Source organism: Manacus vitellinus, unplaced genomic scaffold (genome assembly GCF_001715985.3).
Source record: "Manacus vitellinus isolate BGI_N305 unplaced genomic scaffold, ASM171598v3 scaffold_30_pilon, whole genome shotgun sequence".
NCBI lineage: Eukaryota > Metazoa > Chordata > Aves > Passeriformes > Pipridae > Manacus > Manacus vitellinus.
Genome location: NW_021940291.1, coordinates 3,143,383 through 3,265,119, shown reverse-complemented (window position 1 = coordinate 3,265,119; position 121,737 = coordinate 3,143,383). Strand labels below are relative to the sequence as shown.

The following is a 121,737-nucleotide window of genomic DNA, read 5'->3' as shown; positions in this document are numbered from 1 at the left end:
GTTGTACAAAATTATAGACTTCTGCAATCAGGACTGGAAGCAAGATGAGGACACCTGCTAACGTATGTCCCTTTGTCTCCCTGCAGAATCACCTTTACCCATATAACTTCAGAGAGAACAGGGTTTGTTTAAGCACAGGTGGTTTACCTGCTCCTCCTTCCAACAGAGTGGAATACATATAAAGGCATAATAAATAAAACCCCTACACTGTCAAATACAAATTCTGTTTTATTATTTCTGTGTGGTAATTTTTGTGAGCTATACCAGCTTGTTTAGAAATTGCTCTTACCCCTTTCAGAAGATGGCTTTGCTGTATTGGAACATTTCAAACTTGATGGACACTACTTCTTTCTCATATCAGGTGTCAGGAAAAAGGGAGGAATGCATTTTAAGCCTGAATACAAACAAATGCAATTGTTTTCAGAAAACAATTTTCTTTCAAAATTTCAACTACTAGTACATGAATCACATCTCCTACCTGAGTTCCAGTACCACATTATATCAAAAAGCTATTCTATCCAAGCATTAAACACACTGCTATAGGACTCCCCTGCATATGCAAAGCAAAATTGTCTTACATTTGAAAAGAGAAAGAAGGAGACACAAGAAATCTAAAAGATACATTAAAACCCCTGTACATGTCCTTTAAATTTACATATAGACTATAACGGTAGTGATATCTACCAATTGTTTCTAGAAGGCTTTACAAGAATAGATCTTTCACAAGCTTGAAGTCATGTACATTTGAAAGAAAGCAACTGGATTTTACAATACAGATGAACTTTCCAGGAGTCAGAAACTCCTCCATGTAGTAAATGATTGTGGAATAATCTTCACCTGGTGACGTGAAAGGTGCTCTGAATGCTCATGTAAAGGACACACCACAGAAAGGATGACACACATGATTGGCTGTTGGTCTGCTGTTACATGAATTCCCATAAATACAAAGTAAACAAATCCACAAAGCTATCCCATGCTCCAAAACCATAAGTTCCATAATCAGTAAATTTAAAACATGGTTCTGAACTCTTCATTACTTCAAATACATAATCTTAAAAGATGGTAAAATTGTGACTCTTTATTATTTTTAGATAATGAACTCTTACCTAAGAAGAAATCAAATTGCATCTAAATTGGCTTTAAACTAGTTTCAGTTTTTCTTTGCTAGTTGTGGCATTAAGGGAAAAGGAATAAAAGGAGCAGCCCATTTAGTAGGCAAAGAAATACATTAAAGTGTGTGTTGAGTAACCTGATTCCTGTGGCTTTTTATCTACTTTCTCTACTTCATTAATGTAACATGGACCAGAGAAAGTGCACCGAAGCCAAGTGCATGTAGCACTCAAGAGTAGATGGGTTCTGCTGCAGGCAGAGTCTAGCATATAATTCTAGAAATCTGTTTGCGGTTATTGGGAAGAGGCTGTGTTAAAGAATATCTTTTATTTCTCACTTCCTTTTCTTTCATATGCATTTTTCCTCCAACGCTTACAGGAGAGAACAGAATTCTCAGTGAAAATATTACTAGTTTTCCATCATTTCATTAGAAATGAAACACTTGTTGCAGCAAGAAACACAATCCACAGGGACAAATTACAAAGGCAGAAAAGAGATCTTTTTAATGACTTACTGTTAACAGACTTCTCAAAGCAGTCAGAAAAGGCCCTTTTTCATCTGAGACAGTTTCTCACCTGGTATGGGCAGCTTCTAAAGCTTCTGACATAAGATATGCAAACCTGAAGAATGACGGGGAGAGAGACAGCAGCAGATGGGAAAGGGAAAAGAAAAAAGGTAACAGCGATCGGAAGAGGGAAGAGAAAACGAAGAAACATAATGTAAGGAAGCAACTTTAATCACAAGGAAAAAAAAGAGTGAAAAAAGAAGAGGAATAAACATGGAAAAGGCTCCACATTGTGAATTCATACTAATAAAAAAAACTTTATCAGAAGCTATGGAAACCATCCATACAGGTTAGCTTCATGCTGCATTCAGCTCATGTTTTACTCATGCCTTTCATTACTCTAGTCCTGACACCTGGTTCAGTGGCTCGGGGCCAACGCTCCGTGCTGAGCACGGACAACCTTTGCCGTTTCCCACTGGGAGCACGCGGTTCCCCGCGGGCTGGCTGCGCTCGGTCCGTGCGCGTTCCCAGGAGCTCCGGGAGCAGCCCCGGCTCCTCTCGCCCTGGGGTGAGGCGCAGCCTTAAACCGCACCCCACCGCGGGGGTCCCGGCTCCTGCTCAAACGCCGGGACACTAATCATTTCCTGAATCACGGAATCATAGAATCAACCGGGTTGGAAAAGACCCTCGAGATCATCCAGTCCAACCCTTGATCCAACACCGCCGTAGTTACTAGACCATGGCCCTAAGTGCCACATTCAGTCTCATCTGGTAAATCCATCACCTCCCTGGGCAGCCCATTCCAATGTCGGATTACTCTCTCTGTAAAAAACTTTTCTCTAATATCCAACCTAAGCCTCCCCTGGCAGGGAAGCCCAGAAAGGCGGAAAAGTAGAAATAAACTCGAGGAGGCGGCGAGGTCAGCGGCGGCACGGGCGGGCAGGAGAAGGGAGAAGCGATAGCGGGGCCGCTCGGCAGCAGGGAGCAGCCAGCCCCGGGCTACACAGCGAGGGGCGGTGTCCGGGGTGGGCGCTGGGGAAGGGCAGGGCCGAGGGGCGGAGGACGGGCGGCTGATAAACCCCCAGTCCGCCCCGCCCAGAAGGGCGGGATGAGCTCAAAGCGCAGGTAGCGGCCGGAGCTCCGTTGGATGGTGTAGTTGCCCTCTAGTCGTCTCGCATGGAGACCCGGCTCCTGCTTGGGGCGCTGCTGTGCGCCTGGCTGCCGTCGGGTGAGATCCTGCCGGGCAGGGCGCGGGGATGAGGTGGGATGGGATAGGATGGGAGAGAGGACAGGGCAGTCCTGGTCATCACTAACTTACCACCTTTGCCTTCCAGCCTTGTCTCCATGGGGCGCCTGGGCGCAGTTCCCTGCCGACGGGGATGTGCCGCTCCGCAGGTAAGAGCTGGCCAGGGCACAGCGGGGCTCCTTCCCCGCCGCGGTGATGAACCGCGGGAGGGCAGGGCCGGGTGGGCTGCCCGGGCCGAGCCAACCCTGCCTTGTTCTCTGCCCGCAGCCCAGGCAGCACCGGGGGACCTCGGACAGGAGAGGGCCTCTCCGCGGCGATACAGGTATGGGGGGAGAGCAGGGCGCTGTGATGGGGCAGCTGGCGGGCACGGCAGGGCCGGGAGCTGCGGCACCTCCTCGGAGAGGCTGGGATGTGCAGCTTCCCTCCGAGGAGCCCCGGGAAGAAAGCATCGACCGCGATGCGACCAGGGCTGATGAGGTGATGCGGTGCCGTCGCTCGTGGCCCCAGGTGGTGGCAGGTTTGCCCGGCGAGACCCCTCTGAGGGGGCAGGTGGCGTCGGATCGAGGGATGGCTGTGCTGGCTGTCATCAGGATAATGTGCTTCTCAAATCTTGCTTGAATATGTCTGTACATTACTGTGATACCATCAGTATTTCTGGTGGCTGTTCTTTGTAATTCTTAAAGACTTGTCCTCGAATGTGTATTTTGTCCCACTCACGAGGAGTGTAATTTATGAATGAAAGAAAACTTGGGGTTTGAAGTGTTTAAGCAATGAGGAAAAACTATATGGTTGTATTTAGAGCTTCAGCTCCTTCAGAAAGCTGTTTGTTGTAGGAAGCATCCTTGCTCAAGGGAAAGCTGAGGTCTGGTCTGGCTCATCTAGCAACAATTGCTTTGTGGGAGCCTTTTTGCTTCTCAGTAAAAGTAAGTGAGCTGGCAGTATCAGATCACTACAGCTCAGCACTCAGGTTTTTGGATGTGATTTATCTTGGCAACTCGACTATATCACTCATGGCATGTTGCTGAAATGTAATTAGGGTGTGTGGTTCCTGCTCCCTTGTTTGAGGGTGGGAAAAGGAAAGTTTGCTTTGTTGTCCTTGTTTGTGGCTCCACAGAAGAGTTGCCTTTCTTTCTGCTTTCTTCCTGCTCTTTCTGGGAAAAGCTCAGCAAAGAAAAAAATGTCACATAACTGCAAACAGGTAATGAAATCAACCACCAATAACAGCAAATGCTCATAGATTGAGGTTCTCCCCCTAAGAATTCAAGAAATAGCAATAGACTGTTTGTTTCCTTCTGGGTTAACCTACTGAGCAGGAGTCTTCAGTAAGAAATATGTTTGGGTGACTGGAAAAAGAAAAAAGGACTATTGCGCTCTTCAGTAGAGCGACTGTACTTTTTATTTCACAATGGAGTTTTTTGATAACGTAGTGAGCAAATATGAAGCAATGAGCTTACTAAAACTGGTAAATTTACTGATAGACTCTGAAGAGATTTCTAAATTTCTTGGTTATAGCTGCTGATTTATTTGTTCTTTCTGAAAGGAGTCTGGAATGGCAATTTATAACACCTCATCTACTACAATGTCCTTATCTCGGACCAGGAGACTTCACAGTATGAAATGTGGACCATCCAGTAAGTTATTTATGTTTCCACATGAAATCTCTTGAACTTTATTTTCTGCATAATTTAATTATTTTTTAGAAAGAAAAAGCCCTAAAATAACTAATACAGGTCTTTGTGGTAAAGGAGGTCTGCTCTGATCAATCTCTAAGATCCATAGAAGTGGGATAACTTGTTATGGGGTTTAACGTAGCTTTAAGTTTATACCTGGTTCTGGTTTGATCATTTGAAAGACTGTCTCTAACTGCAGTTTTTCTAATAAAAAGCTTTTGCTAGGGAAATCTGCTCTTGTAGTGATATACCTAAAAAGGTGGATTGCTGCTGGGTGCCATTAAATTGTCTGCCCTGTACCTTTCCTTTGCTTGGAGGTTTTTTGTTTGCTATGTTTTTGCTGAGGTGATCTATGGATGCTCTTCATGTATATAATCTACGGGTTAGCAAGATAGGGTACCTTAGCCACCAGCTTGCAGTGGTGGGTATTTTCTTGAGGAATGTGTCTGTTGGTTTTTTGGTTCGTCTTATTTTCACAAATGAAGGGGACAGGCTTAAAATATCTTTGCTGAAGGGTAAAGATCCTCTGTGTTAACTTTACAGAAAGGTCCATGTTATGCTTGTTCTGTACAGAGGAGAAGTATGAGGCAAAATAATTCCTCGTAGTTTTAGTTAGTGATGTGAAACCTCTAGTTTCTCTTCTGTTAGCCTGATGGATTGCATTGGATGTGGGACCTACCTGATAGTGAATAGTGTGGGTTTGTACCCCATAGCTTTATAGCACAAGAGGCAAGATGTGTGGAATGGGCTCATCAATTGTAGTTAGGGTTGTATTATCTCCAAAAGCTTTTAGTGTCTTTAATACACACTGTTTTCAGAAGCTTCTGAGAAGTGTGCAGCTGGATGTGGAGGAACAGTGCCAGAGTTTAGAGAAACATAGTATTGCTCAAATAAGAACTATTACCTATGAACCTCTCTCCAATATATGAAAAAGTCATATATGTTGCATATGGTAAAGTTGCTTTACGAATATAGCACTCTATACTAGTAAAACTCCCTCTTTTGAGGGTTGCATTTGCTTACTGACCAAGAAGTACTTATGATTTCATTTTTTAAAAACTAAATAAAGCAGCTTACAAAGAGAAGATAAGCAAATCATGCTGAGAAATTTGCTGCCATAATAATAATTTGTTTCCCTGGGTTTATTTTTTTTCTAGTCAAAACTCCTTTAATGGGACTAGTAGATTTCATTTTTTACTTCAGAGCAACCAACTGGGAAAAAAAACTTTTAAGATACATTATGTTACCATTCAAGTGTGCAATAAAACACATGTACACAAACCCTTTGCAAGACTTCTATTAAAAAACTCTTGCAAAGGTTTATGTGCAAGTTTATTGCCTCTTAAATAGGCCTAATATTTAAGAAAGGGGAGAAAAAAATTAGAACGAGGGAGAATGAAATGGGTAGAAAATTTCTCATGCTAACTCGTCACATGTCTAAGCTTCTAAAGGAGGATGCAATTACAATGGCAAAAAAATAGATTTCATTGCTCTCTGCAGATGTAATAGTAGAGCCTTTTTGTTTTTTTTTCTAGCTCTTATTTCTATGAGGGAAAAATAATTACGTGTGGATTTTCCATTTCTGATGTACTTGCTTTGGAAAGACAATGTTGTTGAAGACCTGCTTTAAAAGTTATTAATGATTGCCCATACTTGAAGGCAAATAAAATTAGTCTTATTAAACTTTTTAAACAGTGTAATACCCAGACCTGGAAGTTTCCTTTTTAAATTCCAGTAAACTCTGTGTGGGAAATGGAATCCATTGTTGTCTGTGTGTGAAAGACATATTGAAAAACAAAACAAAAGAATAACCTGATCTGCTTCATACAAGAGCTTAGGTATCATGCTCCAAATACTTGGAAAAATAGTTTCATTTTGGCCTCTCCAATATGAAGAGATGCAAGCTGCTATAAATCTGCCCATGGACTGGGACTTGCACCCATTTGAGGATATATGAAATAGTAAAGCTTTTTTTTGTTAAAAAACCAACTCACCAAACACCAAAAAAACCAGAACAAGAAACAAATCAAAAAAAACCTCAAAACAGAACAGCAAGGTAGGCTGTCAGCTGCTCTCCCTAGTTTAGCAATGTCTCTAAGGAAATAATCTTTGAAATAAAACTATAGTAGAATGAAATATAAGTTCATTATAATCACAGGCAATTCTTGTTGCAAGAATATTTTTGTCTTGGTTTCAGTAGCTCTCTGGAGATAAACCAACATGTTTTATGTGGAATGAGTGCATGACTTGTGCAATAGACCTCTTTACCTTTGTGTAATATTAGTCAACTGAAAGCAGTTCAGAAAGCGAGGTCATGTCTTATCTGTCAATGAAACAAAAAAGTTGCTACAGCACAAACAAATGCCAAGAGATAAATTCTTGTGTTAGTTTCTTCTACCTAGGGAGCAGGGCATTTAAAATGTTTATCGTAATAATTGACAAAGCTAACACATAAGTTTACATAGCTGTTAAACTTTTAACTTTTGGCACAAATCTGTTTTTCATGCAAAATTAAAAAAAAACAATAAATGAAGTGAAAAAACCAAACCCCAAACAGAAAACTGCAGAGCTAATATATAAGCATATAAAGAACCTGGGACAGGCAAAACAAATTATTTGTGGAAGTATTCAGATTACTGCTGAGAATTTATAATATGTTAAACACTTCAAATTTCTTGTGTTGAAATGCTGTAGCAGGCAGGAGTCACTGTTACTATAGAAGATACTTGTCCCTTACAATGTGTGCTTGAAGACTGATTTGAGGAGATGCACAGGAGCAGAACATTTGCAGCTAACTGGAAGGGTCTTGGAATTGAAAGGTTAAAATTGCATCCTACTCATTCACCTCAGAATCCCGAAGAAAATTTTAGATCCTAGTGTGGCCCAGGACTGTATTGCATCCTGTGGAAGCATGTGCCATCTGCCTGCCATTGCAAGCAGATATTGCAGGCAGATGCTTTCACAGACTATGAAGTTGAAAGGCAAAAGATAATGCATAAAATACTTGCTGTGTTATTTCTCCACAGTCAAAGGCAGTGGAAAGCTCTCAATGAAAGATTACACCTAGAGAAAGTGTGTGATGGAAATTATGCAGAGTTACAAAACATAACATTTAAAGAATGTTGACAGCAAAAATTTAAATATTCCATTTTAAGCATAACTTTACCTTTTTTTTTAATGTGTGACTCTAGGTCTAACGTAAGCTTCTTGAAAATTCTTATCCTGATCTACTTTTCTTCTTCATTTTTCCATTTCAGAATAAAATTTAATTTTTAATTAACTGATCATTTTAGTGCTTTTACCTTCAGACAAACCTCCCTCCTACACTTGCATGGAATTTTAAAATATGTCATTTTTTAAAGAATCCTGAAAAATATTTCTTTTTCTATTTCTGTCTATTTCTGTAAATGACTCTCTGGGATTCTAAAACTGTTTGGGTCAAAGTTGGTGTATAGGCACAATCATATGAACTGAGGGCACAGGTTGGACCTTGTATTTACCTTGCTTAAGTAAAACTTTATCACTTTCAGATCTCTAAATTAGTCTTTCATACTTAAACTTTTCTGTCCAAGTGAATCTAGTAATCGATATCCTGAGGAGAAACCTGTCTCTATTGCTTTGCATTAAACTATTCTTTTCTCGTGCCATGTCTTAAAAAACAGTAACAAAATACAGAATTTCAACACTAGTAAGTACTTAATGTTTTAGAGAAAAATAACCTATAGGAAGGTCCACCTCCGCCACAACTCTTCAAAAATTAGGTGTGCTGGTGATAAAGGTGTATTACAGTGAGGTCAAAACTGAGTTGGAGCATTTGATGGTTAAAGGAAAATCAACTATCTCAAAGTTGATGTGCATGGTAATCTCAGTAGTCAGTTGTGTTCTTGAATGAAAGTGAAATAGATGTCTCTTTGATTTAGTATTTTTGTGTGGAATACATATACATGCTTGCTTTGCAGTTAGATCTTTGTGCTCTGAGGGATGAGAGTGGTTCTTTAGTGACTGTATCTCACTTCATGCTGAAGGGCTTCACATTATATAAATTACTCTGAACTGTGCTTATTTTATTCTTCATAGGCATTTGATCAGAAGAATAAATCATGGATAAGCAAACCAGGGCATAGAGTTCATTTGCAACTGAAATAAATTCAAGAGGTCTTAAGTACTCGTTAGAGAAGAAGTAAAGTAAACTGTGTGCAAAGTATCATAGATGCAATATATGTATCTATAATAATATTTCAAAATAAATGTGTATTTTGATGAAGATGCAAGATGGCTTTGGACAGTTTTCCTGATGCTCCTAAAGCATGTCTCTTCAGAGAACATAAGCAGTAGTCACTTGTGTGAAGGTGGACACTAATCTCCAGAAACCCTTGCAGTGAAGTGCAAACAGCCTAGATTACAGTCACACTTTTTCAAAGGCTCTGATAAATAATGGATTTAAGATCCAGCTACTGCTTGTAGAGTGGCAGCACTGGCCTCAAGGCTCTTACTGCCTGACACTGAAGAATTTAAAAGGAGGATGAACTGAAAAGGAGGTTCATGCACCCAAGGGACTAATATAACCCTATGTGCATATTGTGCAGCCTATTCAGTAATTACCAGATGATTAGAATATTTAAACTGTGAGGAGAGAGAAGAATTCAGACCTGTGTTACAAGATGATCCTGCTCAATAAAGAGGGAATTTGGGATGAGCAGCTTCACGACTGCAGTGGTCATATTCTGCAGGTTGTAGTGGCAACAGGTTAGAAATCCCTTAATTACCTGTGTGAGTCAAATCATATTACTTAGACCTACCATTTTCTGCTAGAAAAGTCTCACAAGTTTTCAGTTTCAGATTCCAACCCAATGCGCTCAACTGGCATAATGTCAAAGGGGAAAGAGGAGCTGAGAACTTTTTAGTAGGTGTCACTTTCAGGTAAATGAAAGCCACAATATTCTTCCATAACTTTTCCCAATTCTAGTTTTCATTTAGTCTTGATGTTTTTTCCTTTTCTGCAGATATTAAAATGTTTCTCACATCTCTGGGGCAGACATGACATAACCTTTCCATAAACTTTTCCATTTGACATGGTCATGTGGGTTAGCTTGTTTAGGGAACTTATATTCCTTTAATGACAAAGATCAGAATTTGTTCCTGATATCCTAGGAAGTATTTCTGTGTTAATCGAGTGGAGTTATATGATTCAAGGAGGCCACTTTGTTTACAGTAGTAGGAGCACTAAATGTGATCTGAAACAATGCTGCTTTTCTCAGTACATGTCTAGGGATAACTATTATTTGCACACACAGCTCTTCTATGCAGTGTAAGGAAACATACTTTACAGTGATGTAAACAGGGATATAAAGAAATACAAGAGCTATAATTATCATATTTTCTTAGAATCTTACATACTCAGAAGAAAACTTCATAAAGAAGAAAACACTCATCACTGAGTCATTTCACCTCCAATTCAGATTTAACTCCCTTTCTCTCTAAAAGAGAGCCAGGGAGATCCTTCCTGATGACAACAAGGGCCCCCAGACCAGCTGACTGTGTTCACAATCTGAATATACATGGCTTGAAGCAGGTTACCTGAGCCACACTTAGGGGGGAATCATTCAACCTGAAACATCAAAAGGGGACTAACTTCCTCTACAGCCAAGAGGAACATGACTTGCAGTCTAATTGCACATTATTGTAACTGGACAGGTAATAGGGCAGAATCTTAGAGCAGTAAAGAATGGAGGCCTGAGCTCTGGTTACTCAAGTCTCACAATGATTGAGATGAAAGAGCAGAATGTCTGCCTCTCTTGACAAGAGGAACAAGGCTTTTGCATTATTGACAAGATTGGTCACTGTGAGTATGTAAATGAGACTGCTCGGTCAGAGTAAGTAGGAACCTTTCTACATGCTGCTTGCATTAGTTTTTATTGAACTTGGGCTGACCAGGCAGGGAAAGGAGCATTGCCTTTTGCTTTGTCTACCTGCTTTGTTCTTTTCAGCATGGCTTCTAGTTTTTTGGTGGGTTTTTTTTTTTTTCCCCAGTGTATATGTGGGGTGCGTGTTGAAAACAAAGGTATCAAAATTAATTGTTTGGATATTTTTAAAGTCTTCAAGTAACTCATTAGTATTTTTAAGATGATTGCAAATGGAAATAGCACCAATGAAATGTACTGTCAAATTTTGTCGGAACTTAGTAAGGGTTCTGTAAACTTATAACTGAAGATAGTATTTTGTAAAAATCACATGACTTTAAGTAGATGAACACGTAAGCTTTTTTCTTTAATTATATTTTGCTGTAATATTCTTGATGTCTTCCTCATTCTAACATTATGGTATTTAGCATGGCGTAACGATAATGTCTTGAAATTGGAAGAGAGTAGGTTTAGATTAGATATTAAGATGAAATTCTTTACTGTGAGGATAGTGAGGTACTGGAACAGGTTGCCCAGGGAAGTTGTGGATGCCCCATCCCTGGAAGTGTTCAAGGCCAGGCTGGATGGGGCTTTGAGTGACCTGGTCTAGTGCAAGGTGTGCCTACCTATGGCAGGGGGATTGGAATAGATGATCTTAAAGGTCCCTTCTAATGCAAACCATTCTATGGTTCTATGATTATTTTTCAAGAATGATGTGTTTATAAAGATAAAGAAAAGAGGGCTGAGTCTTTAGTTTGTCTCTTCCTGAAACAGTTTCTTCTGAGCAACTTGTCTGCAGCAAATGCAATCTCAATTTGTGTTCTAAAGTGCAAAAATTACATAATTATATAATAGGCAATTATTAAAATTCAAATCCTTTCCTAAAAAAACTTTATAAGAACAAGTATCAGCAAAATAAGTGAATAGATCACAATTGTTAAAAAAAGATTCAAGCACAAAATTTGAATTTGGTAGCAAGAAACTTTATTTCTGCTTGTGCACATCTTTGCTTAAATTGTGAAAACTTGTTTGGTCATATTTTGATGGGGATCTTCCCAGGGAAAATAAAAAACCCAGCACCTCCCCACCCCAAGCCAAAACCTGTCAAGTTGCAAGTCAGGGATCTGTGTCTTTATGGAAAGTGTTTGTGGTTCGTATAGTTAGAAGCTGCAAGATACAAGGAGGACAGGCAGGTGAAAGATATACAGCTGACATCAGAACATTTGTATTTCTAATGTGTTGTATTTGCTCTCATCCTGGCAGAGCTTACCCATAGGGTGTTACTAGTATAAGTAAGGATATAGGCACTGTGCTTTTTTTGTGTGCAGTACTTGTTCACTTCATCTATTCGTCGCTTAGGGGACTGAAAACATGTCAGACTAACACATGGAACAGTCATTTTGATTTGGCTTCTCTACATCTGTAATGTATTTGCTAAACTGGCTGTCTGTTTTGAGGTAAAGCTTTCGCAGTACTTTTCCTTTTTGTGGAGGCCAGTTGGATTCTCCAGGACCCTTTAATGCTAAGTCAGCCTCTCCTGTCATTCATCTAGTGAATTTTAGCTTTGGTGAAAACACTGGGTCTTAAGAAAGAAAATTATCATAATTTATTTTTAATATACCTTGTTTTTTTTCCCACTCAGATTCATTTACATGTTTTAATGGAGGTGAGTGTGTCTACAGGGAGCTGTGCAACTGCAGTCGATTTAATGCAACTGGACCGAGATGCCAGACAGGTGTGTAAAAAGAGAAAACTAACTGCAATTCTGAGATTGTACTTGGGTTCCCACAGCTACAAGAATGACTACCCTCTGCCTAAAGGTTCCTTTGTGCTCTAGCGTTTTTCCCTCCGATTCTATTCTAAGTGATAATATTTCACAGCACGCCACATATACTGCACCATGTCAACTTGAGTGTGAATAAAAAAAAACAACCCAGTGCTATGTCTAAAGTGACTCTCCTTTTGTTAGTATATAACACAGGTGCTGAAAGAGATCATATATGCAGAACATGGGGCCAGTATAATTTTGAAACTTTTGATGGACTCTATTATTATTTTTCTGGGAAATCTTCATATGCCCTTGTGAGACATGCTGAAGTAGATGAACAGAGCTTCTCCATACAGGTAGGGAACCATGCTTCTACATTCCTTTTAAGTGTTATTGGACATACTAATGATGTATTAATTTTAAGAGATTAAAAATTACTTGAGATGATACTATGGGGTTGTAGAATGTAAGGTAGATGTAATTCTAACGTGTTGTGGGCTGCCAGTTACCACAGCACAGAATATAAACAACTGGAATAAAACTGATGTGTGTACTGCCAAAGCTTGCTTTGTTTGCACAAAGCTGTGAAAAGACCACGGCTATGAAAACATCACTCAGTTTTTTTGTGCTAGAGTGGGACCAAACTACTTGTTCACTGCTGAGTGTGGGATTGGGGGTATTAGTTGTGTGACATGCGGATTACAAAGAATTTGATTAAAAGCTTGACTTTGACACTAGTGTTTTTATTTGGCAGGTGAATAATGATCCTGAATGCCGTTCTTCTCCTTATTCCTGCAAAAGGTCCATTAGTTTATTCTTTTCTGGAGATGAACAGATAAAGATGAGCAGTGAAGTCACCTATAAAGGCTTTGGGTAATTCCAGTCATGTTTCTGATGCTCTAGTTACATTAGAATTAATGTCATGGTAACATTTTGGTAGCAAAGATGTAAACTTATTTGTTGGTAGCTTGAAAAAGTATCCAGATCACAAATGCAATAATTACTTCTCATCTACAGAGTGGTGTCTGAGGAAGGTGATACCTGAATTGGTGGTATACAGTATTAAGAAATATAACCATTGACGTTCATACTTTGATTTTTGCTGTTGTTTGCAACTTCATTTGGTTTAGTGGAGTTAGTCAGTATTTACATCAGGAATTTTCAGATGCATGAGGAAGTCATTACATCAGCAAATAATTTATTTTTAATGGTTATATTTTCTAATGTAATGTTGTTTTTGATTCTGTGTCATTTCAGAGTACGATTACCTTATATTATTGGAAACTTACACATCCAGAAACTAGCTGGGTACTTCCTAGTCAGGCACCAGTATGCCTTTACTCTGGCATGGGATGGTACATCTGCAGTGTATATCAAAATGGCACCAGAGTACTTGGGCAAAACACATGGACTGTGTGGAAACAATAATGCTATTCTGCAGGATGACCTTGAAACTAGTTATGGTGAGTATTTAAGATGCTTCCTGTTGTATAATATGTGGGGGGTTTTTTCAGGTGAAATAAATGTTACTTTGCTTAGTTTTTAATTATAATGCTAAGTGAATTTAGGATGAACAACTTTTGTAATGGAAAATACAATGTGGAAATGCTTCTGGTAGATGATACTGTTAGTGAAGAGGACCAGTTTCAATACAGTTGGGGCTCTGGGGAGGAACATCTGAAAAAAGCTGTCTTGCTCAATTACCTGCAATGACATTTGTACTTCAGCTTCCTGGGACCTGAGAGGTAAAATCTGGTTTTAAATATTCGCTGTCCTCTTAGCAATTTTTCAGCCTGTGGAAGCCTGAGATATTGCTATTGGAAATAAATCAATAATTACTAAATCAAATAAATGAAAACTGTCAAATCTTGTTTGATCTGGCATTTCATTTATGATAACACTCTCAGAATTAACTAGTGATCCTTCATTATTAACTTTGGACACTTCCAAGAGTCTTGGCTTTCAGTAAATACTGAGTGAAGATCTCAGTAAAATAAACAGGGAAAGAAAAACAGGTCTCTTGAAAGGTATTTCAAGTTAGGCTATAAAAACTTCTGGTAATTATTGCTTTGGGCTGTTTAGCTCTTTGCTCCCCTTTAACATTAGGGTATTTCTGTAGAGTACTACTCCAAAGCTCAGAGTAGATGTGCTGGGTTTCCTCTGTTGTTTGTGCATGCCACAGTTTCAGAAAGCACCAGCCCTGCACTGTTGATAGTCATTACCCACACTGAATCCTTTGCTCACTAAATCAGATTGCTTATATTAATACCAAGGCTCATTGCCCCAGAGACTTTCCTGCATACTCTCACCTTTCTCAGTGTCTCAGTCACATTAAACTGTGATTGTAGCACAAGTCTAAATACACTGCATATGAGCTTCATCCAGTTAGCTTGGGGAGCAGTTGCCATGAAGATATGGCAAGACATGCATTTGTGGGTAATCCAGACAGTAATCAGTGCCACCACTTGTCCATGATGGATGATAGTAATAATGATTAGCTAGTTTCATTCTAGTGTGAACACTTCTACTTATGTGAAAGTGTCACACCCTGCTTGGCTAATGCAGACAATCATTTTGAACTATTGCAGTGACCCATGAATGCCTCGTCTTTCTTGGGTTTTACACTCTGTTAGGAGTTTCATATGAAATAGAAGCATAGACCTATATATATACAGTTTATTAAAGCTGTTTTTTTTTTTTTTCAATTGATGGACTAAGGGAGACACAGCCCTCCTCACTTAGAGCCCTTCCTTGCCAAATTGCCGGAGTAAGCTGCCTTCTGCTATTCTAAAACCCCTTCTGTAGTTCCTTTTAAAAGTATTATTTGCTTCTTGGAAGTACCAGATCGATTTCAGCTGATTCACTTAGTAGTAGGAAGGGTTGGGTGTTCTCTTCTTAATGTGTTTTGATTACTGAGATGTTTCCCTGGGAAATCCTATAGAAAAGCTGTTGTTCTTCCAAGTCACTGTGTGACTGTATGTGTGTGTCTTGTTTAGGAAAACTGACGGATGATGTAACTGAATTTGTAGAGAGTTGGCAGGAAAATCCTCCACAAGGAACACCCAACTGGGATAAATCTCTTCTCAATGAACCACCGTGCCTGACACAAACCCATGAATCTCTACAGGTTTGGATCAACACAAAAACATTATTACAATAGTTGGTGATTCTAATTAGAGCAATAATTTGACTTAATGCTTTGAAGGAGACTGGAAATACTCAGTCTTTCTGGAAATATTCAAAGCTCTTTGGAGACATGAATTAAAATGATTACTGCAGCAGATCTTCTCATCGTCTCATCCTGCCTCCCCCCTTCTGTATTTCTTGATCTTTTCAAATATTATATTGTCTGCATAGCAGCCAATAGAAGTGTTTGAATATGGAGCTAAATGAGTGAAAAGTTGTAAAAGACAGTCGTGTTCTAGAACTAGTTCCCGTTTCTTCCCTTAGGAAGCATAGAAAGAAGCAGGGACTCAAAACTAGAATGAGAGAACAGTTAATAATGTCAGTGTTTAAAAATGAATTATTTTCCTTCTAAGTAGTATTTTCAGGATATAACCCTTAGATGAAGTGCTTTGAAACTAAAGCTGATGACAAGCATGGTTTATTTCTGTTGCCTGTTACTGTGTAATTTAATTAAAATGAAGACCTTTTTCAGGTTATTTTGGCTTAGTTGTAGTTTCCTTGGGGAAGGAATATGTTTTACTTCACTGGTATGATACTGGTTATGGATACTCTGGCATGTAGAGCAATATGTTGCTAGACACTGCTTCTAGCTGGTGAGAAGAAAGTGATTCCTAGTCACAGATGTCTGTTGTGATTTTCTGTAGTATTCTATAATATTCATCTTATGTTTATTTTTTACAAACTTCACAACAACTGTCTCTTTCATTTCAGAGGACATATGCTCTGTGTAATATCCTGTTACATCCCCCATTTAAACAATGTCATGAATATGTGAGTCCTCTTTCTTTTATGGCAAGCTGCACAAATGATCTTTGCATGTAAGTGAATGTTTTGGTAACAAAGCTGTTATAAAAAAAAAGTCCTTCTATCATGAGAATGAATTGTAAATGTTAGTGAAACTGATTTGTGTCTTTTTCTGCATATTTGTTTCTATCTAACATTATTATTTTGTCTTTGCTCATTTGTTCTAGTTTTACTGCAGTAGAACACTGTGGAGTTGTTCCTATTTTCTTTGATATAAGGGTGACCAAAGTCAGGCTGTGATATCTTCATAATTTGTTAATGTATCTCCCATGAATATGGCATCTGTTTTGATTCTGGGTGTGGAATATCCTTAGTATTAGTATAGTATTACTATAATGAAAAGTAATAGTGAAAAGGTCATTTTTGGCATCTGCAAGCCATATGGTAATCCATTGTAAAGAGAAATTTGATTACTATTTGAACTTATGCTAACATATCATAATCTGCTATGCTCCTTGCCCAAGCAGTTTTTACCAGTTAAATCAACAGGCAGGACAGAAGGTAATTTCCATTTGCAGTACCACTGTGACTTGCTGTTGGAAATCTTACACTTTCTTGTGAATTTTCTGCAGGGTGTTAACCCTTTAATAAAACTCACGACCTTTATTCAAGTCTGTTAATACTGCTGTAGGTCTGTCTTTCATGGATTTATTCAGGAAATTAGTGTGAGGTCTCAAATATATTGATATTCATATTGATGATGTGTCTTCAAGTGTGGCAGAATGTCTAATCCATTAAAGACTTTTAACTTAGACCGGCAGCACAGTACAGTTTTAAAGTAGGTTCAAACAAGATGGTTGTACGCAATGCAGGAGCATTCATGAGGTTATGATTGCATGTTTGAATGTAGGTAGAAAATAATATGCCAATTTTTATTTGTGTAAGGTCAGCAGTTGATAATGCAACTTGGTGTCGAGCACTAACTGAATATGCCAGAGCATGTGCCCAGGCAGGAAAGCCACTTCATGGATGGCGTGAGCACTTTGAGCAGTGTGGTACGTAGATGCTTTCGTACTTAGAGGCGCTGCTTATCAGCTGTATTTTAAAAAGGATGCTCTTCATAGTTTTACTTTATTGTCCTTCCTCTTATTTTGGATTCATATAGCCCTTAATGAAACTGTCGAGTGAATGCAACTCCTTCAAGGCTACATAAATGAGATGGGATTTCTCTTTCATGTGTATAATTTGTACTGAATGTATTTAAAGTACTAAGCTTATTACAATGTGATTTAAGAACCTTCTTACTAAATGAGATATTTTTAAAGATGATTAACCATTTTTATTTTCATAGAGCTGCTCTTTCAAATGTCCAAATCTTCGTGGCTTTCTGATATGTGTATCATGAGTCTTAAAAAGAAATTTAAATTACACTTGCATAAGTCTTCATTATATAAGTCACTTAAAGTAAGTTTGAAAGAGATTATGTAATTTGTTCACCTACCTGTAACGCAGGATCCAAACTGCTTTGTCGTCCTGGACAGATTTCCCCTATGATTCCAAAAATCTCTGTTAATGGATGTTCTGACTGTGATGGTCTGAGTATCTGAATAGCTCTGCTGTGAGAAAATTTCTGAGTCTCCCTTGGTGTAATTAAGATTGTTCCTTCTTAAAGCACCTTTAATGGACAAAATGTGAATATATATAAGTATGTATCAATTCCATGAGTGTGTGTGTTATGAAAGCCATTTTTCTAGACAACAGATACTCAGTTGACTTGCCAAAAAGTAAATACCTGAAAGAAACATAAGCAATCTATTTAAACCCTGAGGCGTTACCACAATACCTTTTCTCTACCTGTTTCTATTTTTTAGTCATTACCTGTGCTGAACCCTTGACCTACAATGAATGCATCAACTGCTGTCCTGTTTCATGTCATCAGCAATCACAGTGCATTGACAGTGAGCTTTCCTGTGTTGATGGATGCTACTGTCCAGATGGTAAGTTTTGCTTCTCAAATACGTATTGTTTAATTCCATGTTACTTTGAGGTTGTTCTTCCCCAAGTTTATGTCTCTATATGGCCTGACTAGATTAAAGCATTCCCAGGAGCTCTTTATAAATGAAGTGCCAATGGTGTGTGGATGAATGACCTTATTTTCCTTACTGACAACAGCCCTTTCCTCCTTCTAACAAGTAGCAATGGGTTTCAGCACAGATGCACATTCTAGCTGTACAGACCTACAATTTGAATGAAAAATGGTGTTTACTCTCTTGTTACAGGGCAGCCATCCTCTTGATTGTGGTGGTTGCTGCTTGATTTTTGAGGAGAGGGAGGATTATTTTGGTGGGTTGGGTTTTGGGGTTGTTTTGTTTGCTTGTTGTTTTTTGGTTTTTTTTCTGCATTTTTTTTTCCTGAAGACTGCCTGCAAGGTTACAGAGCTTAGGAGAGCTCAAAAACATGCCATAAGTAAAACTCATCCATGTAGCCATAAACAGGTTTTCATACTGAGGTTCTCACACTGTTGTATGGTTCTGGCAAGTGACGTATTTACAGTGTGGCCTCTAGCAAAACTTTACCCTCTTCACCAAAATAGACATTGATGTCCAGTTTTCCTCTAGTTACTGGCTTCTCTTGGGTACATAAGTCTATATAAAAGAGGATAGAGGAAGTTATACCATGGATCTTCAAGTCATGCCTCTTATATGTACCCTGATTATTTATAAGTTTAATCATCTTTATTATTTATTAATCATTTTACTTTTTATGGGTTGTAAAGCCTTTTAGCTTCTGTCTCTCTAATAACAAAATAATAAACCAACCAGAAAACACCAAAGCAAAAACCTGTTTCAGTAAAATAAGGACCTTAAAACAGGCAAAGATTTGTAAATGTGTTTAAAAAATAAGCCAGAGGTACTCAAAGAAGTGTGGCTTGTGTATTTAGTTTTGGGGTTTTTTTGTGTGTGTGGTTTCCTCCCCCTCTCACCCAGTATTAAATATTTATTATTCATACTATATTTAGTGTATCTCAGCCAATTTAGTGATTTGATCCATGTAATATAATTTATTAAATATAATTCAAATGCACCTTTTTTTTGGTGACAGTCACTAACTACTAGTCTAGAGTATATTAACATACAAGACTACTTGTGTTGTTCTTGAATATACTTAGTAGTGCTCTGTCAGTCATTTGTAGGGGTATTTCCTCTTTTTTTCTTGTTATTTTATTTATTCTAGGCTTAATTTATGAAAATGAATTGTGTGTCAAACCTATGGACTGTCCTTGTGACTACCATGGAAGTTTCTTTGAAATGGGTTCGGTGGTTTATGAGGAATGTAATAACTGGTGAGTAGTTTTGCTTTTTATGCTGTGGACTTCATCTTTTCGTGGTCATAAGAGGCAACTTCTTCAAGGCCTATTTCAGTTGGACACAACAAGCCTAATGTAAATGTGACACTAAGCTGATGTTTTTGAGAATTTCTAAGGTAATTTTATACATTTGAAAGAAAAATCCATAGGAAGAGAAAGTGACTTTTATTGGATCACCTTTATTGAAGAAAATGGATGAGCTTGCAGATGCACATCGTTTTTTTCCGCAAGAGTTCTATTTTTAAGTCATAGGATTCAAATTGCTTGTGTTTTTTCTTCTCAGTTTTATTACTCCTTAACTTTTTTAATGGTTATTAAGGAGCTAAAATGAAATGAAAGTGTTGCTGGATGCATGGATGAAATTTCAGCTTATTGTATCTTCGTGATAAGTTCTTGCCACAGCTTTCAGGCATTCTAATGACTGTGATATCTCTGTACCCTTTTGTAAGATGCAAGACACTTGGTGCTCATTTCACAGAGAAGAAATCCAGGAAGAACAACTGAGGGACAACTGTATGTAATTCACAAAATAAAAGTATGAAACCTTTTTGTTTTGATTTCAGCACCTGCATTGGAGGAAAGTGGATCTGTACAAATCTTACGTGTCCGGGTATGTGAAAGTCTTGAATACTTAACTCTTTGATAACTGAATTCTTCAGGTAAAATATTATGATATTTCACAACATAATTTGCATTTTATTTCCATCTACATATAAATGCATCTACAGACTAAGTAGATTAAATATTAAACTGATCTAAATAGCAGGCATCTGCCTTCCAGCTTAGTGCAGCCCATACATCACCATAATGTCTCTGGTAGATGACACTACCTGGTCATTTATTTTCTTCAACCAAATTTTCCACTGCAACCCTCACTTGACATCATTACGGCAAGTTTAATTTATTTTACTCAGTGTTGCTGGCTTATCAGTTAACAGTGGGAGTGCTTAATGTTTCTGAAAATCAGTTTTAAGAGCCACAAATCAAATACCCACAATGTAAGGATTACACATATTTTTGCTGCTTCTTGGGGGAAGAGTTGTTGAGGTATCCCAGCCAGGCATCAGGTACAAACCCCGTTACAAAAGCAAGGATAAGGTTCAGCTCTTTAACTATGTTCCTAGTGCCTGGTTGTAATATGAATATAATTTCATAAATTATAGAATATTATCACAGTGTATAAACCCCACAGCAGTAGTACTTGTTGTGAGTGCACTGTCCTTGCTGCGTACTTAAATGCATTACTTATTGTGTTTGTCAGCTGAATGCTCGGTTTCAGGAGACACTCATTTCATGACCTTTGATGGGCGCAAATACACTTTCCAAGCTCCCTGCCAGTACATTCTAGCCAAGAGCCGTACGTCTGGAGCATTTACCGTATCCTTGCAAAATGCTCCTTGTGGACAGGTAAGTCTTAGAATTTTCTTATAGTGTTTATATCTTCAAGCGTCTATTATTTTGTGGAAAAAGCATAAAAAAAAAAAAAGGCAAACGAGCTACCTGCAACTGCCTGTAATAAATAGTAGTAACAACTTTCTGTAATGATGTAGTTGGACAGCAACAGAGCAGAGAAAGTCTGTACATAAATTCTCATGTTCACTTGGGACAATAGGAAAGATTATGCCAGTGTTCTGATTCACTGTTCACTGAGGTCATTCAATAACATGTGGGGGTTCATGCAGCACACCCTGGATGATGACTTCTTTTCTTGAGCTTTCTGGGTACATCTTTTTGAACTTGCAGCCAGCACAAAGACTACTGCTTATTATTGCTTGAAGGAAGAATGGCTTTATGTCTTCAATATAGATTTCTCTTTTGTCTTTGTTCTTGCAACTTGAAATTTGTTTTTACTTATGTTGATGTGAAAACATTTGGTTAGGTTTTTGGTCAGCTCTCTCAGATTTGTTTATATAAATGCATTTGTCTAAATGTTGCTAAGCTGGTAGCCTTTACAGTTGTTTTTAACCAAACATCCATGTGTGTGTAGGTAGCTGATACTAACAGTGCTACTAAAGGTGATATTAAGGGTGCTCCTACTTTATATTTGAAGGTTTCTGGTACTGTACACAGAAATTGCCAAATGTTTCATCTGCCTTATATCCAAGACCTGTTCTCTTTACTTTGTTGTGTGTGTGGATTTCTGAGCATGTATTAAAAAGCTATGTGTGAGGTATGGAACACTGGTAAGATTTTTTGACTACATTTTCATTACAGTCTTGATAGGATGAGAAGCATAGTTGACTGAGTTGAGCCGTTTTCTGGAATCAGGCTTTTCTCACTGGCTGAGTTCTACATGTGTTTGTAAGGGCAGAATTTGGCCCACATTTGTGTTAGGGTCATGATACCAATGTGGATGCCTACTTACTAAGTTGCTGGACTTGCAGTAGGGAAAAGATTTTGTATCTTGGCCAGAGTTCTCTTCTGTCTCTAATGGTCTTCTGTAATGATTTTTATTTAAAAGCAACTGTACAGGTATTTGAAGTGTATATCGCCTTAAACATAACATTGCTGTAATTCTAGACCACCTACTTACTATATGTTAGACCTATATTGTTACATAATTCACATAAAATCAGATTTAGTGCTATTACTTTGTACTTCTGTGGAGGTAGCTACTTATGTTTCATTGTATTAATTTTCTTTTGTGTTCTAAATAAATATATGATCCTGCAAGTCCTTTTACATTAATGATTGCAGTCACTCTTCTCTGCAGCTTATATTGTTCATGCACTTGAGATTTCCTTGGGAAGAAAAATAAGTTGTCATGCTACGCTTTCTAAAGGCACATTGCACTAAATCCTACTTCTCTGTATGACAGAAAATACATTTAAGCAGAAAGAATTCTTATTGAAAGTGGCAGTGGCAAGTTTTTTATAATAGAAATTATGTATTTGCGATCCAGGTAAGAGATGGGAGACTGAGTGCAGGGAATCCCCTCATCTCAGTGATAAAAGTTGAGAGGCAAGAAAGATAGCTTAACTGGATAGCAATGAAATATATTTTAAAGCTAGATGATACTCAAGTAAATCTCTTCTATGGTTCCTAGGAGAAGTGTCTAAAGACACCAGGTGAGGTATGTGACAGGGCTTAGAAGTTACCACTGTTGAAAAAGTGGATTCTTGTGTTGCAAATACAGCTGCTTTATAATACTCTAATAGCCTCTAGCTCTTTGAGGTAGAAGCTTTACAGTGGGGGCTGTGAAATGAGATCTTGGCAAGGACATGCACATTAAAAGAACTTCTAGGCTTTAACCTCCGCGTGCCTTGTTCTTTGGATTGGGAAGAATCTAGTGATCCTGCTAATATTTCCTGCTTATGGGAAGATTTAGAGTGTTTCAAGATACAATATATTTGGTTAGTGTTACAATTCCCCACTTCAAGTGCATATTTGGCTTAGCTTGTTTTTATTTTAATAAGTTTAAGTAGCTTCATTCTGGGCTAAGTTTGGAATCCTGAGGAGCTGATTAAGTTACTATCATCTAGAAGAAAAAAAATAAAAATAAGAGCTTTGAAACAAAACGTAAACATAGCCATAAATCTGTTCAGTCAGTGTCATATTCTCAGAATTTTGTGGAGTCCAAGAAGCTTGAGGAAGGTGGTTGTATATAGTATAACTGTACTATGTCATTGAAGAAAAGCAAAGAAAATCTCCAGAGAAACACTCTGGGCAGCGCTTTTATCAAATCAGACTTGAGGCCTGAATGACTTCTTGCAGAAGCCCACAGTGAGGAACCTTCCAACCTGACCTGTTGAAAATCCCATCAGTGAACAACAGAGGTCTGGAGCAAACACCTATTGTGGTAATGTGCGGGGTATGAATATGTGTCTAATTCCTTGTGCTACAGAACAGTTATTCTGTGTGCAAAACAGACAGAATTGTGCCTTTTGGTTTAGTTGTTGTGGTTACTTTTTGCTGGGGAAAGTGAAAACTGAGTTAGTTGGCTTTCTGCAGCACTGGTGAGACTGCAAAGTGCTTTGTAGTAACTCCTGCTTTCTTCTTCACCCTGACTTAGGAGCTCTGCTTAATGGTGTCTCTGTGTCAAAATGGTTTGTAGGTGAAAAAACAGATTCTCTTGGCTTTTACTACGTGTGGGGCTTCACATAACCTTTAACAAAGGTAACCTGATCAGTCCCTAATAGGTATAGGCCTTTACAGAGGTTTGAGTGAAGCATTCTGGATGTTAACAGTCAGGTGTGTGGTCAGAGGATTACGTGATATATTCCAGGGCTAACTTAGTTATCAGTGTACAAGTGGTAAGAGGGTAGTGAGAACAGTTTGTGTAGTATAAGGCAAGAATGTGGGTTTTTTTCAGTGCAGCTATTTGAGTGTCTAATTATCAACTAGCTGGTACCACTTGGCAGAAGAGTGCTTTTCAGTTCCCCAGGCACTGTCCATTATCTTTTTTCCCATTTATAAAAATTAATGAATTGAAATGGGAAGCTAAAAGATTTGTAATGTGGAATCTCATATTTCTTGATGGTTTGAGATTTTATGTGCTTCTTTAAAAAAGCCTTATCACTCCCATCTTATTCAAGCAGATTAAAAAATGTGGAAAGAAAATACCTGGGGAGATTTTAGCTTTCTGAATCACAAAGAATCCAGTCATCTGAAGCCTTAGAGCTGGTGACATAAACAGTCATCAGGCAACAAGTTATTTGAAAACGATGTGAAATTTTGTTTAAGCACTTTTTGGAAGGAGAACCAGTCAAATGATCAGCACAGCTTAACCTTATCTGAGTTTCAGGTGACAACCTAGCTGGCTTTGTAGTTTGTATGATGAGAAGGTCTTCTGAATATAGATTTTTTTATTTTTTTTTTAAAGTGTCTAGTGAGAGAAATGACCATTCCTGTGAAAACACCTGCTGAAAGCTGGCAGGGGCGGTGCTGTGAAAGAAACAGTTCATTGGAACAGAGAACAATTGTCAGGCTGAATTTCTCCTTCAGTTTCAGCACGAAGGAATAATAAAGCTTTTGTTGATATCCTGTACTAATGTATATGCTATGGAGGGTTGTTTTCTTGGCTCTGGTCTCCTATGCATGCCACCTGCCATTCTTTTATCTTCAACTTCTTAAAAAGCCAACAGTGTCATCAGTTTATAGCCATTGTTTCTGAATGAAATGCACAGAAACCTAATTTCTTAAGTAAAGAGGCAAGACAGCAAGATATGCTACAAGGCTTGACTTCACAAGGCAGATGTCTGTCTTCACTGTCAGTCCAGAAGAGCTGATTGAGCTGATGAAATATCTCTAGTTATTTTTATAATTTGCTATTTTCATTTGCTAGTTTCATTTTATCATTTCAGCTGTTGGTAAAAGATCACTATTGAATTAGTCTCTAGAGACAGGGAAATTCTGCATGTGGTTTTTAATCTTTGCATACTACTGTGTGTATTTATGTGTCCATGGTACTTGAAGAGCTGACAAATGATCTCTCTTTGCTAGTTCAGCATCTGTGAAATCCACGTGGTAGTGTTCAGAGATCTTTGCAGCTCTAGTAATGGTTTTCATCAAGCAGGGCAACATTTGCCCTGTATTAAACAAGTCCCAGTGAAAGTCAGAGTTGAATAAAAGTGTAAATCCGTGAATTGAGCATTGTAATCTCTTTGCTCTGTGAATGGTGCTATTCACTGTATAATTTTGCTGTTTGTGCAACTGTCCAAAGGTCATTTTAACTGTATCTGTTTCAGTCCCTCTTTCAGCACTGAAGATTGTTAAAATTTCACAGTTTCATCATTAGTTACGCCTTCACTGAAGGCAGTGGAGATGAACAGTGCAGCCTCCCATACCTATGCTGAATATTTCTGGACTGCAGCACCGTTCCAGACCCAATCAATGGGAAATTTTCTGCAGTGAGACCTAGAATGCTCTTTGACCAAGTCATTTCAGACATGTCTGTATATGTTCTGTATATAAGACTGTTTGGGGGTTGTACTGAAAAAGGTGTTAATAATAGAGATATTTTTGTTATGACATTATGAGATGTTGAGGATGCATAATTGAGATGAGAGTAAAATGGTCATTTTGGTCACAGTACTTGTTCAGACCCAATTTTTGTCATTGTTCTTGAATACCTGTTGAATGTTTACAAGGTCTTGCAGGGAAGGAGGCTGAACAGAAGAAACAGCAGTTGAGTGCTTCCCTGTTTCGTCTGTAGATGGCAGGGAATGGACAGTCTCTCAGCTTTATCCAGCTACACCAAGCCAGTGTAAATATGCTCATGTCTCAGAAGCTATAGTAGAGAGATTTGAGGGTAGCAGGAGTGGCAGAAAATTAATTTTTTGCTAGAGTAAGGGGAAAGTAGAATGTGGACTGGGATTATGGTGTCTTTCAACATGTAGCAAGGTCAATTACAGAATGCTGGCATGGTATAGTTCAAGTCATCTCTCAATCCACCTCTCTGCCTGATTCTCTGTGATAGAACATTTTTCTTTTAATTTGATCACTACTTAATTTTTTAAATTCTTTTAAGAAAAATCTGTTAATCTGCTTTAACAAGCATCTTCCCACATTGGCATTGAAAGCCAAAGTACCTGTATTTACTCTAGAAGGTGGAAGTCCTGTCCTGGAAACTTTAATTGGATTGATTAGTGTTAGTCATCTGTCCATCTTGTTTCCAAGTTATTTGGTAAAAGTGTATTTGCTGCTGTGGCGTGTTGCAAGTGTTCAATATTCAGTAGTCCTCAGACTTGTGCTGCTTTCCACATGTGGTGTGATGTCTAGTTGAAGATGACTACAGTAACAGTTAAGTAGTTTGGGACTTCACTGAGGTGCCCATCAGTTTCAGTACTTGACTGAGTGAAAAAAACCCCAACCTAAAAAACTTAGAGTAAGTACACAATAGGTGACTTGTTTTGAAGAAAGCAGTTAACTTGAATTCAATTCTTGGTCTGTAAGCTGTTCTGAAATTTCTTTCTGTAGGGCATGTAGCTTTTTTATATTATGAAACTTTGCACATAACTCTAAATACTTCTGTTTTTTAGAATTTCAGTCAGTTAGCTGCTGTTGGTTCCACTGAAGAGGGTGGATGTAGAAATACCTAGCAAGGATGATTTAGTTTGGGGTTTTTTTTTAGTATGTTTTATCTGGACTGCAATGCAGTATTCCTTTTCACATCTATGTGTCATTTTGACTTAGAGAAGTGAAATGAAAATAAGAATAAGCATGGTAGTAAATGGTAGTAACAATAAACAAGTCAGGCCTGTTGGATGTTGTGAAATTGTATGCTCCACGGTGCTGCCTTTCTTTTACCAATATTCATCCATGGAGCTTATGAACATACTCCACAACTCCTCTCAGAAATAATCAACTTATATGCTGTTTTAAATAATGATTCACAAGATACTTCTGTCTTTCATTATTGTTTACCTTCAAAAGAATTTCGTATCTTAAATATGCTTTAAAAGAACCTGGGTATATCAGAACACTTTAAAGTACAGACTTGGATTTCGGTGCACTGCTCTACAGATGATGCAGCCTTGTTTGTGAGCAGTAATTCAGCCTCAGTGGGTCTTTAATCAGGGGGTTCCATGAACTGCAGATGTCTTGGTACTAAGCTATGTGAGAATTGTTTCCGTTTCTCTTTACAAATCCCGCTTTTGAGCTGTATTTGCATAGCAGATTAGAGTTATTGTTAAACATGTATGGGAAATCATTCAAAATACTAAGTTTTCTTACTTAGCTGTAAACCTGTATGTTTTACAAGTGCACTCTGCTAAGAAGCAAGGTATAACTTAAAATTTTCAGTCCCCACTAAGTACACCTTTACTTGTTTGTTTTCCTCTTACTTGTAGAACCAGGATGGATCATGTATCCAATCAGTCAGCCTTATTCTTAAGCAGGATCCCAAGAGGCAAGTGACTCTGACTCATTCAGGAGATGTTTTGATATATGACCAATACAAAATTAACCTACCTTATGCAGATGGTAAGGAATGATATATAAGCATATAATTCTTATCAAACAGTAAAGAAATATTTTATTGACATTTGTTTACTGTCAATATTGCTAACATACTGAAGTTAAATGGCATAGTTTAGTATTAATGTTGTTAATTTTTCATGAATGTTTTGCCAATTGACTGCTGACATACTTTTTATGTAATAGGAGTTGTACATTAGCTGTGTTGGGCTGGTGACTCTTAGGTTAAGATTGTGTTTGTTCTAACAAGTCCACATGCCACCCCTTACACTTGCAAGGTTGGTTAGTTCTTTTCTGAGGGGGAATTATTTTCTCTGATTCTTGAACTGAATAATCTCTTTTTCCCTTTTTGGTAAGCAACTCAAGTAAATGTAGGTGAAAGGAGCCCTCTTGCCCCTTACAGATAAACTACAGATTTTCAGATAAAAAATTTATTTTGGTCCTTTTTTTTTTCTTTTAAATCTCTCCCTCTCAAGATATGTTATTCTACTTACAAATATGTGACTGTGTTCTGTGAGATTTAACCTTAGCTTTAATGAGAGCTTTTTAATGAAATCATTAGTACATTTGATGTCTGCAAGACCTTGGGTCTTTGTGAATTTCACCAAGATGTATAGGCTTTAATATAAGAAGCATGTGCCTGGTGCCAGGATTACTTTGTCTACAAGAAGTGGTCTGCAGTGTTTGTATCTTTAAATTGATTTCATTTAGTTTACTTTCATGAACATTTCAGTGAACTCTGGATGCATTTAAAAAAAGTGGTGACTCTCACAAGTTTCTTGTTTTCTTCTTAAAAGTTTGAATCAGTGTAACCTTGCATGAGAAATCAATGATTAGGGGAAAACAGGGTCTTAATAAGAAAAAATGAAACTCTAGATAAAAATTATATGAACCAAAACCAGTGAAATGACAAGAAACAAAATGTAAATTACAAGCAGGTTTCTTTTGCCTTTCAACAATCTGTTTTTACTCACCAGAATTATTTGAAATACGGAAACTGTCCTCTGTATTTCTGCAAGTAAAGACACACATTGGATTACAGATCCTGTACGACAGAGAAGGACTGAGGCTTTACCTTCAAGTGGATGAACGGTGGAAGGAAGATACCATGGGCCTTTGTGGGACCTTCAATGGGAATACAGAGGATGATTTTTTGTATGAATAGCTGCAAGATTTCTATTTTCCAGTATATGAATGTCTACAGCTAGTGGTAGATCAAGTGTGCACTGAAGCTGAATGGATAGATAGCAAGAATAATTTATTTTGCAGTTTTCCATTAGTGAGATAGATAGTAGGCTTTAGTTTGCTAACAGAAAATCTGCATGATATCAAGCCAGGTTTTGCTTAAAATAATTTAATATGAAAATACAGTGAAATATGTAAGGTACTCAAAGGCTAATATATCGGAAAGGTTTTGTCCAAAATATGAAGTGACCTACATAAGGAACTTTCTACTTCCCTGCAAGCCTCTCTTTTTCCAGCTCCTGTTTTCTGTTGCAGTTTCTAACCTGCTGCCTCTGACAGAGCCTCCATTGTTCAGTGCCTGCAGGTCAGCAACAGGAGTTGGCTGTTGCCTGAGCTTCTCTTCCTTGTGATGCAGTGAAGGGTGGTCAGAGCTGCCTGAGCACTATAGTCAAGATTACTGTTTGTCCAGCTTCTTTGCAACATATTTCTCAGAGATAATAGAGAGCAAATTTGCTTCTGAGGGATTAGAGCAGCCAGGTAGAGCTAGGAGAAGAACAGGAATGTAGAGCATGACAGAATATTTCTTTTACCAGTATAAGAAAAGAAAGAGTAGGAGAACTTTTTTCTCTCAAAACAGTTGGTTTTTTTCTAAATCAAGAGTAACTGAAAAATGAAAAATCTTTCTGTTATAGTTCCCATTTGGAAACACACATACACACACAAATATACCAGTGGAATTTTGAACAAATCTATCTTACTGATTAAAAAAGTATTATCAGAATATTATTTATAATGAGACTAGGAAATACATAAACAAGATCTCAATAAAAAGAGATTATTTATGTAAAATACTTAAAATATTTCTCTTTGGCAAGTAGTTTGGTAGTGTATTTTTGGTGACAGTCTTTGGATTGTTCTCATATAAGTGTGAAGTTGTTCAATAGTTTGGTATTTGCAGAAAAAAGTCCTTAAACTTGAGAAGTTACGAATTGTGCTGAGATATGACACAGACTATGGTGTACAAGCATTTTGATTTGTGTACAAGAAACCCTGATCCACACCAGATTTGGGAGACTTACCATAGGCAGTAGTGTCTTTTGCAACACCTCCACACTGAGCTATTTTACCAGCAGAAATACTACTGATAGTGTGCCTAATGCACTCTTTTCCTTAGACTGAAACACCCCCTATTTAAATGCACAGTTTTGATCGTTCTCCCTGTACAATCTGCCTTGGTTACTTTGATCACAGTCTTTATTATTCAGCTTCTATTGCCCCTCTAATTACCTGGGCCTCATGGATATCTATTAAATTGCTTTTGCAGTTATATTTCTGAATGCTTATATTTCTTTCCCTTCCTTTTCCTTGCAGAGAATACAGAGCATGGAAATACAGCTACCCAGAAACAGACAGGAAAATATAGGTAGAGGATAGAGAAAAATGGATCAGATATCACTGGGGAAGCAAAAGTAGGAATAAGAGAGTACAGACAGTGGTGCATCCTCCTTCTCTCTTATAAAAACGAAACTTGGTCTATTTTGATCTTTCCTTCCTTAAAAGGTATTTGACAGGTCTAGTTCACATCTTGTCTTTCCTTCCTGGGCCTTTGCCTGGAAAGAAAGAAGAGTCCTGAAGCTTAAGCTGACAGTGCTTTAGAGGAGAGAGCATGAGAATATGGAGCAGTGCAAGGGGAGCTTGAATCGATATGGTAGAACTGAGACTATTTTGTACATTCATTGTATCTTTTCTGACTGAACTCTGTTTTGTAAAAGATCTCCAGTTGGAGTAACTGAAAGCACTCCAGAGCTGTTTGGAAACACGTGGAAGACTTCGTCGGCGTGCATTGTTGTGCATGATAGTTCACAAATGGATCCCTGTGATATTCATCTGCAGGCAGGTGGGCAGTGAAGGCCAATTGTTATTGGCAAATTACTTTCTGCTTAGTACATCTGTGCCCATTTTCCTAGTTGGATCAGGTAAAGGAATAACCAGTCCTACCCACTGAAATAATTATTACTTACAGGTAGCATGTGCCGAGTTCAATCCTGTAAGAAATCATACTGTGTATTGTTTAAGGATTTTAGGATACTTGGAGAGGCACTTGAAATACCCCCTTTTTATTTCTGGTTTTCAGTTATGCTTTATTGAGTTAGACATGCATTAAAGGTTGATAGTATGTCTAGTATTGGTGATGCTGCTAGTTAAGATGGAAACTAAAAACTATTGCAGCATTCACTTTTGAAAATACTGAAAAAATTAAATGCTTGATTTAGTTGTCTACCATTGAAGAGGATGAGTAGGAGAAAAATGCTGATGCACTGACAATCTTTAGATTCAGCTACAAGGGTCCAGTTGGGGAAATATGCTAGTGGCTGATGCCATGAGGACCACAGATGGTCACTAAGTCATCCTTTAATAATGATGAACTTTGTAGATTGTCAGTTATATCCATTTCACAGTTCCTACCACATGTTGTCTTTGTCTCTACACACCTGTTGAGACATAAAGGTAAAATGTTAAGGGTTTACCTGTGCTTTCAGCAGTGCTAGGGAATCATCATGCTTCTTGCTACAACAGCATCTGTCTTTTGAGTATTTATACAATAGGCAGTATTAAAAAGCTGTATTCTTTGTAACGGGTTTGGACGTGAATGTAGAAAGAATTAGCCTGTATAGGAAGTCAGAAATTCTGGAAAAGGGATTTTGAAGTCCTAGTTTATACATTATGCTCTTTTTGGTGGTAAATTTATCTCTTCATTGGTATGCTAAAATAGCGTATTATTTATTTTTACCACTATTGCACAACTATTTAATTCATTCAGAATTGAGATATTCAGGTGAGTGCTGTGTTTGGAGCTTCTTACACAGCTATTTGATACTGCTCTTGCTCTCCTGTGTGACAAACCAGCAGCTCTGGTGCTGGGTGCAGCCTTATGCAACTGAAGCAATGGGTAATAGATTATTCTTTACAATACTGACCTATTGAAGTATTTATTGGGAATGACTTAAGCTAAAGTGATGTGTAATGAAATATGTGTTTGCCAAAGGCACTGGTTAGTTTTTAGCACCTGTTGCCTAACTGAACTCCATGAATGAGTTTAAAGGTAGAAGACTTGACTGTAGGCACTGTCTGCATATTGTAAAGTTTTCTGAATACCTTAAAATCATACCAAGGACAAGCTCAACACTATGAGCAGCTAACTTTTTTTTTTCTACTGTACAGTTGTATAGATATCAAAGATAAAAAGATTACATGGCAGAAGTACATAACCATGACCAGTTGCGTTGTATAGAAAACACTTTTTGTTCCAAGTCTTTTTAAACTCCTTCACTGAAACAGTGTTTAATCTGTTATTTGTGTAGCCTCTTATGCAGCGGAAGCTTGTAGCATCCTTACGAAAGATCTTTTTGCTCCATGCTACCCCTATTTGAGTCCTGTTCCCTATTTTGAGCAGTGCAGAAGAGACACTTGCAAATGTGGACAGACTTGTTTTTGCTCTGCTCTGGCCCATTACGCTCATCATTGCCGAAGGTTCGGAGTTGTAATAAATTTCAGAGGAGCTGTCCCAGAATGTGGTGAGTTTCCTTTCACTTCTGGTCTTAAATAGTTACTGTTGGAGGACTTTAGAATGACATTTGGAAAATAAAATTAAATTAATATAATCTTTTAAATGAGAAGAGGATTAATCCCAGCATGATCTTTTGCACACAGGACAAGGTTCTTTTTTGTCCGGACAGAATTTAATACCAGTGTTCTTAGAGGATTGCTCCTTTACAGTTTACTTTCTTTAGTTCTTGGTTTGTTAAACATTGCAAAGATTTTATTTTTAAGTAGTTGGAGGGCTTGAAATGTACACAGAATTAAGAATATGTCTGAATCTCTTATATGCCATTGCGTATTTCATATCATGTAGATATTATTCATGAGCTGCATATATAGATTTGTTCATTTCCTCAGAGGTGCTAGGTTTATCTAATTCTTTAAATGAATGAGGTGAAAAATGATGGTGATGTGTTTAGCAGTTTTAGTTGGATTACTGCCAACTGACTGCTGTCTGACAGTCTGTCTTAGCTTATACTCTTACTGTCAGTGACGCTGAAATACACAGAGTGCTTAAGTAAGCGTTGAAAATTGGTATTGTTGACGTGTAGTTTGAAATGAATAGAAGAATATAAATATTATAAAGGTAGCCAAAGGTGACATATTGTATCTACTCTATAAAGCCTCACAAGTAGAGGAGTGGGATAATATTATTAAGCTTTTTCCTTTATATTAACTTCTAGTGATGAAAAGATATTGATAGGACATGTAGTGCCCTCACGTACATTTTTTAAAAATTATAGAATTGGAAACCCTATAAAACAACCTGAAATTTGTACCCCTGATGTTTCAGTAGGTTTAACAATGCTTTTCTAAGGAACGTTCAAGAATTTAAGATCTAGCAGTTGTCACATCATTACACACGTCACAACATTATCCATGTTGTAATGCATGATAAAGATGATATAGGAAAGTTGGTCCAGTTTAAATTTCTGTATGTATATCTGAAAAACTGGCTTGCTTGCATTCATTTTGGTATGAATGACCATGCCCACTATGACTGAATGAGTCATTTGAACCATTTGATTTTATTTTACTTTTCTAGAAGCAAGTATAGTTTTCCTGTAATATATTCTAAAATTCATGCTTCTAGGGTTTAAAATATGTGAATCTTTTTAGTATTTCAAGAACTTCAGATTTTTTTTTTCTAGTAGCGTAGGAGACATATATATATATAGATAGATAGATAAAGATATATAAAAGAAATTTTAAGATGGTATTGTGCAACATCTGCAAAGTATATACATTTTATGTATTGCTTTCAACAGTTTATTTAAGATGCTCTGGGTTTCCAAAAGCCCATGCACGAGGGCTAAGCATTTTCAGAGTTAAGAGGTAAAAAGGCTTCAGTTGTTCAGTTTCCCCAGTTTCAACAGTTTATTTAAGATGCTCTGGGTTTCCAAAAGCCCATGCACAAGGGCTAAGCATTTTCAGAGTTAAGAGGTAAAAAGGCTTCAGTTGTTCAGTTTCCCCAGTGAAAATCTGGATTAACTGCACAGGCTCATCGCACTTGTTATTACTGTGGATTTACATCTGTGTAGTTTACACCACATAGTGCCAAGGTAGCAATTTTAGTGGAATTTAATGTGATTGGGAGTGAAAGAATGGAGATGTTTATCAGAAAAGTGTTGGGAGGTCCTTGAGTCTCTTGCACCGTAATTTGAGAGACTCATTTCATTTGGACAGCTCTTTCATGTGAAGATACAAAGGAGTACAGTACTTGTGTATCTACCTGTGGCAGAACCTGCCAAGCACTGTCTGTGCCAGAGACATGCAGCAGTGATTGTGTTGAAGGCTGTGCTTGTCCCTCTGGAATGTATTTGAACTCCAAGACTGAACGATGTGTACAGAGGTAGGTAAAGTTGCGGTTCTGATAGTCACACTCGCTCTTTTAGACCACTGCATTTGCAAGTCAGAGTGAAAAGCTAATAAACATGTAATGTTGTAGATGGCATGCATCTGTAAACTTGTCAGGGTCTTAGAATGATACAGAACTTATGTCTGTATTGATTAAAAAATAGCTTTTCTATAATATGGACACTCGTCCAACATCATCAACACCAGTTGTTACATTTTGTCTGATTTTTTGATATATGAAAGATAGGAAACATAAGGTTCTGCTTTCTTACTGATTTGGTTTGGATGTGCTTGAGTTATATGGCAGTATTGAGACCGATTTCGTGTTTTTTAAAAAAACCCAACCAACTGCAAAACCCCCAGCCAACAAAAAATACTTCACCAAAACCAACAAAGCAACCAATTGAAATTTGAACAACAATTATGTCAGTGGGAATTTTTTTTTTCTTTCTTCAATTTGGGTAATCAGTTTCATGTTTTTTCTCTACTCCAGAAATGAATGTCCATGTTATTTTCAAGGAATTGACTATCCCCCTGGAGAAAATGTTATGACATCTTTAGGCAAATGGTAAGATACAAAACTGTGTTTTCATGTGACTAAATGGTATCACTTTAAGAGTTCTGTCAAATCATTCTGGCTAGAATGCTGGGTTTTGTTCTTTTGGTATTTTTTTTAATGAAACACACAGAGTAAAGGTACACCTGTTTTCTATGCATATTTGACAGAGGTTCTTTAGAACTTAACTAAAAGCAGAACAGAACAAATAATGTCTGTGATGGATATCACAAGTATTATCAGCATAATACTTTGGTTTGTTGTAAAGGCCATATAAGAGATTGGTTTTTTCGGACACCTATTGCAATAGGGGCACTTAGACTCATTTTCACTTTTATCAGCAGTTCATAAATACTGATCATTAATAAATCTATATCTTAATCATCAAGTTGGCTGATTTTTACCTTAGGGCAGATTTCCTGGAGAGTGTCAGGCAGCCCATTCTGCATGTGGGGCTGTGCAAAGGCTGGGTGCAGTGTTGCCTTTGGTGCTGCTTTGCCTGTCGCCTGGGTTGTACTGTGGAGTCCTCGAGAACTTCCCTGCAGGGCTTTGGGGTCCAAACAAAACTCCAAAAGTATTTACAGAATGGCTGTGGCACATGCAGAATTTGATTCTGAATCTACCGACTAGCTGTAAGGACACTGGGGATGTCTCAGCCATTGCAAAGAATGGAAGAACAGTGCTGGAGTTCATGGGCTCAGGCTCTCTAGTGAAGCACAGGACATGAAATGAAGCCAGTACTGCTTCAGTTTTCCCTGACAACAAGTTGCAACCAGAGCTGCTACCATTTTGTAAAAGTACTGGACCATTTTGGCTTGCATTGGACAGGAGCAGTCAGTGTTAGGTTTCTCGGTGCTTCCCTGCATAGAGTATCTTGTTAGGGTTGAGTTTTCTGCAGTGTTGAACTGTTTCACGTAGGGGGAAAAATGTTTTGTCTGTTCCTGTCTGTGTGGTATTTTGCATATGTGAGTGGGTAAACATGCTAGAACTTTATGATAGAGTAGCTGAAAATTTTTATTTTGAGTATTTGATTAGCTTGGAATTGTTTGAAATTTTTTAGGTTCTGATTATGAACTGTAGTTCCAGGTGGTTCTGATAATAGCCACAGTAGGCTGTGATTTCAGATTCTTATTTTGCTGAAGCAAAATTACTTTGAGACAGCATGAGGATGAAATTTAGCAATTGCTTCACTGTTTCCTTCTGTGAGCCAGTAACATTAAAGTAATTGAAACATTCATTTTGTTATAAATTAGATGGAAATCCATGATCTTGTCAGATATTTGCCGGTAGATACCTGTTTGTGATTCATGCTAGTGGTTGAGAGAAGTTACCAGTCTGCTGTTACTGTGTTGTGCTTGGGTAAAAGTCGCTCTAGTACAAAATATTGTTGCAGATACAATAACTTGTGATTTTTTTATATTCAACATTGTGGTTTTGCCTTCAGCTGTGGGAACTTAAGAACTGTTGGTGTCATCAAGATTTTCACCTAAACTAGTAGCTTGCTTTTTAGCAGAGTTCTGTGATTATGGTGAGAAAAATGGAGTGTTAAGAATATTCATATATGAGTACATACCCAGAACTTGCTGTATCCTGTGCATATATGTGTTTAGGGTTTAGTTTGCTATTGCTCCTTGCATTTTTGTTTAAGATAATAACAATTTTTTTAAGTTTGTGGCTTGGTTTATTATTACTGCATTGATATTTAGGGAGCAGTATAGTGGTATGTTCCTGTATGTATTCTTTTGTCAGGCCAGGTATCTTAACTCATAATAACATTGTGTATAAAGCAAAAGTTCGAAGTGTAACTGATATTCTTCGTGTGTTAAGGCAATGCACACTTTATCCACATTTCTAATGTTCAGTGCAAACATTTATACAGTTACTTTGTAGTGACTTATACTGCATAGTTCATTATTAAATAGAAAACATTAATATTTCAGATCTTCCCGGCTCTCATTATGTCTCTGTATATTTTTATTGCAGCCATTGCAGTGATGGAGTAATGAATTGTGATAACAACATAATAGGTGAGTGAAGAGAGGTAAAAGATACTTCAAGTCCAATAAATACATATTCTCCAGTCCCTGTGGAACCTCTTGCCTGTAGTAGAAGATTGTGCAATGTGTACAAATTAATAACTTCCAGGAGAGGATCCATAATTTAGAAATTATATGGCTGTGTATTTGAAAACAAGGCTGGTGCAAAGCAGCAGTATAACTGTTCAAAATACTGTTAAATCTGAGCAACTTTTTTCCCCAGTGCTTTAAAATATATTTTTTTTTTTTAGATTGCTAATGCAGATAAGCTTAGCTGCGTGATAAACAGTAGACTTTCGGTAGGGCAAACAAAAATTTACTTTGCCCCATAAAACATGAGTGTAGGAATTGAATACTGGCATTAATTTTTTACCAATATGTTTTCTTTCTCTCCACAAACTCTGAGTAACAGAAATATGAAAAAAAAATATTTATTTTGTCATACTTTGCAATACAATGTAACAAGTGCTTTTTCTATTACAGTATATTTCATATATCATTAAGTATTATGGTCCATACTTGTGTTATGACGTGTGTTTTACTTCACTGGGAATAACATTTATTTATTTGAGGTTTCCATTCTGGAACTGCCAACTCTTTGATCAGAAATTCCCCATGCACTTGAAGGTGGTGGTTTTACCAATTTTACAATTTTCCAGGACCTCTCTCCTTAACAAATAATTAAGTAAGCAAAACCCCAACAACCAATCAAAATCAATTTAAAATGCTGAGACTACTTCTGGCATTTCTGTTTTGTGTACACGGTATGCTCAGTGCAGCCCTAAAGCAATTTTGCAAGAGAGTTGTTTTATTCATGGTCAGTGCTCCAGCATGGAAAGTCATATCTAGTTCTCAGATTCTTTGTATCTTTTTCTTTCTGTTGAAATATGTTTCTCTGTTCGTAGTACTTTGCATGTCTGGACTGATTCCTGACTAACCATTTAGAAAGTCATGTCCCTTACTAAAGGAATATATTAATTTCAGTATTATATATGAGACTTATAGATGTTCTATGAAGTTAACTATGTTTAGGAATGAGAGGCAATTGGATGTTTATTAATATTACTGGATACAAAATTTCGACTATGAAGATCAATGTGTTTGTCAATTTTTCCCCCAGCACACAACTGCCCAGTTGGACAGATTTATATTAACTGCACAAGTAATCCACAAGTTGATCCTGAACTCAGCAGAGAGAGAACTTGTGAAAATCAGCTGCTAAATCTCACTTTCTCAGCACACCTTCCTTGTGTGTCGGGTTGTGTCTGCCCACCAGGGTGAGTACAGACAGATGTGCATCTTTTGGTGCGCAAAAATAAATGACAACCTTCAGTAATGATTGAGTAATTAAATCTGCTGAGGCTTTCTGCTCAGCAGAATTCTACTTGGAGAATGTTAATTGTCAAAGGGTGAGTATCCAACTTGTGACGGCTTACAGCTCGATTTTGTCAGCTGAAGTCATAATAAATGCTAAACCAAGAGGCAAGTGGAGCCAAAGGTCTAATACCTCACAATAATAAAGCCAAAATAGCAAAGTGTGATTCAATCCCTGTAGTGCAGCAGAACTGGGTTTATCTACATATTTTTTCAGTTATCTAAGCTCTTATTTGATTATTTGGCTGAGGGAAATGTGTTTCTTCATTTATAGGCAGAATTTTCAATATTCTCTCCCTCAAAAGGATCTTTAAAGCTTTGGGAATTTATGTTGATAATGTGCAGATGAACTTCTGTTGTGTTTTGAAATCAAACACTGTATTGTTGAGAGATTTTTGAATATAAAAATAACAGTGTGTTTAAGATATGCTGTTTTTGATGGGATTTAGTTTCTTGAGCACATAGCTTGAAGGTTTTGAGTATTATCACTTTAAAATTATTGTTTATACCTTGTGAGCCACCTCAAAACAAAGAGTAGAATCCAGAGCCTCACTTTATCTGGGTTGAAATAGCTCAGTTGAAGTCTGTGGACTCGTACTGATTGATGTGTAGATATTTCTATGTCATGATAAAATGTTGCTACTCAGAATTCTGGAGTTTTACCTAATCATTCAGAAACATGAAATGTCAAATGGTTCACATGAAATGGAACCTGTAATTAATCCAAGTCACAATATGGTACTGTGGTGAAAAAGTGCAGTGCTGAGGTAGATTTTGAAATTACCTGGAGGTGAGTATTTTCAGAATCACAAAAACTCACCCTCCTAGACCTGGCAGATACCCTTCAAAACCAGTGGCTACCTTCAGCAGCACTATATGGCTGGCAACTCAGATCATATAAACTTCTTATTCTCTGCTATTCTGCTGTGTGTAACTTCTGAGGTTGTGAACTTTTCTGCTGCTTCCTGGTGTAAGTTAGTTCTGGAATTTAAACAATTAAAATTATTTTTAGTGTTGGAAGGCTCACTGTCAAGTGTTAGTGATCCCAAAGCTCTGGTAATATGGCTGTTTATTTAAAGGAGGCAGAGTTTTATGATTTCCTAGGAACAAAAATAGAAAATTAAAAAGTTTCTTTACTGTGGCAAACTGAATTCTGTTCTCCTAAGGTTGTACACTGCCTGTAAAGATACTCACGTAAACGTTTTTTGGGGGGAAGTGGGGGAAACTCAAGGAGAGGTTTGTTTGGTTTACAGGATTTTATCCTCAGTTCTTAAGGTAGAACTAGGAAACAGTGTTAGGAGCCTAGGATTTGAATTAGAGTTTTAACTAGAATCTGTACTGAAGAAGTAGAAATGACAAAGTTATTTGCAAGCTTGTCAAAACTGATATCTTAAATATTCAGCTCTAGTGGTCTGATATTGCTGGTATATTTAAGTTTTTATTTGAGGTTGCTTCAGGAAAAATGGAGATGGTCCTGAAAGTGTGTATTTTTAGGTGTGCTTTTGGAAACATGAGAGACTTCTGCTATGCCTTAACCATGCAGGTTTTTTATTTACACAATGAATCCTAATGGTTTAGGAATTTTAATAGTAGTTGCTTTTGGATAGAATCTGTTAGAACTGAATAGCCCTAACATTTTAATGAATGAATTCACACTCCAATGATTTGTACTGCAGATTGACCACGTTAGAGTCAGAGCAATACAGTAAGGTAAATCTAAATTGTTGGAAGAGAAAGATAGATGAAATACCATTGCCTTCACACAGTACCTTATCCAGTGTTGATAACAGTTCAAGTAGTGCAGAGTTCAAATGCACTGTGAATTTGTGCAACTTTAAAATCACCTTTCTAGGCAATCAGTTCTTGCTGGTGAAACATAAAACTGAGGTGACACTGTCTACTTCAAAGGGTGAAACAGCCACAGAATTTCTTTGATCTTAATGTTAGTTTTTTACCTGAAATAATTAATCTTAGTCCTTTATTCATGCTTTTGCTCCTTTTTGAGATCTTGTATCTGTTTATCTTGATTCATTACCTGTAAGCTAAACAGACTTAAGTAGTAATGAAATCAGTTTAATATATTTGATTAGTTGATTTAGGTAAACTAATGAAATCAGTGAAATAAAGTGAATATGTCACAGTTAAGAAACCTGTATTGGAAACTACATTTTTTCATGAGGAAGGACCTTTCTGATCTGTTTAGTGGGCTGCTTATTCTTCAATGATACCATGAAAGGTACTTAACACAAAGAGAAGGAAAGAACCTCTTTTTACAGAAAAGGTGTTAGGATTTCAAGAAGACAATATTTTTATTTTGCAGACTTATTTTTCTAGTGTCTGGAGTCTGAAATACTCCTTCAAATACTTCACTATTTCTAGCATTCCTTCTTTCTTGTGCTCAGAATACATTCTAATGGTCCTTGCATAAAGTGGAGAATAAATATAAAATAAGTAGATCACAGGGAAAAGTAGCAATTGTCTCCAAATGTGCTTCATTTGTCCTTCTTTTTAATCTGTCGTGAGTAAATCAGATGCAACTAACCATGCTTAAGTAAATATTTAAATTCACAGGAGATCATTCTATGGGTTACAGTTCTTATGGTATAAAAATTATGATTATACACTTTCCCTCTGTTTTAGAAGTTGTTGAGATTACTTTCTAATGTTGGTCTACCCTGCATTGTTTGACATATTTAATGATTTTTAAGATTTTATTTGTTTTTTTTCTTACTGTTATTCATCTGTCACTGTTTAGATGGAAATTTCCTATATTTCTGTGCTGCATTTCAGAAAAAGAATTAATACTCTGTTTACAGCACAGTTCATAATCTTTCAAGTTCAGTCTTTGAATTACATTTTCTGCTTCTGGGTTGCTATGACTCAAGTGATTTTGCCCTCCTTAACTATACACAATATGCATGATTTGACATGAAGACAGGATCTATAATAAGACTGAAGAAGAAACAAAGAGCAAAGACAGAGTGAAAAAAAAGAGAGGAAAAACTGTAGTATCTTCCTATATTTCTGCATACTATGTGATGTTTACCACAAATGGACGTATGCTGGTTGGTGCCTTTCCTTTTCCATGGTCTCCAGTCAGATCAATAATGACCTCTGAGACAACCAGCTTCTGTGCATTGTTCCTTATAGCCTGCTCTTAGTGTTGCTACCATGAAAAACAGTCATTTTCCTGAAGGAATTACTTGTGTTTTCTCACTTCCCCCATTGACATCATTTTACCCTCTGACTGAAGCATGAATTGGATTTAACTGATCTATACTTCATAAAGTGTACAGTGTAAAATCTGCACTGTAGATAGAAGGTGTATAGTTTTGTGTGGGTATTATAACAACTGGAGTCAATGACCTTAGAGATCTTTTCTAACCTAAATGATTCTATGACTCTAAGAGCAGCCCTGTAGGCTTTTTGAGGACAGATGCTTTTATTTGGACTGAGTCACGTGAATTGTTTTGTAATGTACATTAGCATATATTTTAGATCATGTTATCCATACACATTTCCATTAACTGAAATATTTAGTAATTTCCATTTATATTTTACATTAATGCCACCTTGTTGGAAAAAACAAGAGGCCCTCCAGCCCCTATTCTGAGAGTTATGTCAATAACTTGCACTACAAATTGTCTCAGATGCAGAGTAATGTTTTCTATTACTTCTGTTGCATCTACCTAATACATCTTCCTTATTTTTTCCCTTTTGTGGTTCTATCCCTTCTATAAGCTATGTTAATTAAACCATCTGCTATACAATTAACCTAAAAAGAGGAGTCTCTGCTAACTTCTCAGTATTTTGAAACAAAGGAAATTGTTGTCGTGATTAACTTCATTTGAACTTTAACTCATAACCAACTTCTCTTCCTAATCAGAGTTATAAAGCTGCCTGTAATTTTCTCCTTGTTTCAGTGACTTTTTTCCCCCCTCAATGTTAGTAGTGCAAGACAATAAAAAATGGATTCTCAGCTGGCTACTAGTAGTGATTATCTGTCACTTAATTTCTCACAGCTCAGCAACATCCAATACCCAACTGGATATTTTATGGAGTGTCAACAGACTGTCCTTACAAAGAAAGCAACATCATTACCAGTTATTCATTACAATTACCAAGAACAGATATTTTGCGATCACAATTCAAAGTATGAAAGGAACACTTATATACTATTTTGAAATAGTATATGTAGTATAGTATGTATATTTATTTATATGGTCTGTGAACCTTCTTGAACCTCAAGAATACTAGACAGAATTGCTGTATCAAAGTTTCCTTTTTTTCCTCTCTACTATATCCTTTAATTGCCTGTAACTGTGTGAGCCACCTTTTTAAGCAGCATCTCTAAAAATTTTTTTTCTTATGCATATTTTGGAAAAACAAAACCAATCCCTCTATCCCTGCCTCCTCCCAGAAAAACATTTCATTTTACCAATTTACACCCATGGATTTCTGCAGTTGTGGCTTGTGATTGACAGTTCACAAAAGGGGAAAAGTTAACAGGGATTTTTATTTTCTTGATGCCAAACTGTATGCAATTTATGCAATGTTTTCTTTCCAAACAGTTCAGTGTTGGCACACTGAGTTATAGTCATTAAGACTGAAATCTGTGGGACCAGGTTTTGATTCTAGTGTTCCAGTATCTGCCTCAGTTTCTCTTCTGAATTAGTAATGTGGCATTACAAGGCAACAGTCTCTGGCGTGGTGGGGCAATACCCCACCTCTGCAGACAACTGTTATCATTTATGACAGAGAATATTATCTTTTGTGCTGAAACTAGACTCTACTAAATTTGAAGCAATTTAACATAATAAGAATTTTTGTCTGTTCCTTTTTTCATCACTTGTTGCACTCATAAAACGAAACTATGGAGAGATAGTAAATTCAAGGCTGTAGTATCCTGTAATTGCAATGAAGTTTTGTAACTAAGGCATATCATGCCAGGTTTTCTTTCCAAACATCTCTAAATTATCACAGTATTTCTGTGGTGGTGTACTGTATCAAATAACATATAAGGAGCTTAAATACATTCTTGGAAGGTTTTCTCAAAAAAACCCCAACAACTCATCACTTTCTAATTTTCACAAAGGAAACAATGAATTTTGTCATCTTATAAACATGCCAATGGACAAACAAACCTAGTAATGGGGGAAGAATGCAGTTGAGTTTCAAATATTTTAGAAAACTATCTTTATTGAAGTAATTATGTTGACTGTGTTATGTCTTAAAATATGTCTGTGTAGATGAAATCAAAGTCCTGTGCTTTTATATCCTTTTTCAAAAGGCCTACTCCTCCTCAGTTTAAACTCAGAATTTACTGTTTTTAGTATAAAATAAAAAATGTGTTCTGTTCTTACCTCTCTTCTGGATGGCCCTGTTGTTGCTATTGGGCTAAGTATTTTTCATATTTTGCTTCATCTGGTTTAGGCAGTGTTTTGGAGAGGTCTGTCAGGAAGATTTAATGGTTTCCAGGCAAATCCCTCCATGGATACCATCATAGCTATGCACTCCACTATTTCCTCAGGAAAATTCAATTCTGTTACAAAGTCTACATCAACATTCCTGTGTTTGGGTGCTTCAGTATTCACACTGAATCTTATGCTGTTTTGCATTTCTGATGGCTGTACAGTCACAGGATGCTAAAGGTGCTGGATTGGAGCTCATTTCCAAAGAATACACCTATTGCAATGTCATCACAAGACAACCCAGTTCTTTTCCATCCTCTCCTTCTCGCTGGACTTGCAGCTTTCTTTGATACATTTCAGTGTTCCTTATTTCCTCTTTCAATACTTCCAAAACCCTCTTGGTTGCTTACTTTCTGGTTTACACTGTCTGCAAACAAATCTCTAGGGTTTTTTTCTATACTTGTATTCAATTAATGGTGAAACTTCACCAGCATAATTTAGATTCTTCAGCACCTTTTCATATTACCTTCTGTCTTCTGACTTGTTTTTAAGAGAAGCATTGAAATATGTCACTTGGTTTGAAAGAAATACTTCTGTTACCTTTGTAGTTACTTTATGAAATTATTTTTATTGCAAAAATGTGTTATCTAAACTTGTTAATTAAATCAGAAAAATGTTATACAAAAATACCATTAGTGTATTTCACTTCTCGTGAGTTTCTTTGAGAGGAGCTGAGGATTTTGAATCAGTCAAGCCATCTTCTTGGGGTTTGTTTTGTTTAATTTTTAATTTCCACTAAAATTTAAGCAGATACTTGGTCTAATTGTAAAAAAAAAAAAAAAAAAAAAAAAAAAAAGAGGTTATTTACTGTCAGTGGTGATTAAGTCCATTGTCCCACCTCGTCTGGTTAAATCATCTTTGTTGAAAACTGCTTCAGCTATATAACTGAATTCTGTCATCTGACACATAAGTTACCATCTTCTTTTACTGTGGATTCAGAATTTGGAGTCAAGGAATATACTTTGATCTGTATCTGCAAATATACATTGATTTCCCCCGGAAGCATAATTGATAAAAATATGTTCATGTCCCCCCCAGAGTATGCAATTCTTTTCAGAAGAACTGGTGCTGACAGAGTAGGAAGAGCTTGTAGTATCCTCTTGGCCATTCACAAACAGCAATTTTTGGTATCTCCGTTTCCCCTGGAGTCCTGCATTACATGATTTTTAGCACTGAGTTGTACCCACAGCATTCTTGAAGGCAATTAGGATGAAACACAGGATGTTGCATTGAAACCCATACCCACGTTTTATGCAACTCTAAGTATAACATAATTTTGGTATGTGATGGCAGAAACTTCTTTCTGTTTGAGGATACTTTAGAGGAAGCACAGGCAATGAATGAGCCAAATTTCAGGTACCTGTGTGGGAAGGGTTGCAGAATATGGGAAGCTGGATGAATCCCTGTCATCTACTTCTTGCTCTTGTTTTTCTTACTCTCACATACCTTTGGTCTTTAAGCTGCTACTACCATTTCTGTTTAGGGCCTGCTCTGCTTAGCACCAGTATGGTGTTGATGCAGGAGAGTTTCCCAATCCAAGACGAAGCTGCACAAGTGCAGCGTCAGTTAAAGCATCAAAATCAGTCATTAACATTGAAGGATATAGCAAGGATACTAAAAGCCTTCCAAACATTCTACAAAATTACTTAATATTTCGGTATAATAAGCTAGGAGAAAGGGGAAGAAGAGGTTGACTATAAAGAGCTCCCCAACAAGAAAGAAAACACTCAGCTGGATTATAGTAACTCTCCCTGTCTAGACAGTGACTGAACAACAATTAAGCCATTGGGTGCTACAATAACGTTCTTAACATCTGCTTTTCCTTCAAAATTTGTTCATCTTTTTTTCTGGTTAGGCAAATCAGGGGTGGTGGTGGAATTCTGGTATTAGAAATGCTACCTGTTGCTTATTTCGTTCTTTTTTACTTCCCTTAAACTCTTATTATAGTTGTTTGTAGGAAGATTTGTGAAACCATCAGAGAACAAATTTGTTGTTGGGGCAAAAGTATTCGTGGCTGCAAGAATCAGTTGACAGTAGGTTGTTGCCTGAGAGAGGGGAGGGAACTTGTGCAATACATAACCTGTTGAAAACTGCTCTGCTTGAAGCTGGGAGAGAGTTATTTTTTCGTCTTTTGGTCCAGAACTCTGTGCTTTGCAGAAACAAAGAAGGGTTTGGTGAGTCACAGGTGACATGTTGCTTCTAATGATGCCAATAATTATTTCCAAGACTATTTACATATCTTTGTGTGAGTGAAGAAAGCTACAGGTAACAATGAGATAATAATGGAAGTGAACATTCAGCGTGGTGAAGTGTGGTAGCTGTGTGTCTCTGCAGTAAGTATAACCATCAAGAAAAATTTCGAACACTTCAAAGAGGAGCTGTGCAAGGCATCTCTGTAGGGTATTTGTGGTGAATTCTTAGATCACTGAAATCTATCCATTTGCTTGGCTTTACAAAAGAGAAAGCTGTTATCACATTTTTTTTTTTAATCCAGTGTAATAACATGAGGGAAAAACTGCATTTAGTGTTACCTTGTCAGTGTGATCTCTTTGTGTCTGAATGTGGCCTGTTCAGTTCTGGGGAGCTTTCCAGTCTCACAGTTGATTGTCTCCAAGTGACAAAATACTTGAAATAAATATGGGTTACAAAGAACAATTTACATACCCTGGAGGAAAAGAAAAATTTTTAAGTTTAATCGGGGAGGGGGTTTATGATGATCTGTGTGTTCCCATTAAGAAGCACTACAGAGTTGTAAATTTCTGTCTGATAAATAAGCCACTGAAGAGGAGTTGAAGGCATAGTATCCAAAATACCAGTTCATTAATATGAGTAAGTAAAATGTTCCGTGATAAGTGCCATGATGAAGTCTTTCCTTTTAGATACCAGGGAAACAAACCAGTATCGTCATCCTGTTTGTCACGCATGTGCCTCACACTTATGATTTCTTGCCCAAATTACAGTGCTACACGTCAGAAACACCAAATCTGTGTTCTTAAGAAAACTGTTAGGAACACAGGCAAACCTGTATAAAACTTACATTACTATAGAAATGTACTGGAATTCTAAACACACCTTGAGAAAAAAAAAATCTTATGAGCCCAACAGTACTGTTTTCAGAGACTGTTTATTTCTCAATACACATACATTTGAGATGTTAGAAACAAGGATAATCATAGATTGCACGGTGCCTGTAAGGAATCCTTTTACTATGTCACTGGCATGTTAGTTGTTCCAGCTGATTATGTTATATCAAGCGGGATCCTGTATAGGATCAAAGCAAGCTGGAGCCACAGCAGTTGGAGTGAAAGATGCTGCTGCAGCTTATCAAGGATTTGTTTCACAACTGTCATTTGGCAGATTGATTTGAGATAACAGGTGTTCTTCTATTGGTTATTGAACCTTTAGGTCCTATATTAGTATCTTTTTGCCTATCCAGTAGCATTACAATATATATTTTTTTTTAATAGAAGAAACACAACTTTCTTGGCTTCAGTGGAAATATAGTTTTTTAATAAAATAATTCAGTATTTCTGGTGTATTTCCTGATATTTATTTGTAGAATCCACTTGAGGTCTCTCTTTAACTTTCATGCTCTCATATTTCAGATTTTCTGGGTATTATTAAAAGCTACAAACATTTTACTTTAAAATTTAGACCAGTTGCTTTATTTAGTCTTGCTGGGCAAGAATTCCTCTGTTCTTTCTCTAGTAAAGCAATCTTTTTAACAGTTGTGGGTTGTTGGTTTCTTTTTTTAATCTGTTACTCTAGGAGTTGTGATTATAAGCAAAAATTTATAGCATTAGTCTTGAACTGTAAATAGTTGTGCATATGGTTATCTATGTTTAATGAAAATCTCCCTTAAAGACTAGGAGGATATTTATGCCAATAAAATGAAGTATATTTGTAATTGCTTCCATGAAGGTGCCTGTCATACAGAAATAGGTACTCAATTTCATGCAACCAGGATAGCTCTTTTGATATTGATTGAATTATTCACAGAGCAAGAGGTGTAACTACAGCTACAGGAAAACTGTGCAGCAAATTAAAACCCTTCAAATTCGATAGAGAAAAGCAAAGAACCGGAAGAAATCCTCATTTAAAAATTGTTAGACTAAATAAGCCACTAATTTTTGATAGTAAGAGCATATACCACTAGAACAAAGGGCCGTGATGGCTCCCATATCTCATGAGTGATCTCTTGGCTTAAGTTAAATACAAGTTAATTGGCTTATTTACAAGTAATTTGGAGAAATTTAGAGGATTTCTAGAAATTCTTAGTTTCTCTGAACTTAAAATTTTGGTTAATGAATCAGTCTTCACAGGGTTAGTGATTGTAGTGCTAGTGCCCAGAGTGCTGGTACTTAGTAAAGATAACATGTTCAGGTACCTGCGAAAGGCATGTATCAAATTGCTCATACATAATTAGTAATAAAATTGTGCCTTTTCAAATTCAGAAGTTTCAAAATATTATTTGCTTTTCACTAATAATAATGCTAGTGATTTTAAAGTTTAGGAAAATACTGTTGTATCTAGATAGCATCTATACTGCTGCTGAATTTGCATTTTTGTTCTTTTTTTGACAGTCTTTTTAAACATGGGGAAGTGTGCTTGGATGCAGATGAGTGTCCATGTTCATGGAAAGGAAAGGAATATTTTCCGGGGGACAAAGTCATTTCTTCCTGTCATACCTGGTAAGCAGAGGTCTCTTTAAGTGATTATTTCATTTTAGTTATTTATTTGTAGATTGATTTTTCCTTCATGGGTTTTAATCATAACTTTCACAGCAGATTATGGTAAATAATTTACTTTGATTTTGTATTTACATTTCTTCAAAGAGGTATTAAAATGACATTGGCTTAGGGTTTGTTGTTTCAAAGAGCTTTTACATAACAAAATAATAGCTATTTGGGATTTTCTTCTCTTTTAAAAAAACCTTGCTTTAGAAAAAAGTTTGGGGTTTTTTGTTGTCAGGGTCATCTAAACTAATATTCAATGGCTAGTGTTCCTAAAGTAGAGGAAAAGTACTTATATAACACCTTAGTGACGTTGTTAGAGCTTCTTATTTATTCATTTTCACATTTAGCATTGGATCTGAGCAGTCTAACAACCAAAATATAACCCTGTAGCCATAAGTATACACCCACTACAATGATAATTTAAGGAGAGTACTGAGCAACATCATGTACTGAGCATGGTAGCAGATAAATTGATTGCTAATTTTGCATATGTGGATAAGTGATGAATCAATTGGCTTTAAAAGGAGGTGTTCCAATAGGCAAGGTTTGATAGGATCACTATTCCTTTTACTATCCAGTGTTGTAAATGCAGCATATAGGTACAGCTATGTTACCCTGTGAAGTTTTCTTGAGCACTCAGTAGAATGTGTTACATTACCATTTTAATAAGCTTTACAAGAGTGTGACAATATTCCACATCTACATGATCCTGAAACAAACTTTTTTCTTGATGGTCCCCATCTGTTTTCTTCTCTGACCACAGCTGAACCTTGCAAGCTGGCACTGAGCAGTGCTATTTGTCTTACTAGAGCCCCAGAAAAATCAGTTGTCAAGCATGGAGATACTGAGGTAGTGGTGTAGCCTCCAGATTCTCTGCAGAGCAGTTCCTTCCTTTTGTCCCCTTCTTGTAGCTCACCAGGAACATGTAACTGGGGTCACCTGGTGAACTGCTGCTCCTGGCCTGCACAGCTTAGTGTAACCTGGCACAGTGAAGGCTTCTCCAGTCAGCACTAGTCACTGCCTTGTCTGGATGTCGTTGCCCCCTCCAGCCTTGTGCTGACTGCCTACCTCTGCCTCTCGTCAGGTCCTCAGTATCTGCTCTAGAAGAGATTTGTAGCCCTTTGGTCGACTGGTGAAGCGACTTACAAGCCATCTCCACTGGGCAGGCAGGTAAAGCGACCGGGTTATTCACCCCCTTATTTCCAAAGGCTTCTCCATTTGGACCTGGTGTGGGATTGCTTGCATCAGAAAGAGTTTATTAGATCCCATTTAATCTGTATGAGACTTCACCAAAGGCAGCTGCAGTGCAGGCAGAAAGACACTGGATATTTTGCTTTCTCTCTTTTTTTTTCTCAGACCAGGCTCATTAATTCATATACAGGTCTTTAAGGCTTTCATGGTTTTTCTACTCTTCCATGTCCAGAAGCAAAGACAGATTAAGTGATAATAGCTTTTTGGCAATCAGTTGTCTGCAACAAGCTCTGCTTCATACAAAACACATGAAGTCTTTGAGTCTGCTGTTAAAGGAAATGTTCAAAGCATGAGAATACTTCCGTGCAAACAAACCCACTTAGGCACTCATAGCAGTTATAGTTTAGTGTTTTTTAGTGCAGAGAATCAGTGTACATTGATGTTAAATATAATCTTACATAAGATGTAGTATTAAAAACAACTATTAACCTGATTTATCTATTGAACAGTAAAATGGCAAATAAAATAATTTCCTAAGTTGGCAAAACTACCAGTGAAGTGCCAGGAACTTTCAACTCAAGCTCTGGGATCTTACTGAACTGTGGTTCTAGGTTTTCCGATTTTTGGTTTTTGTGCAAGTGCCTGAAATTTTTAGCATGTACTGTCAAGGTTCTAACACAAAGGGTTCTGATGCTGAGGCTATGACAGCATTTTGGTGCTGTGCTGTGCAAGGTAAGATGGGTGGTGCAGTGCTGGTTTGCTGTCATATGTTGAGACCATTGAGCAACTGCTGGTTAGTGTCCATGGGCTGCTGAATTGGGCCTTCTGTTCTTAAACAAATACTTCTTGGAAATATGTTTTTTTAAAAAGCTTGTTGAAGTTTGGAAGATGCTGATAGTTCTGCTTTTCCGAGTAGGGCTCTCTAGATTCTGATAACTAAATGTTAGTTCACTTAGTATGAAACAAGCCTGGTGCAGAGGACTTTGAAGACATTGTGTACCTCTTAATCCCTCCCTTCTGACTGTAAACATGTTAAGACTCCTGAAAAAAGGAAAGTATGAAAAGGAGCTCCCTACTCTTTACATGTTAAGAAATGTTTCCGCATGAGTCCTTAACAGATCGGCATGTGGAGGAGGATTCGAATAAGCCAAGAGTAAAATTAAAATCTAATGTCTCACAGAGAACATGAGAAGCAGCACTTAGTCTTTCAGTCCAAATATAATTCCTTCCATCTGCCCCTCTCTTGATCAGCTTGATTAGGTTCCTGCCTTAGGTGCTGCCTTAAGGTGACTAGGGTTAGCTGGACGAGCCCTGCTGCTGTCTCCTTGTGCTTTGGTACAGCAAACACTTCATGTATCATACTTTTAACTTCTTTTAGCCGTGTGCTTAGTGTATTTATATATGTACCTATACAAAACACAAGTGCTGGTGCCAAATCAATGACGGGATAAGCAGAGTCTTCAAAAATCTGGACAAAGATTCCATGTTGGTGCAAGTTACCTGATAAGGGAACAGGAGGAAGACGATATTAGTATTTGGAGCAGCCTAGATTTTCTAGATATTTGCTGCTCTTTTGAAAACAGTGGTGTTCTGACCCTGTGATAGCAATATAAACAGAAAAGGAAAAATTATAATGACGAAAAGTTATACTGAGAAAAAACTTCATACTGCTTGGTGCTTCAGTGTATGAGATGCCAAATGTTAGCAATTTATCCATTATTTCTGTAAGTCAGATTAATACATTAGGTGTAAAATATGAAATATTCATTTAATGAGGAAATTAAAAATCAATTTTTTTTTGAAAAGTAAGCTTAGGTACCATAATTACATCACATACTGTATTTAGTTTAACCTGTATTTGTAAATATACCTGTAGTAAAGCTGTATCGAGGCACCAGCTCTGCTGTCTTTATCAAGAGAAGTTTTTTAAGTATCCAGTTCATTTAAAAACATAAAAATAACATTTTAAAGATTACTTGTGGATACAAGAAATAAAATTATATCCACTATTTATAAAACTTAAGTAGTTTCTGAAAATGTAATTTAGATTGCAAGAGAGTGATGCAGAAAGAGGTATAATATCCAATGCTGCAAAGCCTCTTACAAAGCAAAGAGAATTCAGGAAAGTCTGAACAATCACTTATATGTGTGATGAAAGCCCTTTGATGCTTAAGGTGGCCATAGACAGAACTTGAACTATTCTGGAAACCCCTAAGATGTTAGTCTAGGGTTTGGGGGTGACAATATGTAGACATCAGGAAAAAAATAAATCCAACAGCCCAAAACATGGTTCTTTCAAGGAATTTAAACAACAAAATAATGCTCCTGAAATGTTTCCTCTGTGAAATTCTCATTCAAGCAGAGAATGCATAAAGACTGGAGTAAGAGGACATGTTATTTTTTGATTCTAAGATTCAATTTGTATAGAAAAAAATGTTCAGTGAAAAGCTGAAAAAGAAAGCTTTGTCCTTGTGGCATGTTATTGATGTGCCAGTAGAGAATAAATTGTAGTACTTTGGATGATATTTTTTTTCTTGTTTTGATGTCTGTATTTTCTGGAACCTATAAATTCTAGCAGAATAAGAAGCATAGACAGTATGAGTTCAATATGTACATTTTTTTTTCCAGCGAATCAATTTATGTATGCTGCTTTTGGACAACATTTCAAAGTGCTTCTGTCCACACTCATCACACTTGCATGGCTTTTATTTTTTTGCTTCTCAGTGTAATAGCTGTAATAATTTTTTCTGGGCTTGCAGCTGATATTACCATTATTGGTCATACATTTTTCAGCATTTGCCGGCACGGATCATTTCAGTGCACCTTCCATCCTTGCCCATCGATGTGTACTGCGTATGGGGACCGGCATTACAGAACGTTTGATGGACTAACTTTTGACTTTGTTGGAACTTGTAAGGTTTACCTAGTTAAGGTGAGATTTTTTTTTTTGTAAGGCCTCTCTAAAACTGGATTTAAAACTATCTCTTAAAATCTACCATTCTACTTATTTCCTATCTGTACAGTCTGTTGAGTCCTACATACTGTTTTTTCATTTTTGATGTTTTCTAGAATTTGAATCATACATAGCATAATAAATATACACTGAGGTTTCTGCTAATCGAACTTTGTATATATATATATTTATATTAGTGTATTTAAAAGTCGTCATTCCTTTTTTTTTTCAGGGTACTTCTTCAACCAGTCTTTCTGTTATTATAGAGAATATTGACTGCTTTAGTACTGGAATCATTTGCAGAAAAAACATTTTCATTAATGTTGGAAAATCTTTTTTAGTATTTGATGATGAGACAGGAAATCCAGTAAGTTTGGGTTTTTACCACTGATCAAAAAGTAGTGTATGTACTTCTATGGGTGTTTCTTCCTTTCATTACCAAAAACTTACTGTGCCACTTTAGTAGCAAAGGTGTAGATATCTTTACTGTGAATGCTGATCATATCTGTATTGTTCAATGGAAATATTAAAATCTTGTCTGTATTTGACAAAAGTGTTAGTTGAGATATTGTAGCTCTTTTGTTTAGACTTGATTCCTGTTTAATATCTTAGGAAAAATCCACATGTTTTGAAGTCAGTGGGAATTTTGTTTTTAAGTCCACTAGAACTAAGAGTTTAGTCTGCTCTGGAACGTATAAGAGGAATATTTCTATACAGTTAAAAAAACCCCCAAATTACAGCCCTTGGTATACTCTATAGCCTGAATGTAATTTTTATTTTGGCCAAACTGCAAATTCTATTGCTGTAAGCATTTAGCATTTCTAGTAATTTTAGTATAAATGGTACTATTTACAATTTATAGACTGACTATTTAAAGGAAGTTGAATCCCTCTGTTTGAGATACTGTGTAGTTAAACCAGACATCTTAGTCCATGCTACAAATAAATTGGAATCTGATTGTTATTGGATGGAAAGAAGAAAGCTTTATGTAAATAAGATTGCAATCTATGGACATATTTGGACAGTTCCTTATTTCAGGACGTTGTTCCATGCGTCTTTATTACCTATCCATAGTAGAAAAAAAGGCAGGTGGCTGAGATGGAATTAGGTATAGTTGAGGGGAAAATCATAATCAGGAACCTTAAAACTACTCTTATACCTCCCAGATGAACCATTAACATTTTAACCTTCACTCTGATTGCCGTTACCCATCCTGTAAATTTGATAATCAACTTTTAAAATAGGAAAGTCATAAAAATACAGTGCAGTTCACAAAGTCCAGAACCCTTTTGCTTGAGCATTTGTCCCTCTGTCTGCTTTTGGACTTACATCTGAGAACCAGGTAGTTCATTTTATTTAGGCATTTCATTTCCTGTGAAGTGAATGAAGACATTACTTCCATTATAAGCTCCCTTGTTTTATTTTGAACAGAGCTTATCTAGTTACATAGACCACGTACAAAACATGCAGTTATGGAAAGCTGGATTTTTCACTGTTGTTCATTTTCCTGATGAACATATCACCATTCTTTGGGATCAGAGAACAACAGTTCATGTCCAGATGGGTCATCAGTGGCAGGTAGGTGAAAGTCAATGCTCTTATTGCCATTTCTTTGAGGTGTTTATGTAAATCTCATTAAATAAGACTTATCATTATACAGAGAATAGACAATGTATCAGAAATCAAGGAGAGAAACATTCAAGCTACCTTGTCAATTACAATATTTATTCTCATTTATCTTTTTTTTTTTTTTTTAGTTACTCTTTAACATATAGCTGCTGTAACAACAGAAACAAATACCTTTGGGGAAAAATTTTCCTTCAGTACTCGTTCCTTACATGACTGGAGTAGGTGTTATTTTGCTGAAGCAAAAGAAAAGCACGTAACTGGCTAACAGCTCACTTCTCTGAACAAAAAATCAGCTCCTTTCTCAAAGGCTTGGGGATACATAGTTGAAAGGGAATAATACTGGCATTGTCAAAATATAATATTCTCCATAGCTTTATTATCACGAATTGTTTTGGGTGAAATTTAGCTAAAGAAGGATCAAAACCTGACAAATTTGTAATTAAGTAACTGAAAACAGAAGTTTTGAAAGTTGTTATGGGTGGTAGCATTTTGTCACGTGAAAATGTTTTTATATATGTATATATATGTGTGTGTATTTTTTTTTTCCCCAGGGTGAATTGACTGGATTATGTGGAAATTTTGATTTGAAGACAGTAAATGAATTGAGGACTCCAGATAATTTTGAATTAACAAACTCTCAGGAGTTTGGAAACAGCTGGACAGCTGTAGAGGTACATAGTAAATAGAATGTGTTTGCTTGTAGATTTTTTGCTGTTATGTCATATAATTTATCTAGAATGAAATCAGAACTTCATTCCTGGAAGTATCAGTCAGGCAGCAATGCAAATGACAATATCAGGGGTTCTTACAGATGCCATAATTTGTTAAGGAAAAGAAAATAATCACCTTTTTTTGCCTTCACAGTGCAATAGTGTAGAGAAAGAAGCTGTACAATATTGTGAACATTTTTGAATACATTTGAATAGTAAAGTAGTAGTTTTTTTGCTTAATAGAAGAGTTGTGGGTTCACTTTAGACTGTGTTGTCAGTTTAGCTGATCTTTCATAGCTGGGAAATATTTAACTGTGCAGACCTAACAATGGAAAGAAAAAAATTCTTTCCATACGCTGTAAAGTTAAAAACGGAACTTTTTTTTTATGTTGTGTGTCTAGTGGTGTTCACAGAAAGGTCCCTTCCTAGTAGTTAGAGTAAAAATATCTGATTTCTGACGTTTCTAACACACATTGTCCAAGTGACCCTTGTTATTTATGTAAGTGAGACTGTTCAGGTGTAAGGACTGCAGGTTGGGACTGCCTGGCAGCTCTGGTTAGACCTACATGTACATGTGTGTTTTTCTGCTGCTTTCAGATAAATAAAATGTTTTTTTCAGCTTGTGTAATTTTCCTTTTCTTCAGATTAGCATCACTCTTTAATTCTATATCTTTGTCCTGCTTTAGTTTCATAAGCAATACATTTGTTTCATGGTTTAAATCTCCTAAAAAAAAAAACCCGCAGAACTATGCTTTGCAAGTTCAAACACAAAGTGGTTATGAAAAATGTTTCTCACCTTAATTTTGCTTTCTGGTTAAGTGTGTTGACAGCTCTGACGTTCGAAATCCATGCAGTTTGAATCCCCTTAGAGAGCCATTTGCCAAGAAGGAATGTGGAATACTATTAAGTGAAGCATTTGAAGCTTGCCATCCAGTGGTGAGTTGTGGTCATGTATAGAAACAAGTGAAGGTGAACATATCAGTAGAGAAAAATGTTACTTTTAAACTTCAAGCACTTCAAATCTTCATCTTGTCTCCCATTTCATAGTAATTTTGACTAGCAAAAGAGAACACAAAGAAGGTCTAACCCATACCTGTTCTGATTCTAAAATGTGAATGCTAAACTGGACTGTCTGCACTTAGCTGATGTAAGCAAGAAGTGACTTTGGCACCAGTTTAGTTTTCTACAATATGGGTAGTCCTAGTAGTGTCCTTTGTAATTAATGCAGACAAAAATACACCCATTTTGAGGTGGTTTTTTTAATTACAGGCATTATTTGCCTTATTTTCCTCAAATGTATTATATAGCACACACATTTTTCACGCATATGTAAATGACATTTAGGTAGGCAGTATCAGATGTGAAGAACTCATTCCTAGAAAAAAAATGGGCATATATCTTCTCACTCAGGCAACCACCTAAGGCAGTAAATGAGCCACTCAACATGTTGTGGCAGTCAATCATCTCAGGTTCAGTTGGAGCATGGAGGAAAAGCTCTTTTCCAGTGGTAGGTCTTACATGGAAAATTACACATCCCAAGATGTTCAGGTATTGAGACTGTATGCATGGCTTAAAAGCTTGAAAATACTGTAAGGGCAAAATGACAAATTCTCATGTGGAATTGTCTGATAATATGAATAGAATGAACCACTCTCACATGAGTTGTCCATCTACTGTATTATTTCTTACATTTTATGTGTATCTAACTTTCTCAGCGCTTCTGAGGTTTATTGATTTGTGATCAGCTTAGAAAATCTGTTATTTTTTATGTTTCTCTGTAGTTCGTTAAAACCATTTAAAACCATACAAAATACAAGCTCACATCAGCATCTTAGCATGCCTGTTCTTAATGGGTTATTGATTTAATTCTGTTATTAAGTATTGGACAGGATGATGTGTTCTAATAAACCTTTTTTCTTGCCTTTAAGGAAGCACTTAAAGTAAAATGTTTATTGCTTCAAAGTTTGATATATTAACTTCTGAAAGAGTCATAGCTGTGTATCAAGGTGTTGGTTGGCAGTGTCTATATGAGTATTTTTGATAACTGATGTTTTCGTTTCCAGATTGACGTCACCTGGTTTTATTCCAACTGCTTGACAGATACGTGTGGTTGTAACCAAGGAGGTGACTGTGAGTGTTTCTGTACAAGTGTATCAGCATATGCCCATCAGTGCTGCCAGCATGGAGTTGCAGTGGACTGGAGGTCCCCTAGAGTGTGTCGTAAGTTTACTTAAACCAGCACTGCCCATGGCTGCTACTGCCTGCATGCATGAGAGACAGACATGAAAAATCAATCACATCAGGGTACCTGGGCCATGAATTCAATGACTAAGCCACACTGGTAGGAAGATGAGTTGGTGCCTCTCACTCTGATTTCCTTTTGGTGGATTATGTTCTTCTCGCTGTATTTGTGAGTGGTACTTTTCTATTTTTAATTCTTTACCCTATGATGTGAAAGGAAAAGTAATGGAAAGTCTATATTAGGGTACAGCATGCATCCCCCAAATCAAAGGGACAAAGTTAACAGCTCAAGCGATTTCTGTTTTCAGCAGGACTTTACTTCTCATTAAGGTCTAGGAAACACAGATGCCTTACTAGAGCCCCCAGATCAAGTGTGAAATATAAAGATCTTCTGAAGAAAAACAGTAGGTTTTAAGCATTACCTTAGTATCCTTATCCATCAATGCTTATAAGTTGTAAAACAATCTAAGACCTTTATCTATATAGTGGAAATGCCTAATATGAGACAGTCATTTCTCCAAAGATGTGATGAAAAAGGGCAGGATAGAATGGGAGGAAACAAGCAGTTTTCTAACTTTGCAGTTGCACAGAGAGAGTATGCAGCTTGCTCAGAGTCGCACAGCAAATTGGCCACAGAGTGAACGGATTACTCTTAATTTTTGATAGAAAAGGTTTGTGTGTTTCAGTGAGAGCATGGAAAAACAACGCAGCTCAGTCTTAGCCACTAGAGGTCACAAAAAGACAACTGTATGTATGTGAGCTTAGTATTTCCTGCTAGGAAGCAATGCTTTCTTTAAATCGGTGTAGTTTAAATTGTATTTTACCTAAAGCAATGAAGTAAATATTTGGTAATAATTTTTTAATAAATGATCTAATTTGGTCAAGCTTTTGGCTTACATCTTAATTGTGAAGGGCAATAGAAAACCAGTTTATCTGCGGAATGCCTGTTAACTGCATTTATTTTCTTTTTTTTTTTAGCATATGATTGTGAATATTTCAACAAAGGTAAGTCCTGAGGGAGTTGATAAAATGTCACTAGAATCTTTGATTTCTTTATATAAATCTTAGAACTTTGTATAAAAATAATTGTGAATTATTTTTGTGTAATAATAACTTGTGAATGTTTTATTTTTTATATAGCTGAGATTCTGTTTTACTGGTTTATTTTTCTGTTTCAAAGGCTTTTAATGTCATAATATTTTTTTTATTCTTGGACCTTTCCCAAGAGCATATGTTTAGCTAATTTTCTTTGCAGTGATGGACCATGATTAAACAACTAAATCATTAAGTAATTAATAGACTATTCAACTAAATAGTACTAGGGACACTACTTGCTTAAGACATAATGCAGTTCAAAGCTAATCCCCAGTGGGTATGTTAAATCACTGATGGTCTCCTGTGCAGCCTCCAGAGGGAAGTAGCTGTTAAGGTATGACAACTTTTTGTCTCCAAATGGGGAATAACTCTCCATTTAGGTATGTCTGGCCTAGCCTTAAGTTCCTAAACAGCAAGCATTGCTGCTGCATAGAGTGGCTCTCAGTGAGGGGTGCAAAACTTGTACGAGGTGCTGGAGTAAACCTTGAATCCGCGCTGGCTGCTGTACTGCCCTGTTAGCACTGGAATCCATCTTCAGACTATTTTAAAGTTACATTGCCAGTGTCTGCATAGTTAGACGTGGCACGCAAGCCAGCCTGATGTGAGGAATGGTCAGGACTTCTGCTATTTATTCTATAACTCTTTTTATCAAGCTCATGTGGAAGCCTATCTATCCACATGGTTTGTGGTATTTTGGTCTTCTTTTTTAGACTCAGTATTGCAGCAGCTCACCCCCAGAAACATCTCAGAGAGGGACAAAGTTTACATTAGAAGAGACCTGTGCAGTTTTCCAGGCCCAAACAATATGGCCAAGAAATCTGCATTTTCTAGTACACTGACTGCTGAAAAGATTTTACGTGGGGTCAGATCGCTAATGCATGGGAATTTCATCTAGATCACTATCTAAGCCTCTAAATTAATTTAAATAAAGGAGAGTTGAACATAAGAGGTGATTGAAGTTTTACATTTCCTGTTTGGTTTGGGGTTTTTTGTTTAGTTTTGTTTTATAAATGAAATACATGTAGTCTGATACTAGATGATCTTAGTGCAGTTTTAACATTGAAAGTACAGTGCCTCTAACATCTGTGGTAATCGTCAAGCTAGATGATAACACATACTAAGGTGTGTTATTAGTTTTATTTGTTACTGAACTCTCACTGATAGAAATTAGTTGAATGAGTGGAGAGTTTGTGCATGTGGCCAACCTTGTAATAAGCATGTTTATCATATACTTCTTACTTTGTATCTTGTTTGCTAATCCAACTCATCAGTATTCAACATACGATGTTTCAGAGCTGCCAGTGGGGAAAGAAAATCATCTCCATGCTGAAGATTTACTTGTCTACCTCACTTATAGCATTACCTAGAATTACTTAGTTTTGGAGAGAGGAAGGTTAAGGCATCATCTTAGACCAGAGAGATGTTTTCTCTGTGTAACTTTGTCATGAATCCAGAGTCAAATAGTTCCAGTCCTACTAGGAAGCAGAACCTATTGTCTTTGGAAAGGGAAAATTCTCAGCTGGTGGCTGTGCTCTCTCAGGTTTTGGATGGGCCTGAGATATGAGATTAAAGATATAATAATATATCTAGAACACTGGATGTTTTAAGTAATAATTTTAAAAATGTTTTTCAACTCCCTGTGCTGAAGGTGACGAGGTATCATTGTACATGTTTAGGTGAGCATGGACTTCTGTCCTAACTGCTTACTTTTTTAAAGCTTTAGAATCTAAAACTCTGGTTGTAGTGCAGCCTCCTTAGGATTTTAAAATTCTTAATGAATTTTAAGATTAGTGAGAACCAGAATATGAAGGCAGGCTGTGAATTGCAGTCCCAGCTTGTAACCTCTTTGAACAGATTTTAAAGGTCAATGGTATTAGCTGCGACTGTCGGCTGAGAAGTTCTGGGAGACTTCTATCTCAGATGTATGCTTACCTGGCTTGTGAGTAAAATTGTAATGAGGTGAATTGCTAAAGGGTGGTCTAAAATGCCTGATTTTAACAGAGAACTTTACAAAAACAGTTTCAAACATTTAAAAATAAACTTTTTTTTTCTACAGTGAAATTGGAACTAAGTGAGAAGGTGTGACATTTTAAGATTTGTGAAATCATGACTTTCCATGCTTTTGACCATTCCTTTGCTTATGATGCCAGTTTCTTCCTGTCTTATTTCCCAGTGATTATGTTTATATCTCCACTGTTTGATACTTGATAACAACAAACTTGTATTCCCTGCAAAATGCCTCACACATTAGACATTAATAAAATAGATTTTAAAGAATAGTAAGAAGTGTATAATCAGTTTGACTATGCAAATAAACAATTTAGAGAGATCCTAGGGTGGTCTATAGACATACTGCTTACTTCTAAGTCAAATAATGGAGGGATCACCTAACTTTAATAAAGTAACTATGAAAGCAAAGCAGATGAGAGGGACAAAAAAGAAAAGCTAATCATGAGTCTTGAAAATTGAAGGTAGGTATTCTTGACAGTTTTCAGAACAGGTATTTTCTAAGAAAGTTTGACTTTATTTTGATTGTCATTATAGTTTAGTCCATGGCACCTGGAGCTATTTTCAGAGTGGTGAGATGTGCTTTTCATTATGTGCTTTGTCCTAACGTTTAGAGCTCAAGCATTTGTGACACTTGACATGAAAGATAATTGTGATTTTTCTCTCAATAGCTCTGGGAAAGGGCCCATACAAGCTGGTCAGCTATTTGGATGGAAAATTTCTGATGGCAGTGAAATCGATGGATGGTGTTGTTTTCCCAGTGAGAGAAGAAGATACTCTTCCTGGACATGCAGTGAGCTTTATGATGACTTCAGGACTTTATAAACCCAAAGCACATGGTAAAGTCACAGTAACCTAGCATCTTAATAAGACAGAGCAAATTCTGCCCTTGAATATGAACTTATGTTTAAGAATAGACCTGGGTCAAAAAATTCTTTTCTTTGTCTGCCAGCTGAATGTGCACTCAATGTCTGCCAAAATTTTCATTGGGTTGGTTTTAGTTGGATGATCACAGCTTTGTAAACAGATACCTTTAGTTGAAAAGCAACAACCTCCCCAACCTTCAGAAGCTCCAAACTGGTATTGCAGCCCAGTGCTCCAGATATGTGGAGCACTTGGTAAAGTGCTCCCTTTACCTTTCTTCTGCCAAAACTGGGACATGGGAAAGAATGGGAGAGAAATGTTGCAAGAAAAGTGCTCTCTACTTAACTCGCTTTGCCACCATTGCTCATTGTCTGCCTGCTTGTACAGAGATGCCCACTGGCACTAACCTGTGATTTGTAAGGCTGAGTACTACAAATTTGTCTCCTTCAGGTCCTGACTTAGGTTTCCCCTAAGGGAGCATGGTGCTTATTCAGCAAGCAAAAGTTGTCTTGCACACCTTCAGACAGGTGGAGAAAACTTAGAAGAGTATATTCAGCATTTGTGACATTAATTAAATGCTAGAGTTGTCTGCATACACAACTTTAATGCCCACAGAGCACTTGAGTTTCAGTAGAGTTTTACTGCCCAGAGTCCCCTGATCAACTCTTTGGACAGCCTGAAGGTGGCTCTCTTTGTGTAAGCAAAGGAAGGATATGGGTCAGTTGAAAAAATGACAAGCATTTGATTACTAATACTGCTGTCTGTAGAACTGACACAGAATATCTAGGGCCAGATATCTTTTATTAGTCATAGTTTTTGAGGCACTTGTACATTGCATTCAATTTATGTTTGGAAAGGGAAGGTCAGTCCTACTGCTCTATTCCCATATAAAAATCTGCTCAAAATTTAACCAGGCGAATAGAATTTGTTCTTTATAGTCCAATTTGAACAAATGGAATTTCATCATTTGGTCATGGAGGAGTTTCTATGATCAATATGATATATCATTCATAGAAAATTCAAGTAAATATTATGCATATATCAGCAAAATGCAGGTCTTTTATCAGTTTCAGGCCATTTGTGGACAATGGAGAGTTTTGGGCATTGATGCACTGACTGGCTACATAGCAGATGTTAAAAATCACGCTGACTGCCCATTGTTACTTATTTAATAGCTTCTTGCTACAGGCAAATAATAAAAAGACATTCACTAGTACTGCTAGGATTTTCAGATTAATTGAAGTTCAGATGCTTGGAAAGCAAGGTGGTCTTCCAGAAGTGTTATGCCAGAATGTGATAATGTATCCTTTTAATAGAAATATTTGTTTTCTATGCTTTCTTTTTTCTTTTTTTTTTTTGAGTAATGCTGCCCAGTCCTAGAGTGTTAATTGATTTTACAGTAGTTTAATGACTGTTTTCAAGAGAATAACAGAGTTTACAGCAAAATAGAATGAAGTAATTCTGTGAGCAACAGATGCCTGTAACAGGCTCAGAGTCTGCTGCTCTGCAATTGGTTGTACAGAGGCTGCTTGAAATCAACAGTGCTGATTGCAGGGTAAGGTATCATGAGGGGACATTTGCCAGAAAACCGACTTTGCTGTAACATTTTTAGAGGAAGGGGCAGGGAGATGAATGCAAAATATGTTTTCATAATTTGTTTTTAATGAAACACTGAGCTCTTAAGCTGTAAATTCCTGATGGCAAATGTTACTTGTAAAGCTAGTCAAATGAAGTTTAAATTTTTATTAAATAAATGGTTTAGCAAAGACTGTAAATTAAGTTCTGCTTGACTGCAGGGCTATATTCCTTTATCCTGGTGTGAGCAAATGTCTTAATCTCCTTGTATTCCTCTTGAAATCTGTAGAGTATTTAGAAAAGTAAATATCCTTCACAATCTAGCACTCTGAAATCCATATGTAGTGTATTTGCTTACAAGATTCAGGCTATTTTCACTGGAAAGGCCTAAGTCAGTTTTCATTCCTCACACTACTAATATCAGTAGTGGTACATCAGAATGAGCTTACTTTATTATACCATATCAGCAAGTAAATGAGTTCTGTGTATTTTATTTTGTTTTTCAGATTCCAACTTGATTTCATTTGAAACAGCTGAGAGACCAAACTATTTTCTTCAGTTGGTCTCCAATAATACTCTTGTTCTTTCCAAATGGAAAAAAACTGAGGAGTTTCACAACAGGTCTACATTTGTCATTCACAAGAATACATGGCTTTCAGGATACAGTTCCTTTGAGTCATTTGCAAAACCAGGATATTTCATCCACATTTCAGCCTCTTCAGTTGAGCTTTTGAAGTACCATCATTCAGAGGAATTCAGACTGTCAACCCTTTTTAAACTTGTAGGTAGGTGATGAAAATTTAATATTATGAGCAGCAGTTTGCTCCTTGTGAAAATCCAGCCTAAATGGTGTTGATATTTTTGGAGGTTATGAGATTGCTTTCTTTTCTTCTACCTCACAGGGACCTGTGGGTACTCCATGATGTGCAGGGTCAAAATCTAAAAAGGTTCTAAAATCCCTGAGCGTTGTAATGAAGATGAGATTCTGTTTTCTTGTGAAAAGCCAGTAAATAGCTTGACATACAGTGGTTTTTTTTGTTTGCCAACTGGTTTTGGAAATACATGTCCTGGTGTACAGTTTGTGGGCAATACTGGCCTTGTAGATGGTAACAAAATTCTTAAGGAGTAGAAAATTTGTGATCATGAATAATGGATTAATGAAGGGAAGAGAAAAGAATGGAATGGATCTCTAAAAGTTAAGGTCTGTCAATGATGTTTTCTCCTCCTTTCCCTTTGCCTGCTGCCAAGAGAGATATTTCTGTACAGTGCATTCTCATTCAAAGCTTTATGGCCTCCTCAGAAGTCATGTTTCCTGTAAAAAGCACCTTGACTTTTATCCACTACCCACTCAGAGATGCTCTGCCTTTTGGGATGTTAACCCCTAGTATTTGAGTCATCATCTAGTTGGAGGTATTCACCTTTTCTTGAGGGTCTTGATATCCATTTCCCTGATGTTTCTTGTGCAGCTACAGCTCTTGAATACAAACCTCAGACTGCTGTGAGAGAGTTTCTACCTATTTGAGGGATTCCCATTCCCATAATAGTTCCATTCCACTGAGACTTTAGGATGAGAAATGAAGGAGAGATACTCACTCCTAGGACCATTCATAGGAGCTGGCTGCAGAAGTTGCTCCTACACGAACTGATAAAGAAAACACATTAAAAAAATCATTAATCAATCAAGATCTTTCTTTTTTATATTATTAAGGAAAAGAAATAATTGGAATAACTGTCTTTACATATTCCTAAACACTTGGGAACCATGTGCTGACATGAAGATGGCCTTAGAGGTCAAGAAAAAGATGCAAGAAGTTATCTTGACCTATAAAAGAAGGCAAAGCAGATTATTCAAGAAACCACTGTTTACTTTAGCTTCTGCTTGCCTTAACTTATCAGATACAACAGATGTATTCATATCACTTTATGAAATTCAGCGACAACCACTACTTGCTGAATCCACTGGCTATTGTGTGATATATAAACTTCAAAGATCACGGCCAGTGTTTATTTTTATGTTCTAAAGCTTTTTATTGTGCTGTATTTTTAAATAGATTAGCAATTTGTTTATTTGGTTAACAGGAGTATTTTAATAAGTATTCCTGGCAATACCGTTTTTAAAACTCATCTCTTCATTCTCTGACACTGAAATTGTTTTATGAACAAAGGAAGAAAATGAAATATTGTATCAAATGAAGCATGGCCTGGCTGTGTTTTACAGCGACCATGTTGAATCGTGGCACAGACAAACCTGAAGCAGCCTCTGACTTCTATGATAGAAGAGGCCAACTGTATGCCTCGTGGAGCTTCTTGTTATCAAAACATTGAATTAAAGTGTTAATGGTGTCATTGTGAATCTGCCGGTGTTTTGCAGTACATTATGCTGACAGCCTAATGCAGCTGTTGACTGGCACACTCCAACTTCAGAAAAATGACAGATTTTGTCATTGCCAAATGCCTGTTGCCTCTTGACAAATGCTTGTAATCGCAGAGCTGTTGAGGTTTTTGGACAGCAGAATTATAGAGCTAATGCTATTACCAGGATGTTCATACAACATTTCAAGCAAGGAGCTTTTTTTGGACCTAACAAAAATACCTCCTCGCTCTTTTATCTTTGAGGGAGGAATGAAGAAGGTTAAAACATGTTCCAATTCTCAGTGGTCGTCCATTAACACAGAATGGTATGTCTTTTCAAGTGTGAAGTCTTTACCCTCCAGTCATTATACCAAAAAATCCTATCTATGCCAATGGAAAACTAAAACAATTTACCTCAGCAAGCAGGATCAGATCAAATGATCAAGAGGTATTTCATTAATCGCCACATCCGAGGGCTTGGGTTTCAGAGTTTTATAAGCAGAGAAACACAGGGCTCGAATCTTTCTCCAGTGTACTTTCACAAGGGCCAGGCTGCTGATGTAGGGTAATTACATGGTCTAAAAATACAGCAGCATTTGTTTAAGTTAATGGAAAAGTTACACCAGCTCCAGAGTGCGCAGGCAAAAGCATATTGAGTTTCCTGCTGACTATTATAAATGCTTTACATATTAGATCAGAAACTCTGGAACAGCTATTCCTGCGGAATCAGAGGATAAATATCGGGAGCAGAATAATAGGGCCAGTAAATCCCCTTGGCCAGAAAGTTCCTCATGAGGCTTCTTCATGCCGTGACGCACATTCAAAAGGAAGAATTTTAAATGACCTGATCACCACAGCAATAGATACATATCTGTTTAAAGTCAGCTGACGAGTCACTTTTTCCAGTTTCATCGTGATAAATATTGTCGCATTGGAATACTTTGGCTATAAATTGCACTATATAATAGCACATGGGCTAAGGCTGCGAAGTGTTTTCCATGAGAAGTCACTTCAACTTTTAAATTGTGTTATGTTCATTATACTTAGATTTGTCTGCTGTCCTGTTCCCACAAACATTTGAGGAAATTGAGTTGATAACTGAATTTTAATATCTAGCATATACTTACTCACAAGAAAATACATTTTTGCATTCTATTCAGGAATTTTTACTGGCAAATGGGTTGGTATGCATTCAGTCAAAAGAAAGAAGGCACTTGGCCTACCAGATGGACAAGCACAGAGGTGTCATGTAAGAGTGATCAATTCACATTTGAAATTGTTGAGGAATCAGTGTATGTAGGGAATTGATGATGTTTTTATGGATATAGCTGCAGTTTTCTTCCCTTTTTTTAAAATCATGTGCTCAAGCTAGTTACCTTTTATCTTTCATATAATTATCACCCCTTTAAGATCACTATGTGTTATTTTTATGTATGTTATAAAAATGTGACTTGCCCTATACAAATTTTGCAACAAAGTTCTTAATAATGTTAGTTATGTGCTTTAATAGCTAACTTGCTGTAAACATATGGCCTGTTTTAGAGAGTTTTCGGCTAAAATTAAAAGTTCAAGATACCGGCACACTGCACAGAGGTATTTTTCAATGTTTAAGTTTGGTACATTGACTGTTTTAACTTCAACTTACTCTTATCCTGTTCCATGAATGGAATTAATTTTCTAGAACGTCCTGTTTTACTCATAACGAGTTGCTGTTGAGTTTAACTTGAGCTCATGTGCTTTGTTGACCCAAAAGATCATGACAAGGGCCCTGGGACTGGATAATGCTGAGCAACTGCTGTTGAAGCTGCAAATCCAGGGTATGTCACTGAGCACATCTGCTTGGTAGCTCACAGAATCAGACTGAGGTTACTGTAAAATAACGTTTTGCCTCCCATTTTCAACTGAATAGGAGGAGATGAAACAGTTAACATTGTGATAGTAAGCTGAACCGTAAGTATTACGGTTTCTTTCAGCGATGTTTTGGCTGGGCACGAAGTTTAGTTTTTCCAGTGATGTTTGCTTACATTTCTTGTTGAAGAAACTTAGAAGTCATGAGCAGAGTTTGCTGGTAGTTTGTGTACGTTAAGTGGGTAGATAGGATTTCATGTTTCTAAACCTGTAACTGAGGAGATTGGCAATCTAAGTTACTAAGCAGAGTTTTGCTACCGTTGTAAATAGAACTAATTCTAAAGCAATTTTTGTACCTATTAAATTTTTTTGGAGTTTGGGGGAAAGGTAGCAAAACAGAAAAAAGTATCAGGTAAGAGTGAAAATCCAAGTACTTAATTTTTTTCATTATTTTTTTAAACCCTGGTTTTAAATACAGCCTCTTATTAACATTAGAACGTTTCAATTTTTAGGGTTTACTCTTAAGTAAATTGCCATTTTTGGGGGCATAACATGCAATTAATCATAATATACAGATTCTAACAATGGCAAATTTTGTCTGAGGTAAAAGCACAGAAAAGCAAGGCAGTCTGGACTTGTGAACTTTAGGAATTGTCAACACCAAAAAAGTGACCAAGCTACTAAGAAAGGTGGTTGTGACTCAACAGAATACTACAGTCTGTTAGTGATAAAAAATTAAAATTCTTCATTAAATGGTAGCAACTGTTCTTGTTATCACAGTACCAGTTTTGAAAGCCACAGAGAAAAAAAATCCTTAGTTACAAGGAAGAAAATGCTCCTTTTATGTCCAAGAAAGTGAGAAAGCAATGGAGTTGGGGAATATCTTTTAAGATATAGTCTTTGGCAGTGTGTATACCTGCATTCATACAAAAGCTTTGTGCAGTACTGTAGTGTGTTGATATGCTCAGCTCCTGTTAGGTAGGAGAACTGTGGGCTCAGTTGGTGTGTCAACTGCAGCAACTGCCATCCAGACCATAATTCACTATTTTGTAAAGGATTTGCTGTGTCACCAAACAGAAGACAAATGCTGGTAGACTTCACTAGGAGACACATGGATATTTTCAAATGCCATGACGAATCCTTTTGAGGAACACATGCCTGATACCAGAAGCTTGATTCATTGTCTGTAAACTGTGTATCATTCTTTTGTTGTGAGTGAACTTTACTGTCACATAGGGTACAGTAATCTCTTATTAATGGTTGCTGGAGGGGGAATTTAAGTATTAAAAAAATGGGAAGCATGTGGTGGAGGTGGCTGATTAGCATCCTGGCTAGCATAGAGAATTCATGCCATGACACTGGCAAAATCCAGAGTTTCTGTGCTGTGGTGGTTTCAGTCATGGGAATTGCAGTATTGTAGTAACAACAAAGCTGAGGCTGGTCTGATGTGGAAGGTAATGTCTAAAATCAATACAGAGACAGAAAGGAATATTTCCCTCAGTTTAGGGAGACAGATGCTTGAATGGCTTTAAAGCACATTGTTACTGCTTTTCCTTATACGTTAAAGATTAGATGATTGTGGGTATTGGGATCATAGTTAATATATAGATTACTGAGAAAAACAGTACTAGGTACTTTATTGTTCTGTTGGCTTGTTCTTGACTTCATGTTAGTTCAGACCATGGCTCTGTGCCTCTGTTTCTCCTCCCTTGCAATTTCTGTCTAATCTCTACTTCATCTTAAATTTTTAAGCAGGAACTGCATCCTCATAGAATCATAGAATATCCTGAGTTGGAAGGGATGCGGACACACAAGGGTCATCGAAGTCCAACTCCTAGTCCTTCACAGGACAACCCCAACAGTCACACCATGTGCCTGAAAGTGTTGTCCAGACACTGGAACTCTGGCAGGCTTGGTGCTGTGACCACTTCCCTGGGGAGCCTGTTCCAGTGCCCAGCCACCCTCTGGGGGAAGAACCTTTTCCCTATGTTTAACATAAATGTTCTCTGACACAGCTTCAGACCGTTCCCTTGGATCCTGTCACTGGTCACTGCAAAGAAGAGGTCAGTGCCTGCCCCTCCTCTTCCCCTCACAATGAGGTCTCTGCTCAGTCTCCTCTTCTCCAGGCTGAACAGACCAAGTGCCCTCAGCCCCTCCTCATACAACTTCCCCTCAAGGCCCTTCACCATCTTCATTGCCCTCCTTTGGACACTTTCCAATCATATATTGTGGTCTTAGGGTGAGGCCGTACTAGTGCAGAGTAGAGGTTGTTTTCGTGCTGTGTTTTTTGTTTTGTTTTGTTTTACAGTGGCTTGTGCAGTCAGTGTTCGGTCCTTGGGATGCTTAGGCATTTCAGAAGTGATGTTTACAGTAGTAAGAACTTTAAATATGATAAATGACTGAAGTTCTCCTAATGCTTGAAAGGCATTTTCTAGTAATTCATAACAAAGCACAGATTTCACTATACCTCATGGGTTTACTGAGACATACTGAAAACTTTCAGAGATAATAGAAAACAATGCAATATCTTCGACTCTTGCTGTGGGGATTTGATGTGCTCTGTAATGTAATTTACACACTAATACATGCTAATGCAGCTTGGACTGGCATACTCAATTCTCTAAAATCCCTTGACTGGAAAACAAAATGTCAGCTGGTTCTACAGCTCTTTGAAAGCAATTTTTGTGATCAGGTTCATTAATTCATCTGTTGTCCATAGTTCTTTCTGGAGAAGTAGGGGCAAAATTTGCAGACAAGCATGACTTCATTCTCGACTCAAAGCAGTGTTTATGAATTACTCAACAAATGCTATGCCTTTACGTAGAAATTCGCCCTAATTCCTACCAAGGCGTGCAACACCACCAAACTCTGTGAACTTAATCTGTAAAAAAGCTTGAGGAAAGCATGGCTATCATTTCATAAAGTTTATTTGGAGAATGGGAGATGGTATGTTAAACCCAGCACTTGGAAGCGTTAATTCATGATCACTGTTCTGCTAAATTGAGAAACTATCATTCTTCTTTGGGTTACAGTATGTCCTCTGCAAAGCTTGTACATTTATTGTGTTTCAGACTTATTCGGTGGTTAATGGTGAGTTTTGTGGCAAAAGTTAAAACCTGTGGATTGGTCTCTGCACTTAATCTAGGGTAGACTGATGAATGAGATTTCCTGGATTCCACTAGGCTTTACTCTTATTGCTGATTGTTACTATTGTTGGTGATTGCCTCTGCCAACAGGTCTCTAATGTATTCTCTCTTTCTGTCATGTATCTTCTTTTGTTCTTTAACCTTATCACTCTGACCAGTCAGTGCATACAGAACCCTGTACATCAGTCAGAAAAATGCATGGAAATAATTCCTTAATTCCTCCAGTAGATTTAAGTAACTAAAATTGATTTCAGAAGAAGGGGTCACAGAAGAATTCAATGACATGTACTTAATTTCTTACGGGAACATAACTTCATAAAAGCATTTGTTACTGTCGTAAGAATAATGTTTTTAAAAGCAGTGACAAGTTACGTCCGTGGATAAAGTGAGATGTAAAAGGGGTAACACTAGATGGCAACATACACATCCTTTTGTCTGAGTTTGACTTATATTTTTAAGATAATTATTTGTATTTTAGAAGAAGACATTAATGGTTAATAATGACAGAGAGATAATTACTTGTGAGTACAGATGTCCCTAAATTTCAGGAAGAACAATTTCTTAAGATCTTCACAGAAAAATGGACTGTCTTCAAGAAGATATAAAAGAACTACTTTGTATCTCAGTCAAGCAAAGATCAGCAAAACTTAAAAGAAAAAATACTTCAAAAGATCAAAAATGGAAATTCTAAGCAGTTAGCATTTTCTTTCTGGTGATTAATGTAAGCATTAAGAGCAGTTACTCTTTGTAGGCTCTGAACAACATTTCTCTAAGCTCAGGTTTACCAGTTCAGAGGGGATCCATATATCATGATGGTGTCTTCTGGAGGCATAAATGTAGGGAAGGGTCACTGCCCTGCCCTACTGCTACTAGAAGGAGCTGGGGTGGGCTGTCACAGTTCAGGTACTGAAGTCCAGATATATTGTGTAAATCTTGCAGGTGCTGGAAGAGCACTGGACTAACTAATGTAGTATTGTGTGGGAAACTGTTCTGCAGGCAGAAGGGGAGGGCTGGAGTGAAATAGTGCATTTGAACATACAAGTGTGTGTCACCAACATGATGATTGCCATAAATTTGTTCCTCTCAGATTTTACACTCTGTTTCTTCTTTACATTAATTTTGTAAAGTTTCTGTGTAATTTAGTAAGTACTGGAAGTATAGCTGATCCTTATTTCTGTTTATTCTCACTTTGAAGTTTAACTCTTCCTCTATCTGAGCTTGTACTTTGGGTTCCCATTATGTGACTTGGAAATCTTTCAATAAGCACTGTCTGCACAGATGCTCTCAAGTCAGGTTGGGGTGGTTTTTTGTTGTATTTTGGTTGGGTTAGGTTTGGGATATTTTTTTAAATTTGCCATAGAGTTTAATTACTGGTACCAGTTTCATTTACTGGTACTGGTATTTTGTGTGGTGCAGTATATGTTTTAAACTTTGCAAGACTATGTGTTTCATCTTAAGTGAGTTGCTTTGTTCATTATGGAAGCAGTTAGAATTTCAGATTCAAAATATTTTGAGGTTTTGAATGAATTTCTCTTGAAGTGGCTATCTTGTATGGCTTTTGAGAAGATCAAAGGTTAAGATATAGTGCTTTAAAGAGCCTTAGTTGGCATAATTTCTGATTACTTTGAAATGGTGTTTTGTTTTGGCTTTTAAAATACAATTGTATTGTACAAGTTATGTACACCTTTGTGTTATATCAGCAAATTTTACACATGAAGTAAGCAATTGTTATGATAACCTATGCTATAAAGTGTATCAGTACATCCAAGCAGTGCTTTTAATTTTGATTCTAATAGCAATAATTGTACAGAAACATCATAATCTTAGTTTTACACTTTGTTTGAATAACCAAACATATAGTTTCGTTGTTGATATAGTTTTAAAACTTAAAAGCGACAGCTACAACTTGTCTGGTTTTAATTTTCCTATGATTGTAATATGCAGTAAATGTGGCTAATTCAGTGATATTTTTTTATACTGTAAAGAGTAAAACACACTGTAGAGCAAGCATACTCTAATATATGCTGCGTAAATGTAAACTGGTTTTCTATTTTAAAAACCTTAGTAGTTAAAAATATTACCAATTTTATTTGTAGAGGAAACAGGTAGAAATAGTCGCAGAGCTGCAGTGAATGCAAAGCATGCCTCTTAGGGATATGTATCGCTATGTGTTTCTAGAAATATGAGAATAACAGATCTTTGTTGGTTTTCAGATGTCAAATTTAAATTTCTGTCCCGTTCTACATGTGAATGGCATTATGATGCCTGTACAAGCCCTTGTTTCAAGACATGTAGAGACCCTTTTGGAAAAAACTGTCAGACAGTACCAAAGTAAGTATCTGTATTTTTATGGAAGAGTGTGTAATTTGGGCAATATACTTTAACAGGATAGTAGGAATATAAGTGACCAGATACAGGCTTAGTATATCAGGACTGTATTCTTGTATAAGGAGGTAAGGCAAAGAGAAAAGAAAGGGAATAAAACCTGCTGCTGCAGCTATATAAAAGTGACATTTCTGTCATTAGTGTACCATCAGATTCTGGAATGACTAGTATATTTGTATGTGTACAGCCTGGGGGTGGTATTAAAAAAGAAAGGTTATTACAAGTTTGTTTCAAATAGTTGTGCCCCTTTGTTTCCATTATCTCATAGCAACAGCCATATCTGTACTTGCTTTTTCTTCCCAGTTGGAATTTTTGCTAAGCCTGATAAAACTGGCATTTGGATTTTTGTGTGTAAAAATGTTTAGTGTCTCTTAAGCAATAGTATTCACTGCTGGACTGAACCTGTGACTGTGAATTTCAAAGGCTGAGTATCACAGAGCTTATGCTTTAGCTTAGGTCTGAGTGAGAATGGAAGTCATGGCAATGACATTTTGAAGGAGTACACTGAGGTGAACCAGACATACTTTATGTATAAATTCCATTTTTCTAAAATTAAATTCTCAATCTGGAAGATACTGTTCATCTAGTTAATAATAACTGTTTTTCTTTTAGAGTGGAAGGATGTATCCCTGCCTGCCCTCTCAATATGTTGCTGGATGAAATCACTCAAAGATGCGTGTATTTTGAAGATTGTATGTCTGAAAAAATGATATATTTATGTATTATACTTAGCTTATTAATTTCTTAGTTCTTTACTCATAATTTCAAATATCAGTGCCTAAATTTGTGTAGCTATGACCTTAGTTATATGAATCTTGAGCTCACTAAACATACACTTTTGTTAAAATAATTTCATTCATCAAAAATATGAGACAAATTTTAAACTAAGAAAGATGTTCTTGCTTCAAAACATTTCAGTAACATTATATTTCAAGCAAATGATTTAATGAATTTATTTTTTAATTTTTCTACAAGCTTTAGAAGTTTAAAGGCAATTGAAGAGATCAGTTATGTGAGTTAACCTGTAACTAAGCTAGCTTCATCACTGTAATTATTCATAAATTTCAGACTGTTTTCCTGTGTCTGATTTCAGGCATTGAACCTGCAGATGATATTCCACCTTTGCCTCCCAGCATTCAAACACCAGCAGTTCCACACATAACATCAAGTGCAAGTTTGGCAGCGATCGGTGAAGCGTTGACTTCGTTTCCTGTACCTGGAACAAAGGACGTGGAAACAACACTTGCTACAAAATTGCAGCTCACTGCAACTACAGGGAAAACTGAATTTTCAGCTGTTACATCTAGTACAACACTTCCAACAATAACTTTATCATCAAACATTTCATCACAGTCAACAGAAATGACATCTGGGGGAAGCACTGCAGCAATATCTGGGACAACAAAATCTAGTGTAAGCTTGTTTGCTTCTGTTGACACTTCTCCTGTGTTTCCATCAGCTGTCAGTTCAGAAACTTCCACAAAGATACAAGTGATCAGTAGTGGTTCCACTAAACTATTGAGGGCCACAGAACCTCAGACACTAACTGCTACACATGCAGTGACTACAAGCACAGAATCAGAAAGCAAACCAATTGCTACTTCTGTTTTTACTGGGACACCACTCATACTTAGAACAACAGAAATGCCAGTCAAAACAAAAACAATGGAAATATCAGAAATAGCCATAAGAACACGTCCCACAAAAGAAGCACAAGTAAAGCCAGAAGGAGTTATAAGGTTTACACCCAGTTCATTTGAATCAATAACAGATAAAACTACTGCGTATGTGCCACAGTTTTCCAGATCACCGCCTCTGGATGTGCCCTCATATACAACACCAGTAAACTTAACAGGAACTTTGGAAGGGACAAAAATCAGTGTAGAACAGTCTTTTATCACAGTGGCTAATGTTACAGTAACATCAGTTTCTCCTGTGCTCACTACTTCATCTTTATTAAAACCAGTGTCTTCAGCAACAGCTGTTTTAACCAAGCAAACTGTGAAGACAACATTTTCACCGACATCCATGCCATCTATTTCATTAGGAAAGACAACTATGGAACCTCCTTTTGTAATGGTTCAACACCTGACTGGTACTCCAGAGGTACCTTTCACTACAACTCTAGGTCCGAAGAAGACAACTCTACAAACTCAAGAGAGATCATCAGAAACAACTTTATCATTTGCAACTCATATAAAGGAAATTCCCAAAACAACGTCTCATGTGGAGCATACATCAAGTTCCTATTTCCCTCCATATTCGCTACACCCTAGTTCTACAACTGAAAAATCTTTCGCTCTTTCTACAAAAAGACCTTCAGTGTCTGTTCCTACTCCTGCTTCTCCAGCTTCAGGTGAATTTAAAAAAACATTTAAAACTGTTTCGACTACAGGTTACCCCTCATACACAGTTCTAAATACAACACAGTTCCTGACTACATTATACACGAAGTATCCTGTTGTGGCTGAGACTATCAGAGTGACACCTTTGTCTGTAAAGGAGACATCCAGAATAACATCGCCTCCTGAATTAGCGGCAAAGACAACTTTGTTTTCTGGAAAAGCATCTACTGAATACAAGTCAACTCTGGTTTCAAGTACAGAGAAGACAAGCACTTCAGCATATTCAGGTAGTGTTACCACATCAGAAATGAAAGCCAAAGAAACCACCACAGTTCCTTTTGTAGCTACAGAAAGAGAATCATCTCAAAGAACATCCATCACTGGATCTCCACTTACTCTCCTTAGTGGGACTGAAACCACATTGTTGACAACACAGCCTGATAAATCACAAGTGGAAAGTATTACTACCATCTCTACTAGAAAACCATCTGCCTTGACTTTTTCACCATCAAGTTCTCTAATCCCTTTAAACACTTCTCTTCCTTCGCTACCCTCAGATGGAAAAGAAGTATCACTGACAACTCTCAGTTCCATGCATACATCCCATGAAACAATCTCTTTATACCCAAGAACAACTATAGAAAAATCTATGTTAATGACAGAAAAGACCTCTCCAGTCCTGACTTTCTCTATTTTATCCACTATAACAGAACAATCAAGTCTAGTAACAACAGAATCATATGAAAAATCACCAGGCAAAGCCATTTTGAATATCACTAATGCCACAATCTCCCCATCCTCTGAATTTAGCAACCAGCTCATAAGAACCACAAAAGTAACGACAGGCAAAGAAAAACCCTCTCTGTCCCCTTCTGTTGTACTTCCAGTAACAAAGTCTTCTTACACCTTCTCTGCCTCTCAGTATCTGGGAGATAAATTAGTTTCTTCACCTTCTTTAACACAACGGATACCAGAAGTAACAACCACACCAAAATATTCAATAGAAACTAAAACAGTTTCTACAGCACTGAAACCTACAGTCCAAAGTATAACAGATACAGTGAAACTTACAGCAGCTACAGCTCAGCCATCCCTGCCTCCGTCTTCAGCAGGCCCCTTCTCTTGGCAGACATCTTCAGGACATAAACTTTCAGTACAGACCACAAAGACCATGGTTATACCACATTTTTCTACTCAGAAGATTATGGAACTTGATCATCGGACTTCTGAACCTTCCCTGATGAGCCAAAGCATTACCCCAGCTTACCAGTATCCTGCAGAAACACTAACAAAATCCACCGGTCAGCCACAGCCTGTCTTTAGCACAACTGAAGCTACAGCAAGACTGCCTTCCTTATACCCCTTAATGACCTCGCTACCAGAGGGCATTCATTCAAGTATATTGCCTTCCTCAGTAGGTCCTACAAAAGTTATTTTACCAACTGAAAAATATTTGCATTTAACTGATTTGGTCACGCAGCCACAGGTATTAAGAACTTCTGTTTTGCAGTCTACAGTCCCAACTAGAACAACAGCTGACTTTATTTTTGGCACCAAAATTCCCTCTTTCTCACCAAAAGTGCTTGCAGTTTTAACAACAATTAAAAAGGAGCCATTTCCTTCATTTTCCACACAAAAGGCAGCTACGGATCTAAAATTCACATACCAGGCCTCGTTTTCTGAATCACTTGATTCAAGACAAACACTTGAAACAACCTCATCTTCACCAGGTCCTAAGTCAGCCTCTTCAGCGGTTTTGTTACCAGAAACAACAGAAATTCCCATTGTGATGGGGGGTGGGCCATCCACATCAACAAGCAAAAGCGATACAGAGAAAACTGCAGTGTTGCCTAAGCAGGTCACGCCTTCAGCCACCACCTTCAGTTCCACGTTTGTAGCAAGTACAGCTGCAGCTTCAGCCTCTTCAGTGATGAGCAGTGCTGGGCAAAATCTTAGTATTGCATCAGCAACTTCAGGCAAAGCAGAAGCGGTCACAGAACCCATCACAAGTGCTGCGAAGCCCACTTCTGTTACTTCAGAAGCAAAAGGAGCTGTGCCCCTTGACACAATAAAATCTGAAGAACCACAACTACCAACACAAGTCCAACCTGTTCTTACTCAGGGTGTTACTGTTACCCCAGAAACACCTCAGACATTTTACTCTCCATATTTCACGAACAGAACTTCAGTTCTGTCCACTATACATTCATCTTCTGAATCAAAACCATTTTCTTCTACAGCTGCATCATCAGTCAGTACTACTCAAAGTTCAAAACCTGAAATATCATCTGAGATGCAAACACCTTCTGTGAGTTCACTGCTAATGATACCTGGTCATCCAAATGACACAACAGCTCCATCAGTTTCCTCGTTTGCCTATTTATCTACCAAACTACTTCATGACTTGACTACAACACTTTCTGATGGACTGGCAACAGCTGAAGCCGTGTCAGGAGTCACAGCATCACCTTTTATGGTGCCTCAAGAAACAGCAATTCTTCAAACTTGTACAGTGAGTAGCTAAAAATATTTATCTGTCTGTTTTGGAATATGTCTTTTACACACCGATTAAAAAAAACTGTGAGCTGTACCTTGATCTTTAGAATTTAAAATATCTGTATCAAACAGGGAGCCCAATTATGTTATCAATTGTATCTGAAACCTTGGATGATTTCATTGCACATAATGTTTTTTTTCTAAATGCTATACTGTACTCAGTTTTATTCCTCAGTTTTCTGAGGTGTGACCGTTACAAGGGTTTTTTTGGCAAAAATGGTGGTTTTATATGCTTTTGTCATATTGCTCTCCTTAAAATATATTTTTCCAGAGATCCCTGTTATTATGCCTGCTTGTGCCCTTCTGTATTTTTCCTTCTCAACTTTTTTCAAAGTAAAGTTAAAAATTCAGCAGTGCTTTTCTCACCTTTACAACAGGACAGCAGTGTTAATGTGTCCTCAGAATGGTCAGGTTTTCAACATGCTCTTCACTTGTAGCTTCTATGAGCGTCTATGTACCTGAAGATTGTGAACCCCTTTTTTAAACAAAAACTTTACAATACTGTGATACTAGATTGATAAGAATGGTAACCTGTGTCTTTTATTAAATGTGCCTTAGCCAATCACAGAGAATGAGTGCATAAAACACATTTGCTTGGATGGACAACTGATTCAAGTTAATAAGTCCCAGAACTGCCCATACAATGCAACTCAACCCAGCTGTGGAGTTTTAGGATTTGCTACTCAAATGAATGGTGACAAATGCTGCCCAAAGTGGGAATGTGCATGTAAGTTTTAATTATGTACCTTTGAAGTGAATTTAGGTAACAATTTAATGCATGTGTAAGAAGGCTAAGAACTGACACTTCTATACCATAGCATAGAAATAGAAGATGCACACTGTAGGGGTTACTCATTGTCTAATGAAAGTTATAATTCTAGTTGTACGTCCAGGGAAATTAAATCAAAATGCTCCTTTAATTTAGGATATTCCTCTTACTCAGCTTTAGGTATCTGCAGTAAATATGTCCAAGTCTGACTTAGACCCATCTTGTCATTGGTCTAATCAGGGGACACTTAATCAATATAGCCAGTGGATTCTTTGGTTCATTTTATATCTACTTGAGGATGAGAAGATTCCCCAGACTGTTAACTATCTATGTTTGCAGTTTGGGGATTCTGTACAGTAGTCACTCCCATCAGTTTCCTGGAATTGGGTAGAAGGAATCCAAACCTTGAAGACAGTTTGATTTAGTACCTAACAGCAAGGAAAGTATGCAGAGATAAGCAATTGGAATTTCTGGTTGTGCTCTAAAGTTTGAATGAACTCGGAGTAGAACTTCAAGCCCTTTGAAACACAAAAGCTTTAGCAATGAGACTGGGAAATAGAAACTTTCCACCTTAGGAACAAGACTAGAAGGGAACTAAGGATCTGGTGGGAGCTACTGTCATTCATGATTTTTCCTAGTTTAGCGTTTGTAAAAATTGCAATTCCTTGCTGGCAAGATCTGCAAGGATAATTGCAGAGGTCTGCAGGTTGTTCCCTGAAATATGCAGGATTTGACTCTGCTGTCCATTTACAGACATGAAACAGTATCAAATATAGCTGAAAATATATGTTGCATATATGAAACTCTAGTAAGCTAATCTTCTAAAATTTATTTGTTTATCTTCATATTTTGTAATACTTACTGAAATTCTAAAATAAGTTAGAAAAAAATTTACTGTTTTTTTTTTTCCCCTCAGGTCGTTGCACCATTTTCTCTGATCTGAGCATTGTAACCTATGATGGAAATCATTTGGCTTTATTCAAAGAAGCATCCTACATTGTTAGTCAAACTCAAGATGAAACTATAACCATCCATGTCCTTGACTGTAGAATGGTAACTAACATTTATCAGCTACCAGAAGGTGTTTGGTACTACTAGTAAGATGTGTCTTAAAAGCAAGAGCATAGTAATACTACAGAGTTGTGGTTATTATTCACTCCTGTGCAATATCTATGAATTGTACTTGCATTTTACAACATTCACAGTTTTTATAACACTTTATCACCTGACTGCATATGCGTAGTTCCTTCTGAGACAGCTGGAAGATGAGAAGTAGATCCATGTTATTTTATTGTATGTGCAATATAGACAATGTGGTGAGAGATTAAGTGGATATGCAGCACCAGTCACTTCTGTGAGTGCTGTCACCTAACAAATGCCACCAGTGTATTTCAATGCATGATTTTTACCTATGTTCATGTGGAGAAATTCACACTGAAAACACCAATCTTCAGAGCCATAAAAGATTGTAGGAATGCCAGACTGAATTGGATCACCCTGTGCATTCTGAGTTTCTGACATGGGAGGAAGAGAGAAATCCTAGTGGGCATCCTGTCTAATGGGTAGTGTGGATTGGCTTTTGTCATGAAAAGTTAATTTCTTATGAACCTTTACAAAACTCTTTAAATTCCAGTCTCTTCCATGAAAGCTAGGTAATTTTGTTATCCATATAAATGTCCATTACAAAGTTTGGTCCCAAGTTGTACCTTATGCAAGTTAATTTCAGGAGTTCAATGTGATTGATTTGAAAAAGATGTGTTTATGACTTTCAGATTTGCTTTCCTGTTGCATTCAGTACTTTCTGTTTTGTTCAGTGCCTTTTAGCTCAGGAATTATGCGTGTATTTGTGATCCATTACTTCTGTACTGTACATATATCATAGAGATACATCATTCCCAGTCTCATTCTTGCTCACCTTCAGGCAGGTAGTTCATATTTTCTGGTGTCCAAACAGCTGGTCCACTGGTTTTCTTTCCCCTGAAAACCTGTATTTCTGTTGTAATTGTATCAATTGTATAAATTGATTGTATCATACAATCAAAAGATTTTGTGATACAGCACAGTTGCTGTAAACAAGGGTTTCACAGTATTTTCCTTGTTTATTTTACAAGAATGCTATCCAGATAAACTTTGTAGTCCTGACTTGAAACTGTAATCAGCAATGGATTTCCTTTCTTAATAATATATCCCCCAAAAATCCTTAATTTCCCAGTGCCTAAAAAGAGTAAGCAACTAACGTAGAAAGATTTTGCACATTGTGACTATGGTTAATGTATTTTTGCTTTCTCCACAGAGTAATTCAAATTCAACTTCTTTGTGCCTGGCAACGTTGAATCTAACCTATCTATCAAACCAAATTATTATCAATCGTTTAAGTAGAAAAGTAAGTATTATGAAACTTTTCCTTTTAGGTAGCATCTTACTTCTGTAATCAACTGCCTTCTCACATGGATACTGAGGATTTATGTAAAACAAAAAAGGTCATATAACTTGTTGATTTCGTAATTTAGTAAACTCCTACTAATTTCAAAGAGCCAAACTGTCATACAAGGACAGTTACGGAGGTGAGTCACAGAGTAAGTCACATAAACTCTTAGTCCCTTTGGTGCCTATATTATCTTTGTCGAGGAGAACCTGACTTCTTTTGAAATGGGTTATGATTTAGATTTCTAAGCTGCTGAGAATCTGGCCTTAGTTCTTCTACCTGACAATTAACCTCTCTTCTGCCTGTCTTTTAGGTAACAGTAAATTCAAGATCTGCTTGGCCTACTGTTAGAAAATATGGATACAAAGTTGAAGATTCAGGCTTCAAGTATGCGGTTGAGACCCCATCAAAAATCAGAATTCAGTGGTTTCACAACACAGGTGTGATGATTATTGAGTTTAATAGTAGCAGAGAACCGAGCACTTTGGGACTGTGTGGTAAGTATAGACGAGTGTAAGCAATAAAGGCATTCAGATGCTTTGCTAGGGAGACACATTTTCCTAATTATATAAACTATTTATTTCAGGATCTGTCCCAAAAGAGTTATTGCAGATCATTGCAAAGTTTAAGATACTATTAAAATTAGTCTGTTATTAATTTTTTTAGTTGTTGAAATGATGTCTGACATCTATCCCTGTAATCACTTTTTGCCCATAGTGTTGCTCCTGTCTGTAACCTGTTTGAATCACAGGCATGATTGCTGTAACTAAACCCAAATAAATAAGACAGGTATAAGTCCATAATGTCAAATAGGTCCTTTACAGATACAGTGTTTGATATCCATCTGATAGGAAGTGATATGTACTATTTTCAGTTTCTCAAGGTCAGATTTCTCCGGAAATGTTAACTTGAGAGAACTAATCTTTGTTTATCTGTTGGAGGAAATAGTTCAGAGGGAATTTCTTAATAGTAACAGGTTAAATAAACATCATGTTGCCCTCTGTTATATCAGTTCAATAGTTTTGCCTACTTTCTTTCTTTCTAAAAAGCATAGCCTTGAATAAACTGTGGGTGTTATAACCTTTGCAAGCATGTATTTGTTGATGTAAATCCCTACTGTGTTAGCTGAATCTGTAAATTTATCTGCTGTAAATTGGAGCTGGAAAATGGGATTAAAGAGATCATATAATTGCAGTGGATATCTTTCCAGTTTCAGAAAGGGCAAATGCCTGGAGCTCAGTATCAAATACCAGTGATAGCTCAGTCCAGTTTCAAGTCATGAAGACAGTAATGTGCTTCTCACAAAGTTTGAGTTCGTGCCATTTTGAAATTGGATTATTATCTGTAATTTACCCTAACTTTTGTTTACAGAACCATTCTTGCTCTCTTTGTCTAGTTGTTATTGTGGTTAGATCAAACAGAAACAAGAAAGTAAAGACTGTGGTTTTTTAGTAAGCCTGATTCAAGTTATCCAGAAAGTCTCTTTTGCCTTTATGTGTTTGATTACTGTGATAGGGAGCACTGAGAACATTATATTCCTGGTTTACAAGGCATTTTGACTAGATGACAACACATTTCTGTGGATGATGTTGCAAGTACAACTTCTTCAGAGAATGTGCTGTGTATTTCTGGTATTCCTCCCTGACTGGGTTTCTCTGCATGGGTCTGCCTGCACTGTGCTGTCTGGTGCAACTTAGAGAGCCTGCTTTAAGTGAGCTTCTTGTGGTGCATCTTTTCAGGCTAAATTAGTCTACTCTGATCTCCTGTGCTTTCTGTGTAATTCTGCTACTTGTATTTGATCTTTCTCAGATGTCTTTCAGCTGAACTGCAGTATTGGTAGATCCTGATTTCTCAGCTTCATGGAAATGCTAAAACTCAAGACACCATTGCAGTTTTGTGGTACAATCCTCCCTTGGAAGGATTCGTGTCAGAGACAAGTGTGTTTTACAGTAGAAGGATTGGCCAAATGTGGCAGCTGGTGAAGAGCTGGTGGGGGAGAGGAGGGGTTTGGGAAGGGAACATTGACATCTCTACAGCAAAACTGGTGAAAGAGAGTACAAGAATGTCAGTTTTAGCTGTAACCAGATCCCACCAAGACAAATGTGAAGCCTTAGTTTTGCTGTGTTAAATCTCCTTGTCAATGTATAAGAGAAGTGAAAAAAGATATCCCTGACATGACGGCAGTCCTTTGAAGTCTTTCAGAACCATCAAGTACTTCCTATCTGTGTTGCATATACTCACAACCTCAAAAGGTTCAGCCAGAAACATTTTTTATCAAATAAAGGTTACAGCTTGAAAAGCTGTTTTACTCTTTGAATGCCTGTTGCTGTATCACTGATTGTCAATGACTTACTCTTGTCATAAGGGATTGTGAAAAGTGGTAAAACAGACCAGTTCTTTAGAAAAGGGTGAAATCCACAAATAGTTTTTGAACAGATAAAGATTTAGGATTGTGTTTGTGGAGACTTCAGAAAAAAAACATTCTAGAAGTCTGATACAAAAGTCTCAGAAACTGATTAGGAAGAAAGAACTAGGGACTCATCCATCATTCTGCTTTTTTTCTACCTGCTGTCTTTTAAAGGACCTTCTGAGGAGGCTACTGTAATACCTGGATGTTCTGTGTTGACCAAACTCACCCTCCATGTTACATTGCTTCTTTTGCTCCAAAGTATTTCAAAATTGCCAGCTGTCTTAGCTAAAACGGGGGTGGGGGGGGGGAAGGTGATGCTGCTTTCTGGGAAGCAAATATAGAAAAGTTGGATTTTTTTTTTTCTCCTGCTGAGTGGTAATATAGATATACCTGGAAGTGCCAAAAGCTACACTTCTATGGTAGCTCTTCAGCCAACAGATGCTTAAGATTGCTCAGAACCATAAGTAGAATGATACAGTATGAAATACTGTATGATACAGTCTGAAATACAGTATCAGATAAGCATCTTTGCATTTTATGGGAGTTCCCTTTTCTTACAACATTTACAGTTTTAATTTGTTGCTATACACAGAGGTACTTTGTAACCTTTTTTAAAATAGATTTTTCTTTAGTGCCTGTGCAACTGAGGGGTGAAGCTTTGTGCCATAGCTGGAATTTCTGAACAGCTCTTTGATATGCAATAGATTTCCACTCATAGATGCATCTTTACTTTCGTTTTTCTCAATTTTTCTGAAATTTGCGTGCTTCGATCCTACCAAATGCTTTCTACATCTGTTGTTGGTTGTGATACTGTTATATTGTATAAGATTTTATAAAGCTATTTACTTGTTTGAATGTGCCACTTCAAACATTCTTCAGAATGAACCACATGGTGTTAACCTTTCTTTTCCTTCTGGTGATTCACAGGGTTTTGTGATAGAACCTTGGAAAATGACTTGATGCTACCCAACAGGACAGTTTTAAGCAAAAGCAGTTCACCATCGACTTTTATAGACAGCTGGCAAGTGCCAGACACATTAAAGTATGCTGGAGAAGACAGGCATCAGGAAACTAATTGCTCACTCACAGACTGCTCAGAGTGCTTAAGAATGGTGTTGAACCAGACCTTCAGCAGCTGTCATCCTTATGTAAGTTAACTATTTCGAAGCTTACATTTTGAGAGAGCTGCAGTTCAGATATAATCTTGCACACTTGATAATTTCATTACTGTGAGACTGCATGTAAATACATTTATTGAATGAGATGTATACTTTATCTTGTATCTACAGTTGCAAGGTAAAACTAATTGAAGAGTATGGCAGCTTGATAGGAGAGTTGCAGTTAGCAATAACACTTTCAGAACTTCATCTCTGTTAGTTTTGAAATAACACCTAATTCATAAACCAGTCTCAGCTAATTCAACTGTATCAATAAGATGTAGAGAAAAGTAAAAGAAAATAGTTTTAGAATCAAACTAATCCTTAAGCCTTCAGCAATTTAACAAGTCCCAAATTGCAATAGGTAATCTGAGAACCTGCATTCTCAAAGGCTCTAGAGACAGTTCCAGCTCAGAGATGTGAAAGTGTAGAACAGGTCCTGTAAAGCAAGCCTAAAGCAAATAACAAACTCACAGTGTGCAAATAAATTATTTGTGATCATATGAGTGCATTACCATTTGACCTTTTGTATATTGTTGAGTTTGAGGAAGAGGAAGCCAAAACCAGGTAAAAATATAGAGGTAAGGAAGAACAAAAAACAAGTAATTATGCCTTCTGTTGGAAAAACTCTATTACCTCTTATATTGTCACTTATAAGAGATGAAACTGAGGAATATAAGTATGGCAACATTCAGAAAGTCTTACTCTTAAATACTAGTAGATTGCCTCTGTACACCAATGAAGGCTTACTGTAAACCAAGAACTTTTGGCTTCCTTGTTTGTAGCTGACACTTTAAAAGGTCGGTCTTTTTCCCACCTGGCATAGTCTCTATGAAGGCACCATTTTTTTTTTTTTCTTTGTTAGGTTCCACCTGAGCTGTTCTGTGATATATGGGTTCAGGACACTGAGTACATTCGAAATCCATGCATTTCCCTAGCTGCCTATGTGGCAATGTGCAACAAATTTAATATTTGTATAGAATGGAGGAGCTCTGATTACTGCCGTAAGTATTCTGCATGTATGTGCACCTCTAGTGCTCACAGAGACAAAACTTGCCTAGTACAAGAGTTACTTTAAGTGGAAAATGCCAATTGAGTCTTCGTGTACTTTGGAATTATTATTGAGATAATAAATTTAGCATTTTTTACTATACATTCCAAGCAGTGTTCAAAAGTAATCAGGACCATTATAGCCATTTCAAAGATGGAAAAGGTAAACGGAAGAACTTTGCTCACAATTCTGCCTCTGGTTTACTATGTACATTTATGCAGAAGTTAAATCTTCTCTTGCAATGTAGTGTTTGTTTCTCAAAACACAACAGAATTGGTTGCGGAAAGGAGGAAGCCACAAAAAAATAAGTTCTGAACAGTATTACTGATCTGTGTAGTATTTGCAAAGATTTTTGAAGTTCGAATTATTTTGTGTCAACACTGTTGACGTGGTTTGATATCTCTACTGCCAAAAAGCAAACCGAGGCCTGACGAAAATGTTACTACAAGAAGAGGAGTAAAAGTGCTTGAAAATACCTTTTGATTGAATTTGTCATGTAGAAGGTAACTGGTTTGTATCGGTGTGTCAGGTTGGTAGATCTGACTGAATTGGCAAGCACAGGAAGTTGACAAGACAATAATATCTTCTCTTAGGTATTTCCTCATGTGATTGCAACTTCAGAATGTGTGATTTGTTTATTTCCTTTTTAGCCTTCCCCTGCTCTGAAAACTTCTCCTATCAGCCTTGTATAGCTGCCTGTGAGGTTCCAGATAGTTGTCAGAATAATGAGGTTGCTTCTCTGGATTCAGACTCCTGCTCAGTGTTGACAGAAGGCTGTGTCTGTGCTGGAGGGACCATCCTTCACCGAATTCATACTGCTGTCTGTATTCCTGAAGAAAAATGTGGTATATTTGGATGTGATTTTCTTCTTTATTATCTGCAAGTTGGTGGTCAGATACTTCATTATTAATAAGTTGAGTTCTGGTTTGGTGTTGTGTGGGTTTTGCATATGTCATTCAGTTGAGGATTCTAGATATTCAGCAGACATTAACTCTGCAGGTGAGCAAACAGGGAATGTCCTTGTGATATACAATTTTGCTCACCTCTCAGCTGAAGAGTGCTCTTCAAAATGGAAGTCTTTGTTTATGCATTCTAGTATTCTAAGTGTGTTAGTTTTGGCCTCCTTTTTACCTAAGCCCTTTGCCAAGGGTCCAGCCTTTCAATACTAAATGGCATTCAAAAATTATGCAGCAACAGTTAATTACACATTTTGAATAATACATGTATATGTCCTATATTCTTTCTGCCAGCATTCATGTTTATTTTTATTATAATTCTGCCTCAGCACACCAAATAGCAAACCAATGCCTAACAACACAAACCTTAAAGATATAGATTTATTAAGATTTATTATGATAAATCAGACAACATAAAGCACTGTAAATTAGTAATAGTTTTGATATGTGTGAAATACAAAAGTAGTTTGTGTGGAGACACAAAACAAAGTGGAGGCCTAGATCTTCGAGTGTCTTGCTTTCCCACAGGAGCTCAGTCTCAGACTGTCTGCTCTTTCACTTTCTTGTGGGGTGATGGAAGTGGGTGAAGCCTTTAAAATTCTGGGATTTTTAGACTTCATAGAAAATGGTGGTCAAAATTTGAAGTAAAAAAGGATTACTTCTGTTTTGTGTTGTCCTGATCTAGCTTGTACAGACAGCTCAGGAACACCTCACGCAGTGGGTGAGATCTGGAACACTTCTTTGAGCGGATGCTGTATGCAGAAATGTGTTGACAGTGAGACTATTGTTCCAGTGGAGTACAACTGTTCAGATACCCACAATTTAGACTGTCAACGATTTGCAGAAGTGACCTTGCATGTTCCTGATGATCAGACATGTTGTCCTCAGAAGATCTGTAGTAAGTATTCTTTAATGATTATGAATACAACCACTGAAATATGCAGATATCTTTACTCTGTGGTTGGGTTTTTTTTCCCATTACATATCTTACTTTTGAAGCAAATGGAAATGACTTTGGTTTGAATTAACAGATTACACAGAAAATTGTAGAAACTTTTTACTGTTTGGCTCAATATCCAGTAGGTTTTGGGGTAGAGGTAGAGGTACAGATGAGGGTTAAGAGGACTAAAAGAGCACTATGTTTATTTGGATATGAATTGTGTTTCTCTCAGCCGTAAAGGTTACTGTTTTATTTTTAACTTCTGAATACAAGCAAAAGATATAAGTAATTCTGAGAAAAAGTGTTCTGGTGATTGTTTATCAAATTTATGAAGTGAGCAGTAAAAAATGATAGAAAAGTGATTTTTTTCTTTTAATCCTTACTTAGCTTAGAAAGCCCATCTTCAAAAAGAAATTTCAGTTCCCATGTTTTGATCACCTGATATGATGCAGTGAATTTATCACAGAATTTTATTTTTTCAATTCTCACTAAACTATAGTTTAGTGTTGCCTCCATGGAGAGTGCTGCAAATGAGGGACACTTCTTAATATTACCTTGGGATTTTTTGCTAGTTCCTTGTGGTTTCATATGCATGTTGTTATTTGGAGATTTAGGGTATCTAACTGCAAATACTGCTTGTCACTGATCTACTTGACTTAAAAATGCATAGTTTAGAAGGTAGTTGTTATTTTTTTTTTCTTTCCCTGTATGTAACAGTTTGTAATCAGAGTCTCTGTGAACACTTGATCCCTGAGTGTAATGCCTTGGAAAAGTTGGTCACTTACTACAGTGAAGAATCCTGTTGTCCCAGCTACGTTTGTGGTAGGTTTCTTTTCAAAAGGTAAAAAAGTTCACCCTGTAAAAGACATTCAGTAAACTAAATAGATCAACTTGGATGGACAAAGGTAGTTAGTGTAGATACCATTGCTAGTATGGCCATTTACAAAATTTGCTTTAGTCTAAAAGCTTGGGATTGGTCTGTGCCTCAATTTGAGCAGATATGGTGTAGTCTTGTGTTTACTGATAAGGCAAGAATGTCTTTGCTCTCTTGTGATGCAAGGTAGAAGTTTTTTCTAAAGCAGCTTGTAGTATCTCTGCTCTGCACTGCCTTTCTTAGGAATATAGCATAGCAAAGGAGGAATTCTGAGCTTCATATAAAGAAATACATTTGTTGTACTTTTTTCAGAATGTGATCCAGAAAAATGTGAACCAATGGAGGAGATACCAAGCTGCCAGGATGATCAGACACTAATTGCTGCTCGGGTGGAGAATACCTGCTGTATTTCCTATATATGTGGTACAGTAGCCAGACTGGTTGATGTTATAAGTGTGGTTTTGCATATGCAACATTATTTATTATTATCTTGCAACTTAGGGCTTCTTGTACCTCCTTTAGCTCTCCCGACCTAGTAAGGCTTGAAAGTGGTTAAAACAATGGGCATTAAGTTTACAAAACATAAGAAATGGCAACAACCATGAAAAGTCACAGAACGCCTTTGTGCAACTGAGTAGTATTCATGAGTTATGCAGAGGAGTGGTAATGGAGTCCATGGGTGAGGAGTGAAGGAATTCAGGGCTTTTTGAGATCCATGTACAGGGTGTGAATTAGCTGCATGAATATTTTGTCTGAAAGAAGAATGAAGTTATATATGCTTTTACTCCCTATATTCTGCTGTATCAGCCATGGTCCATCTTAATCAATGACAAATATGCCATATGAGAGTAATATGCAAATTTATTCTAATTTATGGGATTTGGCCTTTAATGACTTAATTCAATAATAAAATTGCACTTTTGGCATTAGTATAAGAGCCCCGATATTACTATACAGTTGTTTTCTGCATAATAATGTGATAATCAGGTTCTATTGAGTTTATCTTTGCACAGATATCTGTGATTCAAAGGCCCAGTTGCCTTGATTAGCACTTCCATGTGCAAAAATTTGGGCATTAATAAAAAACATGAATTACACTTCTGTTATTTACAGTAATCAGGGGATTACTTTGATCATGTGATGGCAATGTGCAGTGTTTGGCTCTTCTCGCTATCTGCATTCTTCTGACTCTTTTTTGATATAGAGTCTTTTTACTGTACATGTTGAAAAGTACATGCTGTGGTTTTCATATGTGTTCAAGTGGGAAGATAACACTGGGATCACAGGAGATGCCCTTTATTTTGAATCAAAGATTCCAGAAAACACCAGTATGAGCTAGTAGGAGAGAAGACCTAGCAAAATTTTTCTTAGCAAAAAAGGGAGGGAAAATCATGTTTGGTCGCAACGTGTATTCATTCTTTATAGCAGGGGACAAAGGAAAAGGCAAGTTACACTGTGAATTAGCCTCTTGTATAGGGACTATAAGGAATGAATGCAGAGCACCTCTGTTCTCTTTCATGTGGGTCTGTGATAAACTTATGGGAATGTTTTGTAGGCAGTAGTAATATTTCTTCAGATGTTTTAAATTTAAATAATTGTTCTCTTCAGCATGCCCAGCTTGCTCCGATCAAATACCCAAATGTCAAGAAGGAGAAGTTCTTATTGTGGATGGCAACACTACTGACAGGTGTTGCCCTATGTACCAATGTAGTAAGTTTTGACTTGATTTTGATATTCTCAATAATAGAGAGCATGTCAATTTTGTAGTGCGGAGGTTCAGTGCCAAAAACTGTGGATTAGAAATACTGCTTCCCTTGTGCATATAAGCATGCTATCATCTGTAGTCCTGAACAAATAATCTTTACTTTTAAAACTTTGTGTGTAAAGCATCATCTGAATATCTGTATTATGGAGAAAAATGAGTAAATTCAGGCCCCAAATTCAGGATATTTAAAAACTATTTAAATATTTGCTTAGAGTATTTGTACTCCATGCTACCGTCACCTGATATCTAACAATTAAATTTCTGTTGTAAGTCTTTTTGAATAAGATGTTTTCTAAAGGTATTTATTATAAGTAATTTATTATATCTTGATTCATATTTCTATTCATCAAAACATGACAACCTTGCATTTACTGAACTTTCTTTTCTTTATTTTTAGTTTGTGAAATACATCGTTGTCCTGAATTCAAATGTATGCTGGGCATGTCTTTGGTGGAGGTGTGGAGCCCAGAGAAGTGCTGCCCCTTTCGGACATGTGGTAAAGTCCCTGATTTTCATTATTGTTGCCTTAGACAATAAGATATTGAAAACAGCTTTGGCCTCTTGGTTTTGAGTCTGGTTTCAGCCAGCTATACCACTGTGATCTGCTCATGGACAAATAATGTAGCAAAGTCATTTCACAGTACAGAACTTCCTAATCTGCCTGTTTTGATTTTTCTTGCTTCAAAAGGTTGAATAGCATCCTGTAGAATTTGCTGTCCAAACTGGGTGATTTATCATCTTGAAAATGTAGGAGTTTATATTGGGTTTGCATGGGAAGGTTTTGGTGGGGGTGGAGGCTTCAGAGGCGGGTTCTGTGAGGAGCTGCCAAGAGCTTCCCCCATGTCCAATACAGCCGATGCCAGCTGGCTCCAAGCCGGACCCACTGCTGGCCAAGGCTGAGCCCACCAGCAATGGTAGTAGCACCTCTGGCATAGTGTATTTAAGAAGGGGGAAAAGTTGCTATATGACAGCAACTGCAGCCAAAGAGAAGAGTGAGAGAAAGAGATATGTGAGAGAAACAGTCCTGCAGGCACCAAGGTCAGTGCAGGAGGAGGGGGAGGAGGTGCTCCAGGTGCTGGAGCAGAGATTCCCCTGCAGCCTGTGATCCAGACCATGGCGGTGAGGCAGCTGTGCCCCTGCAGCCCATGGAGGCCCATGGGAATGCAGAGATCCACCTGCAGCCTGTGGAGGACCCCATGCTGGAGCTGGTGGATCCCTGACGAGGTTGTGACCCTATGGGAAGCCTGTGCTGGAGCAGGCTCCTGGCAGGACCTGTGGACCCATGGAGAGAGGAGCTCATGCTGGAGCAGGTTTGCTGGCAGGACTTGTGGACCCCATCGAGGACCCACACTGGAGCAGCCTGTTCCTCAAGGACTGCACCCCATGGAAGGGACCCATGCTGGAGCAGTTTGTGAGGAACTGCAGCCCGTGGGAAGGACTCACACTAGAGAAGTTCATGGAGAACTGTCTCCCATGGGAGGGGCCCCATGCTGGAGCAGGGGGAGAAAGTGAGGAGTCCTTCCCCTAAAGAGGAAGTAATGACAGAGACAATACGTAGTGAAATCACTGCAACCCCCATTCCTCATCTCCCTGCACAGCAGGCAGGGAGGAGGTAGAAAAAATCAGAAGTTAAGTTAAGCACAGGAAGAAGGGAGGGATGATGGGAAGGTGGTTTTAAAATCTGAGTTTATTTATCATTATCCTATCCTGATTTAGTTGGTAATGAATTCAGTTCATTTCCCCAAGGTGAGTCTAGTTTGCCCATGATGGTATTTGGTGAGTGGTCTCTCCCTGCCCTTATCTTGACCCACGAGCCTTTTGATATATTTTCTCTCCCCTGTCTATTTGAGAAGGGGACTGATAGGGCAGATTTGCTGGGCACCTGGCATCTAGCCAGGGTCAACCCACCACAGTTAGTCAATTATTTTTGTCTATCAAAAAAAGAAGTTAGGTTCACAGGTCAGGAATTTGCCAGTTTATAATGACTGTAGCATATATATCATACATCTTTATGATGCCTTAAACACAATTCTCAATTGCTTTATACTGATTGTAATGATTGTCACCACTTCAAGGAGGCCAGCAGCTAGAATGGACATCATTTTTTTAATATGTTCAGGTGAACTGCAGTTGACATTACAATTGCTGTCGACTGTTGTAATGAGTAAAGGGGGTCAGAGAAGCTGCTATTAGTTTTCAGAATGGCATAGACATCAAACATGATCCTGAACTCCCCAGGTGGGTATATTTCAAGAACTTCTTCAGTGATGACTTTTAAATCTGGAATTTCTGTTCTCTCTGATGGTCTGTTTTACACAAAGGGCATATAATTTGCTAAACTACTGTTTCTGTTATTATGTTTTGTTTCAGAATGTGCATGTGAAACAATCCCCAAACCTCAGTGCAAACTGGTATGAAATTTATCTTCTTTGTCAGTATTCTTTTATTAATTTCTTAATAAATCTGTTTATCAGCATCTTACTAATAGTTTTGTCAGTGAAATATGAAATGCCACATCATTCTTTGTTTTCTTTTTTAATTGCTCCATAATAAGATATATACATTTTTAAGAAGCCAGTTTAGTTTGAATGCCTTGTAGAATAACATGATTGCATAGCACTGGTATTTCTGGAGTTTACTACCGTATCCTCCCCCAGAGTATTAGTAGAGTGGAACTGCTTTTGTGCACCCAAGGATAAAATTTTTATTTTAAAGTGTTAGAATTAAATGCATTAGTGCATCAGTGTTTTGTTAATATCATTTGTTGTGGTGAATATGTTAACATTTATCATGAACTTAGACTGCTGACTAAGCAGAACCTTTAAACTGTATTTCATTGTGACTTGTTCTGCATTACAAAAGTGCTTATTAGCATTCCTGGGCTAGATTCCCAGGTAGTACTGGGTGTACTTGGATTTTGCTTGTCACTGTTTTATCCAGAAAATAATATTACTGTGGGAATAATTTATAAAAATTATAATTTTGAGTCCTAGGAAGAAATTGGAAAGAGTACTCATTTTTTTAATAGAGAAAATTCAATATGGTTTGTAAAGTGAGATTGTTGTTAGTACTTTCATTTCTTAGATGAAGAAACTTGGGCATGAGGAATCAGAACTTACATAAACATAGGAGAAAAATCATACTGTGCCTACACAGAAACAATAAAAGGCAAAATTAAAAGTACATCTGTGCTATTGTGATACTCTTTACATCCATTAAGTTATGCTCTGAAAGAATACACTCCACACCATGTGGAGACTTTTGTACAAAGGCAGGCCATTGCATTTCATTGTTGACTAGTCTTAGTTTTTTTCTGTCCTAAATGTCTGCTGTACTGAGTGTAAAAAAATTCCCATTTGGTTATTATTAGTAAGTTAAATGTCTCTGTGGGTGATGAAAGTGGATTCAAAATAGGTTTCTAGGAGCAAGAGATACTACTACCCAAGTTCTGAAGAAAAGTTGTTTAAAAGAAAAAGATCATACAGATAAGAAAACACTGTAGTTTCATTTTTTTTTCTACTTTTGTACTCTTAGGGGCAGAAACTTCAGATAGATGAACAGTTTCAGAACAGTACAGAAAATATCTGTAACTGTGTGAAGTACAAATGTGGTAAGTCAGAAAATAATTTAATTCAAAGAAATACCCTTTCAAGTGCTAAGGTAAATTAAGAATCAGGTATTCACTTTGAACATGGCACCAAGGAGAAAAGAATTGACAGAATTCAGAAATAGTGAAAGGAAAGGCAAGAAAATAGGACCCCTCACTAAATATTTGGTTGATTGTGGCCTGTCTTTGTATTCTGTTAGTTCCTGCAGCGAGAAGTTTGTGCAGGGAAATAACAGACAGTTTTAGGATGGTTGAGTGGTGTTGGCTAAGAAGCAAGGACTCCAGCAAGAAACTAGAACACACACACAATGTCCACATATAGAAAAGTCCCAGTAACCCTTATGAGACTACTCAGGAGCTGGTAGACATGCTTACACACTTTACAAGATCAGGAATAGCATTCAGCACCATGTGAGTTCATCTTCAAGTGTGGCAAATAGTGTCTGGGAAAACTTGGAGAAAAAATAATTCCTGTGGGGCACCCAATTGGCCAAGAGAGTTGGGATTGTCCTTGCTTAGATTTCTACAATAAAGATGTATACTTCTGACCTGATTATCCTCTGTGCCCTCAGTAATCGGTGGGGAGAAACAGACATTATCCTGAAGTAGTATTAAGAAACAAAACAGTTGAAGAAGCCTGCACTGTCATTGGGGTGGTGCAGGTAATAGAATATTATGTACTTATTTAGATTTCATGCAGGGTTTTACTTGAAATAATTTGGTGATTATAGGGAAGCATTAGACTACTAACAATTCATGTTTGAGAATGTGATCCATAATTCTTAATGAGGCGGAGTAGCTTTTTCCATTCTGGTTTTACTGTTTGAAACATTTTTAATGGAGTTTTCATACCAAGCTGATTGTCCTGACCATGCTGTTTGTGTTTTCCTGTAGTGAGAGACAAAGTTTGCCTGAGTAATGAGAGAGGTGTGCTGCTTCCTGGACAGAGAATCTTGGAACACAGTGCAGATGGCATTTGCCGTATTTCTTATTGTACCAATGTGATTGATCCCTCCACTAAATACTACCAAATAAACACATCTTCGATAGACTGTGCTGTCAAGTGCAAAGCTGTAAGAAATTCAGAAGTTTAGACATGTATATTTTAACTGATGGTCTTAATTACATTGTGATGGGTTTTGTTGAGCAGATTACAGTCAGAGGAACAAGTTGGAAAGAGTAACCAGGAGATCTCCCTCTAATGATGTGTTACCACACTTCTAATAGAAGTTTATAAAAAGTCTCACTCCCTTCACTGTTTTCTCCCCTATGTACATCTTTTACAAACTAATGTATATAGAAACTGCCTCCTTGGGTTAATAGCATACTGCCTCCTTGCACCCTGCAGAACTTCAACTGCATTATGAGCAAACTGGTACAAATTCCTGGCAGACATTAGCTCAATAGGAGTAGAGAAGAGAGTAATTATAAATAGAATAAGAATTCTAAAAGTCGTGAAAACAGCTTCATAAAATAAGCAAATGTTACATTGTCTTTTTACAAAATATGATACATTACCATAGGAATATTATATAGATGTGTAAAAAGTCAAAATTTCAGTGGTTCTTGAAGTAAGCTGTCACTTTACATTTGAAAAATGGTAGATAGACCAGTTCATTCTCTCAGTTGGAACTTCTCCCCATTTATTTCAGTTAAGAACAAAGGTATTTCATGAAAGCTTCATGAATGTACGGTGTGTATGAATGTAAGCTGTGCAGTTTTGAAAGTTATTTAAAAAATATCCCTAAAAATCAGATACCTAAAAAAAAAATCTGCCTGTTACAATAATAAAATGTTGAATTGCAAAATAGTCTCATACAAGGAGTAATCTATTTGATTTTTGGCAGAACCAAGTCTATCAGCCTCCAAAAGATTTAACAACTTGCTGTGGTAGCTGCAAGAACTTGTCTTGTCTCCACACTTTCAGCAATGGCACAGTTTCCAATTTTAAGGTGAGTTTATACATGTTTTATTCCCTCAAAATATTTATAATTAAACAAAAAAAAATCTGAAATACTGTATGCATGTTGCCATATAAAATTTACCAAAAAGAGCTTTATTTGGCCAAATACTAGGAGTAGTTTTGCATGTACACAACATTAATTTCTTGGAGAGTCAACCATACAGCTGTCAATTAAAGTATCAGGGATTTTTATATATATATCAGAAAATTATCCTGAACTCAACTATTTTAGAACCTGCTTAACGTTATGTATTTGGTGGACTTTCAAATCTGTTGCTTAAACAGAACTTTAACATGCATCTGAATTGCATTTTGTTGCAAGTATTACTGTTGATTCATGCAAGATCACATTCAATGAAACTGTTTTAGGCATACTTGCAATACTGTTTTTGCTGAGTTGCCCAGTAAAATTTCTGTTTTACAATTTTTGACAGCCTGGTGCTGTTTGGATTTCAAACTGCATCAGATATGAATGCACTAACACAGCAATAGGACCAGTTCTGGTTTCCTCTGCAGTTGGCTGCCCACCCTTTAATGAAACTGAATGTGTGAAGGTCAGTGTACAATACATTGTTTGCATTCCAGCTGTGGTTTATGTTGGTGTGAAAAGATTAACACTGACAATAAATGTTTTTTACCTCAAGAAGGGAGAAATTATATATTCTTGCAATGCCTACACTTTTTGCCAGGCCATTTAAAGGTAAAAAGTTATAACCATACACATATAATGTACCACCAGTCTGCCCAGTTACGCAACTGGAGTCATGTCTTCTTATTCTCAGAATTCATTTATTTTTATTTTTTTAATAGAGGCTTGTAATATCAAACTAGTCTTCATACAGCTGTGTGAACTTGGATGCTTTTCTGAGATGGACATGTGTCCTTTCTGACTGATTTCCTGTGTATGAAAACTGATCCAGTATCAAACTGATTTGATTCAGCACAGTGGTCAAAAACATAGAAGAAAGGGAAAGATTGTCTGAATATCAGGAACAATTTTTAAGTACTGACACATAAAGTTTTATGGACTAGTTTTGGAACAAGAAGAAAAATTCTATTTGAATTTGCAAAATGAGATTAGGTTAAGTGCCAGGAAATGTAGGCAGGGAGTGATCTCGCTCTCTGTAATTCTGCATTTACATGTGGATGGGAAGACTTTCCTTGATGAACAATGTCACAGAAGCAGGGAGGAGTCCTGAAGGAACTGGGTGGCTGTAGTTTTTCCTTGCAGATAACAATGGGTTGGTTCTGCAGAGAGTCTGTTATTACATAGCTGGTGAAAGGCTTTTTGCTGTTCTAGGAAAACTAAAAAGTTAAGGTGGAGAGAGGGATTAGCATGGCTTGAGATGCTGAGTTGGACATCAAAAATTGAACTCTCCTTCAATGTAATCCTGAGAAAGCTTTTAATATAGCTGTAGGTATTCTTCCCACAGTATTCTGGGGAGTGCTTATTGCTCAACATTAAGACATGAATCTCCACTATGGGGAGTCATTGGCTTCCCGTTCAGATGAGATTTCTTCCTGCTCTGAAGTCAGATTCAGGTTTTTGTGATTGTCAGTATAGCCTCTACAAGAGGTCAGGGTTTCACTCTAATAACTTGTGATGGAGTCAGACTTAACACAGTCATTCTCTGTCCAAATGGGGGAGCTATTTGGGTAGCTGGTGATGTATAGTGGCATTTGGTGAAAGCTACCTGTGTGAAAACAGTAAAGTGAGATCATTTACAACCATACCTTCATCCATTAACCAGAATGCTGCATTTGCCTCAATAATGATGTAGAGCTTTATCTGGAAGATATTTCTAAGAGTGAAGATATATGGGAATGAATGTTTGAAAAAAATCAAGGGTTTTTTTCCCCTTTATTTCTCTTGATCAGGTTGGAGGCTACGTTGTGCCATTCTTAGAAGGATGCTGCAAAACATGTAAGTAATTAATGATGCTGCCTGCCTCACAAGTCTGTCTAATTTGTTGTTACGTTAGAAATAAGGTGGATTCTTTCCTGTATAAAAGCTTGATTCACTGATCTCAAAGGCTGTGCTTTTCCCAGTTTTACTCATTTGAATAACACTGAAACTATTTGAGTTAAATCAAAAGAAAATACTTTACCATTGGTGCTATTACTCCACTGACAGCGATTCTGGCTGGTCAAGTCATTAAAATTCATATTCTTTATTCTGTAGTTCTCATGTAAAACTCCTCAAAATATTAGTTACTGCATTTAGTATAATAAAAGGTACTGTGTTTTAGAAGGCAACTTAAAACATGCTTCATCTACATAAATATCTTCATATTTGATAAAAATGAAGATTGATCCAAGTAGTTTATAAGTTAATTTTGTAAATAATAAACAGATTGTAATATAGAAATTAGTAGACATAATTCAGAAACCTTCAGGCAGCCATCATCATGGCTAGGCTTTGTGAACGAAGATTAAGGATTCAGGCAGTACCTTTTACAATAAAAAAATTCCCCCTTACTCGATTACCAATATATGGTTTGGACATCAGTGAGAGCTAATAAAGATTCTCTGGGGAAAAAAAACCCAAACAGAATAAAAATCCTCTAAGGGATAGGTTCCAAATATACTATTTCTTAATAGAAATAAGGAGTTAGGTACATTTTATTTTCTTAACACAGTGGTACGTAGCTGAAACGTTTTGGTTGATTTAATGAAGAACTTAGCCTGAGGAAGACACCTAACCAGATGAATTTAAATTCAAATACTTGAAGTTGACACTGTTAAAAGCAATTGAAAAGGAGTTTTTTATACTGGGCAGTATCATGCTGTCTTTAAAAACATGCAAAATTCTGACTCAATCTGCTTAAGTGGCTGAAATAGTGACCTAAAAGTGTGGGAGAAAGATGGAGAAAAGTGCAGGTATTTCTTGCTGGGTGGGATGGAACTTACACAGTCACGATTACCAGATCTGGATATATGTTGCCAACAGGGAGGTACCTTTTGGTGTGATTCATCTGTATTGTATTTGGTACTAAAAACTTGATTGAAACTGTGGAAGATTTATCTGGGGAGTTTTTTATGCTCCCACTATAAGGGAATGGTAATATCTCTTCATGTTTTTTCACTCTGGTGGACCTGTGTTTCAAGCACTTTTCCTAGTTCCATGACTGATTCTCCATAGGCTCTCTGACATCAGTTTTTGATTATCTGACATTACCCTTCAATGCCCTGGCAGGCAAATAAACCACTTCTGAAAGATTTAGTAAGACAGTTAAACATCCATTAAGCTACTTTTCAGCAGGGCAGAAGATCTTGCTACTACGCTTAGAGAAACATCATAATCACCCCTTGAATTATTAAATTATTGATCTGTGGCATGCATAACAAAGTAAAATTAAACCCTTGAAAAACCCAGTGACTTTTGAGACACATTTACAAATAGAGTCCTAGAATTTTGATTTCACACCTGTTGGTAGACAGCACATTAATTCTGTGAATCATGTAAGTTCTTTCTGACTCCAAACAAATCTGCTGTCATGAGAGCTGTCAGTTGTAATTGTGTGAGACATTTTATGAGAAGGATTATTGGGTTTTTTGTTTTCTTCTGAAGTACTTTACCATTAGAAACAATTGTGATTTTTGTTTTCAGTTTTAATTGGTATTTGAAAATTAAGACCCAGGAGTTCCATCAAAACCTTGAGGTATTACCAATGCTGCTGTGAGGAAATTATACTATTTCTCTGTTGTAACCCCGAAGGGCACATTAAATTCAGGATAGCAGACTGGCTAAGTTATACCAATGTAGATCAGATTCTTCCTGGTTTTCACATGAGGCTTAGCAATGCATGTAATGCTTGGACATGGTCCTGAGCTGCTGGCACAATGAACCCTGCTTAAGCAAGGAGGAACCAGATGTCCCTTCCAACCTCAGCCATTCTGTGATCCTGCAATATACAAACATTTTAAAGTTGAATTCTGTTTTCAAATATGCCAAAATCTCATAATTCCCAAATGTTTTCATACTATAGGGAATGCTCTGTAACATGTGCTCTGTTCAATGTGTAATATCCTTACCAGGTTCTTCAGTGTCAGTGTTCCTCCCATTCCCTGTTAGCCCAGTCACTCCTACAGCCTATGCTGGCTGTCACACAGGTACATTTTCCTCAAATAGGTAGGACCAACCCAAACAGCATCATTGTTGATTTCCAACAATGTACTCCCTGCTAGGATCATCAGACCTCATGTTACCCAATAATGCCAAAAGCTGCAGTGTAGTGTAACTGCTCATGGTTCAGTGGCTCACATTTTTGTTTTAATTTGTTTTTTCATTTTGCACTGTGTGGGCGGTGCATTGTTGTTAGCCAACAATGTACTGTTGGTAGTAAGCACTTGCATAGTCTTTAGCTTGCTGCATGTGTAAAATTGCTGTGTTTGAAAAAGTAAACTAATTCTATCATGTTTACAGTGCTGTAGAACATAGAGAATAATGGCTTTGCTTGTTAAAGCTTTACTGTGTAAGCGGCATTTTTGCAGGTGTATCATACAGGTTTGCTTTGTGCCATATACAGTAGAAGCAAATAATTTCTTTCCCATCCATAGTTAGGACAGTATACTGAAAATAGCAATCCAGTGTTGACTCCATGAAAATTGGAGATTGTTCTTTTTCATAGAGCATGTTAATTCTTTGAATTGTAACATTATGAATGCATTTGTTTTGGCATTTGTTTTGTGGAAACAACTCTATATTTCTCTCAGAGAAATTATGTTGACTCTAATTCTGTGCATTACTGAGTGACACATCCTACATTAAATTATGCTTCTGACTCTAGGACTACTAAACTGAAATCTATGTTTCTCTTTCATACTGGTGTCACTTTAAGTGACAACAGTGCTATGAGGCAACCCAAAAACCAAGCAAGGATTTCCAACCATACGGACAGTGAAAAAAAATCTATAATACAACACGTATAAAACGCTCGCATGTTTTGTAAGGTTGTTCATGGGAAAGTATATTGTGTTGTAAAGCTCATAAAAAGCCACTGGACATTAATGTACATGCATGGAAATACATTATATATTTATTTTTTTATGGGATATGATGTACTTTCACTGTAGCCTGGGTGAAGTCATAGTCACAGCTGCACTGAATTCTCCACCCTAAACACCATGTATAATGTAAAAGAAGACAGAACCGTGAAAAGAACTGTGGAAAAACATGAAATAACGGTGAGTTTTTTTATTTTCAAGAACAATTTATTTTTTCTTTGTTTCTCAATTTACTTTTTCACTAAGCAAATATAATTCAACAGCAGCCAAGCAGTAGCCAACCAGTTTGTTTGCAGGTTTTTATTTGATTCCAAGAAGATTTACTGATAGTTTCTTTCATATTCTAGAAAACTCTATTGTGTCTAGAAACAGTAAGAGACTTAGATAATTTAAGAAAAAAAAAAGACAACAGAACCACCAACCAACCAAAAAAAAAGAACAAAAAATTGTTTCTCTTTGAGAAGCAGTATTACTGGTTTGACAGTGATTAGAGCAGGGAACTGGATACTGCTCATAAAGATGTGATAAAACTGTGTCCCAGTTCAGTATTGGGTATTGGTCAAACTGATGAATCCTTTAGTGCCCTTGCTTTTCTGGAGCTAACAGTATTCACCTTTTGTCAACATCCTTGGGTTTCTTGACTGAAAGAAAGAAAAGACATCTCTGTGGAGATGTCATGGGGGGCTGCATCAAGATGCATAAAATCTAGTGTGAAACAGTGGAAGCTGTTGTATTAAAATGAGCTGTTCATTTCTCTTACAGATCTGCAGTATAATGTGGTTTCTCCAGCATAGAGAGGGTCATCCTAAGAAGACACTGTGCTTCCTGATCTCTTACAACTGAACTTTATACAAAACATCTTTTGTTTTTTTCAAATGTTCAGGATTCTCTTCTTCAATGAAGCTTAACTCTGTATTTAATTCAGTGATTTCTTGTTATCTTTTGTGTTTTATTCATGTACTTTGTAAATCTATGAGGAAAATTGTGGAAATAATGGAAATGCAAATAAAAAATTTCATTTGTTCACTGGTGTTCTTTTATTTAATAAAAACATAATAAGACCAAATGTAAAGCCCCCTGAAGCCCTGTTCTTCATCAGATTCTGCTGTCGCGTACTAATTTTAAACTTTATTTATACCACTGGAATGCAATTACTGCTATTAAAGTTTGTTGCAGGTATTTAATAGAAAATGCACTTTATGCCTTATTAACAGGTCTTCTCACAGGAGTGGTTGATCAGTTCTGCAAAGTTTTTTGAACACAGTGGACTTACTCTTAAAAAACTTCTGAATGAAGAATGAACCTTTTGTAATTGTTATTAAAGATATAATGAGATGGATACTTTAATGCATGAAATAGAATAGTTTTAAAAGTGATTCAGTATATAGCTGATGGGTATCTTCTTTGTGTCTCTTGACCCAGTAAAATGTTGAGGAATGTTCTCCTCTTGAGCTGATATTTTTTGATCTATGACCATTTTGCAGGTAAGGAAGATGGAAAATTCTGTAAGAAGGTGACTGTTAGGATGACTATCCGCAAGAACGACTGCAGGAGTAACACACCAGTAAGTAGATAACTATCACAATTTCTTTTCATAGAAGGGAAAAAATATGAGAAATAAAATGAAGGAAGAAAAAGAACCCAAATTCCACAAGGCTACTGTCTTCATCTCTGTTACAGAGACAGGGATTTCTGTTTCATAGAGCTGTTCTAATGTTTCCCTACATTCTCAGCAATCATCTTCTCAAAGAACAAAAAGGAGGCTGTTACTTCTGCTTTTCTTATGCATCTAGGTGCATGTTGATTTAGTGCAAATCCAAAGTCTCATTTCACCCTATAATGCAATTATTATATGCAAATTAGCTTCAATATAACTGAGTCTTGCCCCTGATATTCTACATTTAAAACGACTGCAGATGTGTATAATTTTCCATCTGCCCAGGGAAAGTATTTAAATGCCAACTTCGTGAAGAAAGGAATCTTGGGTCCTGAAAGCTTTTGTTAGACAGCAGCATGAACATACTGTAAAATGTGAAGGAAGAATGAGGCACTATCGAAGGATTTACTGTTGAAGGACACCAGCAACGTCCTGCTGGGCAGTAAGACTGTGAGCAGCAGTAAGGGTGCAGACAGACGTCTCATGTGAGATATGTAAGAGCGCCTGGAAAAGCTGTAATAAAAGAGTGTAGGGAAACAGCTGTAACCTCTAAAATGACTCTGAGAGTACATTTTGTAGAGTAAGCTGTTGAGCAGCCAGGAAATTTAGTCTCAGTGTCTCATTGAACAGAAACACGAATCTTAACTATTAAATATGAAAAAATTATTCAGTTTCTATGACTATTTCTCTTACAGTCTGTATTACAGATTTGGTGTCATTAGTAGTAATTCCTCTTGGCTTTCCAAAGGACTGGTTCTTTTATTCCTCCTTACTGATACCAGTACAGCAACACTGCATCAGTGTATCACTGAAATGAATACTGCAGGGAGTTGGAGACAGAACATTTGGTGCTGTGTTCAAGCCAAGGTTGTTATGAATACTTTAAAATTCAAAACCAGAATTGTTTCTTTGTGTCTGTTAATAGCCAAAACCTGTTACTGAAATGGACAGAAAAGTCATCATTGATATCGGTAAGATAAAAATTGAGACCTGTCTGGGCAATGTACTTCAGAGCTTATTTTGAGACGTAGTGGGATTTCATAAGGGGCTAGAGGAAATACCTCCAAATTTTTCATTGCTTTGCCATTGGATTTGGGATGCCTAATGTTTTTGGACTTCTTTGAGCACTCCTAGCTAGCTGCTTCAGTTTGCTGATTATTCATGATGTTTGTTACCAGGTGAACATTGTTTCATGCGACGGGAAGTGCCCTTCTGCAAGCATTTACAACTACAACATCAACACGTATGCAAGGTTCTGCAAATGCTGCAGGGAGCTCGGGCTGCAGAGACGGACTGTGCAATTGTACTGCAGCAGTAACTCAACCTGGGTCAGCTATTCAATCCAAGAGCCCACAGATTGTTCTTGCCAATGGTCTTAGAAAAAAAAAAAAAAACAACACATAAAAGGAAAGAAAACAGCAAGCCCAGCTGTTCCCAGCATAAGATGATTTTAATAGTTTATCTCTTAAAAATAAAATAGCCAATCCACTGAATTTCACCAGTTTAATGCAAAAGAGAGCACAAATACTTTTGGACTCTCCTAAATTCTGGAAAAAATGGGTTTGCATCTTTTGTATTGTGTTTTGTCTTCATTTTCATTCACAGGGATTGTTTTAAGGGTTCTTGTGATATGTGCCAACTTGAAAGGTGATTTACGTTAGTGACACCTCAAGAGAAAGAGCACCATCTGTTTTGTTCTGGAAGGCTGGCCCACTCTTTGTCAGGCACCCATTCCTGTTTTAAATCATTGACAACTTACCTGACATTAGGTCACTATTTTGAACACATTGCAATTGTGCAAATACATTCAGAGTCTATCAAGAAAAATTATTTGGACAATATGAGAAGAATTTTCAGTTTAAATCATATTCCTGTTGCTAAGTAGAGCATGTATAAGAAATTCATGTAAAGATTTTTTATTTTTTTTTTTTTCTAATCTGGGAAGCATTATCAATACTGATAACCATGTAATATTCCCTGGTAATAATTTCAGTTTTTTCTAGTGTATTTTATATTGCAGTGAAAAGCATTATGGCAAGCATGTATTTTATGGAACAGATCAGCTGATTTTAGGTTATCTAGATTAGTCATTAGTAGTTACTTTATTTTTCTGCTAAACAATATGACATAAACTGAAAATGCACAGATTTAAAAAATGAAAACCATTTTACATTCCTTTATATAGATATACCTTAAATGAAAACTTTCAGCTTATGAAATGAACCATACTTAAATTGTTTCTTTAGGAGAATGAACGTTGTTTAACACTAACTTTAAAGATATGAAAATTCATTAGGAAAAAGAAAATGAGGATTATGTATCTGTCTCAAAGAAAAACAAAATTCAAAATCTTTGTCACCTATATAGTAGAATGTAACTTCTTATGGCAAGTGCTTGAAACTGAAAATGTACAATTGTAAGGTTTGAAATTTTAAAAGCAATTTTGCTTATGAATTTGAAATATTAACATTATTTTTTCTCCTCTAAGCTAATGTTATTGTTCTGTTCTTTTAAAAAAATGCCACTGAGATTCAACAAAAATTCAATAGGTTTCATTTTGTAGATTACAACTGTAGATAGCATGCAGTGATACACCTGAGATCTTTTAGTAGAAAATAGATCTCAGCATGATGTCTTTAAAAGCTGCTTGTCTGCAGTTAATCCAAAGAAAAATCAATCATGTGAACATTTTTGATATTAATTTTGTATACTGTACATTTCATTCTTACAATATCTAATAAACAACAGGAAGTCTTATTTTGTTACAATTAATTTTTCTATAATTGTTCAAGCAATTTACTGTCATGTGATGCAACATACAATGTTTACTCTTTTTTTTTTTTTTTCAGTGCACATAAGTAGTTTTAGGGTTTGCTGCTATCACTAATATTAATGATCGAATACTACAGCATGAAGGATGTAGTACTACAGCAGGAGGAAGACCTGCGTAGGGGGTTTTGAAAATCTACATATTTTTCTGATTCCATCACCACTTTCATCCTCAGAAGTGCAAAATTCAGTTATGTCATTTGATTCAAAACAAAAATTGGAAAACTGTTCTTCATGGAAGTGTAACAGTGTATATCTGACATTGTCAGGTAGACTCTCCTGGAAAAAAGAGGGTGAGGGGGAAAGAAGATAAATTTCTGCACATGCCCTTTACACATTTTTTTCCTAAACTGACCCTCAGGGTTGACTGCAATCAGTAGACAGTGTTTTGAGTAGGCATTTTGTTACAATATAGTTGTTGTGTAGTGATGATCACCCTTCAGTACGTAGGACCAAATAAGTCTTAAGATCTAACTTGCAGGTGCAGTCCCTACCCACTTCACAGGACCTGTTCCTTGTCAAAGTCATCTTCTACATAGCAAGAAAGGACAGGATTTGGGAAGAGTGCATCCTTTGGAAAACCAGAATAAAAAGTGCTGTTTACGAGACATTGAACAGAGCTAAACCCTTGAACCCAAGTGCCTAAAATTCAAGCTTTAGCATTTGTAAAGGTAAAGTTCAGCCTCCCTTAGTTCACCAGCTGGCACATGCCTTCCTAGAGGGTAGGAATTAATAAAAAGAGCTGTTTCTTTTGCCCTCGACCAAGACAGTATTTGCTGTGAAGTGCCAGCTGCCATGAAGGACAGAATTAGAGCAGGAATTAGGCCAACCACCATGCTTCCCTCAGCTGCAGCATGGTCCCTCCTCATGTCACTTGAGCAAAGAATTCATTGTTTCCAACAGCTCAGGGCAGTAACTCTGAAAACCATTCAAGAAGGAAACTTTCAGCTCCTGGTTGAAGAGCAAAGTTAGTACTGGTAGTGAGAGTAGAAAGCAGGCTGTGCCATATGCAGGAACTGTAATCAAACACTGCTGCTGCTTCTACTTCAGGAGTAAAATAATAAGCACTATGTCAAGTCCCTACTTCTGATTTTTCTAAACTTTAAGCTTATGCTGAGAGAAACAAGGAGAAAGATTCAAACTGCCTATGGCTTGCTATGGGAAGCTACTTTTATCCCTGCCTCTGTGTTAAATTCCTTTACATGTCCTTAACCTATCTGTGGTTGTTCAAAGCCACCCAGGCCCTTATCATGTATTTACCTTGCCCTGCATTTGCAGAAAGCAGCTCAGCTGGAAAAAGATTGTGCCTTATTTGTAGTTCCACATCTTTGGAATCCAAAGGGACCTCAATGTGGATTTCATCTGGCCCTTCCATGCTGGAAGTACTGGGACTGTTAACAGTGACTGAGTCCTAAAACAAGTTTATATTCTTTCTTCTGTCTTTTGCTTGGCACTGACCTTCTTGAAACTGAGGCCTCTTACATTTCTTTGCAAGTCTCAGAACTTTACTCCACCCCAAGGGCGATCTTCTCCACACGTTTGCATACATGGAGTTTCTCCCCAAAAGTGATTCCTAATGTAGATGTAGAAACATCACAGGCTTGTATCTTGTTAAATCTAGGATTTAAAACCTTTGTCATGCTGGTTTTTTTTCCCCATCTTTGAATAAAATGTTTAGTATACGAATAGGAAAACATTTCTTGTTTGTTATGGTGCTGATTGCTCATTGTCATCTCCTTTAAAAAACACTTTATTTGCATTACCTCAAGCAAGCTCACCCAGCCTTGATTCTCAGGAAAATATAAGCAATTTGGCAGCTGAAGTCGTCTTGAGTATTATGTATATTGGCCCCTAAGAAAGGCCTTTAAAAAGAAATGTAATTATATCAATTGTGCTATCTAAATGCTCACTGTCTGGCTTATTAGTACATGATCTAGATTCAGGATAACAGTCTCCTGAGTAATGTTTCCTCTAATTAGTGATAGTACTGCCTGGTGGTTTGGTAAGTTAATCTGAAATATTGGCATCTGCTGGTCTGCAGTTTAATGAGAACTCTTAGTCACAAGTTAACTTACACCCCCTCAGACAGCCCTCAAGTATGCAGTCCATGAACTCAGATCAAAATCATTCAAAAAATTTTGCTCTCACTCTTATCTCTGCCCACACCATTATCTCTCTCCTCAGTGCAAGCGGCTATGAATAATTAAAATGAGGTAACAGCTGCTATGCAGATGGTGATTTTTTTGGAAAAAGCCCCTCTTAGTGTGATGAAGACATCTAACCTCTTTAGATATAGTACCTGACAAATTGCCATCAGGTCTCCTTTCTCTATGGACTTTTGACCAAGGCTTTGACTATGTCAGCTCACATTAGCTGTTTAAAACATTGATAACTGAATTAACTCAGGTGGCCAGAGTTCATCCATCACCAAAGAAAGGTATGTGCATCCAAAGAGTGACTCATCCCATTCTAAAATAGATGTCTAAGATCAATGTGGTGAATCATCCTCCAGATGTATCATCTTTCTTTTTCACTGTGGAGAGAACTTGGATGGCAAGATGTGGTTAGGCACCTTGCTTTTGGGTTATTAAAATTAGCTGGAATTAAATTCACCTTTAATGGTCAAAAATATCTTAACAGGCTCAAAGTCAGCTACTCTGATAGCGATTATGGCATGTCTTATCTGACCACTTTATATGAGATGATTAATGGTAATATATGATTTGCATGAAGCTGAATGGGATTTAATTTGTCTTGTATGGTTTTTCCTTGTGTCCTAAAGTATACTTACTTTGTGTGACAGCTATAAAACTATCCCTGTATCTCTAGAGCTGAAGACAGACATCGTCATCAGCCAAATCTTCAAGATGGAAAGTACAACTGAATTTGCAAAGATGGGATGTGTTTATTTCCATGACAATATGCTATATTAGCTGGTGAGTGAATATTTCTGTTTTATAGATGTTTTATTGTGTAGATGTTGGCTTGAGTCTTGCAAGTGATTTGTGATCTTGCTTTCTAAGCTTTTGGCTTCCAAGATCTTTAAGGTAATACAATTCTTCAGAAAATTATGAACCCATACATGAAATATCTTTGTGTTTTAGCTCTTCAGATTGTCTGGAGTTGAGTTTAGGGCATCAGAGAGGTTTTTCAATACACAGGCCTTTCCTGACTGTTTTCTATACGATTGCCCAGGGGCAGATTCTGACCTCAGTTATTCTACTTGAAAAGACATCAGATTTGGTGTTTGTTTTTTCTCAGGAGTGATGTTAGTTCATGAACTGAATATGTGAGATTTGTGCAACGTGTGCCTTGTGTAGTCAGTTATTGGGAAAAAATATAGCAGAGCACTTTAATAACATTTTTTTTTGATTAAAAATTCAGAAGTCTAATCTTAAGCATAAAATACATAAGACAGAATAGCTAGAGTTATGCCTAATGCCAAGACCATGCCCATTCTTAATCTCTGTGCTTAATCCCTCAATTTTCTTTTCTGGACCATATTCCTTATTGAACTTCACATTTATTTTACTAAAGGCAGAAAAGGCAGAAAGGCAGAAAAGGACCATCTGAGAAGAGGGCATGCAACTGCCTAATAGGCTTAATCTCTAACCTGGCTCTATGCAGGGTGGTGTCCTTTGACTCTAAGACAGGAGCATCACTAATAACGTGTTTTTCATTTCCTAGCAAGAGAAGACAGTGCTATATTTTCTTCCTTCCTACAACCACCAAAGAACCACTTTGCCCAAGCAAAGCTATTTCAGTGAGAGGCAGAAGAAATTAGCTGTATAAAAATTAACCACTAAAGTTAAGTGTTCTTGTTAAATGTTGCTGGAGTGATCAGGGGTTCCCAGGTAACCCAGTGTGTAACACACAAAGATCAGGGTTTTGTATGAGAATGGTAGCTTGTGTAGCCCAGCATTCTGTTTCTGACCTCTTGTTCCTGAGGAAACTGCAAGAAGAGGGAAATTTTATATTAGTTTTTTGGAATTAAAAAAGTGATTTAGAATTTTACATTGTGAAACCTCAGTTTTAGGCAAATACACCTATGGGCTGTCCAACACTGTAATAGCAAAGTCTCCCACGTCTTATGAATCATAAAAACCCCTTTCAATTATTTTTGGTGGCAAATGATTTTGCAGGCCAATTGGATACTGTGAAGAAATACACAGTTTCACAGTCCACAGGGTTTCAGTTCACAGGAGGGAAATGGGCCCTGGCTATTGGTACCATTTATTGTTTGCACAGGTTCACCACAACCCTTTTTAGGGCCACGTTGTCTGCGAGCACCAAGAGCGCACTGGAAGCAGATTTTGCTGTTGCAGTGTTGATGCTGTTTGGTGATGGAAGTTTAAGCTTCCCCTCACCACTGCTTGTTTCAGGCTCTACAGCTGGATGTCCGCTTGGCCTTTCCTTGTGCTATTGTTTAAAATAGTGGTTGTTTAAAAGCATTTTTCCACTACTGGTCTGACAGTATTACAGTAGTTCCACCTGGGGCAGGACCAGCCCTGTGGAAAAAGGAGGACAAGTTCACATTGCTTATATATTTTCCTGGAATTCCAAGAATGAAAACTTTTTAGAAGAAGGCCTAACAAAAGGGCTGGCTTAAAATATAAATAAATGCCTATTGTATCTACTTGGGACAACTTTGAATAGAAAAATGCTCCACTTTTGGTTAAAATCCCTAAAATATTACAAATGTTTTTCTGGAAACCTCCTTATTTTCAAATATTCTGTTGAAATGCCAGTATTTTAGATCCTGACTCTCATCCTTTCATTTCTGCTTTGGAAGGGGCATAGAAAGGAGATGAGGGACGAGATTTTTAATGACAAAATTCAGAAATTTTTCTCTTCAAATTGGACTGGCAAGCCCAATTCTCCTGAAGTTGTTACACAGAGGAAAGTGGGACTCAGTACCTGAGGGGGCCTATTGTGAATTTTGGCTTTAGAGGGGCAGGGGGAAAGAGTCCCTCCCTGGATAATGAATGGAAACCACCATATTCTGTGGTTACACTGATGGCAATGGGCTTGGGTGCAGCCCTTGGTGTGGTATTAGTACAGGTTTTCCACATGTGTCCAGTGCCCCTCTGTCTGTGTGTTTTGTGGTGATGCCTCAATAAGGTCAGAGCAAGCTGACGTGGCAGGGGCTGAAGATTGCTGCTGTTTTTCCCAGCAAATGCCTATGGGATGTTTGATGAAACGTTCTGGCTCTGTGAATTCTTTCAGTTCGGGATGTGTCGTCCATGCTTTCTCAGGGCTGCGGTTTGGGACTTGTCTTTAGGCACTGAGGGAGATGTAGCTGCTGCACAAGGCCACAAAGTTCATTCTATGTTGCAGCTTGGCCATGAAACTTTGGGCTGTCCACCAAAACAAAGAGTTGTAGGCCAGAGTTAATGCAAGGATTTCTGTGTTGTTACAGTATTAGGAACTGGTACATACTTTTTTTTTTTTTAAATTAGAAGAAATATCCTGCAAGCCTGTATTTAATGGTAAAAAATTGCAATTACTGCTCTGCTTAAAAAATAAAGTTTTATCACTTTTAAATTATTGTTATTATATTTTTAATACTAATTACTCTCCTATCTTCTTCTTTCTGGTGGGACTAAAGGAGAAGTGTGGGGTCTTCAGATAGCTCTAATAATGGAGTCTTGTAATTACCTATAATCAACATGAAATGAAAGAAAATATAACCTAGTGCCCTATAAGTACTTTGCTTAAGCTGATTTCTGGAAGGAAGTTCACAGCACTATTCCACATTTGTTTCTCAGCTCCATGACCAGAGCACAGGGGGGAGGGAAAATAGCATTTTTAGCTTTAGATTTGGCCATATCGTAGCACTTCCAAATCTTCTGTCAACACTGGTGTGATGTTGCATTCATTAAAAAATGCACGACCTTTTTAAATATCCATCTGTTATATAAATAAAAATAATGCAGCCCTATATTTTTAAGGTATGCTAATCCTGCATAGCCATGGTCTAATTATCAAATGATTTCATGCTACCCTGGTGGCAGGCAACATCCAGACCACTGAACACTTGCTATGGATCTCTCATTAAATCCCTCTTGCACAGTTTCATTCATAAATTTACCATGGCTTTTAAAACAAAATAGTTTGATGCTTATACAGCAATATCAAATAAGAGCAGTATCTTTCCAGAAAGCAACATTTTTCAGATGCTCCACTTCATGCATGACTGAGTAATTGGTGGCAAACTCTGTTATTGCTGCCTTTTACCTTGAGTGGAAGCCATGCCGCTGGTTATGGTCAAAGACAAGGTTCCCTGGGTGTAACCTATCCATACCTTTGTGGAGCTTGAATATTCTACTCTCTACACCAAGCTTCCTTTTGACAATAATTGGGTATCAACATTCCTGATCCACACCCTGCTCCATTCTGGCTACATTGGAGCTAGCACAGAGGTGCTGGGGTGCTCTTGGCTCTTGCCTTCTCTGATGTTCTTTCAGCACTGCCCTGTGTCTGCTCCCAAGGGAGATATGGTGTCTTGGAGCTTTGGAAACATGTCATATTAAGCTTGGAGAGCCAAAATTCAAAGAAAATTGTGATTTCATTGGTTTTGTTGTTAATTTAACTTTGAAAAGGCTTGAAAAGTTACTTGGTGGAAGTGTTTACTTATTTCCTTATGGCAATTTTTAACCTTTGTGTTCAGTGCAAAGGGCTTATTCCCAAGTGACCATGCGATTAACTCCATTAAAAATGGAATTATTAAAACCAGAATTGAAGTATTTGTCCAGATTTACCCTAGACTGCAATTTATCCTAAACAACTTCATGCTGTCTGTGCCATCAGCTCTTTTACAAGGCAAGTTTTGCAGCTTAATAACACATTTTCCTTTTGTCTTGTGACTTGGAGTAATCTGATAATATTGCTTTCTCTAGGCTTGCACCACCCTCTATGGTGTGTTTTTTAAAGCAATATGTACCCCATAGGTCTATTTCCCTTGATTTGTCAAAGCACTTCTTGGGCAGAATTGAACAGAATTTTTTCTACCTCTGTGTGAGAGCTGATAGAGAGCCGGTTAGCTGGATCCAAGTCATGGTGGGGAAAAAGAGCCTCTGACTTACATCGGGCAGATCAAAGCATCCTCAGCAAATTTGCAGATAAAACTAAGCTGGGTGGTACTGTTGACACACCTGAAGGACAGGATGCCATCCAGAGGGACCTGCACAAGCTCGAGAAGTGGACACATGGGAGTTTTATGCAGTTTAACAAGACCAGGTGCAAGGTCCTGCACATGGGTCAGAGTGACACCCGGTTTCAATCCAGGCTGGAGGATGAACAGATCGAGAGCAGCCCTGCTGAGAAGGACTTGGAGGTGCTGATGGATGAGAAGTTCAACATGAGCTGGCAACATGAGCTCACAGCCCAGAAACCCAACCATATCCTGGGCTGCATCAAAAGCAGTGTGACCAGCAGGTCAAGGGAGGTGCTTCTGCCCCTATACTCTGCTCTAGTGAGACCCTACATCAAGTGCTGCATCCAGCTCTGGAGTCACCAGCACAGGAAGGACATCAACCTGTTGGAGCGAGTCCAGTGAAGACCACAAAGATGATTAGAGGGAGGAGCACCTCTCCTATGAGGAAAGGTTGAGAGAATTGGGATTGTTCAGCCCGGAGGAGAGAAGGCTTTGGGGTGACCTAATTGCAGCCTTCCAGTACCTGAAGGGAACCTACAAGAAATATGGAGAGAGACTATTTACAAGGGCATGTAGTGACAGGACAAGGGGGAATGGCTTCAAACTGAGAGTAAGTTTAGATTAGATATTAGAAAGAAATTCTTTACTGTGAGGGTGGTGAGGCACTGGAAGAGGTTGCCCAGGGAAGTTGTGGATGTCTTCAAGGCCAGGCTGGAGGGGTCTCTGGGCAACCTGGTCCAGTGAAAGGTGTCCCTGTCCATGGCAGGGATGTTGGAACGAGATGATCATTAAAGTCCCTTCTAACCCAAACCATTCTGTGTTTCTGTGATTCACCGACGATTGCAAACAGCACCACTGTGCAGGTAGCTGGGGACTGCTGGGGAGGGGGGACATAGAGATGCCTTGTGATTGTGCATTTGGATTAATTTCCCATCCTTGCTGCATTTTTTTCCTTTTCCTTGATGAAAGGTTTGTCACTTCCAGTACTTCCATATTATAGTTCAAATCACCTTGCACAGCTCAAAATATTTTTATCAGCCTTTTATGTTTGCCCCAAACTGCTTCACATAAGAATGAGAAAGTACCACAGGAGTGATTTGCACCAATGTGCTATCAGCATCCCTGTCTTCCTGCTAGAGTTTAATGAATTAATTTCCCTCTTCTCCAGCACAGCTAATTCTGATTAAAGAATTTGTAATAAGCTGGACTTTTCAGTGAGTTGTGCGCTTACTCACTGACCTACATGTCTTGCTCATTGCTTACAGAGCTTGTTTTTGTTACCAGGTCATTTGAAGTTCAAAGCAGTTGAAGATCTTTGCAGCATATTCCTTAAGATACTGCTATTCTCTGTGTAGAAAAATCCTTATCCAGAGCAATGGAGAAATATCTGTTGGAAGTGGAATTTGAGCAAAATTTCTTCTAAACCATTTGAATAAAAGGTGCCTGGGGGCTGTCAGGGTACCAGCCTGTGCTAGCATTCATGCCACTTCCCGGTTTTCATGCTGCAAGCCATGTGCCCCCATGGCTGGACTGCCACTGTCAGCAGAGGTTAGAAGAGCACAGACAAGGCAGAGTGACACGTTGGGGCATCACACAGGCACATATTTAAAATGGGTATATTTTCTAATCATGTTTTATTTAATCTCCTTTGTGGGTCATCTGAAAACCATGGAAATACAGATGGTAACAAAAAAGCCCTAAATAATCAGAGCAGTCTGTCTTAGCACTGCCAGTTTTCTCTGTTTCTGTCTACCACAAGCCTGCCTCTTTCCTTCTTTTTCCTCTCAGGTGGTTTGTTTCCTTCATGGCCCAGTTGACATGAATGAGGTACAGGATGGTGGAGTGTGGCTGGGCTGGGATTGCCTGAACAGGGGTGTGTGGAAGCAACTGTGTCTGGGCAAACTGGGTGAATTTTTACAGGCTAAAGTGACCATCTTTGCACTCAGGCTGGTCCTTTCCATGTTTCTCTTCCAAAGATTGTAAGTACCAGAAACTCCCAGGCAGGTGACTCCACAGACAGATATATATTCTAATTATACAGACAAGCAAATAACTCTTTCAGATGAGAATTTCAGTAGCACACATTGCAAACTAATGGAGGATTGTGTCCATTACAGAAGACTTCTATCCAAATTATTTGCTTGTCTAAACTGTAAACTTCCAAATTAAATATTTTTACAAGAGAGGGTTATGGGTAAATTGTTCAGGGGGTGGGGTGCTTCCACCATCTCTAGCAAACAATAATGTATGGAGAATTAATGTATGTGCAGCTGAAATGTGTTACTTGCTCTCCAAGGAGGTAAGTTGTAGTGGGAGGGAGGAACAGAAGTAAGTGCCAGCATCTGTGGTCAAGTTAGCCTTGTACTTCCAAGAAACAGGTAACTGAAAACAGGAAAACTGAAAAATAAATTTCAATTATTTGATGTTCTGGTTGTACTTGAAATGTATATACACTATGTATAATCTATGTGTGTATATCATATACATGCATGCAATGGTAATGTGGTATTGGTGGCCAATAAACAGCACCCAGTGGTCATGGATGTTTTTTCTCTATACCTGTTGAAGATTCCATTAAAACACCATTCATTTTATGTATGTGTGCTTGTCCAAGTAGGTAAAATCAGATATTACCATCTAATATGTGTAGTAATAGGGTTTTTTATTCAAAACATTGGTTACTAATTGGATTTTCAGTTCACTGACTTGTCACATTGCTGCTGAGTTCAAGATGTTAAGAATATTTTCCAAATGGCCAAATCTCATATTTAAAATTCTAATGTATTTTACATAACATAAGAGGTTTTTAGTACCAGAAAAATTCCATTTTCCTCAGTCCAGTTTCAGGTTCCTAACCTGATTTTCTGGGCTTAATCCTCTTCCTGTTGAAATCAGTAAGTACATTGTAATATAATGATTCACGTTCAAGGTTCAACCATAGAAAATTAAGACTACATGCTGATTTTACTGCCATTGTTGAAAGATGATCTCCTAAAATGTGTAAAAGCACAATAAACTGTTTAACTCTTTCAGTCCTATTTTTCTTTCTTAAGAGAATCTAAACACTTAAAAAATGGATCTTTGGTTTAGACCTAATGAAGACAAAGAGATAAAAGCAGAGAGATGCTATTTAGATAGGAATACCTTTTGTAGTTTCAAATGTGGGTCAGTCACTGGACAATATGGAGCTTGACATAAGATGCCAGGAAAACTGTAGTTTACTTTGTCCACCTTTCTTGATGCTTGGCTGTCATTTTTTATTTGCCATGTGAAAAATGAGGATGCTTTAGAAAACACCAACACTTGCTCTAATATCTGTTGGTGAAAAGACATCCAAGTTGAGATGGTTTTGTTCCTTATTTGCACACAAACTGCAGTCAGTTTAGTAGCACTTATCTTTCCTTAACTAATGAAGGTTAAGACTGAAAGGACGTACAAGTGGAACATATTTTATTGTTTCCAGTCTCATTCAGGCACAGTGATTTCCCCTCAGCTGCTGAAGTCTCATCTCCCTTTCTGGTTTGGATGGAGGAAATGCTACCTTCTTTTCCTTTTTCTTGAAGGAGTGTGAGGGCATTCCATCCCTCTCGTTGCTTTTGAGACCCTGTATGGAAACACAGTTTTCTGGAAATGGGAGTCTGTGCCAACTGTTTGGGGAGCCCTTTCTTGTACAGGAGGACAGGGAGACTGAGGCTGTGACAGAATGAGAGATGTGTTTGCTTCCTCGCACAAAGGCTTGTGGAAAACTGTGGACTGATCAATGAATGTTTCTAGCATGAGCGTAAACGGGAGTGCAGTATCCAGAAAAACTTAGTCTGAAAATATATGGTAAAAAGTAGATTTTTTAGGTGTCCCTATTGATTCCAGTTCAATGTACCCATTATAAGATAAGATACTAGTTTTCTTTTTTTGTGAATTGTCTGATCCACCAGGAAAGGACTCCTGGATTGCAGATCTCTCCTCCCCATACCCAGATGGTGGTTTGTATTAAATCAGTAAGGATTGGACTTTTTTTTTTTTTTTGGTGGAAAAGCAATGGCTGATCCATGTTAGACCAATGAAACTTCACTGAGGAGAAAAGGGCTTAAAAAGGTAAAAGGCAGAATAGATTCAGCTTGGTCTCCTTGTAGATGTGCTCTGCTGGTAGAAGAATGGAGCTGGCAGTTTTGGCAAAGGTGGTGGGTGTGTGTGCTCCAGGTCAGGAGATACCAGTGTTCCATACTTCCCAGTAAAATGGAAACTTTTACAAAAGAAATGCTAACAGGGCTGGCAGCTCCCAGTGTCTCGGACTTCTCTAAATGCTGAAGTGGAAGCAGTGATGAGAAAAGTTGCAAAATTTTTCTCTAGCTCATATGGATACAAAGGAGTACTTGTACAAATGTGGCTTGTTTTGGTGTTGGTTGTTTTTTGGGGTTTGGTTTGGTTTGGAGTTTTTTTGAGAGACAAAGAAATTATCTGACCTTCTTGTTTTTGGATTAGTTTTTGTAATCTCTCAAGGATTTGTATGTAGCCTACAGACACTGCAGACAACCGCAGATGCTGAGAGGGAGGACTTTGTGGTGAAATGAAAACAGGCTGACAAATCTAATGTCAGAGGCACCACTGACATTTTATTTTCAAATATGCCTTCCAGTTCATAAGTAACTAACCAAAGAGCAGTGGTTTGTGCTTCCTTCTTTAACAGATAGTGATTCTGACTTGTTTGGTAACAGTGGAAGGAAGATTGTTTCAAAGAGATAGTGTTGATACTTTGCTTTCTGGACCAGAGCAAACTGACTTATTTTTAGACTGGTCTTGATGTGGTGTGAGCTGCCAGTATACTTCAGGAATTTGTGTTGCATAGTTTTCCCAGCAATATCTAACCTTTGACTTCTAGAAGTGTAATACAATATACATCCTAGATAAAAGCATCACAGTGATAATGCCACTTGGAATCAGAGTGAAAGTTTTGGAACAAATGGAAACACTTCTTAGAAAGATGCTACAGCTTGTACTTGCAAAAGCTTTGATGAATTATTATGTAGTGATATCCTTACTTTTATTAGATAAGATCTTGAAACTATGAGTTGTATGTAAATAAATCAAAGTTATTCCTACTGAGATTTACGAATGGAGGAGTGGCCTAAAAATTAAATACAAGATTATCTGGCTGTACAAAGTGTTTGGCTCTGCACAGAACAGTCAACATATTGCCAAATCACATTGTGCCATTGAACATGGAGGGTCATGAGTATTTTTATCAGGGCAGCTTATGATTAAGAATGGTGAAATCCACTTCGGATAGCTTTTTTCCATTTGTAAGAAGCTAAGTAGGTTTGGTTCTGTTGGTTTGGGTTTGATTTTGGGTTTTTTTGGTTTTTTTGTGTTTAACAGAATCTGCTATTAAGTTTTACATTGACAGCTGAAATCTGATTTCTGAGTTTGATGAGGATATTGCCAATGTGCCTTCTGCATGTAAAGAATGTCTTCCTAAACATATCCTGTATTTGCCTCTCTGTTGGTATCTATTTACGAGATTCAAGATGTCTTGAAAAAAAATCTGACTGATTAATATGCATGCTAAGAGGGATGCCTCAGATATGAACTTATGTTCAATTTTGCAGCTTGTAGAAATTTTGGACGACAATTTTGGATCAACCTGGGTGAAAGCTCTAAAAGGTTTTTAGAATTGCCATCAAGCCAGCACTGCCATATGAGGTCAGGGCCTTGGTTTCATGGTGCCTTCTGCCATTTTGGCAGGTCCCCTGCCTGATGCAAATTGATTTAGTACCTTGGAACTGCAGTGAAAGGTAACTGCACCTTGTTGAGTGCTCAGCTATGTGCTGAAGCCTTGAGGTAGCTGGTTAACTGCCAGTGACTAGAGAATGCTTCCATCAGGCCTATTAAACTTGATGAATGGTGTGTTTGGTGGAGCATTGCTGCAGCTGGACAGCAGAGCTTAATGAAACAGTAGTTCTTAAAAATGATTTTGAGGAAGCAGTTACATTTCACATTGGTTTTTACTTGTGTTTTTTTCTTTTATTTGGACACTATGGTCCTTATGGTCCAGGTTTTTGATTCACATGTATTTCCAAACTACTTAATTGGCACCCAGTTGATAAGTTGGAGAATGCATGAGATTTCCAGTTAAGTCCTGTTTGAAGTTAGACTGAAGATACATTTTTTAGTTGCACAAATGTATGCATCATTGATGCTAGAACTCTCGGGGGGGGGGGGGTCGCACTAAGTTCCATTTCTATTCTTTTAATTCTTGGTTTATCTTCATTACTTTTAGATAGATGTTTTGTAAAATGAGTGTGTTTGTGCATGTGTTAAATATGTCAGCTTCTCATCTACTGTGGTGCTTTAAATAGAGAAGAGAAGAACTGTGAGGGGAGTGAGCCAGGACCTTTGCTGTTGAAAATGACCAGGGTTGTTTGCAGTAGCAGAGAATTTGCTGCAGTGTCAAAGTGCAGGAACTGGGTTTAGAGAAGGAGTGAAAAGGTAGTAAATGGATTTCAGACAGAGGGAGGCTGAATGGTTTTACATGAAGCAAATGTAAAAAGCCTCTTTACGTTGAAAATTTTTGTATTAATGGAAAATATAAAATAAAAGTAGAAGACTAAAGATACTGATTTTAAATAACCAGAATGCTGTTATGTCTTGAAGGTCCATATAGCAATGTTTTCATTATTACTTAGATTTGTGAAAAGTTGGTAGTCTCATTGGACCTGTATCAACATCTTTGTCTTTTCCTTTCTGTTGACTGGTTCTTCACCTGATGCTGAACAGCAAGTAGTCAACTAATGATGGTGCTCACTGCCTGCATTTAGATTTATTTCTGTGGCTGTAGTGTTTCTGGAGTGATGCTTACAAATTGAGAGATGGAAATGTTTCTTTAGATTGTCTTTGGTTTTAATGATGCTCCTTCAGTTCTTGTAAATGCCAAGATAATTATACTGAGAGCCAAGACTGATGCTTGGCATAATTACTGTGGAGATTGCTCAATAAGGGTGGTGGAAGGCCTCAGAGAGCTTACTGTAGCAGGATCCAAAAAGGGGAGTGTGGGAAAGGGGGGCTGGAGTCCTCAGTCTCACGTACCTATAGTCCCAAGAGGTGTATGTTGTCCCCTAAGGGCAGGTAGCTAGTAGAAGATGTAATTCATGGGGGAAAACTATAAAAGAAGTATTCAAGGAAAAAACCACCTTGTGAGTCCAAATGGATGAACCCTCCAAAAAAATTATTACCAGAAAGAAGTGACTAGTGATATCAAAATTGTCTCCATTACTGAATTTATAAACACTTTTGGTAAATAAGAGGTTAATAACTCTGTTTATAGTAAGAAAAGACCCCTGCCCTAGGATACACACACTTCACTGTACCCAGATAATCCCTGGAGCAAGGAGGTTTAAGGTAATTTGTGGTGCAGCTGTCCTTTTCTGGAACATGAGCAAATTCTCCTGCACATGGTCAGCTGCAAGAACAAATGTCTATAGCAAATGAAAAAACAAGATGTTCAACCACAGCCTTCTGCACTTCCAAGAGGGGCACGTGAGCTGGGCTGTTCCTCCTGCCTGAATCAAACTCCACAGCACGAAAGGGTTTAGTGTGCGGCTTATGGCCAAGTGGAAGCAACGTGTCAGCGGTGAGGGAGGAATGCTGGTGATGGAAACCCAAGTGATTGACATACAGTGGCCATAAAGTCATAGTAAATCTATTGTTTTGCCAGAAGGAAGCAGGATTAGAAAATGTATAATCATTACAATCCCTGCACTATACAGCATCAAGTGACGGTTACTCTCCTAGTGCTGGTGTGGCTCATACTTGGCTTAATCCCAACAAAGTCTGTACTTGGGTGAAATTTTCATATGCTCCATGTGGTTCAAGCCATAGTAATTAGTATATTTTAGCCAAGAAATACTTCTATGGCACTGCAGAATTTAGCTCAGTAGTTTTAAAGAGATACTTTCTCTGTTGAGTTGCTGCAGACACCCACCAGTGGCTAGTTTAAAAATTGTGATCTGGGAACTGATTCTCAATTAAACTATATACAAAAATCTAGCTAATCAAGAGAAGAAGGATCCACATCTCTGGAACAAATATCTTTTATCTACAAAGAAGTAAAAGTAAAAATAGAAAAGAATGTCCTTAACAACTAGAGGCCAAACTTGCTCCTGATCTAACAGAGCTGAAGGAAGAAGTTGCATTTCACAGAAGTCTGAGTGGCCTGAAGACGGTTGAGGGGTAAATAGTATATGCCATCACACCTTCAGTTCCTTACTGACAAACAAAACAGTGGAGATACCCAAGCCTGTTGCATTTTTTAAAAACACCTCTTCAAAAATGCAAAACATCTTCTGTATTTGCATTACGTGTTGCCCTAAGCGTGTTATTTTAGATTTCTGCCATTTCACTTGCCTTGCAGGATAAACTGAGTCTGTTGTACTCTCTTTGCATAGGATGCCCAAATGTCATGCAGAGGTGTTCATCAGCACAAATCACTCTTCTTCCTCCCAAGCAAACACAATGGAGAGAAACCCTCAAAGATTTTCCTATCCAGTCTCTAAATCAGTTTTCCCATGAAATAAATGAAAATATTTGGTGAAATATTAGAGTAGATACATGCTGGATATAATAGAAATTAATGCTTCTCACAGTAGTTCACACTCGCTACGTTGTCATACAGCGTTTGACCTGACCAGTGCCATCCCACCATGACTTCTTGCTGCTGTATCTACTGAAGTTGTCTTGATGATGGGTTTATATTGTAACACAGTGTCTTTTGTGATTAAACTGTGGCCCATTTTCTTTTTGAATGCTGGTAATATTAAGAGGATAGAATATGCCCCTGCACGCACTATTGCCGAGGTGGGAGACTACCTGCGTTATCTGTGTCAGAGAATGGAAATGGAAAGTCCATACTGGCCAAAGTTTGGGTTTTACTTTTGATGCTCAAGAACAGCAAGTGGTCTTTGTTCCTAGGGAGATACAGACTTTATGAAACGATATGACGTGCTTCATCTATTAGTGTTTACAGTAGAGGAGAAAGGAACTTCCTAATTCCTTTCCGGTTTACATTATATTCAGAGCTGAGATAACTGTGAAATGGCATTGGCTACCTAAGGAGTGCACCTACTAGTGTAATAGCTGATGTAGGACTGGCAACTTGCTACTGGAATACAGCCTGCAGCTGCTCAGAGAATGCCTGACAATTATGATTCAATCTTCTTTGCTAAAAAAGGTGGAGAAGTTTGATAAACCACAGGCTTTAGACAAAAAAACCTGGCATATTATATATATGTGGTGAAATTACTTCATAGCTACTTCTTCCTTTTTTTATTTAACAGGAACATTTTTAGCTAGAAGATCAAATCCATAAGTCTCTGGTGTGTGTTTAGGGCTACCCTGAGCTGTACATAGGAGGGCTTTCTGTTGAATGTGACCAGTACTTACCCTCTGCATAAGCAAGTTAGGGCTGTCACAGATCCTGTGAAGACTGAAAATACTGTGGTTTTGCATAGGATTTTAAGAGTTTGGAAAATCACACTCAGTTTACAGTGAAAAAAAAATTAATTAAACTTTCTGTTAAGGAAAACTTTAAGTTATTAAACCCTTCTGTTTTAGCAAAAAAACCTCCAAAATGTTTATATTTGAGTTTACCTTTTTCTATTCATACTGTCTGGATCAGTAACACTGGAAGTTCCCATATACTTCTGAAGTAAAATTAGATATTCCTCCATCTTAGGAAGGTGAAACAAGATATTTTGATGTGAATTAAGTTTAGGCATCTTAACACCATTCTGTGTTGTCAGATTTACTTTTTTTCCCAAAAGCCTTGACTTTAAAATATCCATGAGTTAAAATGGGAGATAGACAAGATGGAGTTTTTTGAATGAATTTTAGCAACAGTTGGGCTTTTTTACTGGAGTGAAAAGCTGATAACATGAGCAGTGCATGACGTGGACCTCATGAAATGATGTATGCGTTGCTTTGGTTTTTTATGGGGTGGGAATACATGTCTTGAAGATAAAGTTGCAATATCTCAGTCACTTGATTTAGGATAGAGC

At 37.4% G+C, this 121,737-nt stretch overlaps 1 protein-coding gene across 1 annotated transcript; it reads left to right on the top strand.

The window, feature by feature from the left end:
- The first annotated feature begins 2,791 nt into the window (after positions 1–2,791).
- On the top strand, positions 2,792–103,134 carry OTOG (otogelin). Its single transcript, XM_025895467.2, has 57 exons — positions 2,792–2,843; positions 2,950–3,010; positions 3,129–3,183; positions 4,402–4,492; positions 12,074–12,166; positions 12,401–12,555; positions 12,954–13,072; positions 13,457–13,662; positions 15,196–15,326; positions 16,097–16,203; positions 17,075–17,184; positions 18,001–18,126; positions 19,364–19,472; positions 20,060–20,106; positions 20,758–20,903; positions 27,287–27,419; positions 28,391–28,568; positions 30,371–30,495; positions 31,961–32,173; positions 33,885–34,050; positions 34,549–34,623; positions 36,595–36,638; positions 37,768–37,924; positions 48,076–48,183; positions 52,213–52,351; positions 52,605–52,739; positions 53,804–53,950; positions 54,553–54,672; positions 55,531–55,647; positions 56,775–56,931; positions 57,931–57,957; positions 60,726–60,893; positions 63,000–63,278; positions 72,053–72,170; positions 72,837–72,916; positions 73,318–75,175; positions 75,443–77,081; positions 77,684–77,852; positions 78,811–78,947; positions 80,188–80,277; positions 80,633–80,816; positions 83,657–83,877; positions 84,752–84,890; positions 85,588–85,782; positions 86,579–86,791; positions 87,551–87,655; positions 88,020–88,130; positions 89,316–89,417; positions 89,870–89,968; positions 91,843–91,883; positions 93,007–93,082; positions 93,974–94,152; positions 94,927–95,031; positions 95,477–95,596; positions 96,921–96,966; positions 101,534–101,613; positions 102,885–103,134. The coding sequence occupies exons 1-57, from the start codon at positions 2,792–2,794 to the stop codon at positions 103,083–103,085; spliced, it is 10,404 nt and encodes a 3,467-aa protein (XP_025751252.2). The 3' UTR covers positions 103,086–103,134.
- The last annotated feature ends 18,603 nt before the right edge of the window (positions 103,135–121,737 follow it).

What these genes read in the sequence shown, in the direction of transcription:
- OTOG (XM_025895467.2), top strand. Translation starts at nt 2,792, where the DNA reads ATGGAGACCCGGCTCCTGCTTGGGGCGCTGCTGTGCGCCTGGCTGCCG. An exon ending in TGGATGCTACTGTCCAGATG is followed by an intron (nt 18,127 to 19,363) that starts GTAAGTTTTGCT and finishes TATTTATTCTAG; the next exon opens with GCTTAATTTATGAAAATGAA. An exon ending in CTGTGTGAAGTACAAATGTG is followed by an intron (nt 93,083 to 93,973) that starts GTAAGTCAGAAA and finishes GTTTTCCTGTAG; the next exon opens with TGAGAGACAAAGTTTGCCTG.